This window comes from Carya illinoinensis, chromosome 13, assembly GCF_018687715.1.
Source record: "Carya illinoinensis cultivar Pawnee chromosome 13, C.illinoinensisPawnee_v1, whole genome shotgun sequence".
In the NCBI taxonomy this organism is placed as follows: Eukaryota; Viridiplantae; Streptophyta; class Magnoliopsida; order Fagales; family Juglandaceae; genus Carya; species Carya illinoinensis.
This window is the reverse complement of record NC_056764.1, coordinates 20677849-20822027: the sequence shown is the minus strand read 5'-3', so window position 1 is coordinate 20822027 and position 144179 is coordinate 20677849. Positions and strand designations below refer to the sequence as shown.

Sequence of the window (144179 nt, the reverse complement as noted above, 5' to 3'; positions counted from 1 at the left end):
CTATATAACAAGGCGTGAGATGGAGTAACCCTTCTTCTGATAACATGAGCTAAACATACATATATCACGACCATAAGTATGCATTGTAAGCATCATCCAAGTAGACACTTACCTACTTAAACCGCGAAGGCTTCTTCTTGAGCTTGGTCGATGGCGGATTGACTTTCCCAATTGGTTCGAGGATAACCTCAAGCATCCATGTGTGTGGGAACTTACGCTCTAGAGAAGTATGGTCCTCTTTCCGAAAGGATGCTAGGATAAAAAGGAAAGAGTGGAGAGAGAAGAGTGCTTTGAGATTTCTAAAAAAAATGTGAGTGAAAGAGATGGTCAACATGGAGAATAAAAAGGGAAAAGAAAACGTCACAGGTCCTCTATTACAAGTCATAGGATTGGTTCATTGCTAGGTGAGTTCCTAGTACTCCAGGTGCGTGAGGTGATAGCGACTGAAATGATGAGTTCTGCCGTGCTCAAGAAGCACAACCAAGGGTTTGACTCTCCCAGATTCCGAGTGGAATTGGACGGATTGAGAAGTATTGAGACATACAACAAAAAGGTTACCTACTCCCATTCATGACAATTAAAGATGCAGTGCACCTAGCATGCATATAATAGTATGCAAGATACATTACAGATAATTTTATTCTTAAATAATTAAAACTGTACCAGAAACTATATCCCAAACATAACATGCTTCACAACTTCATAATAGAGTAATAATTGTAACGTTACAAACTTGTCCATCATGAATGTAACATAAATAAGGTATAGTATTGAATAACATAACTACATACTAACTCACTGAACTGCTAGCACAACTCACCTAAGATAGACAAAATCCTATCTATAAACTGAAGAACAAAGGTAATAATCTTCTCGTCATCGCATTGGAGCCTAATCAACCTCATCTAGTTTGTCCTCAACTAGCTTTCCAAATCCTAACACAAAGTCTACCATTCTGGGGAGAATGGCAGTTGGGACTACCAAGTGAAACTTGATTACAAATTTAGCAAGTCAATTACCAACTTATTAATAGTATACAAATGCATGCATTACAGTAAAATGGCATGAATGCCTCATGACATGAACATGAATATGTATGACATAACTTGGCAAATAACATGACATGAACTGAACATGAACTTGGAATTGTTCAACATATATGTGGTTAATTAAACATGAACATGTGGATGCTACACTAGTTCTCTTGAGCCATGTGCTATTGCTGGTACTACATCACATCACAAGCATCTGCGCTGATTGTGAATACGCCATGGCAATTGAATTAAAACTAATAAACATGTTGTTGGCACCATTGAGATTGGGTGCCTAACTTTGCTCCAAGAACCAATTATTTAGCTCCCATTTGAAGCCTGTTGACGATACTTTGTCAACCTAGGAAATTTTACATCAATTTAAACACTCCAAAATGGACAATGGAGTTCCACTAAGATAATACCTCCATCCTACCATTCTGGGTCGTAATAAAAATAAAAGACTCCACTAACTTGAAATACCTTTTCATGACATACTCTATGCATGGGACATGACATGACATATAACAATGATCGTGTAACAGATGTGTGGTTTTTTTTTTTTTTTAGTTTACGATGGGATGAGCTATCTTTTAGTTGTTGAAACGCTTAGGAGCTAGGAAATGATATGTTAATTCTCACGTGTATATTACAAGTTAGTTGGACTATTTGTTACAAGCCAACGAATATCTACAATCCTTGAATACAAGGAAAAAATGATAGGAATCTCTCTCATCTATGGCCTAGCTCATCCTTGAATTTTGCCACTCAGCTAATTTTGTACTTGAAACTGAAATAAACTGTAATTAGACATGTGCAAAAGGGCCCTGAATTTGATCCTACTGAAAGACCCGATTGGGCCTACCCGAACAAAATTAGGTTGATCGGGTTAGGCAACAAGTATGGCTTAAAAATTCTCAAAGTCAGTCAAAATCAATAACGCAACCATAACATTTTTCTTTCTCCTCAAACCCTGGCTGCCGTTCTTCCTCTTTTTCTTCCTCGCTATGCAGGCATAGTTGAAGGGTTTACCAAATTTGTTAACTTTATATTTCAAAAACAAAGAGTATAACATCAGGGCACACATAAAAGAGGCAGAAAGTACCTCAAGCACCAAAGTGGTTACCATCACAATACAATTATCCACATCGATGTTCACCTTATGATGCCTAACTTGCTCTAGCAATCCGCAGGGTGGACAACATGAGTGCACTAGAAATTGAAAGATTTTATTGCTTCACCCATCCTTTATGGCAAAAGAAGCACCCACCATCTGGGTTTCTCCTCATTTTTCTAAAGGAATCCGAGTACCCTTTCTAGACAAGCATAAAGTGAGGAATCTAGAAAATACCTCCGATAAACTATGGAAAAAAGTATATCTTAGTTCCTTAAACCCTAGAGCTCTATACCAAATCCAAAAACACACCACATAACCATAAGGACAAGGGAAGCAAAACTCAGATCGAATTTTAAATAAGAAAACAGAAGTGCACAATAGATTTAAGAAGTTGAAGCTCGCAAAGTGGTATTTAGAACTTGTGAGGATTGGCAACAATAAGACACCAAAGTTGATAAAAACAAAGAAGACAGAATGATTCTCTAAAAACGAAGTGGTACAAGTGGGAAAGAGTTGGGATTTCCTGTTCTTTTCTATTTTACCTCAGGGAGGCTTAAGTAAAATGAAAGGTAAGAACATGAAGAAAGTGAATCCAAGTATGTTAGCACTTTTGTACTCTTCTGCAAGATAGAGATCTATGGAACAGGGATGAGCATAGTACTCAGAGAGAGAGAGAGAGAGAGAGAGAGAGATGGGTCAATAATGGTACTTATAAGTCTATTTTCTGGCTCATCATGAGTTGGGTTCCTTGACCAAATATACGTTGGATTAACATGGACATGGAGGAACTTGTGCCTCTCGAGGCATAATCAACGGATAGAAGTAGAGGCGAGCCTTTCCATGACAAAGAGAGATACGAAAGACTAAAAAGATATCGACAAAGCCAATAAAAGAAAGGGCAAAAGCAACAGAGTAAGATCAAAAGGGTTTTGGAAAAGAAAACTGGTTTCTACCCGATCCGAAATTTATGGGTCGTCAAGTTGATGTGGCCTTCCCTGCAGGTCAAACAGGGTCAATGTGTAGGCCTAACTGTAATCACAAATAAAAAATACTTTAGCCACAAAAATAAACCCATAAATTAATGTTGCTTGATGTAGTACGTCAAATTATAAAGTTATTTTTATTATAAAGTAGATCTAACAAATTCCATGAATCCACATTAGTTTGTAGGTTTACTTTGTGTAATCTTTTTGTATCTATAGTAGTTCTCATCACAAATTTGAATATGTAGTAATACAGCTGACAGCGACAATACCTCTAATGAGAGAAACGACAATACAAGTTGAAATTTATTAAATACAATGCTTAATGTAGTGACAGAATTATTGGCACGTATACTTTCGGGAAGTCTTTAGTTACCACATAACGGGTCAGAAAGTCTCCCACTTATACAAATAACTATGTTTTTCTCGCAACATTTTCCTTGCTTCTTAGTGGAGGGAGTGCAAGAAATGGCTTGAAAGTAAGTACCAAGCCGATAAACTGGACCAAGTTCAAAATGAAGAAAACCATCTGATTACCTGTGATTCAATAAGTCAAGCAGAGTGTCAAATAAACCAAGTTATAACTTTTAGAGCCCTATCCTCTTACCATTTTCCAGTAAATTGCTCAAGGATCGTTTTAGTACACTAAGGTGAACTACTTCATAAAGCTCTTGAGACAGAGATATAGAAAGCTCAATCTCTACTATTAAATAATCATTCTGAGATGAAGCTTGTGTATCCCCCAGCTTGTGAAAATTCTCTATAGGCTAGAAAAATCTGTTAGCTGTCCATGCCAAACTCCTCAGCCTTAAAGCACTAACGATGGAAATAATGAAAGAATGCAATTTTAGAATCAAAACTAGCAGCTCCTTTGTCTTTTTGTTGCATCTTGGGGATGGGTAAGATGAGAAATTAGTTCGAGTACTCTGTAGATGAGAGAGTGTATGGTGCTAAATATCAATATAGGAAAGTATGGATTTGTACTCTGGTTTGACTGAGAGCATACCAGACTGCTGCATGCAGCTTAACTTACTAGATCAGCCTCCAGAAACGACTTAACAGATGATAGAAAAGAGAAAGGAAGTTCTCAATACTCTCGGTGGAAACATGAAAATCAAACAGCTGTGGCAATTAGTTCCCAACACTGTATTTTGAAAAAAACTTGCAAGCCAAAATAAAGAATGCAAGAAGGAAATTTGAAAGATGCTAATACCCTAATTATAGACATTGAACCATGCTAATATGAGAAGGAAACCACGTGCTTTTGGCAATTGAAGTCACACAGCTACTACAGTCCCCCAATTTCTAGAGTTGCATTTCTAGTAAAGGTTTTGAAATTTCTAAATAACTTGATTTAAGGAAAAGGAAAATTGCCGTTGATGAAGAAGGAAACGGAATTGAGAGAAAAGCTGCGAAGCGGGTGATTACATAGGGTTCTCTAACACGTTTTTTGGCCCCATCAATCTGAATTAATGGACGAGAACCGGGTTAGAACAAAATAGTCTACAAGATACAACGAAGCCTAGAAACCTTTTCGGTTGTTTTGACTATGTTATGTGCCAAACGAAATCAAACCATAATAACTAAAGATTAAGAATTTTGGCAAAAACATTAGAATTATTTTGTTATTGCAATAGCTATAACCTTAATAACAACTGATCAAACAAAAAGCTTTGAAAGATGGCAAAATTTAGAAGGAAATATGATAATATAATTGTGCTAAAATTTAGAAGGAAATGAGATATATAATTGTGCTGAATTCTATTCATATATGGCCAATTAGTTGCTTTTTAAGTCAAATTATATGAGAAGTGCTAGGTTCATAAAGAGATCTCTCAAAAGTAAAGTTCACATATGATATGTTAGATCCACTTTACAATAAACGAGCTCAATGTGACTCTTTGAACAGTCACTTTGCCAGTATTTTTAAAGAATAATTCTACTTAATCTTGATCATTAGATTGGACTTACAAATAATGGTCATTTAATTTTACCATTGTATCAAATTTCTTTGTAGCAATTATTTAACTTGACTATTTAAAAGTAATTAATTAATTCATAAATTCATATTATCAATGGCCAACTGAATCTAACCATTGGATTGAGTTTATAATCATCCAAATGTCCAACTCCTGTCACTAAATATTGAATATCAGTCTTCCTAAATTAACAATCAAGATCACTTCGTGCTGTGATACTTTGTGCTAAGTGCCAAGTGTGCCATCAAGGCGTCACTAGAGCCCTACACCCCATAGCATGCACATGCACCTGCACCTGCATGCTCTTTTGTCTGTGTACAATGTGAAGCATCTTAAACTTGTCCACACCCAATCACACACCTAAGCACATGCTTTAAAGAAATAGCACAAGCATTGATAAATGCACACTCTTCCTTCTCTCTTTCCTGTGTGAGTCGTATTTCAAAGTTCATTTAAAACTTCAATAAACAACCCACCTACCCAACCCAGAGCACACATGCACATGCGCACATGCATAAAATTTGAAAGAACTCTATCAACGGCACTTCAAAAGCACAGAGGAAAAGCTTTTCTTTTCTTTTATTTTCTTTTATCTTTTTATGAACTAGTAGAACATTGCAATCAAGTGAATATACCTGGGAGGAAGGCAGCTACTTGCCGCTTTTGGGCCCACGAAAAGCTGCAGGTGAAGATAAATATGATCAAGTAATGACACAAAAAGTTGCATTCCTACATACCACATTCATCACAACCCACAAATAAACACATTGAAAAGCATTTTTAGGCCAAGTTTTTCTATTATCAAGCCAGTATGTAGAACACATTATCCATATCACTTAAATGGTAAGATTTGATTTATAAAATTCAAATTTTAAAATTTCTATTTTAAATCAAATTATGTCACGTAAGCAGTGTGTGGTGTAAAAGCCTTAGAATAACAATACTCTTTCTCGCCCCCCCCCCCCCCCCCCCCCCCCCCAAAAAAAAAAAAAAAAAAAGTTGCTGCATATATCATCCCATTACCTATATGACTAGTATATGGATTATAAAGATATACATTTGATGCATTAACATTTGAAAATTCACTCATCAGTTCTTAAAGATTACATTATGTGCCTGACTACTCTTGGCTACTCATGAAACAAGTATAAACACTGTTTTGGTGCTTCCAGTACTGTAATCGTTGCCAGTAGTATCAACTGAGACCGTGTATTTTAAGAGCCAGTTCAGTTTCTATTATTTCCTCTATAAGCCACTCTCACTGCATGAAACCAACCAATCTGCACCCAACAATTTATCACAGGACACAGATGGGAAATTGAAGCATCAAGGAGTCTGCATATACTGCATATTCTATTTAAGTAACCCTAGAAATAGGAATTTTCCAGCTAGAAAGCATTCAAAAACTTAAGATTAGAAATCAAACTCTTATAAGAAATGTACGAATTGAATGATTGCTTCTAACAACTTATATTCCAATAATGCAGTGTGCATGTAGGAAATATATAGGGCAAGCGGGAAAACAAAGCATGTGTAACTTCAAGATGATACAGATCAGCCAAGAAAGCCCCAAACCTTCAGCTGAAAGGGTAGAACTCTGATCAAGTTCTCACTCCTTCAGCTTGCTGGGACCATTACCAAGAAACTCCATATCTGTGATAAAAACATGCAAGAAGCAGATCTCCTTGGCATAAATGCCTAAAATAAATCAACGAACAGTTTTTTTCAAGAACAAACCAAGGAGACTCCATTTGATCATGCTGAAGGGGTTTCCAGAATGAAGTTTTATTAACACATTATGTTCATTATCATCCAGAGAGAAATAAAATAAAATAAAATAAAAATTTGAGGAAACAGCTAGTTTTATAAAGAGAACTTTATAAATAATGTAAACATCTGTTATTAGACTTCTTAAAGTATAATTGAGTTGATGAAAATATATGGGGAAAATACACAAACCTCCCTCAAACTACCACCCAATTTTTAATAAACTCCCCAAACTATCAATTTGGCCGTTCACACCCTCAAAGTACCAAAAATTGTAATCTAACCCCTCCATAAAAAAAATTGATGTAAACAACCTTGATGAAAAATAGAAAACATGAAAATATAATAATTTTAATCAAAAAGAAATACCAAAAGATTAGAAAACATAAAATTTAAAGTTATTACTTAACTCAGCCTAAACAATGGCTAAAGGCTCCCATGCCTTTCTTGGTTGGGCCAACCTAACCAGTAATTTCGGTCTTCCTGAATTAGGAGAGCAAGAACAAGTCTCTCTTTTTTGGGGGGGGGGGGGGGGGGGGGGGGGCGGCGGGCGGTGGGGGGGAGCAGAGCAGTCAAAGAATGAAGCAAACCAAATGATTGTTCTTAGCAGCTGCTTTTTTGGGAAGGCGAGGTACTCATGTGTGATCGTGGATTCCAAGGTAGAAGTAGTTCTAGCTCTACATTAGGAGCACGGGGGCTCTATCTAGCTGAAAATAAAAAAACTAAAAAGAAAAACATTAATAATTTTTTCGAACAAAAAATAAAAATAAAAACATTTTTTTTTTAAATTATAATTTAGACAAGTAAGTTTTTTGGAATTTGATAGCATTCTTTGTCTTTTTCGAGAAACTGAAAAGAAAATTTCATCTTTTTAAGGGAAAAGGGTAAATTACAATTTCTTGGTAATTTGAGGGCTGATTTCAAATTGAATTACAGTTTGAGGGAGGTTGGTGCATTTTTCCTTGGAATACATTAGTATCAACGAAAATACCCTTGAATAAATGCTAGGTCAATTGTATTGGCGATTCTCACGTTACATGATAAAGTGTTGAGAGCAAGGAAAAATAGATATTTTTAACCCTACTTTTCTGCAAGCCCAATTTTTATCATGGTATAAGGCCTAAGACAATGATGCACGTGCCATTTTATGTGATCTGGAAGATGCTCAAGTCATGCCTTTCATGGTAACTAGTCTTGAGCCCAATGGCTGCTCTATGTTACTCAATCTTTAGACTGCCAAGACCATGTGGGAACATCCTCAGCATATCAGCATATGAAATCTGGTTTGAGGGATGTCACTTGGATCTATGGTGTATAAGCGGTATTTTGGTTTTGAGTAAAGTTCCAGAGGAATAATGTTTGCAAGTTAGTGTATGAAGAACAAAATAACATCAAGATATTGATATTGTTCACTTTCTCATTGGCTTAAAGCAAGAATATGACCCATATGCATAAGGGTTACGAGTGTCTCTCAGCTCCCATCACTTCCTGATGCCTTTCTAGACTTGAACAGGAAACAATTCTCAATTACATAAAAAACTAATCAGTCATCTCGTTTTTGTTAATATTTTTTTAAAACAAATTATGTATAAATCATGTACAATAACCAAATGAATTGAATGAGATGAAAGCTAGCGTAAGTAAAATGATGAAAGCTCCACTTACAGAGCACCTCCTCCTGCAGGGCCAAATGCTTTGAAAACTGACATTGCAGTCATGGAAATGCCATTAGCAGCTCCTCTTTGGTTTTGAGGCTATAACAGCAGCATTGGGTTGAAGAATTATCATTTATACCAGAAATTATGCAGAAGATAAACTTTGAGAATTTTACTCAACCATGAAAAGAAAATGAAAAGAAACATTCTGCCGCCAAGTAAACTAACCACGGCATTATTTTGCAATATGAATAATCCAGTGACAAGGGAAACCTAGGGAAAAAAAAAAAACCAACCCTGTTAGATCAAATTATTGCAACAAACAAGGTTAACAAGGCAGTTCAAAATGTAGATGCCTCATTCATTTCATAACAGCCTCGTTCACACCAGCAGTGTCACTTTTATTTTGTTTTCAGAAGAAATCCTTCTTTTTGTAGGTAGCTTGCAGAAGAATTCCTAAAATTGTAAACCTCGATAGAAAACTTATTTGTCACTTACTGAATTGTTCTCTCTTTTGATATCTCTTGGGTCGTCATCATTGATTTTTTTGAAAAACAAAAAAACATATCAATCAACAGTTTGATCCTAACATATAAAGGATATGGAAGGAAATCCCATTATGGCAGCTACCTTCAAAGTACAACTGAGGTTGTGCTTGGATTGTGAAAATAAAATTTGTCAAGTTTAAAATTAGCTGATAACCTAGAAGTTAAAACTATTGGGCACAATCTCAACAACTGTAGAAAAAGGATGAAAGGAAAAGTACGATGGAAATATTATCCTCGTTTCTTTTCTGATTAGCAAAGCAATCATACGGAAAGAACAAAAGAGCACAACCCAAGTACACAGCGACGTATGCAGCAGGAAACTAGAGAAAAGGAATCCAGATCCATGAAATCTAGAAAAATAGAGAAAAAGAACAGAAATCCATGAAATATAGAAAACTAGAGAAACAAAAGTTATTGTACTTAGCCATCCAATCATAAAGAGACGTGAACATTAGGGCTCTTAATTCAAACACTATCCTCTCATAATCTTCAGAGGTATTATGCTTCCACCAAATACAACATATTAAGCACAGACAAATCATCATCCAAACTTCTAAATTGCTATGGCTACCAAGAGGGCTTTAAGCCATCAAATCCCCAACTCAATTCAAATGATATGGGATATTGGCATCCATAAATTCGTAGCCACCTCGCAATGAGGATATCTATAGTTTCTCAGTTCTGCTTAAACACACAAAACTAGTCTATAACTACAACATTCCTCTATTTGACATTGAAATCTTCATCTAGGATGCCTAACAAACAAAAGATGCTACCACTTAAGGCGCCTTATTTCTCTCCATGAGAAAGATATGACCTTGCAAATTCATCTTTTGGAAGGTTTAATCATCACTAGTGCCTCCTCTCAACCTTCAATAAGAAAAGGAAAATTAAAAAAGAAAGAGCTCAACTCCACATAATCATGCACCGATCAAGAGAGAGTAACGTTCCATCAGGAGTCTATTGTCAGAGATTACAATGTTTTACTACCAGGCCCTCCATACAAATCAAGAGATGCTAAACAATGTCCCGAAACTTCTCTTCACCTATGAAAATAAAAATGTTGGTGAACTTCTCTTCCTGCACCACACATCATGCCAAAAAATATAATCCTATCACCCATCTCACTATAACAGAAGAAGAGAACTAACCCCACCCCTCCTAATGTTTTTCCATACTCCAAGCCTGAAAAGGCCCACTAACTTCATTTGAATGCCATCCTCCCCACATGCTACTATGTTTGACCTCGATCCCTCCTGATTGCAACATAGGTTGTCTCCTGAAAACCCTAGCGATTGGCTGCCAAAAATCACCCTAATTTTCTTGTGTGCTGCCGACTCTCAGCCCTGTTTACACTGAAACTTTCATCACTAGACTGGATGAAGAACCACAGAAGATCACTCTCCGGGTCTGCTGCCCCCTTGCGACCATTCTTACCTCAATTTTCCATCAAGAATCCAAGGTAAAATTACAGGAAAGCCTTCTCCAAGCCTGCTGCAGCCATACCTAAACAAAAATATCAAGTTTTCAACACTTTCCTCATGAACATTTCAAAAGATAGCCATTGAATCCCTTTTATTCAAACAGTCCAGCTTCAGCACTCTAGAGGACAAATCTGTAATCATCTTTTCCCCTCGTTGCCATCGTTATCTAGTGAGTAATTTCACAGTTTTCTTCATATTTAAATGAAATAATCTCTGCACTTACAGAGGAAAAGTGAATGCTCTAACCTTGTGTTAGAATTCTTACAGAGGAAAAGTGAATGCTCTAACCTTGTGTTTTCTAACACTCTTAACTGCATCAACCTTTAATTTTAGAAACTGACCAAGTGCTGTCCAGGTTGTACAAGAATCTTTGGGTTAATAAGCACAGTTCTATGAGGATATGGCACTCAAATATTGGCTTCTAGGAGATGCAAATGGGATGGATTTCTATGAAATTACACACACCAAAGATACCAATGATGAGGTGCTAGTACAAATGAAGAACTTGAAAAGAGGAATGATACTTACATGATATTTGCAAACCCTGACATCCAACAAGCCAAAGCCCAACACAGAGGCAAAACTATCATGGTCAAAAATTTTGAGGAAGGGCAGGAGAAAGAGTTTCAAAATTGTAAGATGGAGCATTGACTGTCAATACGATTCTCAACCATCACACTATTGATATTAAAGCATCAACTCTATCTATAAATCTTCCGTGTACTGTATTGGTCATTTTAATGGATGGTTTCTCTGCTTGATGCTTTAAACTATTAAAGGGTGAACAATATTTTGTACAAGAAACATCAATATCTGGTAAGTGAATGCTATTAGTTCAAGGATAAAAAACAACAGATAAGATACTTATACTGCTATTATTACTTTCTAATCTTAACTACGTAGAAGGAAATGCTACAATCCAATGGAAAATCTCAAGTCCAATGTACTTACAGATAGAGCATTCCTCAATATTGATGCACAGTTTATTACCAAATGAAGGGCTAACCCCGAGAGCATAGCTATATAAGGGTAAATTGACAGCAATGGTAATGATATCACCTGCACAACAGAAGTATCACATAGAGAATATTAACAGTGTTGCCTAAGATAAGAAGCAAAATAATAAAGAAATAAGATAGGAAAGTGCTCAAATTTACCGCTGAGAGGCGCGTAACCATAATTGGCCCAAGGACTCTTTCCATTGGTGGATACAACAAAAGTTGAAACAGTAAAAGCCCCAACCCTATTAACACAAACAAATCACTAACTTCTGAAGTAGGTGAATGAATATATAAGCCTATTCAAAAAGATTACAGAAGCTTTTGTTTAATGATCCCACATTGTATGACCTCTGTTCCACTATTTTGCTGAATCATCAATATTTTACAGTGACACCAAACTTAACAATGCATAATAACACGTTGCTATTAACCTCTGCAAAGGGCAGCAATAACAAATCCAATTTATGAAAGTACCCCAATATGTGCAGCACTGTGAACAGTACCCATTTTTACAGCCCAGTTCCTATCTAAAGGTAGATGACTTAGGTTATTTTATTAGCAGTGACTTTCAGGGTTCAGGCATGAAATCAAGGTCCGGTTGTAGGGTTTGAAGCCTGCATGAGTTTTTGGAAATTAAACAGAAAAAATGAATAAAAAGATAACTCTAGTTTTTATAAGCATCACAACCGGGTTTCCTCACCATACACTTTAGAGAAGGATTGCTTGAAAAAAATCTCAACATCTTGGTTAGACAATATTACACTTTAGACAATATTTTGGTAGTGCAATCTGTGTGAGAATACCTGAGATTGCTAGAACTATGCCAACATCTTGAGATGAAAAGCCTAACCCTCCATACTTTTTGTTACTAACTGCCCATAAAGAGAATATCTGCACAATAATGTCAAATGTCCCTGGTTATACCAGTATTCTTGAGCACAAATAACTAGAGTTTCCAGCAAGACAGATGAATTATTAATTACATTTTTAAATGAGGTTGCATGTATTAGAACAGCTCACAAGTAAGAAGCAAAAACAAGGACAGGGATTTCAACTTCTGTTGTCCAACACACTAAATTAGGAAAACATATCAGTGGTCTTGCATCACCTAATTTCTAAAGATGAGTGAACTTTTGGTAATAATGTTGAATGCTTGCGTATCTGATAGACAGAAATATTTTGAACTTGCTGACAAGAAGTATGAAATGTCAACATTGGTTCATAGTCGAGTAACTGACATTAGGATGTAATTTGTACATAATCTCCTTAGTTCTTTAGAATACCGAACGATATATAGTTGCATAATCATATAAATACATTCAGAAAATGAGAAAGAAACAAAGTAGACATGGCATGAAGCCACAGGATTCCCTTGTTCCCCCGTTTCACATGAGTTGTTATGCCTGAAAACCGTACAGGTGCCCCAACCTCACTGATACTATGTAATATCACTTTGGGCCCCAAATTTGTAAACATCTTCAGTCCCACTCTTCTCTGCTGCTAGTAAGTGTATGATAAATTATTTTCTTAAAATTGCTTGAATATTGGTAGTAATTATTACTTATCCACGAGGGTTAGAGTAATATCATTTTCACTAATTAGTGAATTGAATATTTTTTACATAACCAACTGCTCCCCCAAAAACATTTTCTGCGTTTGGCACTGCCATGGTGCACCTGAAGTAAAACCTTGCCTGATCAAAGAACAAAACAATTTTCCTACTTCAAAACTCTGGTTTCAAAAAGGAAAAATGGACTTCCAATCCATCTCAAACACAATGCAAGTCCCAAAACCTAAAGACACGGGTGGAACATAAGAAAATAGGTGTAGTTACTATAATAGGGCTTACATCCAATGCAGTATAAAAAAAATCAATAATATCAGGTCAAGATAACCACCAGTAAGAAAAAATACTTACTTCAGTGTAAGCCATCTCTTGAAGTGAGAAAACACAATATACAATGATAGTAGACATTAAAGGCCAGTTCTTTAGGAGATTAGCTTTAGAAGGTGCTACTCTTCTGTCAACGTCTTTTATGTTTTCCACCTCACTAATTTCATTTGATGAAGCTTCCAGAACATCACATCGATCGAATCTTGCACTTACCCTCTCATTATGCATGTGCAACGTTTCCTGCATTAATGTAAACAAACTGTAAAATGCCACATAAAAGATAAATGTCACAAATGATCTCAGCAGTAATATAAAATTGTGCAATAGAATAGCAACAAACCTATAGCAATCATAAAAAATATGCCAAAAAAAAAACTCAAATTTTAGTTTTACTTTGTATGCTTGGCACATGATGGCTCACCAGTATGTCTGCTAATAATAAATAACGTCCAAAATCCAACAAAAAGCAGTAGTTCAAACTTCCAGTAGAGAACAGAGGTTTTAGTGAGCATGATAATTATGAGGATATATTTCTATGATTGCCAAGATTTTTTACACTTTTAAACTGTCAAGTTCTCAATACATTGTTTTATACTTTATATGGATGATACTGTAATGGAGAATGAATCTGGAGGTATTGCGAAGTTAAAACAATTTCAACAGCACCAATTCCATACTAAAGGCTTAGACAAATTATGAATCTTTCTTTGAAATGAAGTTGCTAGGCTTCTTAAGAGCATTACAACGTCTCAAAATGAGTATGCCCTTGATTTGCAAGAGAAAACAGGCCGGTCATGTGCTTGACCTATTGACATTCTATGGATCAGCATCACAAACTCTCAAAGGAGGAGGAGAAAGAATTATTTGAATAACCCAACAGATATCACCGACTATTAGTAGACTAGTTATCTTGTGCATGCAGTCAATACAATGAACCAGTTTTTGGCCGTTCCTAGAGTCTCATGTTGGCACAGCGGACTCCTGATCTCAGATTATTGTGTAGCCTAAATGGAATCTTAAATTAGAATGATAAAGCATGGTTAATTGAGCAGGCGCTTTTGCAAACCAATAAAAATATAAAAAGAAAGACAAGACTTTTCTATAATGAAAATTTGGCTGCCTTGATGCTGAATAGAGGTAAATAACTTATCCTTTTGGTGAGCTTACATGCTTACAACATTTCTTCAAGAGATTGTTTTACTTCTTCCACTCCAAGTCCACTATACTGTGATAATCAAGCCACTTTACATATTGCCTCTACTCTTTTGTTTAATGAAAGAACCAATCATATTGAAGTTTAGTGAAATTTCATTCGAGATAAGATCTTTATTAGAGATATGTCTTCAACATTTGTGAATTTTGAAGGTCAACTTGCAAGATATGTTTACAAAGTCTTTGGATTGTAACTTGTTGTCATTATTCCAACTTGGATTTATTTGATATATATGCTATAGCTGGAGTGGAAGTGTTACAGAGAGAATATAATTTTAATGTTTAAGAAAAGTATATTAATGTAGTATATGCAAAAAGTCAACTCTACTCTCCAATATATATAACATAATTTTGAGGTAGATGAGGTATGCTTTCCCCCTCACTCTGTACAAGCTCCATTTTGAACGCTCCATGCCATGTTCCCTATGCAAAAAAGAATGGAGTACTGGAAAGGAAATGAAAGAGAGAAGCACAGAAGGAAAAGGAGCAAAGATAAGAAAAAACAAGTTGAATGGGGCGATACATTTTTATTAAATGAACATCTAATATTGTTGATCTTGCAGTACCTACAAAAAGGTTCAGTCTGGATTGAGCGGAGTGGGTGCTACATTTTTTTAAATCTATGAGAAGCTCTTTGTCACTCATGATTTCCAGTAGTGAGTCGTTGACATATTGTGTATGAAAATGCCTATTTGGCAATGGGATTTTAAGGGGACCAGCTTACACGCCAGGCATCTTTATGACTTGGTCACTAGTATCACCTACCCCAACAAAACTCTATTAGCAGGTGCTTTCTTTTTCAATAGATATCAAGGTTTCATGGCCCAATTGACAGCATTCTTGGATATAGAATTTGGCCTTCAGTATCAATATGGTAGCTTCTATGAGGAAGGCCGCCAAAGGACGCTCAAGGACTTGTAAAGGAAGGCAAGGGCCAATGAAGGGGCGAAAACAAATGACTTTCTCTGGTGGTTTCTTGTTGGCAGCAACAGCACTATTGAGAATAGGGAACATCAATAGACCGACTGGAAATGGCTTTATATATTTTTGACTAGGATTACTCTTTCCAATTTGCCCATTTACTATTTGTCTCTCTTCCCTAAACCCACTGGTGTTGCCCATCGTAAGTTATCTATAAATTATGTATAACCAAGTTAACAGAACTCCAATCAACTTACCAAGTTTAACTGTAAATCAGCCAACTTGCTTGATCAAGTTCAGCTCTATAACCATTAGTCGCATCAAAAGATTGCTCAAATGTAGCAATTGCATGTAAATTGTATAAGCAATTGCCAAGACAAACATTTGAGAGTGGTGCAACCTACATGTTAATCCTGTAAGATTTTTGCTCCATCAAGCTAACCTTGTTCTACAGTTTCCTCAACTCTGGATGTACTTCACTAAGGGCTTGTTTGGATTGAAGATTTTCCTAAAATTCCTGAACTCTTCAATATATGTTCGGAATGAGAAAGTTTTTAAGATGTTTTTATTAGAATTTGAAATGGTGTGGGGGGTCCAGTGAGATAATGTTTAGAGTAAAATTTTTGTCGAATATTTTTTGGGTTTTTGTGCATTGTTTTGGTTTTTGTATTTTTATTTAAATCACAAAAAATAATGCAAATGATTAGATGAGAATTATATTTGACAGATGAGACCAAAAAAAAAATTGATGAGTAAAAGATGTTTGGATTGAAGGTGGATTTTAAAATAAATAAAAAAATCTTCCAAAATTTGTAATTCACAAACAAGGCTCTAAAGCCACAACTGCAATGAACTATGGTCCAATTAGCATTGAGATAGCAAGGGTGGGATTAAACATACTGGAAGCCACCAACAAGAAACGAATACTCCTGCTGCATAAATCGAAATTAACAGGCAGGGTAGCAAGAAAGGGAACCTGCAATATGACAACAAAAAAATCTAACCCATCAGATTACATATTTAAACAATAATCAATATAGAAGAAATAATGCAAACAAAAAATTGATAAAACCTTAGCAGTAAAACTACCTCCCAAATATGGAGCTTTTAGCAAATATTTCTGGATACTTTTCAGCAGGCTACCATCCCAGATGCATCAAAAAGTTAGTAATCTTCATAAATTCAAAACCTTTAGTGGAGATAAAATGTTGAATAAAAAGCTATTAATATCAACTAACAGTACTTGCATTCAAAACCTTGGAAAGGAAACAGAGAATTCTTTCCAAGTCCTTAACTAAAAATAGTAGTTGCAAAACTAATAAATACACCAGTTGTAGACTTATGCAATGTACATGAATAGTTGAGTACGAGTAGTTATATATATATAAGGTAAACTTTATTAATTATGGAAAGGGATGTTATCCCGGTACACAGAAAGTATACATGAATTCACTGAACAAACAAGGGGAAAAGTGCTCTAAAGCCCTGAAAATAAATAACTGAAAAGGAGCACCATAATGGGCCTTTGCCCAATGATACAAGGTGTTCAGAACAAAAAACTCACTCTGACACCGATCATTCGCAGTTCTCAAAGATATGCTGGCTTCTTTCCCTCCATAGACACCATAATACACACCATGGGACCATCTTACGGAGGTACACACTAATGGTGGCTAAACAGCCCTTTCCAGCAGGTTAGAAGCTCCACCACCCAGGAACACATTCACCCAATTAATCCTGAAGAGATTGAAGATGATCATCCATAGGATGCTAGCAATCTCACAATGTAAAAGAAGGTGACCCACCAGTTTAAAATCCCACTTTTCCTGCGCATACAGCAACAATTAACCACCATAACGCCGCATCTCTTCACGTGTCCAAGGTAAGAACTATCCCTAGTACTGCTGTCCAAGACAAGAAAGCCATTCCAGGAGGAGCCTTACTTGCAAATAAGCTTGCACAGAAAAGAAGCATTGCTGTGATTACATAACAAATTGTAGTATGACTTCACTTCAAACAAACCTCTCCTGGATGAGATCCAAACCATTCGTCCCACCCTACATGAGTACAACCTATCAAAGAAGGATGAAAAGAGATTCACCTCTCAATCGTTTGCCTCCCTTATGAAGATAACAACCCATTGAATAGAATCGTGCTGAGGAAGTAGTGATCTGCCACATAAGCTTCCTTCATGCAAGCAATTCTAAATAGATTTGGAAATGTACCTCTCATGGATTGATCACCCCATCATGCCAAAAGTGAATCATTTACATGTTAATCTAGTAACCCGGTAAAATTCGCCCCACCCTCTTCTAGTTTTCTTTCAAAGACTAACCCTAAAAGACCCATTCACTTATAGTGAACTCCAACCTCCTTCCCACAATCCCATATTCCGTGTTTATTAACACCCTCCCTCCAATAGCTCTACTTTTCATAGGCATAATGCCAAAGCCATTTCCCCATAAGGGCCTGATTAAAGAGAATTAAAATTTTCACCGCTAACTCACCTTTTTCGACTGGTGAACACACCCTGGCCTATTTCACAAGATGGTACTTCTTGACCTCCTCACCCTCCCATAAGAAATCACATTATAACTTCTCCAAACGGTTAGAAACTCCCACAAAAAGTGGGAAAAGAGAAATAATATAGGTGGGCAAGTTGGAAAGCATGTTTTTAGTCAATATACTCCTTCTGCCATTCAATAATATATCCGCTTCCATCCAGCTTAGACAACTCGCTAGCTTTTTCATTATCTCATCCCATATAGCTTTGAAGGGAGCTCCCAAGGAAAGCCAGAGATATGTGATGGGAAAGGATAAGATCCTACACCCCAAGATTTCTACCAAGATAGTTACATTCTCAATTTCGCCCACCGGTAGCAATTCCAATTTTGCCAAGTTTACCTTGATACTGCTTCAAAACATAGGAGTAAACACTGCAAGTAGCAGAGATGTTCACGGTTGGCCTTGCAAAATAATAGCGTGTCATCGGCAAATAGAAAATGAGAGATGTAGAGTCCTGTGCCATTTATGGAGCCCACTGAAAAACCTGACAAAAAACTTATGCACTTCATAGCCAAATCATCCTACTCAAAGACTCCATGACAATAACAAATGGTAAGGGAGATTAGGGTCCCCCTTGAGGTACACCTCTAGAGCTGTTGAAAAAACTCATGGGGCCAACTTTCTCCAATTCCCAATTCTAAGCAGTTTAAAAACTATTAATACACTAGGCATGTCACGGCCCCGTTTTTTTTTTCTTTCTACAACCTTTAAATATTTTCTTATATATAAGTGGCCATCCAAAACCTGAATAGTCATTTTAATCTCTCTCAAAATATTCTATCATAAGACAACGCCAGCGCCAGCAGTATGCACAGACGACGACGGAGAGCTCGACCCTAGTGTCAAGTACTGAAGATGACCCCAGAAACTTGACGGAAACACCTCGAACCTCCTACTAGCCACCGACGACAAAGAGAGAAGCCATTGAAATGCTCAGAAAATGATGATGGCCTTGGATCCCGCAGCAAAAACCAATGATGAGAGATCTAACACCAAAAAAAATACTCCAACGAGCTCAAACAACAGTGAGCTCGATTTCGGCCTTTCCTAACTGAACGACTGTACCACGACCAACACCAATAGACTACTCAACTCTCTAATACCATGTAATCAGACGTGGAGAGAATTCTCTTACTTCATTCATTGATGTACAATCACAATATATACTGCATAAAATTGACAATTATACCCTTACAAGTTAAACTTATTACAACCATGTCCTTTTAACAATTTTCAGTAAGTGCTTTCGTAGACTCTTTTATATTTTGAGTATTTTGATAAGTGTTTGATTCTATGGAATCTTTTATACCTGGCACTTCATTTAGAAGAAAATTTTAAAGTCAAGGTTAGTAGCACACCAGTCCCTCTATTTTCTATAAATGATGTTTTTCTTAACCCTAGGGTGGTGGGGTGCTATAGAAGATGACGTTGATGAACATAAGCAAAGGTACCTAAATGCTAATACTCTGCAATATATTTAATGTAATTTGTATCTAGTAAACAACATTTTCAAGTTGTTAGCATCATGATGCAGGAAACAATAAAGCCATAAGGCACGTGCCTAAGATGTTCTAGTTCTAGTCAATGACAGCCAGATCCGTTATCACAAAACACAAAAGTGAGAAAGGTAAATAGAAAAGGTTCGTAGCAAAAATATCTCATTTCAGAAGAAATGTAGATGTACCTGGGCAAAAAAACCTCCAATGGCAGGTCCAATAATCAGTCCTATGCCTCGTGATGTACTAACCTGAAATGAAACTTGAGTTGAATATTCTTCACAGCCAATAACAGGATACAATTTCCAAAAAATGCCAAAGTTATTTTCTTACAACTGACAGTCCTAGAGCCCGATGCTCTTCTCTACAAACCTCTGAAGCATATGCCTACAGTGTAGCCACAAAGTAAACTCTTGAACCAGCAGGAAAGCAATGGCTATATAACAGCTTTTACAGGAAATCGATCAATCACTGAAGAGTAGCTCTCGTCGTACACATTAATAGTCTTGCTAGTGTGTGTCTGCATTGTGCACACAACAGAAACATACCCTTATTGTACCAAGTAGAGAATTGAAACATCCCAGAAGAAACCTCATGGAAAGTGCCATCCAGAAGCTTGTGCTGAAGCCAAAAAGTGTGTTGAATATAACCCTAAAACAAAACTTATTAATCACCCCATTATTAAAGAGTGCAACTAGAATGTAATCAAACTAATTTCATTCTTCAAGAAGTCAAAAAAACAAAAATATATAATTTTGCTGACACTGAAAATGTTCCCATCAATATAACAGGCTTTCGACCATCTCGATCAGCTACCACTCCCCACAAAACAGACGTCAAAGCTCTTCCAACCATAAACGAAGATCCTAGATGATATAAATAGCATCTATTAGATTTTATTTGAAATCTAACGATTAGGTTAAAACTGAGTGAGACAAACCAACTAGGGCTGGAAATAGAACCATAAAGTTACCCACAAATCCTGCATAGAAACCAATATCTTCTTCTCTCTTTGCAATATGGAAGTCCCTGATCTGAAAATCAATATGCCAAAAGACAAATTTCTTTCCTTTCATGCGTTCAAGAAAAGTATCAATTCCAAGGATTCATATACGAAAACCTTAGTCCTGAAGCAATGAACTTTGTAATTATAAAAATAAAATAAAATAAAAACTGCAGATTTCCACTATATGATGCATGTGGAAGTCATGACAGCAGGCCAATTGTAAAAGCAAGCATTGACTACTTAAAGAGGAGAGTCCATAGGATGCTTGACAGTTTGCACCACTAATGCCATTAATAGAATCCAAAAGGGAAAAGAACCAAACTGTTGGGCAACTTTTGAATAATTTATCAATGACCACCCGGTATTTTAATTTCTGACCAGGCACACTATCTTCTGCATATTGAATATAAAAGATAATTACAATAGCAAAACAAGAAGTCAAATGTACTGATTGACAGTTGCACCATTGAACAATGTTACCATAGTAACATTTTAAAAAACCATACCAAAGCATATGCAGACGTTGACAGCATGATACGTCTCCACTTGCCTTATTTTCTGTTATGAGTTGTATATATTTACTTCCTTATTTAGATAGCAGACTTTCCATACTTAGACAGATTAATGACAGCATGATACGTCTCCACTTGCCTTATTTTCTGTTATGAGTTGTATATATTTACTTCCTTATTTAGATAGCAGACTTTCCATACTTAGACAGATTTTGTACATAGTCATAGTTTCTTTTCTTGTAAATAGATTTAATTCCTGTAATTTAGCCTTGATTTCAGCCTTGTATCTTGCACACTTGTGCCTATATAATGAAAGGAAACCCTCACTCAGGAGGTATTGAATCATCTTGACATGGTATCAAGAGCCAGACCTTAAGGAATATTTCTGGTTCATTCTCGTGGGATAATTTTTTTTCTGGTTGGAGGCTAGTGTTGACTCTGTCGGCACTTTCTGTGAGTTGTTTGCTTGTGGCTGGGCTGCTATTATTTTTTTTCTTGGTGGTGGGTGTCAGTTTTCATCCCGTCGGCACTGTCTGTGCTGGTTTCTTGCTGTCGTTGTTGCTGGGCTGTGCTATTTCTTGGAGTTTTGTAGCTGTCAGCAGTTTCTGTGACAGATTTGGGCTTCTCGGCAGTCTCTGTGTAGCTTTCGGCAGTTTACGTGCAGGAGCTTCTTGGCATTTCTGTGAGTTTAATTTTTTTGGTGCTTAGTAGATACGTGCAGCAGTATTATTCTTGGCTGGTTTCCATTTTATGAGCATCATGTCTTCAGATTCTTTTACTGTGAAATTTACGGGTAAAAATTATTCTGCTTGGGAATTTCAATTTCGCTTATTTGTTTTGGGGAAAGATTTATGGGGTCATATTGATGGTAGTGATCCCTCTCCTACTGAGCCTCCTAAGTTGGCTCAATGGACAATTAAAGATGCTAGGGTGATGACATGGATTTTAGGCTCTGTTGATCCCCTTATTGTTCTCAATCTAAGGCCTTATAAGACTGCTCAATCTATGTGGGAATACTTACGGAAAGTATATAATCAGGACAATACTGCCCGGCGTTTTCAATTAGAATATGAGATTGCCAGTTACACTCAAGGCGATCTCTCTATTCAAGATTATTTTTCTGGTTTTAATACTCTGTGGGGAGAGTTTACTGACATGATTTATGCCAAGGTTCCGGAAGCTTCTCTCTCTGTTGTGCAGGCCGTTCATGAACAAAGTAAGCGTGATCAGTTTTTAATGAAGTTACGACCTGAATTTGAGGTCACTCGCTCCAATTTGATGAACCGTGATCCTGTGCCCTCTTTGGATGTTTGTTTTGGGGAGTTACTTCGTGAGGAGCAGCGTCTTGCCACCCAGGCCACTTATCAGCATGACAAAATGATACCCAATGCTGTGGCTTACGCTGCTCACGGGAAAGGCAAGGGACAGGACATGCGGAACGTTCAATGCTTCAGCTGCAAGGAATACGGACATATTGCTGCCCACTGTGCCAGAAAATCTTGCAACTACTGTAAGAAGCCGGGCCATATTATTAAAGATTGTCCTACTCGTCCCCAGAATCGTCAGGCTAATGCTTATCAGGCTACTGTGGGTTCCTCTTCTTCTGCTACTACAGGAGATTCTTCTACCCTTACTACAGAGATGGTTCAGCAAATGATTATTTCAGCATTTTCAGCCTTAGGGCTGCAAGGTAACGGTTCCCTTACATGGCTTGTTGATTCGGGTGCGTCTAATCACATGACTAGCTCTTCTGATACTCTTAGCAATGTTCGGCCTTATAATGGCTCATCACACATTCAGATTGCTAATGGTAGTCAGTTACCTATTCATGCTATTGGGGATGTTGATTCTACTGTTCAGGATGTTTTTGTATCACCTCAGCTCTCTACTAGTCTTATATCTGTTGGACAATTGGTTGATAACAACTGTGATGTTCGTTTTTCTCGTGATGGTTGTCTTGTGCAGGATCAGGTGTCGGGCCAGATACTCGCGAAGGGGCCTAAAGTTGGACGTTTATTTCCTCTACATTTTTCTCTTCCTACTGTTATTTCGTTTGCTTGTCACACTGTGAACAATAAGTATGAAGTATGGCACAAACGGTTGGGTCATCCTAATTCCGTTGTTTTATCTCATGTAATAAATTCTGGTTTGTTGGGCAATAAAGATAATTTTTCTTCTCATCTTTCTTTTGATTGCTCCACATGCAAATTAGGTAAAAGTAAGTCTCTTTCTTTTCCTTCTCATGGTAGTCATGCTGAACATTGTTTCGATTTGATTCATAGTGATGTGTGGGGCATTTCTCCTGTTATCTCGCATGCCAATTATAAATACTTTGTTACTTTCATTGATGATTATACGAAGTATACCTGGATTTATTTTCTTCGTTCTAAATCTGAGGTCTTCTCTGTTTTCCAACAATTCACTGCTTATGTTGAGACTCAATTTTCTTCTCACATTAAAATTCTAAGGACTGATTCAGGTGGTGAATATATGTCTAGTGAGTTTCATGATTTTCTTCAACAACGTGGCATTGTTTCTCAACGTTCTTGTCCTTATACACCTCAGCAGAATGGTGTCGCTGAACGTAAAAATCGACATTTGTTGGATGTTGTTCGTACTTTATTGCTTCAATCATCTGTTCCTTCTAAATTCTGGGTTGAAGCCTTGTCTACGGCTGTTTATTTAATTAATAGATTGCCGTCGAGTGTTCTGAATTTTGAAACTCCTTACTTTCGTCTTTATCATCGGCATCCTAGCTACCTTGATATGCATACTTTTGGCTGTGTTTGTTTTGTTCATTTACCTTCCCATGAGCGTCATAAACTATCTGCTCAATCGGTCAAATGTGCTTTTATGGGTTATAGTACTTCGCACAAAGGTTATGTTTGCTATGATCCATGCTCTAACCGATTTCGCATTTCTCGTCATGTTGTTTTCTTTGAAAATCAGTCATTCTTTTCTTCTCATGTTGAGTCTTTGCCTGAGATGCCTGTCTTGCCTAATTTTGATGACTTGGCTTCTTCTTCTGTTCGCTTCAAACCTGGCCTTGTCTATGAAAGACGACATCCTACTTTGCCCCTTCCTGAGCCTGATCCGCCATTTGAGCCTGCTCCGACTGCATCTTCTACGGGTGATCCGGACACTATCACAGTTCCTCGTCGTTCGACCAGAGTGTCTCGTCCGCCTGATCGGTATGGTTTCTCCCATACCTCTCTTCATACTACTTTGTCTTCCATTCCTATTCCGTCCGGATATTCTGCGGCCGCTAAACATGATTGTTGGCGTGGGGCGATGGCCGATGAACTTCAAGCTCTTCAAGATAATCATACATGGGATGTTGTCCCTTGTCCTGCTCAGGTGAAACCTATTGGTTGCAAATGGGTTTATTCTATCAAGCTGCGTTCCGATGGGACTCTGGATCGATATAAGGCCCGTTTGGTTGCACTTGGCAATAGGCAAGAGTATGGAGTGGACTATGAGGAGACTTTTGCTCCGGTGGCTAAGATGACTACAGTGCGAACTGTCCTTTCTGTTGCTGCCTCTAAAGGTTGGTCTCTTCATCAAATGGATGTCAAAAATGCCTTTCTTCATGGCGACCTTAAAGAAGAGATATACATGACCATTCCACCTGGTTTGTCCTCTTCTTCTCCCTCAGATGTCTGTAAGTTGAAACGCTCGTTATATGGGTTGAAACAAGCTCCTCGTGCATGGTTTGATAAATTCTGCTCCACTTTGCTTCAATTTTCCTTTAAGCAGAGTCAATATGACTCTTCTTTATTTTTCTGCAAAACATCGATTGGAATTGTTCTTCTTCTGGTTTATGTTGATGATATTGTTATTACTGGGACGGATTCTGTCTTGATCACCCAACTGCAGCAGCATCTTCAAGCCTCATTTCATATGAAGGACCTTGGTCCTCTTACATACTTCTTGGGGTTGGAAGTTCATACTGATCTATCTGGCATTTTTTTGGATCAGCATAGATATACTCAGGATCTGATTACTTTGGCTGGTCTCCAGGATACTGCTTCTGTGGATACTCCTTTGGAAGTAAACACGAAATATCGTCGGGACGAGGGTGATCTCCTCTCTGATCCTACTCTGTATCGACAATTAGTGGGGAGCCTGAACTATTTGACTATTACTCGGCCTGATATTTCATTTGTTGTCCAGCAGGTTAGTCAGTTCATGCAGGCTCCCCGTCATCTACATTTTGCTGCTGTTCGTCGTATTATTTGCTATCTTCGCGGCTCTCCTAGCCGTGGCCTGTTCTTTCCTACTGGGACTTCTCTTAATCTTGTGGCTTACAGTGACGCTGATTGGGCGGGATGTCCTGATACGCGACGCTCTGTTACAAGCTGGTGCATGTTTCTTGGTGACTCCTTGATCTCTTGGAAGAGTAAGAAACAGGATCGTGTTTCCAAATCTTCCACTGAATCTGAATACCGTGCGATGTCTGCTGCTTGCTCTGAGATTCTTTGGCTTCGTGGTCTCCTCGCTGAGCTTGGTTGCGCTCAGTCTGATCCTACTCCTCTCCACGCTGACAACACTAGTGCCATTCAAATTGCTGCCAATCCCGTTTTTCATGAACGCACGAAACACATTGAGGTGGACTGTCATTCCATTCGGGAAGTATTGGACACTCACATCATTTCTCTTCCTCATATTTCTACTGACCTCCAGATTGCTGATATATTTACTAAGGCCATGACACGACACCGTCATCAGTTTCTTGTGGGCAAATTGATGCTTCTTGACCGACCAGCATCAATTTGAGGGGGGATGACAGCATGATACGTCTCCACTTGCCTTATTTTCTGTTATGAGTTGTATATATTTACTTCCTTATTTAGATAGCAGACTTTCCATACTTAGACAGATTAATGACAGCATGATACGTCTCCACTTGCCTTATTTTCTGTTATGAGTTGTATATATTTACTTCCTTATTTAGATAGCAGACTTTCCATACTTAGACAGATTTTGTACATAGTCATAGTTTCCTTTCTTGTAAATAGATTTAATTCCTGTAATTTAGCCTTGATTTCAGCCTTGTATCTTGCACACTTGTGCCTATATAATGAAAGGAAACCCTCACTCAGGAGGTATTGAATCATCTTGACAGACGTACAGATTATTAACTCTGAGCAACTCCAAATGTGAATATGAATATCAAAATTGCTAGCATATTCTCCATAACCACTAAAATTTTCTTTTTGTACCCCAATGTTAGTATTCAGTCCTCTTATTTTGCTGGTTCTATAAAATAGTATATTGGTTTAAATGGATTGGTATTCAAAATAAAGCACTGGGATTATAATCAATTTTTTTTTTTTTTTTATCAAAAACATCAAATAAATTTAATGTTACTTATGTAGGGGCTGAAGTACACTCAGAACATCATTAATCCCCTTCTGATAGAGAATTTCAAATATTGGTTATAAGAGGATAAAAATATATAAGTTGATGCTCTCAATTTCAATTTGAAGAAATTGCAATCAACAAAAAGATTATCTCTGCAGAAAATATTCACAACATGGAAAGTTATTTAGTCATGTAAAGGCCTTTTTTCCAGTTTGAGACGGAGACACTAAAAGGAGCTAGAGTACATAATCTCAAGTTGTGTTTTGTTGCTCATTTGCTGCTGGAGAACAATGGCTTGTTCGAACAGAAGCATCGATCAGGACAATAGTTAAAAACAAGAGGAAAAATATAGGACAATCTTAAGGAGAATAAAATCAGGAGAAGGCTGAATATCAAGTATGTTACGCTAGGACAAGGAAGTTTACGAGACAAGGAATAGAAGGAAACAAAAAAGGAGATGTGTTACACATATATATATATATTTTTTTTTTATAAGTAAAAGAGATATATTAGAACATCAAAAGGGCAAGGCCCGAGTACACAGGGGGTATACAAAGAGCCTTGCTACAGGCTAAGAGCTGCAAAGAGCAGCGTAAAGTTCAATAAAAGAAGTGTCATTCATTACAATAGACGATGCCCATAGAACTAAAGTGTGATAAAAAAAATCCCTAAAGCCTTCCGGAGATCGCTTATTGTCCTCAAAACAGTGAGTGTGATATATATAATGTTCAGTGAACTAAAAAACCCAAGTCCAAGTCCTATATGGGAAAAGAATGCTCCAATATGTATACTGTATAAACTCCACAACTTCCCTGATATTCAGAAAAAATATAAAAAACAAAGGAAGAACAGTGAAAAAGTTCTAATTCATAAAGCAATAGAACGCAAAACAAAATCAAAATGCAATGAGCCTTCGGATTCAAATATTCATGAGACCGCACTAACGTGTTACATAAGCACATCCTTTAATCACCCTTAGCAGTCCTTTTACTTCAAGAAGTTCCATGCACTGTCAAAACTGACTACTGACTAGGCCAATATACAAAGTAATATTTTCAAACCTTCCCTGATAGGAAGAGATAATGGGCTTGAACTTGATTGTAAACTCACCATGAAGTAAAGAAATGGAAATAGAGATGATATTGGCAAAGCTGAAAATGTATAAGAAAATAAGTGTCAAGAGAATAATAAAAAAAGAAAGCCAAATTGAGAAATACAAAACAAAACAAAACTGAAATAAGGTTTGTTATGTGACCGCATTCATGAACTGATACACACATAAACTGAAAGAAATTCCCTGAGCGTTTTCATCCAAGAAAGAAATAAAGAAGTACTTTTAAGAGAAGTCAGAGATCAAGGGAAAAAGTCGACATGCTTTCGTCTACTATTTAAACACTGTTTTTCTATGATGCTTGTAAACCTTAGGCTTAATTTGGATATAGAAATAGTTTCATCTCATCATTATAATTTTTTTAAATTTTCACACAAAATACAATAAACAATTCAACTTTTTCAAATCTCAAAACAATAATAATATGAAAAATAATATTCTAACAATATTTTGTTCAATTTTTAACTTTTATCTAAAACTATCTCATCTCATCCTATTATCCAACTACACCTTAGTTAGGTTGTACAGGAGTAAGGTACGTTCAAAGAACTCAAGGTCAAACCTTGAAAATTGATTTTTTGAAGGGAAGACGTATCATGGTCAGATATAGAACAACAATGCGATTTTAAAAGCAAAATTTGAAGGAAAAAAATATATATATTATTAGCACTGGGTGTTTAAAAACAAAATCCCGACTAATTCTGAGGTGTAAAAACCATCAGCAAGGAATCTCCCGCAAATACATTTCAATTAATTCAAGGGAAAGTTCCACCAGTCCAATAGCCTCTAAAAATTGTTTGCATCCAAAAAAATTTAGATCGGAAACTTAGACGTAGAGGGAGCATATCACCAAGACCAAAGACTTTACTACTTGAGCCATCCCTGAGAATTTGTTTAAAGGAAAATCAGACAGTTTTAAAGCTTTTTTTCTTTCTCAATTGATATCCTCGTGATCTTCTTTTTCCTCTTTTTAATTTATTTTTTTTTTTCCCCAACGCGCCAATTTTCTTAGAAGCTAAAGTAAAGTTTACTGAGGTGATATAATAGTAATAAAAAAGTAGTAAATAATTTGTAAATAGTAATAGATAATGGTGAATTCACTTATCAACACACAGCCTAAAAATCACGAAAGCGATCATTTAAATATATACATACATATATATAACGTGAAAATATAAGCCATGTACTGCAACTCAATCGCAACAACGATATGCAAAGAACCCAGTTAATTATGCTTCAGTTTCCCAGTTAGAAGGAGCAAAGTGAAGAGAGAAGAGGGTAACACACCAGTACAAAGGGAGACAATCCATATATAGGACAAGTTCTTGTAAGGCACCCCAGTTTGCTCCTCCTTTGCACGATCCATACGACATCCTGGGCAATTCTTCTCATCAACCTTGTCCAACAGCCTTTCTCTGTTCGCAGACGCCATTGGATTTCCCTTCCAAAAGATTCCACTCGGTCCTGAAGGAAGTCGCGAGTAGGCTTTAGAGCCACTGGGTTGGCTCCGTTTCGCTTTCGAGTCGTCGGAATCAAAGCTCCAGCTGGACTGAAAGTTCCTTCGAGATTGGAAACGCTATACTGATCACCACTATAATAACCACTACGTGCAATCTCAATGGCTCCTCTATTTTGCAAGATTTTGTACCTCAAAATAAGGATTTCTCAACGTAAAATATGTATCACTTCTTCTCTATTTTTAACGTATAATATTTTTTAATACATTTTTGTCTTTTTCATAATATTTTTTACTAATTATTCTCTTTCGTTATTTTATATTAATATCTTACATATTTTAATATTAAATATTAAAATAAATAAATATGCTGACATAGGGTGTATGATGAAAATCTTTTACTCAATAATAAAAAATAATATTACATGCAGTCACTTTTACGTATTTTTTGTATATTCTATTGATATGATTGGTTGAATTAAATTTTTTTTAATATACAACTAATCATATTATTGGAATGTATAAAAAAGTCTTTAAAAATAACTACACATAAAAATTTTAATAAAAAAATAATTTTTGTCCATGTATTTTTAAGAGAAAAGATACTTTCACGTCTCGAAGATAGATTCCGATTAAAAAAAATTATTTTTTCAATTTTTTTATGAAAGTATTTTTTAATAATTTTATGATTTTTTTTATAAAAAAGAAATATTTAAAGATATGAAAATATATATATATTTATATGAAATGCTATTATCGGAGCCTTTCTCATTCTAGCACGGCTCTATTTTTCAACAATGCCTATTGACCGAACTCTTTAAACGGCACGTACTTTGAAGACAAAGGTGATTGCGACATGAACCTCATCCGGATTGCATCACCAATTCCACGGCTTAACCAGTGTAGGTACGAGCATCATTTCTTTCTTTAGGGTATGTTTGGATAAAGAAGCGAGGCTCAAAATGGGGTTTGATATAAAATAAAATGAATTAATTCAAACGTGTATAACTTCGTCATTATTTTATTCTTAGTTTTACTCAATGGGGTAATTCAAGAAGTTTTTAAACTATTAAGGGGATTAAGACAAGACTGTCTATTATCCTCTTTTTTTATTCATTATTTGTGGTGAAGCATTAACTGCTAAACTGATCCAAGCATGGGCATGATTGAACCATGTGTTTTTTGCATATGACATTATGTTATTTTGTAGGACTTCTCTACAAGAATGGGCAGGATTGAATCAGATTCTGCATGGTTATGAACTAGCTTCTGGAGAGCAACTCAATAGACAGAAAACATCACTGTTTTTCAACACAAATACTAAACAATTAACCAGGAATTACCTCATGGAAGTTGCTGGTTTAAGAGCTTCTACTAATATGGAAAAGTACTTGGAATTGCCATCTTTTATTGGAAGGTCTAACTTGGGGAATTTCAAGGCATTGTTGAAACAGTCAGCAAGAGAATTCAGAATTGAAAGAACAAGTTTCTGTCATAGACTGGGAAGGAGATTTTAATCAAGGTTGTCATTAAGGTTATTCCTACATATAGTATGAGTGTTTTTTCATTACCTAAGACATTATAAACTTAATGCTTTGATGGCAAATTTTTGGTAGGGTTCCCTTGAAAATAATTCTATAATTCACTGGAAAAGCTGGCACAGTTTGAGTTTGAGCAAAACAGAAGGAGGAATGGGATTTAGGGATTTAGTGAGTTTCAATCAAGCCCTTCTAGCTAAACAAATTTGGAGACTTCTCACTCAGTCATCATCACTAGCAGCCAAAATAATGAAGGCAATCTATTTCCTTAGTTCATCCATTCTACAGGCCAAACTTAGATCAAGACCCTCATTTATTTTGAGGATCTTATACTCAACAATCGACATAGTAAAAGCAGGTTGCATATGGAGAGTATGAGATGGAGAAAATATAAAAGTGTGCACTGATAAATGGATTCCAACAACTAGACTATGCAACATTCAATCTTCAATGAGAGTTGTGCCAGGAAATGCAAAAGTTGTAAATTTAATTGATCAGAACAAGGGATGGTGGGACATGCAATTGTTGAGAGAGGTTTTCAATAAGGAAGAGGTCAAAGAAATACTTAAGTTACATGTATCACAGTCTGCTAGGGAAGATAAGCTGGTATGAAAAGCCACAATAAAAGGAGACTTCTTTGTGAGAAGTGCATATCATCTGTATAAGCAACAACAACAAAATCAAATGGGGGGAATCCTCAACTAGAGAGGATCAAAGAGAATTATGGAAACAAATATGGCAACTGCAAACAAAAAATTATGTCAAAGTATTCATTTGGCGTGCAACTGCTGATGCTTTACCAACAGAACAAAACTTATACAAAAGAAAGATTACAGCTGATCCATTACGCCCCATCTGTCATAATGCAACTGAAACACCTGCTCATATTCTTTGGTCATGCCCATTTGCACAAGATGTTTGGGGGTTAGGAAATATGAAAATACAAAAAGCTTCTATTACAAGTGCAAACTTTGGTTCCACTTTTATTCACATGCTTCACAGAACAGATCAGGAGGAAATCAATTATTTGCAAAAATAACAAGGGCAATATGGCACAGGAGAAATAAATGGATTTTTTAAGGTGGTTTCCTATCCCTAGAAGCACTAATTGATAGAGCCAAGCAAGCACAACAGGATTTCAAACAAGTATAATGTTAATGACGTGTTTCGTATACCTTTGGGTTGGGTCCTCAGCGATCTGAATCTTTTATCTTGGAAGCTTGTAACGACTGAGAGAGGATCGGAAAGGTGGCCTCGGTAACCTCCGATGCCTAAGTTAGCTTGAATTTACCGAGTAGTGGGAAAAATTAGGAAATAATTAGCATTAATCTATATTTTGCTAGAGAATTCGATCCCTTTACCTGGTGGTCAAAGGGGTCTATTATACTCAGCCTGGAGAGTTAGATGGCCATGTCCGATGACCTGGGAGAAGGGGAAATCCTCTCAGAACTCCTTCCGTCATGTTGTCTTTAATGCGGCGTAGCCCTCTGAGATCTATCATTTAATGCGGCATTATTATCTGGTGAACCCATTTAATGCAATGTGGTCTTCTGCCATTGTTAGATAGTCCGGTCTCTTCCTCTTGGCGTGCTTATTCTTCTTTCCTCCGAGATGGTTTCTCGTGCTCCTTCTATAACGTCCCATCTCAATGCGGGTAGTTATATCCAACCCACACGGGTTATGGGTCGATTATGAACCACTAGGAGATTCTTGTAGTTTTGGGCCAGGCTGCCTTATGCTTCTCGAGGTATGGGAGGCATGCTGGATGCTGGGCTTAGGCTGGCCTCTGTGGGCTTTGAGACCCCTAAAGAAAATCCCACCAACACATTAGATCAGCAAGAAGGTATGTATAGGAGGATGTAGCAACAAGCCAATATACAATGGATTGTGTGACTCCCCCAAATCCCACATACGAACAAGGAAAAACCGAGGCGTCCGGATGATGACAACACGGGTCACCACCCTATCGCCAAGTGCCAAGTGTGTGTAAAGGCAATAAATGTGCAATTAAAAATACGTAGCGGGTAACGAAAGTCTCTTAACTAAGTACCAGAATTATTTTTTTTTTTTTTTTATGTTTAATACAAAATCGTTCAAAACATACATAATAAAATATTACAAACCACAAATATAGTTTCAAACCCAACAACAAGGCATAAACTCCAACTCAAAACTCCAGCGGAGCCGCATCCTCGGTCTTTGCCTCCTCCTCCTCCGCGATCTCTGCATCAAAATCTACGGTACCAAAAATGGTGCTGCAGATAAGTAAGATCCAAACGCCACTAGATAAAAGCATATTAAAACTCAAACAATATGCATGAAAGAATACAAATGCACATAACTCATAAAACACATTTTTTCACGCACGCCAAAAATCCCATTTGGCCCAAAAACATATTACTTTCCAACTCACGCCAAAAGTCTCATTTGGCCCAAAACCAACTCAATCCAATATTCAATTAATCCGAATGCACCATGACCTCCCCTAGGGGTCATCCGCACACCCTGGCTCCTGTGCCACACCGTAGGTAACGACCACGTGTGTGACACCTAAACGAGCGATGCCCAGTTCTGCGCCCCGCACGTACGTAGCCAAGCATCCTTTAGCCCTCGCCAGCGAAAGGCCACGGAGTCGGTACGAGAGCGTTACCATCTCGCCCGCTCCCATTGTCGCCCAGCGACAATTCAGGGGACGTCACTCAGTATATTACGCTCCCAAGTGACTAGAGGAGCTCCACCGAGATAATACATCATCTCAGCTTGGGGTCGTGATACAAACGCACCCGAAAATCCATTTACACAAATAAAACAGGATTTTCTCAATTTATATAAAATGCACATTAATGCACCATGTAATGCACGCCTCAAGATACAAACATCCAACCAATCACAAAACAATCAAACCAAGCAACTCCGTCCTCAATCCATCCGAACCCCGAACTCCTCAGACTCAGTCCGGAATCAACCAACCAGTCCAATAATTAATTGTAAGAGAAAAAATATATTTAAATCTAAAATAAAGTTCGAAAAATACTTACAGCGCTATAAGGTGTATTTTTTGAAAGCTCACAACGTTGCAAAAGGCGGAGAAAAAGTAACGTAACAGTGTATTTTACACTGTGACCGTGGGTAGTAAATTACCCACTTTTGAACGGGGACAAACCAAGATACTAAATTGATAGAGAATGGTCTAGAGATGTTTATAAAACTAAAGGAAGTGAGCTTTGGCCGTGGGTGGAGGTGGAAATGGCGGTGGAAGTGCAAAAAGGGGCTGATCAGAATTGAGCTCGTGGGAGCTGCTCCGACAACGGATCGAGGCCGAAAATGGGTGGGTTAGGACGGCAAGAGGTAGGGGATAAAGTAGTGAAGAGGTGGTGGCCGGAGGTGGAGCGACGGCACAAGAAACGGCAAAAAGCCGTGCAGTTTAGATGGGCTATAGGGGGTGATCGGCGGCACAGATGGGGCTAGAAATTGGTGGGGGTGTTCACCGGCTGGAGGGAGATTTTTCTGGGTGGGAGGTGTCGGCCACGCCGGCCGGACGGCGGTGGTTCGAGGCTGGAGGCTGGTCGGCGATGGGAAGAAAGGGAGAGGTGCTGCGCACGGGGGAAAGAGAAGGAAAAAGAAGAAGAAGAAAAAGAAAGAAAGAAGAAAAGAAGAAAAGGAAAAAGAAAAAAGGAAAAAGGGAAAAAGAAAATAGAGAAAAGAAAAGATGGAGAAAGAAAATGAGGTCCAATCCTCACTTCCGGAATCCAAAAACTAACCCGACAAAAACGATTTTAAAAATTATAAAACGACTAAAATAAATTAAACACCACATAAAATAAAATAAAACCAATTTAAAATACAATAATTTAAAATAAAAGAATTAATATATTAATTAAATTAAAAACACTCTTTCAGTGAAAATACACGTAAAAACAGGATATCACAAATTGCACCACCATTTACCTGGCTCAAACTTAACTAGAATGTAGCTGTTAGAGAGGAAGACTACAAAATTGGAGTTGGAGTGGTGATTCGAGATAGTGAGGCTGAAGTTTTAGCCACCTTAATGGAACCACTTACCTTGTGCTCATAGCCATATATTGTAGAAGTTAGGGGATTACTCACAGCTACAAGAATGTGTAAGGAATTGAACTAGCAAGATGTCATCTTTGAAGGGGACTCAAATCATGTAGCAACTGCTATGAGACAAAGCACAGTGCAAAATGGAATACTAAGTTGTTTGGTGGAGGATGCTAAGGCCACATTTCCATATGCAAACTAGAAAATTCAACATGTGATAAGAGAAGCTAACAAAGTGGCACATCAACTAGCCAAAAAATCAGTTTCATTGAGTCAAGAAACTTTTGATATAGGCCATGTAGATCCTTGTATTATGCCTCTTGTAATGGTTGAAGGCCATATCACTTGTTGAAGTAATGAAGATCTTTTCTTTCAAAAAAAAAAAAAAACAATGTTAAGTGTATTTAGATTTATATACTTTAAATTATCTCATAAAATTATTATAATTCTTTTAAATTTTTACACAAAATATAATAAATAATTCAACTTTTTTAAATCTTAAAACAAAAATAATATTCAAACAATATTTTATTCAACTTTCAACTTTTATTTTATTTCATCTGTATAACTAAATGAGACCTTATAGTTTTCCTTATATTTTTATTTATAAGGTTGATATTGTTATTTTTTTTAAATTCAACTTTTAAATTTTGACTTTCATGATTTTCAATACATATATCAATAACTGAAAGGTGAATAATTAAGTTTTTGTAAGTTTTTCTTAGGTACAATTAGTATTTTTCTAATTTTTCTAATATTATTTTTGTTGTAAAATTTGAAAAAAGTTGTATTGATTTTTTGTATTTTGTTTGAAAGTTTTGAAAAGTTGTATTTTTTTGTGTTTGGATAATGATTAGATGAAAAATTAAAGATTTGAAATTGGAAAATAAATTTTATTTAAATGATGTTTGAAAAGAAAATTATTAAAAATTTGAAATTTAAAAAATATTTTTATTTAAATGATGTTTGAGAATTTTTCATCTCACATTATTACAAAAAGAAAATGCTAAATGTGCTTAAAAAAAACTTATAAAAAAACTTACATATGAAGAAGTAAGCTTTTTAAGTGGATACTAATTAATAAAAAAAAAAACTTATGCTCATAGCCATAATAGCAATGACCTTTACATGTACTTACACTTTTTACTTACAAGACTAATTCTGTTAGTTTTCTTTTGAAATTCAAGTTTTAAATTTTAAAATTTTATAATTTTTAGCATATCATAACTGACATGTAAATAAGTAAGTTTTTTTATAAGTTTTTCTTAATTACATTTATTGTTTTTTTCAATGTGTAAAATAGCACCAAATCCAACTTTAACGTGGTTCCTAACTAAGAATCCCATCAAAATCTAGTTTATTAGGCTGGTTTGATTATACAAAACTAAATTATCTCATCTCATATAATCATTACAATGTTTTAAAATTTTCATATAAAATATAATAAACAATTCAACTTTTTCAAATTCTAAAATAAAATTAATATTAAAAAATTATATTATAATAAAAGTTTATTCAATTTTCAACAAAATATCTCATTTTATCTCATCTTAATTATGTAACAAAACGAGGCTCTTCATCATATCCCAGAGGATCAAACCAAAGCTAGACTAATTTAGCATCCAAGTATCCTTCATGTTTAATCTTTTATGCCAAAAAGGATGGATTTGGGGACAAAACCCAATGACATGACTTATATTTTTAGGAGCTCCATTGCAAAAGTCACATATGTTATTAAGAATAATACCTCTTCTGGATAAATCACGCTTTGTCAGCAATAAATATGAGGTAGCTTTCCATTGAAAGTTTTTAGTTTTGTTTGGTAGATTCATATTCCAAATCTATGTCTAGAACTAATGTTGTAATTCACTACTAGCTATTAGAGCTTTCAACATAATCCCATTTCTTCTCAAGTTCTAAAGCCAACATATAATCACTTTTTACTGTGTAATCTCCCTTTTTGGTACCACCTCAAATGAGTTTATCAAGACTGTATTGTACATTTATAAAGATACGACGAATGAGTTATGTTTTCCATCTGTGTACGTACGTGTTTCCTTGTCAATCAATTCTACAACTGATGAGTGTGGCTCAAGAATTTTATAAGGGGATATTGTATACTAGGTTTAGGCATTATGTGGAATATTACTGAACATGAGTTCTTTGTTAAACATGGAATAGGGGCATTCAGGTTGCATAAGGATTATAGGTGTTCATGATTAGGCTTGAACATGGGTTGATGCCTTAAGGTAATGGGGGTATGGGATTATTTATTGATGGCATAAGGATTCAATATGATTTTGAAGGTTAGTTGACTAGATACATGAGTGAAGTGCATAGTTTTGAGATAGAGTTAGGTTAAGCATGGCCATAATCGGGTTGCATGGACTATATATACACTATTAAGATTTGAGGACATGATTGGGGTATAGATCTATCACACAGATAGGATGTGTATGGACTAGTTTTGCATTGGTAGTTAATATAAGACATGCTTAGGTCAAGTACATAAAGCGAGAGTCATGGCTAACCTCACAAGCCAAAGTAATACATTTAAATTGATTATTCGCTTACCTAGATTTTAATGAAATGATTCACACACATACATGTATATATATATGTGTATGTGTGTGATATATATATATATATATATATATATATATATATATATATATATGATATGTATTTGTTTTAAAGGATATGTATATGTATAAGCCATTCCTTGGAAGTCTCTCTTGAGCCCTAACGTTATTGTAATGATGCATGCATGTATGAATGTTTTGGATTTCTTGTATGTGTATGTATATTATTTCTATGTATTAAAAGAAAATAAAGGAAAGGAAAGGAACATTTCTATTGTATGAATAAATGCATGTTTTTAAATGTTTAATAATGCCATAAGGATACGGTGCCATAAAGGGGCAGATTGCAAAGCCAGATTGTCTCGGTGATGATGCATCTAGTAATGACCATCTTGAGTATACTAGGCTCTTATCTGTTGGCTATGGGAAGGACCATGGCCGTAAGGATCACTAACCCTAACTTATTGGAGTTGATACTATATACTGGCCATGGGATTGTGAAATGTGATATTAAATGCATAAGCATATGCTTATGAACAAAAAAGTTTTAGCTAAAACTTAATTAGTGTATCTATAGTATGATGGTTCTTACTAAGTATTCGATTTATTTTTATTGTTTTAATATGTTAACTGTGACACATCCAAACTCCACTTGAAATTTGACGAAGCTTAGAGTTTTAGGATACACAACACAAAGTTACATACCCCAATTCATGTCAATTAAGGATTCAATGCACCTAGCATGTATCTAATAGTATGTAGTATTCACATCAAATAAGTTTTTTTTCTTGGAGCAATACAAAATGTACTAGAATACTAATCCTAAAACATCCTTACATTTCATTCATATAAGCATATTCAAAAGTAACATCATTAGTTTAACCAATTTTCAAACTAAATAGACATTGTACTGCAGCTTAAACTCCTTGATTACATACTAAAAGAAATCTAGTTTATATGCAAAGCCACTCATGTAGCTCAGTTATAAGTGCAAATACTATATTAAAAAACTGAAGTATCATCTCCATTAATTCTTTGAGGCTCATCCCCAATCTACTCGAAGTCATTCAATCTGGGACACAATGCCTCATTAGGCCCTGGCACAACTCCTACCATTATGGGAGAAATGGTAGTTAGGACTACCAAGTGAAATTTATAAAATTTTAGCAAGTAAAGTTTCTAAGCTACCAGCAGTGTGAATATGCATGCATGATAGTAAAAGACATGTATGCTTCATGACATGGATTGAGTATGCATGACATGACTTGAAAATAACGTGGCATGATCTTGACTTGAACAGAAGCTGCTTGCGTGAACATGAGACCTTATCACAAAAATATACTGTTTTTATTGAATATCCTGACAAGCAGAGTGCTTTCACTAGTATTTTCGTCAAAATGATTATGCCTAATGTATTCTGTCAAAGATACTCAGCCATGAGTATTTTACTAGAGGTACTATCACAAGTATAATGATTACACTAGAAATACCTTGTTTAAGTTATTAATGCATGACCGACTTATTTCTTAATGGACTCGTGTGGCTCATGACATGCATTAATAGCGTGTAACAGAATACCATGTAATAATAATGATGAAGTGGCATTCATGGTATGTAATAGAATAACATGTAACAACAATGATGATGTGGCAGTTGTGGTAGGTAACATGTAAACATGTAACAAATAATCGTGTAACAATGATAGATGACATGGCATTCATGACATGTAATAAATAAATATGTAACAGACATGATGACGTGACAATCATGGCATATAAAAAATAAACATGTACAGACATTCATGTAATAGATATAACATAATAACTTATAATAAATGACATGATATTCTTATATTATAATAATTAAAATAAGCATAAGTGGCATGAGTATAAACAAAATAATTCTTACCACATTACATACATAAAATAATACAAAGAGTAAGTTATAAGTTAACTTACAGTGATATAGCATAACATAAATGAAGCATAAAAAGTGCATGAAATGAAATGAGATATTTTCTAGGGTTAGAAAATCCTACCAAATTCTTATAAACATAAAGCTTACTAACTTATAACTAAATTTCAGAAGTTACCACTTCATGTGGAAAATTATAAATTTGCCCCTAAAATAAAGATTTTGCAAATGAACTCCAAAACTTACAAAACTTTTCATGAGGTCTAAATCCAAATATGAATTCAGAAAAATTTAAAACTAATCACAACTAGGAGAAACATACTTAGGTCAATTCATATATTAGGCTAAAAACATGATTTTGTTGCTACTTGACCTTCCAACATACTAATATTCTTAAACTAATTTTAGCAACTCTAAAAATTACATCCGTAGTTCTAAAATCATGTTAAGACATCAATTTACACATTTCATGAAAACTTAAACTTACTTCACCATAGAAAATCCCAAAACATCAAGATAAAATCAAATAGAACCAACTCTTGATATTCTTAGGCTAACACTTTCCAATTAGTTCCAAGGATTCTAAAAGTCTATAAATACTTACCTAACATGTTCATTATTCAAACCTAAGTGATAGAATACTTGACAAATCAACTAAATATTACAAAATATCACTTAGAACAATCGGTTTGCATAAAATCATGAAATTGAGTATAGCATGCTTTGGACTTGAAACAAAGTCAATAGATCCTTGATTTTCATACAAAAGAAAAAAAAAAAAAAAAAAAAAAACTTCAAATAACAAAACCATGTACCTCAAATTCAAGTTCTAACTTTATTTAAGCATTAAATCTAGCATTTATGACAAAATTTCATCAAAATATATTTATCAAACCCGAAAGCCTCTAGATTGAGTTTCTCGCAAACTCTTGCATGTTTATCACCAATCAAACAAAGATCTAAACCATAACTTCTCAAAAATAAACTCTTAACGCATAGATCAAAGTCTCAAGAATAACATATATGAAAAATCAAAGCCATAGGATCATAATCAAAGTCATAAGTAAGAGTAAACATGAGTCCATAATCAAAGTTATAAGTAAGTATATCATAACTTAACATATAACATAGCATAATTGACATAACTTGAACTAAAATATGAACTGAATTTGACTTGACATGGCATGAATTTAATTTGAGACTTGACTTGACATGACATAAACTTGATTTGAGACTTGACTTGACATGAATGTGAATTTAACAAAACATGATCGTGAACTTGAACATAACATGAATGTGAACTTGAATATAACATAAATTTAAAATCTTGTTCATTAACTTAATAAACGTGATCATATGGGTGCTACATGGGTTCCCTTGAGTCATGTGTTGCTGCTGATTACCGCATCACAACACAGATATATACACCAGCTGTAAGTGTGTTAATACATGTGCCACAATTGCTGTGAAATACACGTATTTTACGTGTCATAATTGCTATGTCTCACATATTATATATGTCATAATACTTCATGTGCCATAATTGCTATGGACCACATGAATTGTTTGTACTACAACTGCAGTGGACACAGGTAAAATGAAATATGCTGCCATCAGCATTAGTGCCTAGTGTGCTCCAATGACCAATTACTTAGGTCTCATTCGCAACCTGTTGACTATACTTCATCAATCTAAGAAATTTCACACTAATTTAGATACTCTAGCATAAAAAAGGAGTTCCACTAAAACATTACCTCATCCTAGCATTTAGGGTCTTGATTGACCTGAATAACTTAACATAACTGTTCTCGAAATATACAAACTGTATTCAAGATGAAATGTGATAATATACATACATAAAATGTAATTCCTTTACTCATAACACATGCATAATAAATTAATAGTAAGTTAAAAGCTAACTTATCTCGATTTTTGCATTTCTATGAAAAATTCAAGCGCGAGTACAAGGAACTGTAAGTAGTAATTTTAAAAATTAGAAACTTAATTAGTACCAATTAGAAACATGGAAAAAAAACTAATTTAAAATTATCATTTTATTCTCTGCATGTGAAAAAATAACAATTTTACTCATAATTTAAAGATTTTGCATCCTAATTCCAAAAATCACCAAACTTTACATACCTCATGAAAATTTTATCTTAAACTCAAATATCAAGTCAAAAAAACTTAAAACTAAGTACAACTATGAAAACCTCATAAGGGCCGAAACATATATAGGCTATTCCCCTTGTTTTTTGTTACAATTCTTTCTATTTCAAAACTTATGATTGAACCAAAATTTTCTTCTAATATACTTATAACATATTCTTAAGAATAATCATCTTTTGAAACATTAACAAAAGTCATCAAAGTCACCAAAATAACATTTGGAGTTTTCGGTTTCCTACTAAGTTAAAAAAACAGAATTTTATTTTTTAACTAATTTTGATTAACCACTTGATCCATGTAACTTAAAAAGATTTAATTTTCAAACCAAAGTATCACAGGGTTTAAAAATTTGTCCTAAAATAGATCCAAGATTTAAACTCAAAATCATATGATTAAAAATCAACCAAAACATGGATTTAGCCAAAAACAGAAAGGCAAAGGTTTAGCTCATGATGCGGTAATTCTATCTAAGGTTGCTGTTGGTTTGGAACAGGCAGCTAGGGGAATGTAGCAGAGGTAAAGAAAAATGATAGGGAAAGATGCTGGTTATTAGAATTCAAAAGTACAATGAAGAGGAAAGGGGTTAGAGAGGACTACGAGTCAGGCTCCTTAACTGCAGCTAAGCAGAGAAAGGTTATGGAGTTTGAAAGGATATCAACTAGAAGATCGGTGGAGGCTGAAATTCAACTCCGCCGAGAGCCATGAAACTGCTAAGTTGGAATGCACGTGGGCTTGGGAACCAACATAGATTCCGTGCCCTTCGTGATTTAGTCAGGAAGGAAATTTTAGATATTATGTTTTTACAAGAAACTAAATTGAACTGTAAGTCAATGGAAATGATTAAGTACTAGGTTGGATTCCAAAACTTCTTGATAGTGGATTGCGAGGGGAGGAGTGGAGATTTATGCTTGTTATGGGGACATGAGATTGACTTAACTATTAGAAGTTTCTCTAAGCATCATATTGATGCTGAGGTGAAGGATGGTAGTAGAAGATGAGTGGCTTGGCAGCTAACAGGCCTATATGGGCATCCAAAGACAAGTAGAAGGGAGGAAACTGGACCTATTGAGGCTTTTAAATATGGGGGATCATGGGAGCTGTTTGGTGATAGGTGATTTCAATGAAATCACTAGCAGAGTTCAAAAAAAAGGGAGGGAATGATAGGTCTGAGACTTAAATGGAGAGACTTCAAAATGTGATAGATGATTCTGCATTGATAAACTTGGGCTATGAAGGCATTAAATATACCTGGTGGAACAACAGAGAAGGGGCTCATTTTACTCATGAAAGGTTGGATAAAGTCTTAGCAAACCATGCATGGTGTCGAGAATTCCCATATGCAAAAGTCATACACCTTGCTGCTGCCCATTCAAATCATATTCCAATTGCTCTACAAACTAAGGGTATTTTGCAAAGATTCAAAGGGCCTAAACTATTCAGGTTTGAGGCAATGTTGACAGAAACTGAAGAGTGTGGGAAGCTGATAGAAAATGGCTTGGCAGTTTAATTGTGGAAATGAACCACTTGAAGATGTTATGCAAAAGCTATCTGGTTGCAGTGAGAGCCTCTTAAAATGGAACAAAACTAGTTTTGGAGCAATACAAAAGAGACTGAAACAAGCAAAGGCAAACCTAGAGCAAATTCAAGTTGAGAATTCTAGAAATGTTAACAAAGAGGCAATGCATAAAGCTCGAGAGGAAGTACAAGGGACTGAGGGATTAGATAGGGAGACCCATTATCTCCCTATCTATTCTTGCTAGGGACTAAGGGACTCATTTCTCTTTTGAGTCAAGTTGGCACAATGAAGCACATTATTGGAATAAGAGTTTGTAGAGGGGCTCTCGTGGTTAATTATTTGTTATTTGCAGATGATAATGTCCTTTTTTGCTAGGCCTCTACTCAAGAAAACATTGAGATACAAAGGATCTTTGAAGTGTATGAGAATGTCTCAGGACAAAGAATTAATCAAGAGAAGAGTTCAATGGTCTTTAATAAGAATGTCTCTTCACCAACACATCAACAACTACTTGCCTTTTGGGGAATTCAACCTTACCAGAATTATGACAAGTACCTTTTAGGAAAGATAAGAGGAGAGCCTTCTCTGACATAAAGCACGAGGTTTGGTCAAAATTACATTAATGGAAGGAAAAACTTTTATCACAAGGGGGTAAAGTATTTTTAATCAAGGCAGTATCTTTAACTATTCCAACATATGCTATGTCCTGTTTTAAATTGCCCAATTCTCTTTGTTATGAGCTGGAACAGATGATGACTAAGTTTTGGTGGGGTAAGAAAAAGGAAGAGAAGAGAATACTTTGTGTGAGTTGGAAGAGGATGTGTGAGACTATAGCAATGGGGGAATGGGGGGTTTCAGAGTTTTAAGATTTTTTAATGATGCTTTGATTGTAAAACAAGGGTGGAGAATAATGCAAAATGAGGAGAATCTACTTCATAAAATGTTCAAGGCAAGATATTTTCCTAGAACAAACTTTCAGACTTCAACTCTTAGACATAACCCATCTTATGTGTGGAGGGGAATATGGTCAGTGAAAGACTAACTTCTTCAAGGATGCAGGTGGAGGGTCGGGAATGGGAGAATGATAAGATTATGCGAAGATCACTGGGTGCTTGGTTTCAAAAATCTGCAACAGATAGGGGTGGTAACTACAGGATATGACCAAAAAGTTGAGGATCTAATATATCACAATTCTGGTTGGTGGGATGTACAAAAAGTAAGAAGCTTATTGCCCCCTGAAACTGCTGATACAGTATTGAAAATCATTCTCAGCTCAAAAAATTATAAAGATAAATTAATATGGGATATGGAGAGGAATGGTTACTTCAGTGTAAAAAGTGCCTATAAAATGTTCAAAAAGCCACTTTAGAACTAGCAGAGGGGGAGAGTTCTACTAGTAGAGCTAATAAGAAACTATGGAAGGAAATTTGAAATATGAAAGTTCCTCATAAGGTTAAGATTCTCGCTTAGAGGGCATGAATTAAGGCCCTTCCTCCTAGAATCAATTTGAAAAGAAGGAAAATAATTGACAATACAACTTGTCAGCTTTGTTCTACAGGTATAGAAAGCACAACACATGCACTTTGCCAATGTCAACTAGTTACAAAAATGTGGAGTAAGCAGCTTCCTCATATTTGAAGAACCAAATAAGGATTTTAGGGAGATGGTTGTTTGAGTACAAGGCAATCACTGTAATAATGAGTTGGAGAAGTTGCTTATGATATTCTGTGCATGCTGGTATAGAAGAAATCAATGGATTTTTAAAGATAAACATAACATAACATATCAAACTAGACGAGGCCATCAACCATGCTCTTTCTTTGCATAAGACCTACAAAGCAGTTAAAACTTAAAGGTACATAAGGATGCACACTTGAAGAGTGTGCGGGTGAGAATTTCCAGTTTTGCACCAAAAATAAAAAATTGAGGACACTTATTGCATTGACATAATATTTCTCTTTGTTTTAGGTTAAATTTATAAAATCTTTTGATCATTTCCCATGCACCATAATCAATAACATTTACACCTCTAAATTTACTTGCAACAAAACTCTTCGTGCATGCATCTCTACATATTACATATACCTTTTTTTTTTGAATAAATACTTTTGCCACCAATTCAATTACAATTTGCAAGAAAAATAAGAGTTGGTTCATCTTAATATTAAGAAATCAAGGCTGGCAATTTACCAAACGTGCACAAGCATATACAGAAAAGAAAACTAAGATTGCATAGAATAACAAAAATAGACAACAGAGTCAATTTATCTGAACAAGATAATCAAAAGCTAGTCCTTCTAACTATCAAAAACTCATTATGCTATTCACAATCTTTTTTGCCTGCAATCTTTCACCTTTCTGCTACCTCTTTGTACTCATAAATGAGTTAATGGCATAGAGAAGACCATATGCCTACCTACCCAAAAAACTAGAGAGAGAGAGAGAGTACAAGCTTAAGTAGAATATGTGGAATGATGAATCATGGTTTTGTTAAAATAAAAATTCTATGTGCAGTCACTTTTGTATACTTTTTATGTACTCCATTAATGTAATTGGTTGCGTCATTTTTTTAATATAAAATAACTGTTTTGGCTAATCATATTAATGAAATGTATAAGGAGTATATAAAAGTGATTGTATGTAAAAAACTCTTTGTAAAACCAAGGTCCATACAAGTTGATACAAGATATTTCAAATTGTATTTTTAATAGTTCAATCCACCTTTTATTTTGCATGCATCTACACACAGCATAGTCAAAAACCTATATTCGTTAGCACCAGTTGCTCTCCTAAACCGGTCTAGGTCTGATTCGGTCCGATTTTTCTTTTTTAATATATTATATTATAGTCTATATAATATATTATAGTATATATAATATAGTCTATATAACATATTGTAGTATATTATAATCTATATTATAATTACATTATAGACTATAGTGATATATTATAATATATAATATACTAATATACTATAGTATATTATAATATATAGTAATATAGTATTAGTATAATTATTAATATGCACTATATAATATTAGTATAACTATTAATATAATAAACTATGGTGATATAAGATTTTAAAATTTAATATTATATTAATTAGTAATTTATCATATAATATAAAACTATTTTATATATAATTATACATTATATGTAAAAATTATATATAATATAAAAAATTAATATATATATATATATGAACCGGTCCAACCAAGTTTTAGAAAAAGAAAAATTGAAATCGGACCAATTTTGACCATTTAAAAAAAAAAAAAAACCAGTACCGAACCAATCAAATACAGTACTGGACCAACCCATTGGTTCGGTCAGGTTTGTCGATTCATCGATTTTTTTTTCACACTCCTTACCTCTAATAATATGTGGCGAGGGACAAAATATATGACCCAGGTCCATTTCTACCTTAAGCTGTGATGATGTTAGGCACTTTCTCAAATATCCATTTGAATATATATATGTACTGCAATAATCTTAAATAATATAGAGGAATTTAAAAAATTTCAACTTCTTTTGCTACAATATTATTATTAGCTAGTATGATTTTCGATCAACATTTCATTATCATCAACTTTCAATTAATTTCAACCAAAATTTATTTTGAATCAAATGGAACAAGTTACAAATAACTAATGTATTTCTTCAAACCATGAGATGCCAATCAGTCCTTTGGATTTGGAGACCCAAATTGGTGGGGGCTAAAACAAAGAACATCATAAAAGAAGATTTGGAAGTCACCAGTTAATTATTAAACCGAACCCAATATTCAGTCAAGTCCAACAAGATAATCACATGCACAAAACTCTAATGTAAAAGGAAATGATGGAATATTAATGGAAATATCCACATAAATAATAATTGGGGGGCCTCGGATTCGTGGTAGCTGTAGATGCCAAAAATGGAGTTGTGGACTATAGCTGCGTGCTGGAAGACTGCCGTGCTTGGAGGCTGATGTTGGGCTGGGAAACTCACATGAAGATCACTGCCTCTAGAGGTTGATGTCGCTGGGGAACTCACACGAAAATGAGAAAAATGCAACGAAATGAGGCTGATGTCATTTACGTTTTTGTTGAGTCCGATGTCGTTAGGGAACTCATACAGAAATGAGAAAAATGCAATGAAAAGTCATCATTTACGTTTTTTTTTTCTTTTTCTATTTTTTAAATATAATTACAAGTGGCATGTCATGTCAAGTCGGAGGGGCAAGCAGGCGGGTCGAGCAGTGCCTGCAAGAGAATGCATATCAATATGAGATATAATAATTACAGTCATGAGTGAACAAATACTGTATAATTATTTTAATAAAAATAAATAAATAAAAAACTTATATACAAATTAATTTTATAATAATAAATTATTCTCTTTTTTAAAATAATTAGACGAAACTTCACATTTCACACGTAACATTACTCCTTCAAAATTGTTGTTTTTTACAATTTTTTTCGTGGGCGCCTGGTCATGGTGTAGAAGTGGACAGACCTTTTGTACAAGGCCTTTTCAACAGTTTAGGCACTTTGTTGGCGGCTGCAACTGTGAAATCTCACTCAACTCCCTCTTGTCTCCATTTTTCCCGCACACAAAAGACATGTACACGCTGTCCAAAAAGTAAGAAGCTTATTGCCCCTTGAACCTGCTGATACAGTATTGAAAATCATTCTCAGCTCAAAAAATTATGAAGATAAATTAAAATGGGATATGGAGAGGAATGGTTACTTCAGTGTAAAAAGTGCCTATAAAATGTTCAAAAAGCCAACTTTAGAACTAGCAGAGGGGGAGAGTTCTACTAATAGAGCTAATAAGAAACTATGGAAGGAAATTTGAAGTATGAAAGCTCCTCATAAGGTTAAGATTCTCGCTTAGAGGGCATGCATTAAGGCCCTTCCTACTAGAATCAATTTGAAAAGAAGGAAAATAATTGACAATACAACTTGACAACCTTGTTCTACAGGTATAGAAAGCACAACACATGCACTTTGCCAATGTCAACTAGTTACAGAAATGTGGAGTAAGCAGCTTCCTCATATTTGAAGGACCAAATAAGGATTTTAGGGAGATGGTTGTTTGAGTACAAGGCAGTCACTGTAATAATGAGTTGGAGAAGTTGCTTATGATAACCTGTGCATGTTGGTATAGAAGAAATCAATGGGTTTTTAAAGATAAACATAACATATCAGACCAGATGAGGCCATCAACCATGCTTTTTCTTTGCATAAGACCTACAAAGCAGTTAAAGGTACATAAGGATGCACACTTGAAGAGTGTACGGGTGAGAATTTCCAGTTTTGCCCCAAAAATAAAAAATTGAGGACACTTATTGCATTGACATAATATTTCTCTTTGTTTTAGGTTAAATTTATAAAATCTTTTGATCATTTCCCATGCACCATAATCAATAACATTTACACCTCTAAATTTACTTGCAACAAAACTCTTCGTGCATGCATCTCTACATATTACATATACCTTTTTTTTTGGAATAAATACTTTTGCCACCAATTGAATTACAATTTGCAAGAAAAATAAGAGTTGGTTCATCTTAATATTAAGGAATCAAGGTTGGCAATTTACCAAGTGTGCACAAGCATATACAGAAAAGAAAACTAAGATTGCATAGAATAACAAAAATAGACAACAAAGTCAATTTATCTGACAAGATAATCAAAAGCTAGTCCTTCTAACTATCAAAAACTCATTATGCTATTCACAATCTTTTTTGCCCGCAATCTTTCACCTTTCTGGTACCTCTTTGTACTCATAAATGAGTTAATGGCATAGAGAAGACCATATGCCTACCTACCCAAAAAACTAGAGAGAGAGAGAGAGAGTACAAGCTTAAGTAGAATATGTGGAATGATGAATCATGGTTTTGTTAAAACAAAAATTTCATGTGCAGTCACTTTTGCATACTTTTTATGTATTCTATTAATGTAATTAAATGCATCATTTTTTTAATATAAAATAACTGTTTTGGCCAATCATATTAATGAAATGTATAAGGAGTATGTAAAAGTGACTGTATATAAAAAACTCTTTGTAAAACCAAGGTCCATACAAGCAGATACAAGATATTTCAAATTGTATTTTTAATAGTTCAATCCACCTTTTATTTTGCATGCATCTACACATAGCACAGTCAAAAACCTATATTCGTTAGCACCAGTTGCTCTCCTAAACCGGTCTAGGTTTGGTTTGGTCCCATTTTTCTGTTTTAATATACTATATTATAGTCTATATAATATATTGTAGTATATATAATATAGTCTATATAACATATTGTAGTATATTATAATCTATATTATAATTGTATTATAGACTATAGTGATATATTATAATATATAATATACTAATATACTATAGTATATTATAATATATAGTAATATAGTATTAGTATAATTATTAATATGCACTATATAATATTAGTATAACTATTAATATAATAAATTATGGGGATATAAGATTTTAAAATTTAATATTATATTAATTAGTAATTTATCATATAATACAAAACTATTTTATATATAATTATATATTATATGTAAAAATTATATACAATATAAAAAATTAATATATATATATGAACCGGTCCAACCAAGTTTTAGAAAAAAAAAACTGAAATTGGACCAATTTTGACCGATTTAAAAAAAAATAAAACCAGTACCGAACCAATCAAATGCAGTACTGGACCAACCCACTGGTTTGGTCAGGTTTGTCGGTTCATCGGTTTTTTTTTCACACTCCTTACCTCTAATACTATGTGGCAAGGGACAAAATATATGACCCAGGTCCATTTCTACCTTAAGATGTGATGATGTTAGACACTTTCTCAAATATCCATTTGAATATATGTATGTACTGCAATAATCTTAAATAATTTAGAGGAATTTAAAAAATTTCAACTTCTTTTGCTACAATATTATTATTAGCTAGTATGATTTTCGATCAACATTTCATTATCATCAACTTTCAATTAATTTCAACCAAAATTTATTTTGAATCAAATGGAACAAGTTAAAAATAACTAATGTAGTTCTTCAGACCATGAGATGCCAATCAGTCCTTTGGATTTGGAGTGACCCAAATTGGTGGGGGCTAAAACAAAGAACATCATAAAAGAAGATTTGGAAGTCACCAGCTAATTATTAAACTGAACCCAATATTCAATCAAGTCCAACAAGATAATCACATGCACAAAACTGTAATGTAAGAGGAAATAATGGAATATTAATGGAAATATCCACATAAATAATAATTGGGGGGCCTCGGATTCGTGGTAGCTGTAGATGCCAAAAATGGAGTTGTGGACTATAGCTGCGTGCTGGAAGACTGCTGTGCTTGGAGGCTGATGTTGGGCTGGGAAACTCACATGAAGATCACTGCCTCTAGAGGTCGATGTCGCTGGCGAACTCACGCGAAAATGAGAAAAATGCAACGAAATGAGGCTGATGTCATTTACGTTTTTGTTGAGTCCGATGCCGTTAGGGAACTCATACAGAAATGAGAAAAATGCAATGAAAAGTCATCATTTACGTTTTTTTTTTCTTTTTCTATTTTTTAAATATAATTACAAGTGACATGCCATGTCAAGCCGGAGGGACAAGCAGGCGGGTCGAGCGGTGACTGCAAGAGAATGCATATCAAAATGAAATATGATAATTACAGTCGTGGGTGAGCAAATACCGTATAATTATTTTAATAAAAATAAATAAATACAAAACTTATATATAAATTAATTTTGTAATAATTGTTGTAAAATAACATTGTTGTAAAATAAATTGTATGACCACCTTGAACTAGCCATCATATGCATAGTGCATAGTGCTAGCATAGTACTAGTATAGTGAGTTGGCCGACATATGCATAGTGCATAGTGCTAGTATAGTACTAGCATAGTGAGTTAGCCGACATATGCATAGTGCATAGTGCTAGCATAGTACTAGCATAGTGAGTTGGCCGACATATGCATAGTGCATAGTGCTAACATAGTAAGCTAGCATAATCCCCTTTGTACGCCTATATATATCGTTGAATTCTTTAAGAAATTCATAAGTTTCATAACTTCTCTTAGCTCTATCTCTCTCTCTCCTTTCGATAGTTTTATAACACGTTATCAGCACGAAAGTTCTGACGATTTTGAAGCTAGTAGTCCTTTACTTCAAGTAAGTCTTTCAATATATTTTTGTAGTTTTTAAAATGAATATGAAATATTAAACATACTTATGTTCTTGATTTATATATGTAGAAAATGTCAAATCTTACAAAATTGGAATTCGTTGCTCTTGACATTTCTGAGAAAAATTATTTATCTTGGATCCTTGATGCTGAGATCCATCTGGATGCAATGAACCTGGGAGATACAATTAAAGAAGGAAATCAAGAGTCCCTGCAGGATCGTGCTAAGGCAATGATTTTCCTTTGGCACCATCTTCATGAAGAATTAAAAACTGAGTATCTAACGGTGAAAGATCCACTTATTTTGTGGAAAGATTTAAGGGAGAGATATGAACACCAGAAAACTGTAATCCTCCCAAAAACTCGTCATGATTGGATGCACCTGAGGTTGCAAGACTTCAAGAGTGTTAGTGAATATAACTCTGCACTCTTTAAAATTAGCTCGCTATTGAAATTGTGTGGTGAAAAAGTCATTGATGATGACTTGTTAGAGAAGACATATATTACTTTTTATGCCTCAAATGTGCTCCTGCAGCAGCAGTATCGAGAGTGAAAGTTCAAGAAATATTCTGAACTTATATCTTATCTTCTATTAGCTGAGCAAAATAATGAGCTTTTATTAAGGAATCACCAGTCACGTCCTACTGGTTCTATATCATTTCCTGAAGTGAATGGTACTAGATTTACATCATTCCCAGAAGCGAATGGTGCATCTTTTTAAAGAAAAAGGGGGCGTGGACGTGGTAAGAAAAACTATAGAAGTGGAGGTCCTAGAAGTGACCACACTAAAAGGGAAAATAATAGATATACACCGTACCACTAGAAGTGTTTCAACTCAGAGAAGGGCAAAGGTCCTCAAAATAAATTTGTAAAGAAATATGAAGATGGATGTCATAGATGTGGTATGACTGGACATTGGTCTCGTACCTGTCGTACAGCTAAGCACTTGGTTGATTTATACCAATCTTCTATAAAAGAAAAAACAAAGAAATTTGAAACAAATTTTGCTGAACCATCATATGCTTTAGATTCTATAGATGGAGAAGATATTACAAGCCTTGATGTTTCTGATTTCTTTGAGGATTCTAGTGGTAGAGTTAATCATGGAAGTGTTCCTTTTTAATTAATGTATTTCCTTCATATCATTGTAAAATATTTTTATTCTGCAATGTTTTGTAGTAATGAAAGTTTTATATATTTTGTAGAATCATGAGTCTTATTGATGAACTTTCTATCTCCGAGATGAATAATAAAGATGTATGTCTGGCTGACAGTGCTACAACTCACACAATTCTTAAGGATAAAAAATATTTTCAAAATCTAACATTGAGTAAAGCCTATGTTCATACCATTTCCGGTTCATCGAATCTAATTGAAGGCTCCGGAAGAGCTTATATTGTGTTGCCTAATGGCACCAAATTTTGTATTGATGATGCTCTATTTTCTTCACAATCCAGAAGAAATTTATTGAGTTTTAAACATATACGTCGTAACGGTTGTCATATTGAAACCATTAACGAAGACAAGAAAGAGCATCTTCTCATTACTAAAATAATTTCGAACCAGAAGCTCGTATTAGAAAAACTGTCTGCCCTCTCATCTAGATTGTATTATACAGAAATGAGAACAATTGAATCACATGTTGTAATGCACCAGAAGTGCATTGATCCCAAAATATTTATGACTTGGCATGATCGCCTTGGACATCCGAGATCAATAATGATGAGACGAATAATTGATAATTCGTATGGGCATCCCCTAAAGAATCAGAAGATTACCTTACCCAATGAATATCCATGCTCTGCATGTTCTCAAGGTAAATTGATTATCAAACCATCTATCTCAAAGGTTGTTTTTGAATCTCCATCTTTTTTACAAAGGATTCATGGAGATATATGTGGGCCTATTCAACCATCAAGTGGACCGTTCAGATATTTTATGGTTTTAATTGATGAATCAAGTCGATGGTCACATGTTTGTCTACTTTCCACTAGAAATGATGCATTTGCTAAACTTCTTGCACAAATAATTAAGTTACGAGCACAATTCCCTGACTATCCAATTAAAACTATTCGATTGGATAATGCAGGAGAATTTACATCTCAAGCTTTTAATAATTATTGCATGTCAATATGAATAGATGTTGAACATCCAGTTGCCCACACACACACTCAAAATGGTTTAGCTGAATCATTGATTAAAAGGCTTCAGCTAATCGCTAGACATTTACTCATGAAATCAAATCTTCTTATTTCTGCTTGGGGACATGCTATAATTCATGCAGCATCATTAATTCGAGTTAGACCATCAGCATATCACAAATATTTACCATTACAACTTGCATTTGGTCAGCAACCAAATATTTCTCATCTTCGTATTTTTGGATGTACTGTATATGTTCCAATTGCACCTCCACAACGTACAAAAATGAGCCCTCAACGTAGACTTGGGATATATGTTGGGTTTGATTCTCCATCTATTATCAGATACCTTGAGCCTCTTACAGGGGATATGTTTAAGGCACGTTTTGAGGATTGTCATTTTGACGAATCCATTTTTCCAACATTGGGTAATGAGAAGTCGGTGCCTGAAGCACGACAGGAAATTACTTGGAAAAATAAAACTCTTTCCCAATTTGATTCTCGTACAAAAGAATGTAATCTAGAGGTTCAAAAGATTATTCATTTGCAAAGTGTTGTAAACCAATTACCGGATGTATTTATTGACACTAAAGGTGTGGTAAAATCATATATTCTTGCTGTTAATGTTCCAGCAAGAATTGCAGTCCCTGAAGGACAAGTTGCCAAAATAGCAATAGGCGAGTCTAAGATACGCCTGAAGCGTGGACGGCCTATTGGTGCTAAGGACAAAATTTCTCGGAAGAGGAAAATACAAAATGAATTTGGTACTCCTGAAGAGTCCATACCAACACAGGCCATAAGAGTAATTGATGCTCCTGAAGAGAGTAAATCTCCTGAGAAAGAACCTCCTGAAGAGGTATTTCATGAAATGTCTTCCCTTGAAGAGGGACAGGTACTTGAAAATAACGAGATCTCGATACATTTCATGAGTACAGGAGAAATTTTGAATAGAAATAAAACTGTTGTCGACAACATATTTTCATATAAAATGGCTCTTGACATTACCATAAGTAATGAAGAAATTGAGCCAAGAACTGTCGAAGAATGTCGACGTAGAGATGACTGGCCAAAATGGAAATCAGCTATTGAAGCTGAATTAAACTCGCTAGCAAAGCGAGAGGTCTTTGGACCAATTATACAAACACCAAAGGATGTAATGCCCGTTGGATATAAATGGGTATTTATACGTAAGCGTAATGAAAGCAATGAAATTGTGCGATATAAAGCACGACTTGTTGCACAAGGTTTCCTGCAGAAACTGGGGATTGATTATGAGGAAACATACTCTCCTGTTATGGATGCAATCACATTCAGATATTTGATCAGTTTGGCAGTTATAAAAAGATTGAATATGCAATTGATGGATGTGGTCACTGTATATTTATATGGATCATTAGATCATGACATATATATGAAAATTCCTGAAGGATATAAAATGCCTGAAGCTTCTAATCTGAGTACATCCAGAAGTATGTATTCTATTAAGTTTCAAAGATCTTTATATGGGTTAAAGCAATCCGGACGCATGTGGTATAAACGCCTTAGCGAATATCTATTGAAAGAAGGATTTGAGAATAATCCAATATGTCCATGTATTTTTATTAAGAAATCAGACTCCGGATTTGTTATTATTGCGATTTATGTTGATGATCTAAATCTTGTTGAAACTCCTGAAGAGATCAGAAGAACCGCTACATATTTAAAGAATGAATTTGAAATGAAGGATCTTGGCAAAACGAAATTTTGTCTCGGCCTGCAGCTCGAGCATTTGCCAAATGGAATTCTCATTCATCAGTCAAATTATACAGAGAAAGTCTTGAAACACTTTTACATGGACAAAGCTCATCCCTTGAGTACTCTAATGGTTGTTCGATCACTTGATGTGCAGAAGGATCCATTTCGTCCTTGTGAAGACAATGAAGAAATTCTTGGTTCTGAAATACCTTATCTCAGTGCAATTGGAGCTCTGATGTATCTTGCAAATTGCACTCGGCCTGATATTACATTTCCAGTTAATTTACTTGCAAGATATAGTTCTGCACCAACTCGAAGACATTGGAATGGCATTAAACATATCCTTCGATACCTTCGAGGTACGGCTGATATGGGATTATTTTATTAACATGGTTCAAGTCCACAATTAGTTGGATATGAAGATGCAGGTTATCTTTCAGATCCACATAGAGGTAGATCTCAAACTGGATATGTATTTACTTATGGAAATTCTGCTATATCATGGAGATCTGTCAAACAAACACTATCTGCTACCTCTTCAAATCACTCAGAGATCATTGCAATTCATGAAACAAGTCGAGAATGTATTTGGCTAAGATCAATGATCCAACATATTCAAGAAAAGTGTGGCATTCCAGTGATTAATGATAGTCCAACAACTTTATACGAAGATAATGCTGCTTGTATTACTCAAATTAGAGGAGGATATATCAAAGGTGATAGAACCAAACATATTTCACCTAAATTCTTTTATACTCATGAACTTCAAGAGAAAGGTGAAATTAAAATCAAGCAGATACGATCAAGTGATAATCTGGCAGATTTATTCACAAAAGCATTACCAACTCCAACATTTAAGAAGATTGTGCAGAATATTGGAATGCGGAGACTTGAAGACCTTTTATCATGCACTTTTCAGGAGGAGTAATGTCTTGAAGACTTATACTGATTGTACTCTTTTTCCTTCGCTAAGGTTTTTTCCCACCGGGTTTTCCTTTGCAAGGTTTTAATGAGGTAATCTTAAAATATTTTACGGTACACATGAATATTGTACTCTTTTTCCTTCGCCATTGGTTTTTTCCCACAGGGTTTTTCCTTGGCAAAGTTTTAACGAGGCATATTCATTATATGTGGTCATCTAAAGGGGGAGTGTTGTAAAATAACATTGTTGTAAAATAAATTATATGATCACCTTGAACTAGCCATCAAATGCATAGTGCATAGTACTAGCATAGTGAGTTGGCTGACATATGCATAGTATATAGTGCTAGCATAGTACTAGCATAGTGAATTGGCAGATATATACATAGTGCATAGTACTAGCATAATGCTAGCATAGTCCCCTTTGTACGTTTATATATATCGTTAAATTTTTTAAAAAATTCATAAGTTTCATAATTTCTCTGAGTTCTATCTCTCTCTCTCTTTTAGATAGTTTTATAACAATAATAAATTATTCTCCTTTTTAAAATAACTAGACGAAACTTCCACATTTCACACGTAACATTACTCCTTCAAAATTGTTGTTTTTTACAATTATTTTCGTGGGCGCCTGGTCATGGTGTAGAAGTGGACAGACCTTTTGTACAAGGCCTTTTCAACAGTTTAGGCACTTTGTTGGCGGCTGCAACTGTGAAATCTCACTCAACTCCCTCTTGTCTCCATTTTTCCCGCACACAAAAGACATGTACACGCTGGCCAAAAAACCCTAGTATCTCTCTCTTTCGCCGTCTCTCTCTCTCTCTCTCTCTCTCTCTCTCTCTCTCGCTCTACCCAACTGTATACCAGGCTCATGCTTTGATCTTACTGTTTTCACGGATCAAAGATTCCTTTACAGAACCCGCCTTTTTAGTTTTAGATTCCTTGCTACAAATTTTCACTCTGTTCCACTGATAAAACATTCTTCCATTCACACTCCATTGGCATGTTGTCTTGCTCCTCTTCCAAGATTGCCTTTCCTATCAATCTTGGATAATCACAGTTGCACCAAAACTGTGCTTGTGTTCTTGCTGGAAAGAGAGACTGAGTGAAGCTCTGAAGAGGAAGTTCGGGGGGAAATTAATAATCGGTGAGATCGGAGGTTGGATGGTGATGGCAGACAATGAGGCTGAGGTCGATAATCACGACAACAAGGAAGTGGGTGGGCCAAAGTCGCCCTGGAAGTCTCCCGCTGCCGTCGATGCCGAAGCTCCGGTAATGATTGGTGCGGCGGAGTCTTGGCCCGCTCTTACCGATGCGCAGCGACCCAAGATTCCCGATGGCGCCGCCACGAAGCCTCTGGTTACTCCTGCTCCTCCAGTTGTGCAGGTTTGCCAAAGTCTTTTCTTCATATGTTGGACGGTCTTCTTTAGCCCACTGTGTCTTATTTACGGCTTTTTAATTTTAGTAATGTGCCAAAAATGCGCTTTGAAAACGATCCGTGCATACAGAGAATGTAATTGTGGGGGGTCTTTGGCATAAATATCATGCATCCCTGAAGCTTAAGCTATAGAGTTGCGGAAAACTTAACCATATACATTATTCTAAAAGGGGGACTAGATTAGAACAACTTAGACGAACACAAGTCCCTAGTAGATTTAATTTTTCGTTTTTGGCCGAGTAAACATTTTTGGTTCCATTCAGTGTTACCTGGCATGTTATCTTACATAGGGTATAGTAATAAAGCTGTGAGCCTGATATTAAGTAGCCCAATCATTCTGTGACTATTCTTCTCTCTTTAACCGTGCATATAATGTTGAATAAAGCTACTATTTTTCCTTTACAGCAAACCTTTCCGACATAAGTGTAAATCAACAATCTTCTTAGGAATCAACAATCTTCTACCGGTCAATGGACAATGCAACCTCATCATAGTGGGATGAGAGTGGGATGAGGTTCTAGTTTGTAGAATTTCCCTAAGAAAAATCGTCAAATTTTCTTCTAGGATTCAGCTTTTGCCTCTAGTCTTCAATCAAACAATCCGTTTATCCAGTGGAATATTATATATAATAAGAGATGAATAAGATAATATTACAAAACAGCCTTTAACTTTTTTATAATGTTCTCATGCAATTTGTTTTGGCTTGCGAAGTTAGGACTTCAGCCAATGGGTTTTGGGGCTTCAGATTAATTTAACTTTTTATGTGTTTTTTTTTTTCTTCTATTTAAATCAGGGATGGGTAATATGGAGTAGCAAAATTGTGTTTACCCCTCCTATAAGATGTTTATGAAGGTTGCTTTGTTAATTTTTTGTTCTATTTAATTGCATGAAAATTAAATGGTATATGCTACTGTAGCTTTTTTGGATACATCCAGGGACCAGTTGGGTTGGAAAAATCACATGGATCTGGAAATCCTAATCCTTCGAATAAACACTCATCATCACGATATCAAAGATCAGGCTCTAAACGCAACCCAAATGGTGGTCGACCTTTTCCTGTATCCCTACCCTATTGTCAACCATCAATCCCACCCGTTTTTCATCCTACAGTTTCTCCATCTCACATTGCAGTTCCTGGGTATGTGTACCCTCCTGGTCCAGGACTCTTCCCAAGCTTTGAAACTCAAGCTCTTGTTCCACCAGGTCATGGTGTTGATGCAAGTAGAAATATTCAGTCTCCATCACAAGTGGATCCCAGTGCTTATGTTGTCAATTCTTTTACTAGAAGACCACATATGCAAGAACCCGTTGGCCATTTCAATCCTGCCTGGCATTATCAAGGAGCATATAATCCGGTAGACAACATTTCATTGCAACAGGGTATTGAACCAAGGGCTGTCAGAGGACCTCTTTTTTTTCGCCCAGCGGCTGGGTTCATGGTTGGTCCAAGCTTCCCCGGTAATTCTTTGTATCCATTGGAAGGGGCTTTCATTTATATAACCATTTTTCCTACTACCTTTTTTAATCTGTCATTGGTATAGGGAATGATCTTCCTCCTGTTCAATTTGTGCTTCAATCATTTCTAACTTTGTCCCCAGGACCTGCACCTGTATACTATGTTCCTATTGCACCTCCAGTCTCTAATAGGGGATCTCATTCTGTGCACACTATGACATATCCTATTAATCCAGCAGCTCCTGTAGCATCCCCAGAGACACTAGCTTTGAGGGCTAGCATAGTAAAACAAATCGAATATTATTTCAGGTATGTCCTTTGGGAAGAGAATACTGCTTCTTCATTTTTATTTATTTTGTATTGGTGGCAAGAATTCAACCCCGTATCTTGCCTATCCTACATAATCCATTATGGCTGCATTTAATCTTATTTTGTGCAAGGACAAGTTTTTCATGTACTGTTAACTTGAAGCCTCTTAGGCCCTATTAGTTTCACAGATGGTCTTAACCCATCTCATTCCATCACATCTCATCTCAACATCCAAGCACCATTCAAATACAAACACTTTTCAATTTCAAATTTTCAACTTTTGCATCTAATCATCACCTAATCATTACAACTTTCCCAAACGACCAAACAAAACATAAAACACAAAACAATTCAACTTTTTTCAAATCCCAAAACAAAAATAATATTAAAAAAATTATATTCTAACAATATTTTAACTTTATAATATTTTTCTTCAACTTTTTCTCTCATTTCCTAAAACCCTATAAAATATCTTAACTCAAACCATTTTACTACTATTTATAAACTATCTCACTACTATTTACAGATTTCTCATCTCATCTCACTGTGTAACCAAACAATGCCTTATTCTCATTGATGCAGTAGCCTTATAATATGAGCCGGAAGTGGACATGCCATGGACATTGAATGCTTTGGTGTCATTATATTATTCTGCTTAAAATAGGGCCCTTAATTATGTGAGTCATCATACAGTTGATGCTGTAGAATCTCTACAGCTCAATTCAACTCAACTGAGCCTAATCCTTTATACATTAGGGATTCTCCTAATTGGGTTCATCTACAAGTACTCTTTCCTGAAAATTTTGAACTGATTTTTGACATTTTTATGACCTTTTCCATTTCTTCGATAGCCCGTTCTGTATATCTTGATTGTCCTTTTGGATACTACATATAATGCTGACACTAATAAAATGGACATCCAAATGTGCGTAAGGATTTGTGGGAATTCTAGCAACTAAATAAAATAATGCTTCTGTTTGTATAGTACAGACTTACAGAAAAGTTTTTGTCTTTTGTCTTTATATCCTTTTCTTTGAGCAGTGATGGAAACCTGCAGAATGACCATTATCTAATCTCCCTGATGGACAGCCACGGATGGGTTCCCATATCCACTGTTGCTGACTTTAAAAGAGTAAGCTTTCTGTGTTCTATTTATGCTAGATTGCCATGATTACACAGGCTGGTGCTTTAGTTCTGATGCAGATCTGTGCTAATTTATTCCCAATTGCCACAATGTAAAGTTGGTATGCTAGATTTGCAAAAGACATGTTCCCTTGTTATGTTGCGTGAAATGATTTGAAACCTCACTTTTGTTTGATGTATTAAGCAGGTTAAGAAGATGAGCTCAGATTTACCATTCATCCTTGATGCACTGCAGACTTCTGTTACCGTGGAAGTTCAGGTTAGATTTTCATACGTTCGTTCTAATATTCTGTTTTATATGCTCGAACAATGAAGCCAGAACAGTTTCTTTGGTGTAGAGTTATAACTTAATAATTTTGTTTTAATTAGCAGATAATGATCTTTCTTTCTTCAAATGCAAAAATCTTAGTTGGTCGCAGTATGATCTCCCTCATTTTGTACAATCTTCAAGATTCTAATGTCTGAAGCTGGTTCGAAAGAATGTTATTTTTTGCAAATTCTAAATCTTTGCAGTATTTGCTTTTGCCAATTTTATCTGTTTAGTCATTTTGTAATGTTCAGCTGAATTTCAATCTCCTAATATACTCGTCTTGTTCCATGAGCCTCTGGGAAGGATCACAGTTACTGTGAGAAAACTGCTGCTGCAGCACTTCTTATGATGATTTTTGTAGGAAATGGGCATTCCCAAATGTCAGAACTTGAAAGTTGTTCATCAAATAAAACGTTGTTAAGGTCTAATTTGTTATACTCTGCCGAGATTTATGAAGTATTCCTTCAATGTATGTGTTCATCAATTTTTTTCCTCTCCAATTGGGAATCTTTTCTCCCTATTTTTTTTCTATTTTTCCCAAGTGAACATAATAAGGTCTTATTTCTTCCAAAATTTATTAGACTTATTTCAAAAGGCGCAAGTTGTGTTCAGAGTTGTTATAAAAGAAGTTGTGTACAGAGTTCTCCGTCCTTTGATAAAATTTCATGTGTCAAAGAGTGGTGGAAGATTATTTGAAAGGGAAACCTGTCTGGAGCTACCCTGTTAATTTGAACTAGAGTTGGTGGCATTAGTTTGGATGAAGCATTGATATGAATTCATTCCACCTTCACACCTTGGAATAGAGTGTATGGTGCTGTTGGGAGTATCTTATTCCTTCTTTTGGATCCAACTCATGTGCACAAGGAATTTATAACTCTAAGTTGGGAGATTTTGACATGTAATTGGGTTTCTTCTAGTGCTAGCTGCTTTTCTCCAGTGGCATGAAACTTATTATTGATGCTATCTCTATAGGGTGACAAGATACGGAAACGTGAAGATTGGTCAAAGTGGATTCCATCTTCTGCAGAGAATTTGTCATTGCAAGCTCAGACTCCCCAAGGCCAATCCGTAGAGAAGGCTATTGATTCCTTTTCAAATCGTGAGGCCAATATGAATAATGCAGGCAACATCTCTCAAGAAAATGCTGAATTGGCATCACATGATGAAAGTTCAGTGGAACATTTATTGTCAAACAGAGATACTCCGGTAGTACCAGATGTTACGAACACCGAACATTACAACAGGAGTGCTGCTTTCAGTGGTGGAACAAAAACCTTAGGCTGTGAAAATCTCAAGTGCTTAGATCTTGCCACCTGTTATGCTTCTCTACTCCCAGAACACTCAGGAGGAACTGAAAACACAAAATTTGATGATCACGAGACTGGAAGCAGGGGAGTGTTATCAGATATGGCTGTACAGAATGTTGGTGACCTGTCTAATGATTTTGCAAGCACATTTATGCTTGATGAAGAGATGGAGCTTGAACAGAAACCAGTAAGGAAGGATGATCTTTCTTCAGCTAGAAGGTATGCATGCCTTTGTTTTTGTTAACTTTTTCTGCTAGAATCTCCAGTGCTTTCATATTTCCTTGATGATCTTTTTTCTCCTTTTCATATTTTCTTGTGAAGCATTATCTGGTACTCTGATATTCAAATCCTTCTGTCCCAGAACACACCTATTATACATATTATATCAGATTGGCAAGCTGCTGTAAATTTTTGATGAGATCTTGAATACAGTGCTAGAAAAGTTAACGATTTGTTCTAAAAAAGAATTCAACAAGTCGATGATACAATACATAGATGTTTTAGTGGTTGTTATGCACTTTCTAAACAACAACCCCATGCAGGAAGGGCTAAGCAAGTAGGGCATTGGGTAGGAGGAATCTAGGGTTGCACTTTAGAGGGGTTTAATGTTTTCCATATGTCACTAGAGATGCTTACTTATAAATCTTTTTTTTTTTTTTTATTGGCACCGGGTATCCGAAAACAAAGTCTCAACTAATTCTGAGGGTGCACAGGCCCTCAACAAGGAGTTTTCGGCAAGTGCACCTCGTGTAATTCAAGGGAAAGTTCCCTCAATTTGATGGCCCGTAGAAATTGTTTGCACCCAAGAGGATTCAAACCTTAGATCTGGAGGGAGCATACCATCGAGACCAAGGCCTTTACCACTTGAGCCAACACTTAGGAGTTAAAATTACATTATTGACATAGGGGTGGTACGAACTCCTGCCCTTTGGGCCAACCAAAGGAGTCATTGCCATTAAGCCAATGAATACTTAAATCGTACTCATAAATCTAAATCATCTAATATCGATAAATCTTCAACATGCATCTTCACTTTTTTTCTTCGACATGTTTTCTTCGGAAAAATTTTCTGTAGATGGTTTGGGATATTTGATTTTCTGAAGTTCAATTCTATGAATTGCATTGATTTAATTGAAAGTATGCAAGGCCATGAAGGAATTCAACTTTCCCGTAAAATTAATGGCAAATATGATATTAATAATGTAAAAAATACATGAAGTACTGTTTGAAATTCATTCATTTCATGATGTCGTTACTTTGATTGGAAAAGTAAAAGTGGTGATGGAATGTTTATAATGGTAAATCAATAGTTAGAAATGTTAAAGCAAAATGAAAATCAAACATGGACAATGGAAGTCATCTTCAGCATTGAGATCATTTTTATTGTTCCTCTCCCACCTTCATTCATATTTTTTCCCATAACCCTCTCTTGCTTTACTTGACAATTTCAACATCTGACCTCGACAATATATTCAGAATGACACACTTTCAAATGACATTGATATGTTGCCATGTTCTTGTGGAGATATTTGGTGAAGATGTCAAGAGAAGATTATGTTTGTTTTGGGAATTAGTCTACATGACAAGCCACTCACGATCAACTCGATCCAGTTCTAGTTCGTCTTATTTGCTCACTATTGAGCTGCTCATGAACAGAAAATTATGATTGAGTATTTTTTGTTGTCAATAAACAAAATCTTATTAATCTTAAGAATAGTAAAAAACCCAAGTATTTGGGACATGAACAAAATCATTGCCTATGCTTGTAATTTAGTGGTACAAGACATCCATGAAAGTTTATGCCATTAAAATCAATTACAACGAATTTCGATTTTGGTAAAAAAAAAAAAAAAAAAAAAAATTCTCTCTCACTCTCTCTGATGTCCTTGCAATGGTAGATTACGGTGATTCTAGGCAGAGCTAACTGTTTCCTTTGGTGGTAGCAAGTTAGGGTTGTTTCCAAGAGACCATCATGAGCTTTAAAAATTCACATCGGGGGCCAATTAGAAGGGAGTTGGGGCTACAATTGGTAGGTCGTCAGTAGGAGGCTCGACTAACACTATTGGAAATGAAGGATTAGCTTTTGGCGTTAAAAGAAATGGTGGAGGGGATGATCAGACAAGTGGATGAGGGGTTGGGCTTTGGAATGGGCTTGGAGCGGAGCAAGGAGAAAGGCAGGGGCTAGTGAGCTTCAAATGGGCTTTCCTAATTGTAAATTGAGTGGGCCCATGAGCCGGATCACTTATAATGGTAAAGAGACAATTGGGCTGGACCAGCTAGCAACTTGAACCACGTACTTTGGTGGGCCAAAACCCAGATTCATACAAAATGCATTTAGACTCAGGTTCTCCTCATTGCGTGTCGATGGTTGCCCTGCTTCCTTTTGGGGTGTCACAGATTTGTTCGCCGGTAGTAGTCGGTCCCTCCATCGGCGTCCCTCCCATGATGGTACCTCTGGCGAGCAAGAATGAGGGTGTTTACAAAATAGGTTCAGTCTCAATTTCTCTCCTTTGCTTGTCCACGGGGTGTCATAGGCTTGTTCTCTGGTTGTTGACGGCTCCTCTACGGCCGTCCCTCTGATGGTATTATCGCTGGTGAGTGAGATTGAGGGTGAACAAGAATTAAGGCTCTTCACTTTTAGCAAGTTTGAGAAGAGCCTCAATTCTACATTCATTCCACTTGTTCCCAAAATGGTTGGTGCAATACAGGTGAAGCATTTCCATCCTATCAGCCTTATGAATGGGATGTATAGGATAATCTCAAAAGTTCTTGCTAATAGGATGAGCTTACTCATGTGCCTATCAAATAAAAGGATGAGCTTACTCATGTATAGAATCATTTCTAAGTCTCAAAATGCATTTGTGAGAGGGAGACAAATATTGGATTTGGTCCTTATCTCTAACAAATGCCTGGACAGCAGGATCAGGTTAGGTATTTTGGGTATTATGTGTAAACTAGGCACAGAGAAGGCTTATTATCATATTAATTGGGGAGAGATGGAGGTTGTGGATTATGCATATTGTGTGTCAAAGGTTTGATCTTGTGGGTTTCTTCAATAGTTTGCGGGAGTTGAGACAAGGTGATCCACTATCACCTCTCTTATGTGTCATTGTCGTGGAGGCCCTTAGTATATTGTTGTCACATTAAGTTGAGGATGATTTTTTCTTAGGTTCTCGGTGGGGATACTAACCGTGGCTCAATCATTATTTCTCATCTTTTGTTTGCTATTGATACATTGTTATTTTGTGAGGCAGACCAAGGTCATATCTACTATTTGAGGGCTATCCTGCTTTTCTTTGAAGCCGTCTCTTGTTTGAAAGTAAATGTTTCTAAATCTAAGCTAGTTGTTGTGGGTAATGTTTGCAACATAAGGGGTTTGACTTATTGGGTTGTGGGGTCTCTTCGCTGCCTATGAAGTACCTTGGCTTTCCTTTGGGAGCATCATTCAAAGCCAAGATTATTTGGAATGAGGTGTTAGAGAAGATTGGGCACATGCTGGCTGGATGGAAAAGGTTGCATTTGTCAAAAGGGGGACTGGATTACCTTAAAGAGCACACTTTCAAACCTTCCCTCATATTTCTTATCATTATTTCCACTTCCCTCAAGTGTTGCCTCACAGATTGAGAAGCTCCAATGAGATTTCTTGTGGAGTAGACTAGGTGAGGAGTTAAAGGGGTTGTTTGGATTGAGAGAGCCTCTAAACTCATCTCATCTAATTGTTACAACTTTCTCAAACTCCCACACAAAATACAATAAACAATTCAACTTTTTCAAATCGCAAAACAAAAATAATATTAAAAAATAATATTCCAACAAGATTTTATTCAACTTTTATCTCATCTCAACTCACTATCCAAACCTCCCATAAGTTTCATTTGGTTTGTTGGGATAATGTGTGCTTTCCAGTGAGGGGTGGGCTGGGGGTTCGCAACTTTGAGGGTTTTCAACAAGGCTCTCTTAGGGAAATGGATGTGGAGATATAATTATGAGAGGGAAGCATTATTGAAGGTGGTGATCGATGCTAAGTATGGGGGTACTAGCGGGGTTGGTGTTCTAACGAAGTTAGGGTGGCATATTGATTGGGGTTATGGAAAAATATTCAGAAAGGTTGGTGATCCTTCTCTAGATATACTAGACTGATGATGGGGGATGGTAACAAGATTAGTTTTTGGCATGATGTTTGGGTTGAAGGTACAGCCCTTAGGGATGGTTATTCCTCTGTTTTTAGAATTGCATGGGAACAAGATGCTTTGGTGGCTGATTTAAGGGAAATTACTCATGGCTTACAATAGTGGAATGCCATCTTCATTAGGGAGGCATATGATTGGGAGGTTGGTACCTTTACTGAATTTTTCAACTTGTTATACGCCTGTGGAGCTGGTGATGCAGTGGTGGATAAGATTGCTTGGTCTCCTTCTAGTAAAGGAAACTTCTGTGTATGCACTTTCTTTGAGGTCCTTATTACTCAGACTAGTAATCACTTTCCTTGGAAGAGCATTTGGAGGAGTAAAGCGACTCTTAAGGCTGCTTTTTTTTTTTGTTTGGACTGCATTCTGAGGGAAAATTCTGACCATTGACAACCTAAGAAAACATTGGTTTTTCCTTATTGACTGGTGTTGTATGTGCAAAAATAGTGTCAAAACAGTGGATCATCTACTTCTACATTGTGAGTTTGCTAGGGCCTTGGAATTATTTTTTTCAGCAAAGTGGGATTAGAATGGGTTATGCCTGGGAGGGTGGTTGATCTGCTAACTAGTTGGAGAGGGATTAAGGGGATACCCCAAATTGTAGCTGTGTGGAAGATGGCTCCCATTTGTGTACTTTGATGCATTTGGAGGGAAAGGAATGACTGAGGAAGATATGGAGTGCTCTTTGGAAGAATTTAAGAGTATTTAAAAAGAAAAAAAGAAAGAGAAAAACATATTCCTAATACCATGCATGTTGCTTGAATGATTATAAATATAATTATTGATATTATTATATATACAGCAGAGAAACCACACTGAGATCTGCACTACCCTCTTTGACCAACTTCTAACAGTACTTGAAATTGTGTATATCTTTCCCCCAAACATGAAGAGGGTTGCTACCTAATCTAGCACACCTTCCTAATCTCTCTCTCTCTCTCTCTCTCTCTCTCTCTCTCTCTCACCTCTTTCCTAGATCAGTCTTAGTAAGGTGTTAAGCTTCCCACCCTTTGGATGGAGAACTGGATCTAGGAAAAAGGGAATCTGTAGGGTCTTTATGGTCTGAAGCATGTGGTTGATGCTGCAAATTCATCTTCCTTACCTGTGGAAATTTTACAACTGGCACCATGAGCATGCACTGTGAACTAAATTGTCTGCGAACTTCATGATGCTGTCTGGCCACAGAAACACTTAACATTATTTTTGTTTTTTTATTAAATTTTGAACTTCAACTCTGTTTCACAGTGGAAATAGTGTAGAAGTTGTTTGCCAATTGGGCTTGTAGTCAGACTTTCTGTGCATATCTATGTTACCTGATACTAACTGTTGCCGCTTATGAGTTCTGGATGAGTAGCATTATGTGGAATCTGTGCTTTGGTTGCGCCACATTATTTTTGTGTAATTAGATTCTTTATATGTTGTTGTGGGAAAAACAGTGTTTCCTGGAAGTAAAGCATCTTCCTGCTTCAGATTTTTCCAATTACCATGTGTTTGATAAACTCATGATGAATATGGCTTGTTTAGATTTTTCATTATATGAAGTTGCTTTACTTTGCCTATTTTAGTCATGGTCTCTACGTCAGGAAAGTTTGTAGTATCCACAAAAACAAGGTTTGCAATGTGTATTATTAATCAGAGATGTTTTCCTTCCCAAAGTGGTGTATTAAGCATTTCTTTTTGTCACATGATTCATGTAATTTGATGTGGGTATATGTTTTTTGAAACTATATTTATTGGCGTAATTGTTCTAGTACTTGTATTTAAACTCATGTTTAAGTATATGGTTACTAACCATCCGTTGTATTTCTGAATCCCTTTATTTGCCAAAGGGTTGATGACGAAGATGATGAGATGGTTGTCCATGATCAGGATGTTCAGAGACTTGTAATTGTCACCCAGGTATGATGGTTGAGTGGGCCATTAGTGCTTTCTTCTGAAAGATATCTGGTTGCTGCTGGTTTGCACTTCATTTGTTACATTCTAATCAAAAGAGGTTTAGTCATGATTAATCGATTTCCACCATATCACATTTCTTACTGATATCTCAGCCTGAAATGTATGCATATGCACTTCGGTGGATAGGAAGTGGTAAAATGAGTCCTGTTTCCTGATGGTTCTCCTTACATCACTAGATTCTTTGAATTGGGAAGGCTAACTGCGTGGTACAATTTAATACTTAATTGGTAACTTCAGGAATCAACACAAGCCTAGTGTGCTGGTCAGTTTCAAAGTTTTATGATGGATGGTAATCATTCTATTGCGGCATAAATTCTTTGATAGTTCTCCGTACACAAATGAAGTGGATGGTCCTCTGTTGCTATCAGGGATGGTTGAAAGATCCTTAAGCAATAATCTTCTGGTAATTATGGAAAATTTGCGCACACAAAAAAAAAAAAAAAAAAAAAAAAAAAAAAGAAAAAGAAAAAGAGAAAAAAGTATGAGGACAGAAGGGGGTTATTCAAGTTATTATTGAGTCCCGGGGGACTTTGGAGTGCTCATCCACTTTAGTTTAGGAAAGAGAATCAGCATAATTCTTATGGAAGCAGTTTTGGATTTGCTTCTTAAAAGTTGAAGCTTTTTGATGTGAAGGTTCATATCAGTATTAGTTACAATTTGAAATATAAAAATCTGATCTCATATTGGTAGAAACAATTTGGAATATATACTTGTCACTCAGGGGATGCGAGGACTTTTCCTCTGACCGAACTATCTTCTTCCGCCCATTTGCCCTTTTGTTTGGGTTGTGTTTTTCAGGGGCAGACTATAGAGATCAAAGGAAAACTTTTTGTGGGTCAACATGAGTTGGGCTCGCTCTTTATGTCACATTGTATTAAAGCTTCCCGCCATTCAGTCTTGTTTCATTGAATGTCATCTGCTGCATTGAATGCTCAACCTCATACCTCCCATCATCATAAATACTACTTCTTTTGTTTCATCTAATGATGTCATCTCACCTCCTGACATCATCACTCTCTGACAGGATGCCATAGCCTGTCTCTCTACCTTGCCTTACCATCTCACTCTCAGCTGGGCAAGGACAGCTCCTTAGGCAGCTTTGTGTGGCTGGGCCTTGGGCTCCCTAGGCTTCTGTGGCCCATTTAGCCAATATATGGTCTTGAGTTTTGTTATGCATATGGGAAAAAAAAAAAAAAAAAATTGCTCTCATGTTTCCACTTGGAAGGTTGACTTTGAACTTCCTTCGCTTTGACTTACATGTAGCAGCTGAAAACCCTTTCTTCCCTCTGATTCCGGTTTGAATGCCTTTAAATTAGTAGCAGATGGATTCCTTCTAATCTTTAGCCTTCATTGCCTTTCAATGATCCTGGAAGTTGGTCTCTCTTTACCACACTGCCATAAGCATTATTTCTCCTTTCAACATCAATGGGAAAGAGCTCTGCCTTGGAATTTCTTTTTCCCCATACCTCTTGATTGTAATTTGATTGGTTTTAGTTTCAATTGACTCTTTTTCTTCTGTTATTAGTTTTAGTTTCAATTGGCTCTTTCTTCTGTCATATGTTTTTATCTATTGCAAGTCTTTTTATTATAAAAAGAAACTCCCCCCCCCTTCTTTTTTTTTCCTCTCCTGTTGGTCTCTTGCTAGTGCACATCTTTTGTTCAGAAAAAAGAATATCTGAGGTGTGTAAGTACACAAGTTATTTGTGTTGCCAGAATTTTATTGTATTATTGTGTCATTAGTTTGTTGGCATTAAAATTGACTCCTGATCCTTTATCTGCTCTGCAGAATAGTAGGATAGGTCAAGAAACTCAAGGCAGTGATAAAGAATCAAAATCAATTTCCAACGAGCATGCTTCTGCAATAAACGATGGCCTTTACTTCTATGAGCAGGTTGGAGTGCCTGTTGGTCTTTGTTACTAATTTGAGTTTCGTAATCTCTGTAACAAGACGTTTAAACATGTTCATTATTTAGCAGGAACTGAAAACTAAGAGATCTCGTCATAGGAAGAACAACAATAGCTTTGAGAGTAGAGATGGAAACTCCAAATTTTCAAGCAGTGCATCAGGAGTCTCCAATTCAAATGCTGGTGATAATTACATCAGTAGTACTGCTCTTGATTTGTCTGGAAATTCTAATTCACGAAGGAAGCAAAATAAAGGCTTGTTGAAGCAGCAGTCATCCCATAAACAACGTTTTTTCTCCAGCAACATCAGAATCCATGGAAAATGCAGGAACTCTATTGGAATCATATCAGAAAGTCCACCAAGCAACTCGGTTGGATTTTTCTTTGGTTCTACTCCTCCTGAAAATCATGGGTCAGTTTGGAGTGACTGTTGCCTGTGTTTATCTTATGACTAAACAATTTGTTTACCTAGAACACTTTGTTGCTGTATTTTAGTATTTTCTTGATTTTAAGAAGGCAAAAGTAATTATTGGTTTTGAAGAAGCAATGTATTACTTTGAGTTTGCTAAATTAAATGTTATCTAAGTTATTCAAGTAGTTCTTTGAATTTCCACTAAGCTAATACAAATCTGTATCTAAATTTTACAGCCATAGACCTTCAAAGTTGAGTGGTTCACCACATGGGATTCTGTCTGGCAGTAGTCCACCAGTGGGTTCCATGCCAAAGTCATTTCCTCCGTTTCAGCATCCAAGCCATCAGCTTTTAGAAGAAAATGGTTATAAACAGCAAAAGTAAGGGGTTTTGATTATGTGAATTCTGTATTTGTCTATGAGAGAAGGGGATAAAGTTTGTAATACAAAAACCTCTCGTGTGGTTGCTCTTCCTGTTAGGTACCTGAAGTTTCATAAGCGGTGCCTGAGTGACAGAAAGAAGCTGGGAATTGGTTGCAGTGAGGTGGACTCTTAAATTCTTAAAACTAACATGTGATATTAGGAGAATGAATAAATAAATAGGGAGCTATTTATTTTATCTCTATTTTCAAAGGCCTCATCTTTCAAAACTATGGACTTAATGACATTTGTTTCTTTATGGCTATTTCACCTTTAAACAAACAAAGATGGGATGATATTTGAAATGCCTATAATGATTTCAAGTGTGGAATTTCAATAACCAAGTGGTCCATCCTTTTCTTTACTTTCATTACATAACAATCAAAGGAAAGCCAAGCCACATTTGGGCTTATATTCCTGTCACACCCAAGTACCTAGGTTTATGAAATTTGGGTTTCTATTTTAGGAAACCTGGATTTCCTTATAGATTAATGGTTTGTACTTTTAGAAAATTAAATTTTGATATGGGTGTCAAAAGGTTCCTAGTGAATTGTTTTTTCTTTTTAGTGAATTGTTTTAAATTGTGTTAGAAATAAGAGGAAAATATAGTATAGAAAGAAAGTGGGCTGTAGTAGTATCTCTTGAAGCTACTAGGACCCTTTTTGTGATATCCCATATGATAAGGATAAGGGTAGGTAGTGTATGGGATCCCACATTGCTTGGGAATGAGAAGTTCTTGCTCTTTATAAGGTTCCAATGGGGCTCCAATTGTATCATTGACTAGTCTTTTTGGAGTATAGGTCATGTGGTTTGGGTCTTCCATTGGGATGTTACAGTTTTGATTCTTGAGACAAGATTTGAACTATTCCAAATCTGGGGAAGTAGAAATGTGATATCCCATATGATAAGGATAAGGGTAGGTGATGTATGAGATCTCACATGGTGTGGGAATGAGAAGTTCTTGCTCTTTATAAGGTTCCAATGAGGCTCCAATTGTATCATTGACTAGTAGTTTTGTAGTATAGGCCATGTGGTTTGGGCCTTCTATTAGAGTGTTACAAATGGTATCAAAACCTATCCCAACAAAAAATGTGGGACTTGAGCCGTGTCCTCTAAGACGGACGGACTCGACGAGGACGTCAGAAATTTAAGAGGGGGAGATGGTGATACCCCATATGATAAGGATAAGGGTAGGTGGTGTATGAGATCCTACATTGCTTGGGAATGAGAAGTTATTGCTCTTTATAAGGCTCAAATGGGGGCTCCAATTGTCTTATTAACTAATCCTTTTGGAGTATGGGCCTTGTGGTTTGGATGGGCTTTCCATTGGGACGTTACAAGAAATCAGCCCCATGTATGACTCCTAAAATGGATCCAAGGAATAGAAACATATTTACCCTGTAACTCCAAGCCATTACAATTCCTAGAACCATTTTCTAAACAAACTAGGATTTGATTTCGTACAGCCCTGTTACTAGGCTTTTCATGCCTCATAAAAAAGACTATATTGCCTAGAAACCCAGGAAAAAAAAAACGCTGTTGTGAGTCCAGGAAGCTTTTATAGCAATCCCACGGGAAGTTCTTCAAGAAAACCAATCCCAACCGGTAGATAACAGCTGCAAACAGCAAGGAAAATCTCTGCCTTGTTGCCACCAGCCCAAGCAAGAGACTAACCAAATTTTGTTTTTATACATACTACAATGTCATAACCAGAGGAAAGAAGCACTGCTTGCAACCTGCTACAGCCTTGCTTTCTTGAGGTTCTTGCTTAATCTTTTTAAGATAACCACCTAGGGAAAATTGCTGTGATTTTAAGAGACTGAAAAACTAGACTCAAACCCATCAAATTCAACCTTGTTACGATATCTTCAAGTAGGCAATTATTGATGCACTTGTTATTGCAGCGAAGATGTAAGTAGCATGATCATATCCTTACGGTAGCGGTAATCTGGGGTTCTTGCTTGAAATTTCGGTAGTGTTACAAACTTCAAAAGGCTAAGTCAATGATACAATTCAAACCCCTTAGAATCATTATAAAGAGCAAAAACTTCTCTCCCAAGTAATGTGGGATCTTATTCACCACCTTATACTCACTCAGTATAGGTATCATGGCTAACCATTTTCTTTTCATATATCAGGGTGTTTAATGCCAATTCTATAATTAAATTTCATCCTAACGGGTACAAATGGGTTTTCTATTTAATGCCAGTTTATGTGCACATGCTAGTCCTTAATTGTTTTGGTTTATTCTTCATGTATTTGTTTGTTAAGTTTTTAAGTTCATAACTTCATTTATTCTCAATATACATGCACATGTTTCTTAACATGCAGGAAATGAATACACTGTACAGGTTTTGGTCATATTTTCTCCGAGACTTGTTTGTCCCTTCAATGTATAGCGAGTTCCAAAAACTTGCACTTGAAGATGCGGCTGCCAATTATAACTATGGAATAGAGTGCCTTTTCAGGTTTTATAGGTATATCAATAATCTATGTTTCGTATAAAAAAAACTAATACTCTTTGTAATAAGCACTTTCTATATTTCAAGAATTTTTAGCACTTTTTCCTCTTTTTCAGTTAAGTAGATCACTTTTATACTTCTTGTGTATTGGCATTACACTCTTTTTAATCTTAATAAGACTTTACTTTTTAATTTTATTGAATCAAGTACGTAGGCGTTGCCCAAGTACATAGAGAGTATACAAAAGAGAATGAACACCTAGTAGTTACAAGTTAGGAGCTAGAAAATGATACAAGAAAGTCATGAAAGCTAGTAGATCCATTGAGCCCAAAGAAATAAGGTGTAAAAAAAGAAACTTCGAGCTCATCTAAAGAGCTCTCATGATCTTCAAAACTCTGGTTATTCCTTTCAAGCCAAATGCACCACATGAGACAAATGAATCATTCTCCATACAACAGCAAAATGGTGGTTGCTGTGAAGGCCTTTCCAACAAGCAAAAAGATCCACCACTCTCCTAGGCATCACCCATGCAAGTCCAGTCCTGCTAAAGATCTCATCCCATAACACCCTTATCACCTCACAATGAAGTAACAAATGATCCATGGATTCTCCACTTTCTTACACATCCATAACAGTAAGTCTACATGTAACGCCCTAATGGAAGGGCCAAACCACATGGCTTATATTCCAAAAGGACTAGTCAATGATTCAATTAGAGCCCAATTGGAACCTTATAAAGAGCAAGAACTTCTCATGGGAAAGCAATGTGGGATCCCATACACCACTTACCCTCAATCTTATCATATGGGGGTATCACACTACACTTTCTCAAGTTGTCCAAAGTCAAGAATTTCCGAAGAGAGGCAGCCCAACCAAAGAAAGCAACTTTGGAAGGCATCTTACTTCTCCAAATGCACTTACAAGGAAAAGGAGTCCAGGTCTGACATAACAAACTTTGTACAATAATTGAAGAGTAAACTTCTTATTCACAGTGTGCATCTAGAGCATCCTATCCACCTCAACACTACCGATGCTTGAAGTCTATAACAAATTGAAAATGTCAAAAATAGCTCCAATTTCCCAATGCTGGTCGCTCTAAGAAAATGAACATTTAATTGAGAAAAGTCATTAGAGCTGTCCAAAGGATCCAATACCAAGATGATGCTAGGTGTAATCCGTGTGTAATTCCTGTGTACTTGGGCTATGCCTCAATGAGTAAAATTTTATTCTTATAAAAAAATTAGTGTGATTCTTCCCCCTTCCGACAAGTAAAGCATTTTCCAACCTGCCAACCTTCACTACAGCCAAATCTTGGAAAGCTATGAGTTTTCTGCTTTGATATAGCACATAAAATTGCCTTCCAAGGACTATTTTTCCTTATTAAGAGACTAATGCTTGTCCACATTCACCAGTTAATCTCTTTAATAGTTCTTTCTTATTTCAGTTATGGTTTGGAGAAGGAGTTCAGAGAGGACCTGTACAAAGACTTTGAAGAGCTCACCCTTGACTTCTATCATAGAGGCAATCTTTATGGCTTAGAAAAATATTGGTAACTAACTTGCACTTGTTTTTCCTGTTATTTAGACATGTTTCGATTGGTTGATATGTAGAAATAGAACCTGGCCCTGAAATAAATTTGAATGGATATATATTTTTAATTTTTAGCTGGTGTATTAGTGGAAAATCTCAGTTTGGAAGATTGTCCCAACACTGTTACAACTTAAAAGTTTCATATACTCTTGAAGAGTATTGAAATTTCTGAACTCGCAAGCTAGTAATGCTCTAGGTCATTCTGGACAAGTCATGATATGAATTATCAATGGGAATGGGTATTCTAAGTCATTTAAATAAAATTGTGATGAAGTTAAAGGCTCTTCACTGGTTTAGCTGCATGCCTTGGAGAAAAAAAAGCTGAAAAAATAATTGGACTCGAGTGATTTAGTTGTACTAGCAGTGTGGGTTCTTTGGCTGGTTTGGGGGTGGAACTGGCCAAGCTGTCTTCTAGGGACAGAGAGAACCAAACCATCAGCAGTTGGGAATTTTGGAAAAAGTATTTATAGGTTACTGAATGAGTTTTCTTTGAACTAGGTTTTGGTATATATCTTGTGGAAAAGCTGATTAAAATATTGAAAACTTAAATTATTGAATTGTGCCAGCAGTGGGAGAAAGGACCTGCCATGGCTGTGATAATGGTGTCCGGCTCGTTTCTTTCAAAGCCTTCCATTATCACAGTGTTACATGCTCTGCAGTTTGTGAACAACCAATGCACAAGACCGAAGCGAGTGAAGGGTAACCTACACTTGAGGATACATGTGATCTTAAATTGTTTAATAAGTCAAAAGAAATTGTTCAATTTTGTGAACTGCATTCCAATAATTGTAATGGCGTGGATCCTAGAAGATTTAAGGTTGGCAAAAGAAAAACCTATGATAGAAAAGGATCATTTCAGTTGGATCATTCTCGAAACCTTCCATGTTTTCATACTTGACCAAGATGGCTGACTCTGTACCATATCCTTTGTTAACAGAGTTGTCAAAGACAATCTTGTAGACAGCACCTGCTGGAGTCCTAGGCAACGATTGTTGCCTAAGATGCCCTTAACAATCAAAAGGTCCTAAAAAGTATTGTTAAAAATGTGCCTTAAGAAAGTGTTTTTATGTGGTAAAAAAATCAGTGGTACCTTATAAAGGAGGGAGCTTTCATTTTTATCATAATGGTTTTTGTTCCTCTTTACAAGGATAACTTAACCAAAGGACATTATATGGCTAAAGAAAACATTTTTTTTTTTGAAATCTACCTCAATTGAAATGAAGTCAAGTCTTTTGGTATTTTATGTTTAATCTAAAAGGTATTATACTACTATATGAAAATTAAAAAAGTATTTTCTAGATTTGTTTCCTTAGGCCTTAATCATTGAGCCACTCTTATAAAGCAAGGGCAAATTCTAAGGAGTTTATTTGGAAATCAAGGAAATAGACAGACAGGTTTGTTCTGACATCTTTTCCTTGAGAAGAATGAAAGTTTAAAGATTCAAGATGAGACTTGAAAAATGTGGATTCACATGGCATCTTCAGTAAGGACAAAGATTTGGGTTGTATGATGAAGTCGAAGTCCTTGCTTCACTGGTTATGAACGCCTGAGTTTTGAGAACATTTGAAAGGTTTTTCACATATTTTGTATCAATTGTCTAATTTAATGTTGTATCACCAGTATAAAGCTGGAGTACTGGACTGAATTAGAAATTGAGACTGGTGCAGTTAAAAATTACTGATTTGTTAGGTCCTTTCAGTTTAAAAATGCAATGATTAAGCACGAGTGTGTTAGGTTCTTCCTGCTCCAGTTCAGAAACTGATGTTCTGTTTGTAATTGTTGACGATTTTTCGTGTTTGTGGCAGGGCATTCCACCACTACCGTGGGCTTCATGACCCGAAAGAACCCCTGAAGAAACATGAGGAATTGGATAGGTTACTCAGGGAAGAATTCTGTAGCTTGGATGACTTTCGTGCTAAAGAGAATACCATGCCATGAAAGAAGACAGTCATTAGCTAGCAGTTGCACTAAAAATTCCATAGTAGAGCTTAAACGAGGGAGTTGGAGTTAGCAGCCTATTTTTGGACAGGACATGAAGAGAAGATGGTTTCTGTATATTGTATGCGAGTTGGTGGATCAGGGCTGGTGACGGCAGAGTTTTGTTTTAGAGCTTTCTAGTTTTGGTATACCTGCATTTTTGTGGCTGTCTGCAAGCTTGAAGAGGTGCTTGTGCATTTTCTATGCGCTTCCTCCCTCCCTGGATTGTAACCTGTACATAGGGAAACCCCAAAACAAACTAAAGAAAAAAAAAATGTTGTACTCTAGATCTTGTGAAATTTGAAGAATAAGAGATTGAGAATTTTGTTTTGAAGTCTCAGGTCAATCCTTTTATTTTCTCCCTTTTTTTTTGTCCGCCCTTATATGCGATAGTCAAAATTCATGTTTTCCGCTTTTTAAGGTGAGGGGTAGAAGTCATTCGTGTGCTGTTCTGCAGAAAAGCTTCTACCCTTCTACTCTGACAAAACTTGTACTGATATTGGTGGCTTCGGTAAAGAACGACCCATGGGTAGAGATTTTCATGTTCTTATAGTCTCCTAAAAGAAAGATTGACGGGATCAAGAGTAGAGTTATGCTTCAATATTAGTCTCCTCTCTGGATAGCACTGTGGGGAAAACCACAGGTGATGAATTAGTCTTCCCTTTGTGGTTGTGTTTAGTCAGTTACGTTTTCTCCTTGTTTTTTAAGCAGATTACACAATGACTAATGAAAAGGAATTTCTGACGAAGGTCTAGAGTATTAGTGGAGGAATTTCAGGTTGACAGAGAAAGAAGAAGAGGTACTTGTAGTCGAGAATAGCAGGAATGAGGAAATCAAATGTAAGGGAGAAAAAAGCCTGATAGGTAAGATTTGCTCTAACTGAGTGGTGGGGAAAGAACTAATTAGTAACACAATGGCAAAGATATGGAGGATTGGCAGCAGGGCCACTTTCAAAGTAGGAAAGAACATCTTTATCATTATGTTTGGGACCCATGCAGATATGTATAGGATCCTTGAGGGAAAGCCTTGAACTTTTGATAATGCTTTGTTTTTAATAGTGCCTTATGATAGAACTATGAGGCCAGCAAAAATGACCTTCGACTGGGAAGTTTTATGGATGCAAATTTACAACTTGCCATTGGGCTGCATGTCGTCAGAGTGGGGATACCAGATTGAAAATTCGGTAGGAAGGGCTATTGAAGTCGATACAGAAGACGATGACATAGGCTGGGGGAGGTGTCTACGGGTGAAGGTGGAGCTGCTCTTGCACAAGCCCATCCCTAGGGGCCACTTCATATATGTCAAGAAGTCAAAACATTGGGTGTATTTTCGGTATGAAAAATTACCCAAAATATGTCTTCATTGTGGCTAGTTACTCCACGGAGAGCATGGCTATCTAGCCTTCTGAGGGGACCAAGAAAAAGAGGGAGCAGCTGGAACCCAATTCGGGACATGGTTACGGGCTGTAAGTAACGTCAGGCGAGGGACTTTCCCATCTAGAAATGGGATCGAAGAAGGAGGTAAACTCCCAACAAAGGGTGATGGCCAGGTAGGGACAGAAACAATGGAAAACAGTGTGGAAAAAGGGTGGCAGGAAAAAGATTGGGACAGGGGACAACTGGCTCTCTCGGTATCCCACACGCAGAACCAAACAGCTAGCAAAAGGGGAGAAAAGACAGGTGCAGACGGCAAAGTACAAAGTCATATGGATTTAGAGGAGGGGATGGAAGCGACTGCAACAGTACACCTATCGGACCTAGGGGAGAAGGAAGCACCAAAAAATTTGAGGGAAGACTTATGGCGGGAATCTAATTCTGAAACCAATGAGGCTTATTGGCTTAATGAAGTGAGTAGGCTGAAGAAAGCAATTGAGATTTGTACATCACAGTAGGGGCCTAACGGCCCAAATCCAAGCTCCCCAACGGTTAGTGCTTTTGATTTAGAGGGAAAGGAGATGCCATTTTTAGCTCAGCTTCATCAAAGCAAGGAGATGGTCGCAGATGGAAATGCCAAGCTCGAATCATGAGGAAACCTCCTCCCTTTTCAGTTACAACTCGTTCTAAAGGTGACAAACGGACTATAGAGGTAAGCCTTGATAGCCTTACTCTTGTAAAAAAATTCAGAAAATCCATCATGGGTTAAAAGAAAAATGAAAATGTTTTGTCTTTGGTTTTGGCGGCGGTTGAGAAACAGCCCCGCTAGGTACAATGAAAATCCTAAGCTAGAATTGTCGGGGACTTGGGAAACCTGAATAGTTCAAACCCTTTGCCTGTTGGTAAAGGAAAAGAAGCCCGATTTTGTTTTTATTATGGAGACCAAACTATCCTACAAAAAAGCCCAAATGGTAGCAAAGAGGCTTAAGTATGATGGCTGCATGGTGGTGGAAGCGATAGGAAGGAGTGGAGGACTTATGCTCCTATGGCAACAAGAGGAATTAGTGGATTTAGTAAATTACTTACAAAACCACATCCACGTGTTTGTAAATGATGAACAACACAATATGAAGTGGTTATTGTCTTGCTTCTATGGGCAACCAACAACGAATTTAATAAAACAGACTTGGGACTTACTGTTATCCTTCAAGCCTAAGGAGGATGGGGAATTATACGAGATTTTAATGAGGTACTATATAAGGAAGAGAAGGAGGGGGGGGGGGGGAATCCCAAAAGTGAAAGACAGATGGGTATGTTCAGGCACATAATGGAAGAGGGAAACTTTTTTGACCTGGGATGGACAGGGAATAAATTCACTTGGTGTAACCATCATGAGGATGAGACCTTCACACAGGAGAGACTCGACAGAGCCATAGCCAATGCTTGGTGGAAAGAAAAGTACTATGAATATTCAGTGGAGACCTTACCAGCTATATGTTCTGATCACATCTCAATACTTCTTCAAAGTAGTATCGAGAGGTGCTCAGTTCGCAGCTTTAAGGCTTCTTTTAAATATGAGGCAAGTTGGAAGAAAGAGGAGGGATGCAGTGAAACAGTCTCTGAGGCATGGCAAAGCACAAATGAAAGGGAGAGGTCTAGAAAGGGTCATGAGCAAGTTGGAATTAACACAAAAGGGGTTGAAAAAATGGAGCAGGAACTTGGAAAGGGAGAGAACAAAAGCTACCAGGGAAAAGATACAACTCCTAAGTTTGCTACAGAGAAGAGGAAAAGCTGGCAATATCCAGGAACAAAAACAAATTCAGAAAGAGCTTGATTTTTTGTTGACCCAAGAAGACATAAGATGGAGATAGAGAGCCAAGAGACACTAGTTGACTGGGGGAGACAGAAACACGAAGTATTATCATGCTTGTGTAAACCAGAGGAAAAACAAAAAAAGAATACCATCAAAAAGATTGTAGATATGGATGGTGTAGAGCTGAGTGAGAAGGCAGACATAGCCTTTGGTTTTAAAAGATATTTTGCAGCAGTTTTCAAGTCTACATAGCCTAGCCGAGCCTGCATAAATCAGTGTATTCAAGAGATAGACTAGAGGGTTACAGTTGAAATGCTAAACAAGCTAGAAAAGGAATTTACAGCAAAAGAAGTTGAGAATGCACTCAAGCAAATGTCCCCCTACAAATCCCTAGGGCCTGATGGTTTTAGTGCAGCCTTTTACCAAGAACACTAGAAGATAGTGGGACAGGATGTTTCCCAAGCTGTCTTGGAGTTCTTAAAATTATGAAGGATGCCAAAGGATTTAAACCACACCCTCATTGCTTTAATTCCCAAGTTAAATTCACCCCTCTCAGTACATGATTTTTGACCAATCTCACTGTGTAATGTTATCTATAAGTTGATATCTAAACTTTTGGCAAATAGAATGAAAAGTGTTTTAGACAAGGTGATCTCATGGAACCAGAGTGCTTTCATCCCCAAAAGACTTATAATTGACAATATAATGGTAACTTATGAGCTACTACATACTATGCAACCAAAACAGAAAGGAAGAGAGGGGTCGATGGCCATAAAATTAGATATGTCTAAGGCTTATGATAGGGTTGAATGGGTTTTCTTAGAAGCTATGTTGCTTAAACTAGGTTTTGGAAAAAAATAGACTGACCTTTTGATGGCATGTGTTAAATCAGTTTCCTACTCTACTGTCATTAATGGGGAGCCAGGTGAGATCATCTTTCCCTCGAGAGGACTGAGACAAGGTGATCCCTTGTCACCTTATCTCTTCTTGATCTCTGTAGAAGGGCTTAGCTCACTGTTGTACAAGGTTGAATCAAGTGGAAACATCCAGGGGGTGGCAGTGACTAGAGGTGGACTAAGAATCAACCACCTTCTTTTTGCTGATGATTGCGTTATTTTTTGTAGAGCAAGGTTGGTGGAATTGTACCAGATTTGTGAACTCCTAAACCTTTATGAGGAAGCATTGGGCCAAACCCTTAATAAAGAGAAAACTAGTGTCTTTTTCAACTCTAACACCAAGATGGAGACTAAGGATTTCATATTGCAGCAAGTGAATGGCTCCAGGTGCAACAATTACAACAAATATCTTGGCCTTCCTATAGTGGTAGGAAGATCAAAATATGATACTTTCAGAAGCCTTAAGGAGAAGATTTGGAAGAGAATCAACAGCTGGAAAACCAAATTCTTATCTTCAGTAGGAAAGGAAGTTCTAATTAAGAGTGTGCTATAGGCAATTCCAGCCTATTCCATGAGTGTTTTCAAGATGCCAATCCTGCTTTTAAAGGAAATTGAAGCACTCTTGGCTCGTTTCTGGTCAAGTCATGGAGGGGAGGGCAAAGGGATCCATTGGAAAACTTGGAAGTATTTGGGCGCAGTTAAAAATCAATGGGGTTTGGGGTTCAGGGACCTCTGCAGTTTCAATAGAGCCCTACTAGCAAAACAAATATGAAGGATGATAAAAGATCCACACTCACTGGTCTCTCTTATCTTTAAGGAAAAATACTTTTCAAATTGTGATGTAATGGATGCAAAGTTGAAAGGAGCTCCTTCTTTCATTTGGAGGAGTCTCTGGTCAAGCTTGGGGATACTAAAGGAGGGGTTGGTCTGGAGGGTGGGCAATGGAAGTGGCATTAAAATTTGGAAGGATAAGTGGCTGCCAAGGCCAGTGACCTACCAGATTCAGACTCCAATCAATATGCTGGACTCAGAGACCAGGGTGGAGCCCTTGATAGATAAAGACTGTAGATCTTGGACGGTAGATCTGGTGCAATCAGTCTTTAGGGAAGAGGAAGCCAAGCTTATTTGTTCCATACCAATCAGTAGGAGAGGAGCAAGTGATAGAAGAATATGGGTTGGGTCAGACAGAGGTACCTACACAATCAAGAGTGCTTATTTCATAGAAACCAAACTGTCAAATAGGAGCTTTGGGGAGCCCTCAACAACTGGGAGTAAAAACTCAGAGTGGAGAGATCTATGGCGATTAGAAGTCCCAGGCAAGGTAAAAATTCTCATATGGAAGTGTTTAAACAACATCCTTCCTACAAAAGATAGGTTATACAAAAAGAATATTGTTGATAACTATCTCTGCCCAGTCTGTGAAAGAGAAAAAGAAACAATTATGCATGCCTTATGGGTTTGTCCTGCGGCAGCAGACATTTGGGGTGGCGAGACAAGCACTTTTAGGAAATGGAGAAGAGACTACCCTGATTTCCAACAGCTATGGGGAGAGATGATTAAGAAACTATCCCAGGAAAACATTGAATTGGCTGCTGCTTGTTCTACCACATACCACATTTGGACCAGAAGGAATGCTTATACCTTTCAAAATCAACCCAAGAATCCAGCCTCAATTGTTTCATTAGCGCAGACAGATTTAGCTTCACTCAAGGAGATTAAACAAAGCAACAACACCAATGCAGTAAGAAGCCAAGAAAGAGGTCCTAGCCAGTTGTGGAAACCACCTGAGTGGCCTTTCTTCAAAGTAAACTTCGATGTAGCCTTTGACAAAGACAAAGAAAGTATGGGGATGGGGATCATACTGAGGGACTCTGAAGGGGGCTTACAAGCAACCTTTACTGCTCCTAAAACCCATATTCTTTTGGCTTTTCAAGCTAAAGTGTCTGCCCTACACAGAGCTATGGAACTTTGTAGTGAGTTAGGACTAAATCAAGTTATAATTGAAGGGGATGCCAAAGTAGTAATAGACTCAGTCAACTCCAAGAATGAAGACAACTCGTGGCTTGGTCAGGAGATAGATGACTTATAGCACCTTTCGGAGTTGCACCTGGCTTGGAAACTCCTTTTTGTCCAAAGGTCTGCAAACAATGCAGCACATACAGCAGCTAAGTTAGCTATCAAACAAGTTAGGGAAAATGTATGGTTAGAAGATGGTCTAGTTGTGATAAAAAATGTTGTAATGAAAGACAATACATGTATGACCTAAGTTTTTTTTATCAATGATATTAACCTTTCAAAAAAAAAAAAAAAAAATAGAAAGATTGACGGTGAAAAGAATCTATACAAATGCCCAACATGAAACGCTAAAGAGAAAATGTAGGATTCAAAGCCTAGCTAAGAAAATATAGGAAATGAGAAATTCCAAAATGGTGCCAAATGTTATAGACGTTTTTTGTAATGTTTGCCATGTCTTCTTGTAACTTGCTATCATAAAGTAGAGGGGATGAAGTCTCCTGATGTGCCTCCAATGATTAATGATACTGGGCTTATGATTGGAAATAAAAGATAAAAGGATCCAATGTGATACAGAAATTATTACCCAAAGGAAGATAAGCTCTCCACCCGAATAAGAACACCAAAGGGATACAAAAAATACCACCCAAAGTAAACACACAAGGGATACAGAGCAAGAATTTGCCACCTATTGGAATCCATCCAAGGATAAGAGTTATAAGAAGAAGCTCTTCTTCATAAGCTAAAAGCTTAATTTTGTAATCAACTCAAATCTGAATTTTTCATTAGCATAAAGGGGTTTATATAGGAAAACGCTCCAAGCATGGGTAATTAAAGCTTGCTACTTCCCAACTAACATTAACTACGAATATTACCTAGAGAATTACAAAAGACATGAGAAAATCTGAAAATTTGCAACATTCTACTAGCCTTGCATAGTCTTCAGTAAAACCCTTATAACTTCCTCTAGAAGACTCCAAATTGCACACCGTTTGATGTGTTGGAAACTAGATACATGAGGCTTCCCAATGAGATACAGCTTGCTGTCCAAGTCATCCAGAATCTTTCCAGAATTAAGTTTCAAAATCGTATTGGACAATGGACTGGGTAATGAGTTGGTCTTTTGAGTCATTGGGCTTAGGGGCTTCATTGGATTCATTGGGCTGGTCCTCAAACACTCCTGTGTCATGCTTCCTTGGTTGAAAAATACTTTCCCTCTCCTTCTTTAGCATAAAGTAGGCCCAGATGTTTTTTTTCTGGATTCCTTCACATGATGGGAAATTTTCGACAGCAACTGCATGGGAGGTGGTTAGATGCAGAGGTGATTCACTGAAGTGGAAGGAGTGGTTTTGGCACCGGTTGTTACCTAAACGTGTGTCCATCAGCCTATGGAAAGCAAGGTTTAATTCTCTTGCAGTAGATGAGAGGGTGCAGATGAGAGGCGTCTCTTTAGCTTTAGCATGTAACTGCTGTATACAGAGATTTTTGAAAATGCTAGATCATGTATTATGCTCGGGTGAACTGGTTATGAAGGTTTGGGATAGAGCAAGTGCTGCGTTGGGGGTTTCCTGTATACGACAGACCACATGGAAGGCGAGGATCTCGACGTGGTTTCAATGTGCAAAAAGGACATCCATAACAGGTACTTTAACTGGTTTACTACCGTGTTTAATCACATGGAGCCTTTGGAATAAGGCTAGAATGGAAGGAGTGCAAGAAAGTGTAGACCAAGTGTGGTGGTCCATGAAATATTGGATTCGTTTGTTAGCTGGGGAGATTGATTCATCCCGACTGCTATCCTTGTCTTATTTGTAGGTTTTGTCTGAGCTCCAAATTCAGTGTTCGGGCAATTGTGTGAGATGGCATCATCTTGTAGCCTGGAAGAAACCTCTTGTGGGTTGGCTGAAGCTGAATTGTGATGGGAGTTGTCTGGGTAACCCGGGGAGTTCTGGGGGAGGGGGCTTGCTAAGAGATGCGGCTGGTAATGTGAAGGGGGGCTTTTTCAACCCATTTTGGTATCGGCACTAATAATGGAGCTGAACTAAGGGTTATTTTAGAGGGGATTCTTTTGTGCAGAAGGTTAAATTGTTTTAATGTGATTATTGAAAGTGATTCCAGTTTGGTAGTGAATTGGTTTCTGAAAGGGCGATGCACATTGTACTATTTATGGGATTTTTTAGAAGATTTAATGGCTGCACTTGAAGGGATAACGTTTATGGTGGTCTACCAATATCGCGAAGGAAACCAAGTGGCAGATTTCCTAGAAAGGCAAGGTGAGATGGGAATGAATGTTAACTATGAATGCCCCCATAATTTGCCACGGCTATTGAAAGGTATTATTCGTTTAGATAAACTGGGGCTTCCAACTCTCAGGAATTAATTTGTTTTAATTTTTATAGGCATGTTTAGATTGTTTGTTTTCTTTAAGATTGTTGGTTCTGTATTTGGTAGGGTTTTTAATGGATTATTTACTTGTAATCTCCCAGATGCTTCGCTTGTAACCACAGAATTTCTTCGTCATAAGTGAGGGCACATTAATAAATTTGGGACGAGACTGTTATGTGTGTGGCTACTGGCTCTTCTTTAAAAGAAAAAAAATTTCTTTTTGTGTTTGCACAAATTGTGTACTCCATGATCATTTCTCTTTAGATGCAGAATAATATGAGGGTTGTATGTTAATCTGACATTTTTCAAATTTAGTCTTTAGCTGTAACTAATTGGATATCTTGAGTTTGGAGAATAAAAATGTGGGAATGGATTTCAAGGTCATGAGACAATTGCCAGTATAGTAAAGGCAGCTAGATAAACAGATTGACGAGACAAACCAATAAGCACATTCGCAACCTTTAAAAGTCGTCTCTTGAAGCATTACCTTATTTAAACATATTGCACAGAACTGAGTGGGAGTCCCCGCCAACAGCAAGCACAAAACCACCGTGTGTTAGCTTTGCCTAACCACAAAGAGCCATTTCAAGAGGTGCTCTGCTTGCACCACAAAGAAACAGGGGAAGTGTTTTTCCCCCACCGTGAGCGACAATGCAACCCCACATCGCCAGTCTCCTCCCCCCCATCGCCACCGGCATGAAGAGCACCGTTGGGCACTCACTTCAGGTCCACGTCTTCCTCACGGTAAGCCAGCGGCACTCTCTCGGCTTACGCTCTCTCTCCCTCACGTTTTGCTCACCACCGTCAACCTCAACCAGCTCCCTGCGCCGTCGCACGTTCCCCTCCCTCACGGTGAGCCTCTGCCACATAAACCTTAACTTTCGTAGTATGAGCATGTTTTCAAATATCAAATATTCTCCTGAAGCTTACTGTGAAGTTGGTCATGCATTTATTAATTGAGATGAAGTTACATTTTCACCCTTTGAGTTACGTACTGTGTTATTGTGTTTTTAAACTCTTAATATGTAATATTGGATTTTATTTTATTTATGTTTACAGAAATCATTGAGTATTTTAAATTGTTATTAAGTAAGGATTTTCTTTCAAAAGTAAACGTTAATGATGTAATTTTATTTTATTTTATTTTTTTTAAACACGTTGGATATGATCTATTTTATGAAATAAAAGTTGTTGTTTAATTTAAAATATTTTGGTGTAATTAAATTATCTAATATGAAATTTTGTAGTTCGTTTACGCTAGTAAATAAGTTAGAATTTAATGTTTTAGTCGGAGTTATTAAGTGGGCACGGATGAATTTAGAAAGTGATGGTGTTTTAGAGTTAAGAGAAATTTTAGGTTTTTGAGATATTAAAATAGGTATTTCAGGTGTAATTACGAAGTAACTATTCAATTGGAGATTTATTCAAATTGCATGAATTTTCTATAGGTGACGAGTGATTTTTGTTCAGTACTGCTGTGGAGAAATTCTGATAAGCTAAGAAGTTCAGGTAAGCAGTGTTTCTATACTAGACTTTGCATAAAAAGAAAATAAAGCGAGATTGACTTTTAAAATATGCATGTTTTGTTTTTGAAAAGAATTGTGAAAAAAGACCTCAATTATTTGTTTTGGCATTATTCATGAACTTTGTATGAAGGAGAAAGTACTTTTGTCATGACTAGAGTAGACATGAGCTTATTTTTGCATATTGTTTATGAACTTTGTTAAAAAGAGAGAAAATGAGATTCTTAAAGTTTTGCTGTGGTTAAGATGAAGATATTTTGATTATGTTTTGTTGAATATATGAAATGATATGAATCTACTCAGTATTTTGTTTTGATATGATGTGCAAGCTGAACAGCTTTTGGCATGACTTTCTTATTATGAATTTTATTCTGCTTCCGCTCTGTTCAATTATGGCCTAACCACGAATAATAATAGTGGATAAGGCCCTACCACAGGTTATAATAGTGGATACGGCCCAACCACGGGTAATAATAGTGGATACGGCCCAACCACATGTTATAATAGTGGATATGGCCCTGCCACGGGTTATAGTAGTAGTCTCTATTTGAGTGCACACTTTGGTGACAGAGTGTTTATGTTTTGCCTGCTTATTCACATATGCACAACCCTACCACGGGGGTTATACATGGGCTCTGTTATGATATGATGCTCTGATATGATGATGATGATTTATGCTATGCCAAAGGATTAGTTTTGAATAAGATTATTTCTAAAAGTTTCGCTCTAATATTTTGGTACATGTTTTGCATTCTGAAAGCAAGTGTTCTGATTTTAGCATTCAAAAGATAAATATTTTGTTTTGCATTTTGAACTTTATAAATGCTCATATTTACACCCTAATATATGATCTTTGCTTACTGAGTTGTTGATAACTCACCTCTATTTCCATAATATATTTCAGATAATTTTGATGCTTCAACTAGGAGTCAAGAGTAGAAATTGTTAACAATATTCAATGGTTGTTGAGAAATAAGTGCCAGAGGGTACAAGTAGTTATTGGAGAGTTTTATTTGATAGATTTATTATTTATGTTATTTTGGTGTTTTGAGTTATGGATATTTATGAGTGTTGGAGGAGATTTTAATTTATTTTATTGAGGTTTTACTTCGGTATCTTGATGGAAGAACAAGTACACTTGGTTTGAATAAATGAATTTATTATTTTGGAGTCCTTGGATTATATATGGTTGTGTTATTGGAGATGTTTTCAGGTTATAAGAGTTAACTCTCTAACCCCTTCGGGACTAGGGCGTTACAGATTATGGTAGCAAGTAGGAAGGAGCATGAGGCGAATGATCCAATAAAGATTGAATTGCTAGCAATGCAAAGTGTTCACTTGAGAATTAAGGATCTTATTTTAGAAAGTGATTCACTTTTAATGGTGCAAGATCTTCAACATACAGAAGATTCTATGTTTATGCTAGGTAATACAATCAAACATGCTCGAGAATTGATAGAGGTTTAGCAGCTCCAAAGTTCAGCATGTTGGTAGATTGGGAAATGAAGCCGCACATAGGCTTAGAAAGTTTGCTTGGAATGATACTCATATTATAAGTATATGGTGGGGATCATTCTCTGATGTTATTTCTCATGTCCTTTGGTTATAAAGAAAAGGAAAAGAAAAGGAAAGGGTGTGGCCAACCCCCTGTAATATATATATTGTTATAATCCTAGGGTGACCGCCGCCAAGGTTACGGAACCAATGGAAAACATGCATGGCCTAAGGCTATGCCATATTGGGCAACCCAAACAATGTTTCGGTAAGCTGGTAATTTTCCTTGTTAATTTGTTTTTCTTTTAATTATAACATGATGTTTTTAGTCCCACAATACCCATAGTATAAACATTAAATAAGTCAGAATGGAAAAAGCCAACAACTGGATTAACGGACCAATACTTTTTTCCTCTCTCTCGGCTTGAGAGGTGAGGTGCTTCCTCTCTACTGTTCTTTCATAACATAGAGGCTCATCTCTTGAACTTTGTTCGAAGAGGTGGTTACGGTTCAGTTTTAGTGTTGGCTTAGAGTATGGATACGGCAGAAGAATTGTCCAATATGTACGAGGGATTACGGCTCACGGAAGAGGAGAAGCAAGAAGTTCCTGTCCCAACAGAGGAAGTTTTACTATCTATAGAGAAAAGTAAGAAATGTCTGGCAATCCTTGTAGTAGCAGAAAAAGAAGTAAAAAGAGAAGCATTTCAATCCACTATGAGCAAAGCATGGAAAGTGGAAGGCCAGGTGCACTTTAAGGATCTAGGATTTAATAGAAGTCTTGTTGAGTTTCAAAATCCTGTAGAAAAAGATCGTGTTCTAGCGGGAAGACCCTGGTCTTTTGATAGGTCCTTAGTCTGCTTATTCAACTGTGAAGGATTTCTAGCTCCAAAGGACATTATCTTCAAGTTTGAACCTTTCTGGCTACAACTTCACGAGCTACCGTTTGCTGGTATGAATAAAACTATGGGAGAAAGGTTGGGCTCGGCAGTGGGTCCAGTTTTGGCAGTGGATGTCGACGCAAGTGGAATGGCATGGGGAAACTTTCTCAGGGTCCGAGTCTTAGTTGATATATCCAAACCTCTTCTACATGGTAGATTCATTAACTTGGATGGGAACCGATACTGGATCCCTTTCAAGTATGAAAGACTACCCACGTTTTGTTTTCAGTGCGGAACTATTAAGCATGTTGGCCTCTCCTGTCCAAACCCTCCTTTAGGAGGGAAACTACGTGAGGAAACGGAGGTGCAGTATGGAACGTGGCTCAGGGCAAGCCCCCAGCAGAGAAGTGCTTCCTTCTTTGGCAAGAAGGGTGGAGAATCCGAAAGCTCAGGAAGTTGGCGGTAAAACAAGCCAGGGGACAGTAGGGCTGACTGGGATGGGACGGGGCCTAGCAAACAGGGCAACCCTGGAGTAGGTCTTGAGCAAGCTGAGATGGGGAGTTCTAACAATGTGCAGCTGAGTGGCATTTTACTAGGGAAAGGAAACAAGTACAAACCTAGTTGCCAACTAAACATCCCTCTTCAGGCAAGTAGTGGGAATCTACAGACTCCCCTAGTGGTTGTAGAACAGCCTAAAGAGGCTGGGATATCAAACTGAGTCGCCTTTAGTCAAGGCCTCAGCATGGCACAAGGGAACTACTCTAGTTCAAGTCCTGTCAGGGATAACCCCCAGGTCAGTTCCCCATCACATAACTCACCCATTAAAATACTCTCTAGTAGGCTATGCAAAGGTCCTACGTGGAAGAGAAGAGCGAGAGATTTTAGTTCTATGGGTGTTCATGACCCTACTGGATCTCTGGGCCTCAGTGACACTGTTATGACTGATTCTAATGGCCTGAAACAAAAGAGAAGACTAGGGGTGGAGTTGCACGAACCTATTATGACTAGGAGAAGAGCTAAACAAGCTAAGTTGGCAGAGGCTGGTCTCCAGCCTTGCCAATTGCCATGAAACACTTAGCTTGGAATTGCCGAGGGCTTGAGAACCCTCGGACAGTTCGTGAGCTTCACCTTCTGGTGAAGGAGAAGAGCCCTGACATAATCTTCCTTAGTGAAACTAAATGCAAGAGGGAGAGTATTGAAAAGGTTAGAGATAGATTAAAGTTTGAATGTAGTTTCTCAGTAGACAGTCGTGGAAGAAGTGGGGGACTGGCCTTTCTAGGGAAGGAGGGGGTGGAAGCAAATTTAGATTCTTACTCTTAACACCATATATCCCTTCTGATAAATGCAAGCAACTCGAGTCTTAAAAGAACTCTAACTGGTTTCTATGGTCAACCAATCATAGCTAAAAGAAATGAAAGTTGGGATCTTTTGAGACTAATTCACTCTAGAATCCAAACTCCTTGGTTATGTATGGGAGATTTTAACGAAATCATGTACCAAGAAGAGCAACTTGGTTCTGCTACCCGCCCTTTCAAACAAATGGAAGAGTTCAGGTTGGCCTTGGTTGAGTGTGGTCTGATGGACATGGGTTATATAGGCTCAATCTTTACTTGGTGCAATAGAAGGGAAGGGTCAGAACTTACAAAATCCAGATTAGATAGGGCCCTAATAAATGAGGATTGGGCAAATCTATTTGATGTTAATCAAACCCATGTTCTACCTGGCCAGTGCTCAGACCATAACCCAATCTTAATCCAATGTGTTAATTCTGATCAAGAAGTATTTCCAAAGAGAAAGATGTTCAGATATGAAGTGGCTTGGGGCAATAGAGAAGGTTGTAAGGATCTTATTAAAGAAGTGTGGAGCCAGAGATATTTTAAGGGGACTAAACTTAAAGACACTCAAGCAGGGTTGGAGGGTTGTAGAAAAAAACTTCAGTCATGGAGTAAGGAGGCATTCAGAACTCATAAGCGATTGCTTGACCAGAAGGGAGAAAGACTCAGAAGACTTCAAGACTCTAACACAGGCCAGTTTAGTTGCCTGATTAAAACAATACAAAAGGAAATAGATGAGCTTCTTGAAGAGGAAGAACTCAAGTGGAGGCAAAGAGCAAAACAAAGGTGGCTTAGGGATGGGGACAGGAATACCAAGTACTTCCATAGGTGTGCTACTCATAGGAAGCAGATGAATTCAATCAAAGTGGTTACCAGTGAGGAAGGTGTTAGAGAGCATAGCCAAGAAGGTATAGCCAGGGTCTTTCAAGCTTTCTACCAAGTACTCTTTTCTACATCCCATCCAGAGAATATTGATGAAGCCTTGCAGTCTATTCAACCGTGTGTAAGTGAAGATATGAACTTCTGGCTTACTAAGGCCTTCACTGAAGAAGAAGTGACAACATCAATTAAAGGCATGAACCCCCTTGGCTCTCCTGGCCCGGATGGTTTCCCAACTGTTTTTTATCAACAACACTGGTGCACAGTTGGGAAGAGAGTTACAGAAGCAGTCCTTGAAGCACTGAATAGCAGGCAAGGCCTCAGTGACCTAAACCAAACTTTCATCTCTCTAATACCAAAGAAGAAGCTCCCCCAATCTGTTGTTAATTTCAGGCCCATCAGCTTGTGTAATGTCCTCTATAAAGTTGTCTCCAAAGTAATAGTAAATAGGCTCAAAACCATCCTACCAAACCTGATATCATCATCTCAAAGTGCTTTTGTCCCAGGGAGGTTAATTTTGAGCTTCTACACTCGATGCAAACTAGACTCAAAGGAAAACATAATAGGTTTATGGCCTTAAAGCTAGACATGAGCAAGACTTATGATAGAGTGGAATGGGCTTTCCTGCAGAAAGTAATGATTAAAATGGGCTTTGCTGTCAGTTGGGTAAATTTGATTATGCAGTGTGTTACAACTGTCAGTTATTCCTTGTTGATCAATGGCATCCCTCAAAAGGCTTTCCATCCCACTAGAGGTATTAGACAGGGAGATCCTCTCTCCCCTTATATGTTCATTATATGTTCAGAGCTTCTGAGTCACAACCTCAATAGAGCAGAGAATCAAGGCCTAATTTTTGGTTTACCAGCAGCTCGAGGTGGCCTAAAAATAAACCATCTGCTGTTTGCTGATGACAGTTTAGTATTCTGCAGGTCCAAGCCAGAAGAATAGAGTAGGCTTCGACAAGTACTAAGCAGTTATGAAGAAGTCACTGGTCAAAGGCTCAATATAGAGAAGACTTCCATATTCTTCAGCAGAAACACTAGGAGAGAGGTTCAGCAGTCTATCCTTCAGCAAGCAGGGCTCAGAGCTCATAGTCCTTTTGATAAGTATTTGGGACTCCCTTCTTATATTGGGAAGCAAAGAACCAAAGCATTCAGTTCAGTTGTGGATAGGATCAAGTCTAAAATGGCTAGTTGGAAGACTAAAGTGCTTTCCCAAGGTGGAAAGGAAATACTGCTGAAATCTGTATTGCAATCAATCCCCACATATAGCATGGGAATTTTTAAACTCCCTAAGTCAATTGTTAAGAATCTCAACAAGTTATTACAGTCCTTTTGGTGGGCTCAAATAGATAGCAAGTCAAAAGTTCACTGGTTGAGTTGGCAGACAATGGGAAAACCCAAGGATCGGGGGGGCTTGGGGTTTAGAGACTTTGAGCTTTTCAATCTAGCACTGCTGGCTAAACAAGGGTGGAGAATCATTCAAAATCCTACCTCCCTTGCAGCTCAGGTACTGAAGGCCAAGTATTTTTCAGGCTCTAGTTTTCTCTCAGCAAAAGGAAAAGCAAGCGACTCCTTTGTGTGGAGAAGTTTCCTCTCTGCAAGGCATGTACTTATGGAGGGAATGCTGTGGAGTGTTGGTGATGGAACCCAGATAAAAATTTGGAAAGATAAGTGGCTTCCAAGTCCTTCTACCTTTAAAGTGCAATCACCTGTAAGAATTCTGAATGCAGAGGCAACAGTAGCAGAACTCATAAATCCAGACACTAGGCAGTGGAACTTAAATCTCATCCATGCCATTTTCTCAGAACCTGAGGCCAAGGTAATCAGCAAAATGACTATTAGCCAGTGTGGTAGTCAGGATGTGCAGACGTGGAGGTGTTCAGAAAATGGAAAATTCACTGTTAGAAGTGCATACCATCTATAAGGAACAATGGAGGAAGGTAGGAAGGGGCAGTGCTCAAGTTTGAATCAAGTGTCGAAGACCTGGAGGAAAATGTGGAGCTTGCAAGCACCTCATGCCACGAAGTCCTTTCTGTGGAGAGCAACTAAGGAGTCCCTTCCCACATGTTTGAACTTGTATAACAGAAAGATAGTTGATTCTCCCCTCTATCCAATCTGCTCCAGTGCTCCTGAGTCAATTACTCATGCCATTTGGTCATGCTCAGCTGCACAAGATGTTTGGTCTATGAGTTCTAGAAGAATACAGAAACAAAATGTTCAAAGTGGCCCCTTTTTAGAGGTTCTGAAACCTATGTTAGAGAATCTCTCCTCCCATGAGCTAACAGAAGTGGCAGTTATAGCAAGAGCTCTATGGAACAGGAGGAATCTATGGCTATTTGAGCAATTATTTCACTCACCCTTCCAGGTCTCTAAGTAGATCCACACAGAGTTGACAGCAATTAATCAATGGACAAATACCAGGGACAAAGCTTCTGTGACTCAGGTGATAAGCAGGACTGAGTGGACTGCCCCTCCGCCAGGTTTCTACAAGGCTAATTGGGATGCAGCAGTGGATAAAGAGAACTCCAAGATTGGTGTGGGAGTGGTTGTAAGAGATTCGAGTGGTATGGTCATAGCTTCAGTGTGTTCATCCATCTTCTTAAATCCAGATCATTTGCTAGGGGAAGCAGTAGCAGCTCTTAAAGCATCTACACTTTGCTTTGATATAGGATTGAATCAGGTCATGTTAGAAGGAGATTCATCAGCAGTGGTTCAAGCTGTCCAACGCAGAGATGAGTGCTGGAGCCCCACGGGTCTGGTGGTTAGAGATATTAAGCTTGTTTTTGTGAATTCGTCCTTGGTCTATTCATTATATTTCTAGGAAGTTCAATGTAGTAGCACATGTGCTAGCTAAGTTTGACATGTTCGGGGGAACATACCTTTATGGAGAACTACCCTCCATGTATTCAGAATCTACTTTAGTGAAATGAAAACTACCTTTAAAAAAAAAAAAGTCAGAATGAATACAAAAATATAAAGCTAAAACTAAACTTTGCCAAAAAAAAAAAAAAAAGAAAAAAGAAAAAAGTAAAAATAAATAAAGTACTAAAATTAAAAAAAGAGAAAAATTAGAAATTTCCGTAAAAAATGAGAAAAAAAGAGACTACAACGAAACATATGTTTTGGGACAAAATGTGTGCGGACTGAATTGAACAAAATTTCTGATCAAAATTTCATCCTAAAAGATGGTTATTTGGGACGATGTGCATGTTTTGTCCCAAACGTAGCACAAACATAGCATGTCGTTTGAACTGATCTAACAAATTTGGCCGCCATTTCTATTTTCTTTTCTTCATTCAAATGAATATGTTACAAGCTCTAACTATAGACTTTCATGATTTAATTTTTTAAATGTAGAAAAACAATTAAAAAGACTAATTTATTGAGATAAACCATACATTAAAATAATTTCACAAGAAAGATGAAATTATTTCTTTAAAATTATATTCAATTATAAAAACATAATTTAATATATATCCAAAAAAAACGAAAAAGAGGAAGACATTAATTATTTTTGTTTTTATCATTTTGATTTTTTTATTATTAAGGTTTACTTTTGTTTATTTTATTTGATTTATATTGGCTACATTTGTTTGTTTATTACAAGCTTTCAACAGTTGTATATATTGTTTTCATAAAAGTGTTCGTTATATTGTTTTGAAGTCACATCTTTTGATAGGCATTTATTTGGAAACATTCCTTGATAAAAATCTGTGTATTATAAAGAGAAAAGTTTAATAAGTACTAGTTAGTCGATATTTGTTTCAAATTAACGGTAACTTGGAGGGGAATGCATAAGAAAAGTTTTGTTTCAAAACTAACGAGCAAAACTTATATAAACCCTTGACTCTATTTAGGCCCGTGAAAAAAACTAGTATTAACTCAACTTAACTTGCTTGAGCTCATTTTAAGACTCGTAATACGTGTTACATATGTAAGTGTAATATTTATTACATGTTAGCTTAGCTTGAGTTAATGCCTTAGTCTATGTATTACTTTATTTATACCTATAAGTAATTAATTAATTTTACTGGAAGTTATATCATAAGACTCTTGTAATAAAAAGTTCTTGGTTGAAAAGCTAACGTGGGGACCGCACCTCTCAAAGATAGGAACACCTCGCAAACAGGTCCACCTGGCTAAGCACAGGTTCATAATCTTGGACACAAAGGGAAGACCCTATCGAACGGTCTAGGAGAGCAAAGCGTCAAGTGGATGAGCGAGACAGGGATGAGACAGAGCTTGAGGAGAGAGAGGGGGTTCGATGAGAGAGTTCTTGAGGAGAGAGAGAGGTTGAAAAGAGATAGATAGTGGCTGATGCATACCTCTTCATTTCAAATGAGCATTGCTCAAAGCTAAGATTATTTAATATTTTCCACCTCCACCAAGTGTGTCACTCTATTTAAGATTAAAAATATTATATAAATCCTTGAGTTTTTTTTTTTTAATTTCAAAATTGTTCAACTTTATTATTCTTTAATTAGAGAATTATTCAAATCTTATTCAATGAGTTCGCACCAGAGAAGATGTCATAATAAATTTATTTATCAATGAGATTATTAAATAGCTAGGTAGCTGTAAAATCAAAAAGTAAAATAGTTGATGGAGCTTCTTCAAGGAAAATCGAGATTGTGAGTACATTTATGTCGTGAACGGCTTCATGTTTACATTTCCAGATTTTGAATTTCTCTTCACTTTATTTTATTTCATGTACCTTACCAGCTATGCGATTTTGCATTTCGCGGTGTCTTGAATATCTGTGTTTGAACAGAGTGACATGGGTTCTAATCTTTGCAAAATTAATGTTCAGGCACCGGCCACATACCGAACATGAATCTCTCTCCCTCTCTAGCAAAATGTACTGGCTTTGTACGGTTTTATTCCTGATACGAAAAGCACGTGTTGCCGTCACTATACGAAAACTATATTAAGATATAGGAAAAGAGAGGTCCCATAAACGGCGCCAAATGCTATAGACATTTTTTGTAATGTCCACCATGTTTTCTTGGAACTTGCAATCAGAAAGTAGAGGGGTTAATAGTCCCCCGAGGTGCCTCTGATGATTAAAGAAGAATATTTCTAGCTTGGAGAATTAGCCAAAGAACTTTTGAGCTAAAGCATATAGTTTTACCGGCATTTCAAACTTATATATTCTCCCTTTCAGGTTGAGCCTCTGCTTCTCCTCTAAGCCTAGGGTATCCATTTCCAGTATGGGATGCAATGTCATTGCATTTAATTCTACTGCTCTTGCTAGTACCTTGGGTCGGGACAGGTGGTGAGGAGTGGCCTCTCTCTAGGTGTGACACACTATTTAAGATTACAAATATTATATCTTATAAAGTACTTTTACCAATAAAAAAAATGAAAAATATTGAATCCTTGAGATCGATGGTTTTTTGAAAAATGTCTAAATAGTTCAACTTAGTTTATTTATCAATGAAAAATGTCAAAATAGTTAAAAAATGTCACGTACCACAGTAGTTATGTGATTTTTCTTTTTCTCGGTGTCTTGAATATGTGTTTGAACAACGTGGCATGGTGTTCTAATCATTGCAAAATCAATGTTTGGGCACCATCGAACAACATGAATGCTCTCTCTCTCTCTCTAGCAAAATGTACTGGCTTTGTATGGTTGATATTCCCGATACGAAAAGAAAGTATTCTGTAGGCCTACAAAAAGTATGTTAAGATATAGGAAATGAAAAATCCCATAGATGGTACTAAATGTTAAGGAAATTTTTCATAATGTCAGCCATGTCTTCTTGTAACTTGCAATCAGAAAGTAGAATGGGTTGGAGTCCCCTGGGTTGCCTCCGATGATTAAGTTAGAATATTTCTTGGAGAATTAGCCAAAAAAATATTGAGCTAGAGCAAGTAGTTTTACCTACATTTTAGCATTATATTCTCCCTTAAGGTTGAGCCTCTCCTTCTCCTCTGAGCCTGGAGTGTTTGTTTCCTGTACGAGGTGCCATGTCATTGCATTTAATTCTAGTTCTCTCGCCAGTTCCTTGAGTTGAGACAAGTGGTGAGGTGTGGTCTCTCTCTAGGTGTTCTATCAGGGACAAGATCTTATGCTGGGCTGTGATCCTGCATGGGTTATTTAATGCGGTGTGGCTTCTTACGGATTTTTCAGGCAGGGGCCTGTTTGTCAATGTGTTGTCTCACTTTTGCACGCCGATCTAGATCTTTGGTGCATCTATTTTTTTGCTGTCATCCTATTCCCATAGGGCTTTCCTGGCCTTCCTCTTTTTTGGGACAAGCCCTGGAGTCCTATCTAATGATTTCTCAAGTTATAATTACGAGCTTTCGTTCGTTAATTCAAAGGTCACCACATGTGTGCGCTTAGCTAGTTTGGGGCAAGAGCCCATTTGTCTTTTAGAAAGAACATTTAAGTGGTATATATTGAATAGATAAGCTGATGTGACAAGGGCATACGAAAGTGGTTTGTCGTATCGGGGAGACGCAATGCAAGATAGCAGGGGGGACAAGTAGCCATGTGCAGATCAAGAACCAGCGAGTATGGAAGGAAAAAACTAGTGAGAAAGAAGAAACTAGTGAGAAGGAGGGTGAGAAGGAGCCATCACCTTGGTGGCGGATGGGTTAGCGGGTGGGGTTGAGAAGGAGGGAGAGAAAGAACACATAATGGACCATACCATGGCTTTGGTTGCAGGTGGGGTTGTAAAGGAGGGGGATAAAGAGCATGTGACGAAACAACAAATGGCCTTGGTTGCAGATGGGGTTGTGGAATGTAGAGAGCTATGGCAAAGTTTAGAGGTGGTTGATGCAATGAGTCCCCTTGGCTTGTGGTAGGGGACTTCAATATTATCTGAGAAGATAGTGAAAGAGTGGGTGGCCATCCAAGGCCGCTAGCTTCTATGGAAAATTTTAATAATTGTATTGACCACTGTGGTTTATTGGAGCTTCAGGTTGTGGGACGCCGACTATCGTGGTGTAGTGGCCATGAGGGGCAAACTCGAAGCTGGGCAAGGCTTGATAGAGCACTGATTAATACACATTTCACAAATAGGTTTCATTCAGCTTCTTTGAATGTCTTCAATGGAAGACATCGGATCATTGTCCTATGCTCATTCATTCCCAAAAACCAGTGGTAAGCTACGACCCTCATTCTTCTCGCTTTCAAAATATGTGGGTATCTCATGTAGATTTTTTGTGATGTGTGGAAAAGTATGGAAGGAACCTACTACATCTGTGAGTCTTGTAAGGTTGGTGGAAAAATTGAAAAAAACAAAGCTTGCGTTACGAGCTTGGATTAAACAGGTATTTGGGCATGTGGGGCAGAGCATTAAAGAATTAGAAGAGAGATTGGAGGTCTTAGAGAGTCGGTTACAAGGGGGCTATGATGATGAGGTAGAATGTGATTTCTTGGTGACTAAACTTGAATTGGATACATGTGAATGACATGAAGAATCCAGACTCTCTCAATTGGCAAAAATGTGGTGGCTTTTAGAGGGCGACCAGAATGGAAAATACTTCCATGCAGTTGTTAACCAAAGGAGAAAAAATAAAGTCATAATAAACATGCGGCTAGAGAATGGATTCATTTTGAACTTGCTGGAATAGGTCCACCAAGAAGATTTAAATTATTTTCAGAACTATTTCTCAAATGATTCTATTGTTGAACAGGTGGATCTCGCACTCCTTATACAGTGCTCTATATATGAGGAGAATAATTTGGCTCTTGCTATGGCCCCATCTGAGACTAAGATTTTGGCTACTTTGAAATCAATTTTGAAAGAGAGCTCACGGGAACCAGATGGGTTTGGCTCGGGTTTCTATTTAAGTTGCCGTGATTTGATCAAAGTGGCTCTTGTTGAGGCAGCCAAGGAGTTATTGTCATATTTTGCTTTACCTAGATTTTACATGGCATCTTATTTGGTGTTGATTTTGAAGGAAGAGGATCCTAAGAGTTTTGACAAATTCCATCCTATCAGTCTTTGTTCAGTTGTGTATAAGATTTCTTCTAAGGTTCTCGTGCAAAGGATAAGACCTTATTTATCTAAGTTGATTTCTCATGAACAAGGAGCGTTTATTCCAGGCTGCAGCATCTTTGAAAACATCACTTTGGCTTAGGAACTGGTTCACTCTCTGAATAAGAAAACAAAGGGTGGCAACATTATGGTGAAGATTGATATGGCCAAAGCCTATAATTGCATAAATTGGCAATTTTTATTGAATGTGTTAACATCTTTTGGCTTTTCTCATCAGGTTTGTCATCTTGTAAGGGAGTGTGTTCAGTCCACTTGGTTCTCCATATTTATTTATTTATTATTATGGAGGAGGTGTTGTCAAGATTACTTCGCAATAATTTTGAAGAGGGTCAATTTGGATGTTTTTCTCATCCTGTGGGTGCGCCTCTTGTCACACATTTACTGTATGCGGATGATCTTTTAGTTTTTGTGAATGGTGGCAAGCACTCGGTTCATAGGCTTATAAAAACCTTGGAGGTATATGAAAAGTGATTTGGGCAATTAATCAATAAGGAAATATTGGCTTTCTTTTTCTCAAAGACCTTTACTTGTGCGCAGCGTCGTAATCTCATGAGATCACTGATTTTGTGGAAAGAAAGTTCCCGGTCACCTACTTGGGGGTCCCTCTAGTTGAAGGACGTCTTACATCAAGAGTCTTGGAACCACTTATTGAGAAGATTCAGAAGAAAGTAGCTGGCTGGAAATTGCATTTACTATCTCAAGGTGGTAGGCTTACGCTCATAAAACATGTTTTATCGTGTATGACTACACACCATTTGGCGGTTTTAAATGTGCCTATGAAGATTTTCAAAAAACTCAACTCTTTGATTTCTACATTTTTTTGGGGAGAATTGAATGGGAAATCGAGGATGAAATGTTGTGCTTGGGATCGAATATGCAAACCTTACAAGGAAGGGGGACTTGGCATGAGAAACTTCCATGAAGTGCAGAGGTCCCTTCACATGAAATTTGCATGGAGATTGCTAAGAATTGGTAGTCTATGGACCAAGTTTTTCCGAGTGAAATATGTGAAACACAGCCACATTTACCTTGCTGAGGCTAGAAGTAATTCTTCTCGATTCTGGAAGTCCATTATGAAGGTTTTTCCTGAGGTCATAGAGAACGTCATAGTGAAGGTGAGAGAGGGCAGCTCTTCGTTCTGGTTTGATCATTGGTTGGCGAGTGGGCCGTTGTGTGACAGTAGGGACGTTGAGCAGTCTGAGATTAAAAAAAAAAAAGAAGAGGTATGGGTTGATGGAACCTCGGATGAGAACCGTCTTGTGGAACTAGTTAGTTTAGAAAAAACAGAGGAGATTATGCACGTCATTGTGGCTGGCAAGGTGGGCAATGGAAAGGACCAGCTGGGCATGGATTAGATTTGGCATCCCCTTCTTCCAAAAAACATTTCTGTGTGCTTGTGGAAAGCCCAATTCAATTGGCTAGCATTGGACTCTCGGGTGCAATCTCTTGGAATACTGTTGTCCTCTCGGTGTAACTGCTACACTCAAGGCCACTCAGAAGATTTAAATGATGTGCTTTGCACTGGTAGTATTGCTGCAGGCGTATAGAAGACAACAGCCATTGCGTTGGGCATTAACCATGTTCATGGTATGTCATGGTGGGCGATGGTGATGTAGTCGTTCAATGACTCAAAGAATTCGAATCACAAGGGATTCTTCTTGGCACTATCCCGTTTATTATTACTTAGCATTTCTAGATGTGTAGAGGCAAGGCTCAAATATTTTCCTACATTTCAATTAACTGACTCTCGTCAAGAGTTTGTGGGGATGGCCAGCAAGGTAAGTGGAAAATGTAGCAGAGAGGAAATGGAGCTTTTCTTTCTAACTGCATGGAGTTGCTGGTATAGAAGAAATAAGATGGTTTATGAGGATAAGAACTTGTTACCCAATCAAGTGTTGGTCATGCCCTTGCTATGCAGAAGAATTATAAAGAAGTCAAAGGTAAGCCATTGAAGATGAATAGAGTTGTTGTCGATGGGTGCCTCCACCACAAGGGTTATGAAACTAAATGTGATTGGTGCTATGTTTGCTGATCAACACAGTGCAGGTGTAGGGATTATTCTTTGTGATGACCAAGGGGCAGTGATTATGGTAGCATGCAGCAAGCAGCATGAGGTGAATGATCCAATAAAGATTGAATTGCTAGCAATGCTAAGTGTTCACTTGGGAATTAAGGATCTTATTTTAGAAAGTGATCCACCTTTAATGGTGCAAGATCTTCAACATATAGAAGATTCTATGTTTCTGCTAAGTAATATAATCAAAGATGCTCGAGAATTGATATAGAGGTTTAGCAGCTGCAAAGTTCAGCATGTTGGGAGATTGGGAAATGAACCCTCACATAGGCTTAGAAAGTTTGCTTGGAATGTTACTAATATTATAAGTATATGGTGGGGATCATGCCCTGATTTTATTTCTCAAGTCCTCTAGTTATAAAGAAAAGGAAAAGAAAAGAAAAGGGTGTGGCCAATCCCTTGTAATATATATATTATTATAACCCAAGGGTGACTGTTGCCAAGGTTAAGGAACCAATGGGATACATGCATGGCCTAAGGCGATGCCACATTGGGCAACCCAAACAATGTTTTGGTAAGTCGGCAATTGCCCTTGTTAATTTGTTTTTCTTTTAATTATAACATGATGTTTTTAGTCCCACAATACCCATAGTATAAACATTAAAAATATCAAAATGAATACAAAAATATAAAGCTAGAACTATACTTTGCAAAAAACAAAAAAAAAAAAAAGTAAAAATAAATAAAGTACTAAACTTAAAAAAAGAAAAATTAGAAATTCCACTAAAAAATGAGGAAAAAAATAAAAAGACTGCAACAAAACTTATGTTTTGGGACAAAATGTGTGTGGAATGAACAAAATTTTTGAACAAAATTTCATCCTAAAAGATGGTTATTTGGGACGATGTGCATGTTTTGTCCCAAAAGTAGCACAATCATAGTATATCATGCAAACTGATCTAACAAATTTGGCCGCCATTTCTATTTTCTTTTCTTCATTCAAATGAATATGTTACAAGCTTGAACTGTAGACTTACATAATTTAATTTTTTAAATGTAGAAAAACAATTAAATAGACTAATTTATTGAGATAAACCATACATTAAAATTATTTCTTTAAAATTATATTCAATTATAAAAATATAATTTAATATATATCCAAAAATAACGAAAAAAGGAAGACATTAATTATGTTTGTTTTTATCATTTTGATTTTTTTTTACTAAGGTTTACTTTTGTTTATTTTATTTGATTTATATTGGCTACATATGCTTGTTTATTAAAAACTTTCAACATGAAATTTCTGATTTTCGAGAGCTACGTTTGTGTATTTCTTTTTGTGTTTTCGCTTTTCATGTTTTATTTTTTCCTGAAATTAGCTGACGTAGAGTGATACACTATATTTACATGTATTTTAATTAAAAAATTATTTCATTTAATAAGATTATGAGCTTTCTTGTTCAAAATTTTAGATGATTTTAGTTATATTATTTTATTATTTCTAACTATGAAAATTAAATTCAATGTGCTTTATTGTTATTAATTATTGTTCATTATTTAAATTGCTCTTTATTTTAAATTATTTTATTGTTGGATTTTATGATTTTACTTTACTTATTCACTGCGTTTAAACTATTTTATGTAAATTGTCGTTTTGAAATCCTTTTCGTTAGATCAGTTTGGAGACCCAAGATGAAAAGACTGGGTCTCCTTTCTTTCACTTCCTTTTTCTTTTTACCTTTTTCTTTCATCTTTCTCCTTTTCTTCTCCTTTTTCCCCTGCCTTCCGCGCGACCCCCCCTCTCACTTTTCTCTTCTTCTCCGTGCATTCCCCCTCCCCTAGCCCAACGCCACCGTGCACCCTGGTCGTCACCACCCCTCTCGACGACTTCCCCTTACGCCGGCAACTGCCACCCCACCGGAATCCACCTATATCTCTCAGGCACTATGTCTCTTCACGGCACACTAGAATCCACAGGTTCTTCTCCATGCGCCACTGTGGCAAAGCCCTACACCACCTGTCCACCACCAGCAACTCCCCCTTCCTCCAGCGACCACCCTCTTAGACCCCAACCAACCCTAGCTCCTCCACATTCCAGCGACTACCCTTTTGGACCCTAGCCAACCCTTCCCTCACACAATACGTAGTGGCCTAGAACCGCTATCCTAAATCCTCCCTCTACACGCACAGGATCTCTAGATCCACCACCGTGCACTGCCACCCACGACCTCCAGTCTCCACCACCAGCTTCACAAAACTCCCTTAGCTCCTCCATGCTTAGCCTGAACCACCTTGTAGCTTTCCCTCCATTTTTTGTGCTTTTAGACCTAGGGCCCACACTTGGAAAACCATTGTCCGCTGTTGCTCTGCCACTTTTGGTGTCACCCTTGATCTTCCAGAATTTCCTTCTACCATTATAAGCAATTTTTCTAAGATTTTTCTTGAGATTTTAATATATTTTTGTACTGACATATTTTCTACAATTTGTTGGTTGTGCTGGAACTTGAGTCTGAGGAGTATGAGGGTTAAGTTGGATTGAAGGATGGGACTGTTTGTGGAAATTGGTTTATTCTTGGTGCTTTTGTGATTTTTTTGGTATCATGATATTCATTACATAATTTCATGCATGTTCATGTGTTGTAACTGAAAACTGAGTTTTCGTGTGGAGAACTGATTTTGGGTGCATGTGTATCACGACCACATGCCGATATGGGGCATTATCTTGATGAAGCTCCTCTTGTCATTCGGGAGCATAATATATTGAGTGACATCTCTTGGGTTGTCGCTGGGCGACAACAGAATCAGACAGGTTGGTAAGGGTCTCATGTCGACTCCGTGGCCCATCTGTTGGCGGGGACTAGAGGATGCTTGGCCACGGATGGACTGGGCGCAAAACTAGGCATTGCGTATTACAAAGTCACACACACTATCATTATCCGTGGTGGGACAAAGGGAGCCAGGGTATGTGGATGGTCCCTAAGGGAGATCATGGTGCATACAAGATTATTGGATAATGAGCCATTTTCTAGGAAAATGGTGGGTTCTTGATAAACGAATATGTGGACCATTTTCTGGGAAAATGGTAGTTTTAAACTCAGGCCGTTTTCTGAAAAAATGGTAGTTTATTTTAATGGAATGGTCTTACGCCAAATGGAAATTTGGGGGTGTGTTGGAAAAAGATTCATTTTTTGGAAAAAATGATGTTTTGGGGTTCATGTATATTTCAACATATTCAAGCATATATGTTAGTTGCATTAATGTATTTTTATCTCGTGGATTGTTTTGCTGGTTACTTACCTCATTCACATTCTCATGTGGTATTCGAACGATACTGTTCTATTTTATGGAATCGTAAATTTTGATGCAGGTGAGGATGTTGAGCCTAAGGGATCGGCTCCACCAGAGGAGTGACCTAGGTCCCTTTTCGTGTTTTGGGATTGATTTCTCACTTTTGTTATATATTTTGGGTTTGTATTATATTTTATCAAATTACTATATAAATTTTGAAGGCATTTTTATTTTGGAAAATATGTATTTAAAATTCTGGTACTTGGTTGACTAACTTTTAATTATCCTCTGTGACCTTTGTTGTACACTTTTTGCATGTACACACACTTAACACTCATCGTTGGTGTGCGTGACCCATGTTGTCATCATTCTGATGTTACGATTCCAGCATTTCTGCACGTGGGAGTCAGGGGCGTCACACAAAGCATTGTGAAAAGTTGTCGGTTGCCCCTCGATTTCGTATGACGGTTGTCCTTAGTAGAACTCTTGGGTAAGTTGACAATTACCCTTACTTGTTTTTCCTTTAATTATAACATTATGTCTTTAGTCCGACAATGCCCATTGTATAAATATTAAAAAGGCCAGAATGAATTGAAAATTATAAAGCTTAAAATCTACTTTGCTAGTACCTTGGGTCGGGATAGGTGATGAGGAGTGGCCTCTCTCTAGTGTGACACACTAATTAAGATTACAAGTATTATACCATATAAAGTACTTTTACCTATAAAAGAAATGAAAATTAGTGAATCCTTGAGATCGATGTTTTTTTTGAAAAATATCTAAATAGTTCAACTTTTTGTTTATCAATGAAAAATGTCAAAATAGTTCAAAAATGTCATGCACCTTAGCAGTTATGTGATTTTTCTTTTCTCGGTGTCTTGAATCTGTGTGAACAACGTGTCACGGTGTTCTAATCCTTGCAAAATCAATGTTTGGGCACCATCGAACAGCATGAATGCTCTCTCACTCTCTCTCTCTAGCAAAATGTAATGGCTTTGTATGGTTTCTATTCCTGATACGAAAAGCATGTTTTCTGCAGGCCTACAAAAAGTATGTTAAGATATAGGAAATGAAAAATCCCATAGACAGTGCAAAATGTTAAGGAAATTTTCTATAATTTCAGCCATGTCTTCTTGTAACTTGCAGTCAGAAAGTAGAGCGGGGTTGGAGTCCCCCAGGTTGCCTCCGATGATCAAGTTAGAATATTTGTTTGAGAATCAGCCAAAAAAATTTTGAGCTAGAGCAAGTAGTTTTACCTACAGTTTTACTGACAAACTACGTTCCTATGCCCTTCCTCTTTATTGGGACAAGCCCGGGCACCCTATGCAATGACTTCTCAAGTCAGAAATTAGGGCTTTTGCTTGTTAATTCAAAGGTCACCACATGTGTGTGCTTAGCCAGTTTGGGGCAAGAGCCCATTCGTCTTTCAGAAAGAACATTTAAGTGGTATATATTGAATAGATAAGCTGATGTGAAAAGGGCATAGGAACGTAGTTTGTCGTATGGGGGAGACGCAACACAAGATAGGAGGGGGGACAAGTAACCGTGTGCAGATCAAGAACTAGCGAGTATGGAAGGAAAAAACTAGTGAGAAAGAAGAAACCAGTGAGAAGGAGGGAGAGAAGGAGTAAGTCACCTTGGTGGCGGATCGGGTGGTGGGGTTGAGAAGGAGGGAGAGAAAGAACACATGACGGACCAAACCATGGCTTTGGTTGCGGATGGAGTTGCATATGGGGTAGTGAAGGAGAGGGAGAAAGAGCATGTGAGAGAACAACAGATGGCCTTGGTTGCGGATGGGGCTGCGGAGATGCAAGGCAATGTCACGACGACATTACAGCAGCCAGAACTGACGTGCTGATCCGTTGAAGGAATTCTCTATTGAAGAGGACTATGATGAACCCATGACAATACATGACTTGATTATTATGCATGGAAAAGAGGGTGGGAGTCATGCAGTGAAGGTTGACGTTGGGAGTCCTACCGTTGAGTTTTTGGGTATGGTAGAGGCTCCAAGTAGAGGTTTTTTCGAGGGGGGTCCCACAAATTTGGTCTCTGAAATACTAGAGTTGGAATGCATAACTCAAATACCATTTGACAATGTTGTTATTCTGGGGGAGGAACAAACAGCTTCACTTTCAGATCTAGAGGATTAAGGTGTTCCTGGTGCACTGGTTCGACAAAAGAATTACAACTCTGATCCTGAGAGTAGCCAGCCTAGCCGCATGACTGAAGCAAAGAAAACCGTAGTGAGACAATCACAATGGATTTTATCTCAACCCTCTAAACTCAAATTTTGATTGATAAAATTTTGGTGTGGAATTTAGGAGGGTTAGGGAGTTCCCGTAATCGTTTGAAAAGTTTAGTGAGGAAGTATGGTGTGTCTATTGTTGGGATTTTTGAACCTTTTGCTAAGGTTGACAAAATGAATCACTTGGCTTGTGTGATGGGATTATCAAATTTTTGTAGTAATGCGGAAATTGATAGTAAAATATGGATTTTCTAAAGTGACAATTGTGAGTAGGAGACTAATCAATTACTTTCTGGGTGGTTTCGGTTGGGTGAAGAGAAGATGCTCATCTCTTTTATCTACTCGAAGTGTAATAGCATGGAATTTAGAGAGCTATCGCAAATTTTAGAGGTGGTTGATGCCAATGAGTCCCCTTGGCTTGTGGTAGGGGACTTCAATATTATCGGAGAAGATAGTGAAAGAGTGGGTGGCCATCCAAGGCCGCTCACTTCTATGGCAGATTTTAATAATTGTATTGACCACTATGGTTTATTGGACCTTCAGGTTGTGGGATGTTGATTGTCGTGGTGTAATGGCCATGAGGGGCAGACTCGAAGCTGAGCAAGCCTTGATAGAGCACTGATTAATACCCATTTCGCAAATAGGTTTCATTAAGCTTTCTTTGAATATCTTCAATGGAAGACATTGGATCATAGTCCTATGCTCATTCACTCCCAAAAACCAGTGGTAAGCTACGACCCTCATCCTTTTTGCTTTCAAAATATATGGGTTTCTAATGCAAACAACGCTTGCGCTATGAGCTTGGATTAAATAGGTATCGTAAGGAACCTACAACATTTGTGAGTCTTGTAAGGTTGGCGGCAAAATTGAAGAAAACAAAGCTTGCGCTACGAGCTTGGATTAAACTGGTATTTGGGCATGTGGGGCAGACCATTAAAGAATTAGAAGAGAGATTGGAGGTCTTAGAGAGTCGGTTACAAGGGGGCTATGATAACGTAGTTGGTACCATCCATACTTCTTCCACACATCGTAAACAATTTGAATTAGATACCCATATTTTGAAAGCGAAAAGGATGAGGGTCATAGCTTACCACTGGTTTTTGGGAGTGAATGAGCATATAACAATGATACGATGTCTTCCATTGAAGATATTCAAAGAAATCTGAATGAAACCAATTTTTGAAATGGGTATTAATCAGTGCTCTATCAAGCCTTGCCTAGCTTCGAGTCTACCCCTCATGGCCATTACACCATGACAGTCAGTGTCCCAATAAACCATAGTGGTCATATTATTCTGCATCTAAGGAGAAATGATCATAGAGTACACAGTTTGTGTAAACACAAAAAGAAACCTGCAAGACACCAATCCACAGTCTTTCATCATTTATCCAAAAATTAGAAGATGATGAAAGACCTATAAGATTGCACACTCATTGAATATAAGACCTTTAAGATTGTGTCATTTGTCGTATTCTTCAGTGAGCTTAATGTTTGAAGTTGTAAATTGCAAAAATTTGGTTGTTTAGAGTGCACAATGTCGACAATTCAGTTGTTTTGGCATGAAATTAGCCACCTCACCAACTTATTTTGAAAAGTGAGTGCTTAAGATCCAAGTTTTTCAATTTTGGAATTTTAACAAAGAAAACCACTAAAATTTATTTTTATATCCTCATAAAAAAAAAAAAAAAGGAATGGTTGTTGGGTGGCTTTGAAGGGAGGTGGGGGATACTCTCCATGCAGGTCTTCTATCCTATTCGGCTTTGAAGGGAGGTAGGGGATCATCTTCATGCAGGTCTCCTATCCTGTGTGATGGCTGGTTCCTCCCACCCCCTCTAGGGAGGGCGACTCCCCACCCTGTTTCTGCTAGACCTTTCCAAATATACCCTTTTTTTTTTTTCCGACCAAGAGGAGGGCGGCACCTCTGGAACTTTATTAAAAAATGGCCTCACTTATGGCTGAGGATTATCTTTTACACCTAAAAATCAAAGCAATAACACAACCAAACAAAAAACCAAATAAACGAACATTACAATCTCACATGCGGCAATCCCGCCTTATCCAACCTGAGCATTCCCTTAAACTTACGTGGTAGAGAAATAAAGTTAGAAAAAGTGCTTTTATAACCTTCCTCGCCCCTTCGAGTGAGGAAATCCGCCACATTATTTCCCTCGTGAAACTGATGATTAATGTTGAAATGCACGTTTCTTACCAAAATCAATAGGTCATCCCAATAATCCCATAAATACCATGCCGTGCACTGTCGACTACTCAACCAAGTAACAGTCAACTTGGAGTTGCTTTCAATAATTATCTGATTAAAACCCAACTCTTTACACAAAGTTATACCGGCTATTAACACCCTTAATTCAGCCTCATTATTTGTACTGTGACCAAAATAACAAGAGAAGGCACCTGTGAAATTACCTCTCTCCATTACGAATGACCCCTCTTTCACTGCATGTCCCCGGGTTGCCCTGGCAACACTCATCTACATTCAATTAATCCACCCTTTAGCCGGTTTCCTCCAATAGACCAATTTCGAAATAGGCCTTGCACGATCTATATATGTAAGTTCAAGAGCCCGAAGGATAACCTCATCTCGAGCAAAAATAGGCCATTGCTTCACCATAATTGATGAAATCTTTCATATCCAAACTTGGTCCATAGATTATCAACTGTTAACAATCTCCATGAAAATTTCATCTAAAGGGACCTCTGCACTTCATGGAAGTTTCTCATGCCAAGTCCCCCTTCCTTGTAAGGTTTGCATATTCGATCCCAAGCACACCATTTCATCCTCGGTTTCCCAATCAATTATCCCCAAAATATGTAGAAATCAAAGAGTTGAGTTTTTTGAAAACCTTCATAGGCACATTTAAAACCGCCAAAAGGTGTGTAGCTATACATGATAAAAACATGTTTCAAGAGTGTAAGCCTACCACCTTAAGATGGTAAATGCAATATCCAGCCAGCTACTTTCCTCCAAATCTTCTCAATAAGTGGTTCCAAGTTAAAAATGTTGAAAACAATACTCCTTCCTACTAGCATTTTTCTTTCCTCTGCTAGGGTTTTCTTTCTTTCTTGATGACTGTTGCTGAGGGCCCCTCGGTAATGGCTCCTCCTAAGTTACGATCGTTTGCGAAATTGGTTTAGGATTCTCCTCAACCTATTCCTGAGGTCTTGGTTCCTTTTCAGGCTCCTAAAACCCTGGATGGGGAGGTGTGCGTTTTATTCACTAAGGATGAAATTGATAAATCGGTGTCTCCGTTTCAGTTCTCTATTGTTCTTAAATTTCTATGGCAAAGGCCTTCCTTTGATTCAATCAGAACATTCATTCGTTCTAGATGGGGTCTCATTAACCAACCTATTGTTTCATCGATGTTAAGACCTCGCAATGTTTTCATAAGGATGCTGTCTGAGGAGGATTTTGTTAAAGCATTGAGGAGGGAGGCGACAAGTGTTGATGGTGTGGCTTACCGGTTTTCAAGTGGACTACAGAATTTTAGGAGGATAAAGAACCTGTTATTGTACCTGTCTGGATTTCTTTGCCAGGCCTTCCACCGAACTTTTATCACGACTCATTCTTACGCAGTATTACGGCTCCACTTGGGCAATATCTAAAATGGGATAACCCCCTACCAAATGTGCTACATGTACAAAGGGGGCACGAGTATGTATTGAGATGGACGTTTCTAAGGAGCCTTTGACGGCATTCTGGATTGGTATCCCTCGACAACCTTATAGTTTCTTGCAGGAAGTGATCTATGAGACGTTACCCACATACTGCATGAAGTGTAATATGCAAGGACATAATGACAAGACATGTAAGAGGAATGCTCAGAAAAAGGTGGGTGATCAGAACCCTAAAATTGACGGTGGATCAGAAATCGGTATGTAGAGATCAGAAAAAAAACCCTAGCGGCGAAGGAGACAGTTATGGAGCAAAGAATTGTGGTGTTTCAAGAAGGAGAAGCAAGTGGACCAGTGACTTTTCAAGAGGGAAAAACACACAAACCAGTAGATGCCCCAGAAATTGCAAACAATCTGGTTGATAAACTGAGTATTTTACGAGAGGAAGTGAAAATTATGGATGGGGTCAGTGTGCCAATGTCGGCTTCTCCCCACGAGGATCCGGCCATACAGAATGAAAAATCGGTGAATGAGGGTGGATCCAAATTGCATGACGTACCAAATGTGATGGAGGACACTAGTGAGTTGCAGGAACCTGCATCGATTTCTGAGGCCTTTCTTGGTGTGGATGGTCATGACGGTTTGATTGTGGATGGTAACGTGGAGGAACATGGTTTGATTGTTGTGGGTGGTCACGATGGGATTCATATGGAGACAAATGATGATAATGTAGTTGTGCCAAATAACGTTGAGAGAGAAGAAGGGGAAATTCAAGTTTGTTCGGAGTCGAAAATGGATAGACCCTTATAGCATTTGGCCAAAGAAAAGGATTCTCTCATATTCTGATGCACAAGTAGAGACGGATGTGAGAGAAAAAAAGGTTGTTAAAATTAGGGGCTCTTCACGGGTTAAAAGCAAACCCTCTAGACTTGATCTATGATGAGTTCCTACTTATTTTGGAATGTGAGAGGGTTGGGTACGTTGAGAACTAGACTGAAGTAATTACTTGTGAAATTGAAGCCTAAAGTTTGAATGCTTGCTAAGCCTATGATTTCTCATAGTTGAATTCAATTATGGAGTGATCGGTTTAACTTTGACGGTTGTGCTTCAAATGAGGTTGTGGGAGGAAAGTTGTGGCTGATGTGGACAGAAGATACTACTTTGGTAGTGCAAGCGATGGGGGATCAGTTTATTACTGTGAGAATGTTGGATAACTTGAAACCTATTTACATGACACTGGTTTATGCTAAACATTATTACCAAGACCGTAGACGTTTATGGAATGATCTAGAAGCGACTAATACGCATAATGTGCCATGGATTGTTGTTGGTGATTTCAATATCATTAGAAAAGATAGTGAAAGACGTGGAGGAAGGCCTAGAAACTCAATGGCAATTGATGACTTTAACAATTCTATGGATCTCATTACTTCACAGTTGGAGCTTAAGGTATGGTTGGGTAGAGAGGAACAAAGATTATCTCAACAGACCAAACAACACTAGTTACCTAAAGGTGAAGCTAATTCTAGTTTCTTCCGAGCAGTCAGTCGACGTAATCATAGGCAAGTGGAAGAGATGCAACTTGCTGATGGTACTACTCTTAATACTCCTGAACAAGTACATAATGGTGCTTTGGGTTATTTTCAAAATTTTTTGGAGCCTCGGCCGATTGGTGATATGCCAAATTTGGAAGGCCTGGTTGATAAGTTTGTTAATGAGCTTGATAATGCTGAATTATGTAGAGTGCCATCTCAACAAGAAGTTAAGGAGGCTATTTTCTCAATTCCAGTGGATAGTAGTCTGGGCCCGATAGGTTTGGTTCGGGGTTTTATCGATCATGTTGGCATATTATTTACAAGGTGGTTGTTGAGGTGGTGGTAGGATTTTCAATGCTGCTATGCTTCCAAGATTTTATTCGGCCTCATTCTTGGTCTTAATTTCGAAAATTCCCAATCCCAATAGTTTTGATAAGTTTAGACCGATAAGTTTATGTTCGGTGTTTTATAAGATATTTTCTAAATTCTGGCTACTCGGTTATCTTCGATAGTATCCAAACTTATTTTGCTAGAACAGGGTGCATTTATTCAAGGTCGGAGTATTTTTGAAAATATTAGTTTGACCCAAGAGATGTTCCATGGTTTAAACAAACCATCTCGGGGGGCGAGGTGGGGGGGGGGGCGGGCAATGTTGTGATGAAGATTGATATGGCCAAAGCATATGATAGCATTGATTGGGATTTTCTTCTAAATGTGTTGTATTCCTTTTGTTTCTCTGAGTCGGTTTGTGGGATTATTCGACAATGCATCACTACTCCTTGGTACTTGATTACGCCCAAAGAATAATGCGGTAGTTCGAATTTGGAAATCCTTATTAGAGTCAAAGTTATAGCCCTTTAAGATAGCTTTCCAATGCATCAAGAATTGCATCAATCCGATATGTGAGTAAAAAGATACAGTCAAAAGACTAAAGTATGTCCAGACTGTCTCCTAGCGAATTTCGGACTTGGACCTCTTGTGGTTTCATTTTGTGATTTTTTTCTTTTTCTTTTCTTCCAAATTGCTCTCAAACCCCATGAATGTCCTCATTTGAATTTGACTGGGCTTGACTTGCTCTTTTATAAACTCTGAAATTAGACATAAAAAAATTGTTTAGGAGTATCCCAACGTAAATAGAAATTCAATTTAAGAATACAGATTAATTGCTATGATTTCTATTCACATTTTAGCATTTTAGTCCAATAATAGGGTATATAGAGTGCACTTTTGCACACTCATCACACCCCTCAACTTACTCCTTGCTAGTTCCTAACAATTTTCATGTCAAAACAACGAAAGAGACCAAAGAAAATCACACATAAAGGCCATCAAGTCACACTTTCCAGATTCACATATCAAAACAATCTAAGGAATCCAATAACCCATCAAGATCAATCCACTTATAGCAATCCACAGAGTGTGTGTGTGTTCTCCAAACCATAACCATCGTACCACTAATCTTGACACATGCAACATCGAGAACATCTTAAGCAAAAGGTTCAACTCCATAACTCACGAGTATAATAGTGTTTCGTGTAAAGGCTCTCTCTATGGAGTTGACAAGGGGTGTATACACACTCTCATGGAAAATTAGGCAATTACGTACAAGCAACAAGCAAACACTAATCTTATGATAGGAACACTAACAAATGAGACTTCCATCAATCTTTCCAACAGCTTACTTAGGATCAGAATGGTCAACAAAAAAAGTTGTAATGTGGCTTGGTTTTGGAGTTATATATAAAAAAAAGATGAAAGGGATTCAAAAACTTCCAAGTACATACAAAGGGAATTTTTTTAAATATCTCAATAGCCACACTTCTCACTTGATATACTCTCCAACTTTTCAGATCATCAAATAATAATGCTTTTCCTTCTTCTTCCTCTTTTTTTTTTCAACAATTTGATGGACAAACACATGCTACTTTTGTATTCTTTCCATCTCTACCAACTTCTTCTTTTTTTTTTTTGGAGCTCACTCAATTGAACACTTTGCAACTTGTACTCTTCTCTTTTTTATGTCGTCTTCTTCTTCTTCTTAATTGAAAATGATAAAATTAAAGAAAGAAAATACAAATTCCACACCTAGTATACACTTGGAAGTAAAAAGGGTAAGAAAATCTGTGTATAGGTTATACTCCAATGTGGAGAGGCATGGATGATATGGGCATATGAAAAGAAAAAGCTACAAGTGTTTATTGGCTCAAAGTTGGCTACTAGGGGTCTATGATGGAAAGGATAGCTTGAAAGGCTCAAACGTTAATCCTAAGTTGACCTTCGTCATATCCCAAGTATATCCACCATTGTACCGCAAACCATGTAATGATATTCTCAAAAGAAGTGCCCAATTCAACAAATCAATGAACGCTTATCACAATTTACTGCATTTGTATGCTCTCAATCCTCTCCAAACTCACATGAATACTTAAGCAAAAGAGTTCTCTAGCTACATGTGTCAAACCACCATCTTACCACAAAACTTGGATAAGTGCATTAAGGATTCTGTGAATGTTTAAGCAAAAAATGATTTGGTGGGTTTGGTGAATTCACGAAGATGGCTATGAATGAGAATGAGTACACATGTGAAAATGATGCACGTGTGATGCAAATTAAAAAAAAATTGACACATGAAAATATGCCACAGAGTTCCAACAAGCATTTTAAATACTGAATTTGCACCATGACACCAGACAGAATAGCGATTAACCTGCAGGCTAGTTCCAACAGATGATTCACAGGAGAAAAATCGCCCAAAATCAGAGAGAAAAGTCTCTAGGGTTTAACGGAATATTATAAAATCAAGCAATGATCAAAATCAGTCCACAAGCCGGACTGTTATAGCCAAAAATCGTGTTTATCCAAATTTTGCCAAAAATAGCAAAATTTCAGAAATCACTCTAAATTGAAATTCGAAATAAAATAAGCAATCTGCAAAAAATCCAGCCCAAATCGGGTTTAAAATGACTTCCTAACTGACAAGCGAAATATTACCATAAATAGTAAGAAATAACTAAAACTAGTTATTCGGAGGGGAAAACAGTAGAATTTGAGGTAAAAAAAAAGGCACATGGAGCCATGCTCAATGTGGACAGCGTACGCGCCGAAAAGAGCTTTTCGAATTAGGGTCTTATGTGCGATTCTGACACCTGTAGCCAAAGTTATGGCCAAAAGACTGAAACGCACTCAAAACGACCCCAATGAGGAACACATCACAATCAATTCCCGCCTTTGCGCTGATCTGCCAACTCATGGTATCTCAGCGCCATCAAGGTGTAATCTGACAGCTCAGCATCATCTGTCTCGGATCCCCCTGCATCACACCACCACCCCCCAACTTAAATGAAACATTGTCCTCAATGTTTAAGAATCAAAATTGAATAGGGAGTAACTGAAAATGGTAGAATACACCTATTGAGTGACGTGGGTAGCTCCCTAAACACCAAAGATGGTAATCTGAAATGACGAAATGAAACTATCCTGCAATCAAAAACAAAGAAAACAACAGTAAACAAAAAGGGAAAGAAAGAAAATAAGAAAAAACAAAAATAAAACAAAGCAAAACAAAATAAATAAAGAAACACATACCTTGGTGGTGTGGTCAAGGTTTATAGATTGGATCCACAAGTAGAATATCTTCCACTTCTGGAACTTGCCTATCAATTAATATTTTAAGGCGTTGACCATTTACTTTAAAGATCTGACCATCCTTAGGATCCTCTATTTCTACCACCCCATTTACAAAAACATTTTTCACTACAAATGGGTCAGTCCACCTAAACCGAAGTTTTCCTTTGTGCTTGTGAGATCCAAAATCATATAAGCATACTCGGTCATTAGGTTTAAACCTCTTCCTAAGAATATTTTTATCATGAAACTTTTTCATTTTAACCTTATAGACTTTAGACTTAGGCAAAGATTTCAATTTAACTCTTGGTGCTTTCATACTTACAGGAATCTGTTTTCCACATTTCTTAGGCAACTCCTCAAATTTCTATTGCCAAACTTGTGTGCCATAATCTTGAGTTTCATCAAAAACAACACAAATATCAATAACATCAGATGAATAACTAACAGATGTATTAAACTCAGAATTCACAAGGGAATATTCAAGGGGATCAAAATCATGAGTTGTGTGAGCTCCCTTGTCAATGAGTGCATCAATCATATATGTTTGGTGACACTCGTCATCTGTTGGCTGCTTCTCAATATGGAAAATGTTGACCTCCATGGTCATGTTTCCAAAAGATAACTTCATCAACCCATTCCTGCAATTTATAAGTGCATTAGCCATAGCAAGGAAAGGTCTACCTAATATGAGAGGAACTTTAGAGTTAGACTCAACAACTGATTGAGTGTCCAAAATTAAGAAATCAACAGGATAATAAAACTTGTCAATTTGGATCAAAACATCCTCAACTATCCCTCTTGGTTTCTTAACTGAATGATCAGCCAACTGAAGCACGACAGAAGTAGGCTTAATTTCATCAAAACCAAGCTGCAAATAAATGGAATAAGGCATCAAATTAACACTAGCTCCTAGATCTAGCAAGGCTTGCCCAAACTCATGATTTCCAATATTACATGCAATGGTTGGACAACCAGGATCCTTGTACTTAGGAGGAATTCGCTGCTCTATTAGAGCACTAACTTGCTCTATCAGAAATGCTGTCTTCTTAACATGGTGCTTCCTCTTAACTGTACACAAATCTTTAAGAACTTTTGCATAAGTGGGAACTTGTTTAATAACATGCAAAAGAGGAAGGTTAATCTTTACCTGCCTGAGGTTCTCCAAGATTTCATTACAAGGATCCAAAGTTCGCATACCAGATTTTAAAGCTTGAGGAAATGGTACTTTAACTGGACTCTTGATTACCTCGGCAGCCTTGGGGAACTCAGTGCTATCATTGCTTTGTTCCTCTTCAACATCCTCTTACTTATCAGTTGTTGGGATATGTAAGGACTTACCACTTCTTGTCATAATGGCATTGACTTCTTTTAAATTTTTTTTGTGCCATATGCTGACCTTGGGGTGCTGATTGAGCTTGAGAAGGAAACTTGCCACGCTCATTCACACTCTAGGAGCTCATTATCTTAGATATATGACTCTTTGTCTCTTTGTTTTCTTCAACAACCTGCATAATCAAAGATTCAAACTTTTGATTAGTTTTACTCTGTGCCTCAATAAAAGCATGCAAAGTATCTTCTAAAGGACTCCTAGAAGATGAAGGTGCATGATATGGTGCAGGATATGATCTAGGGGGTTGTGCAGGCGGCTGGTTTTTAGACTTCCAGCTAAAATTGGGGTGATTACGCCACCTAGGATTGTAGGTATCAGAGAAAGGTGCAACAGGCTTCATGTACATACCTAAGGCATTAAATTGTTCCTCATACATCCCTATCATCTCAGCAAATGTGGGACACTCTTGGGCAAGGTGATCTACCCCACCATACACAAAACATCGTCCAAAAGACTCTGCATGATTAGCCACGTGTGTTGGCTTTAAGTCTTTATTCTTTAACACCTCTGGCTCCCTAGTGAGCATCTCAACCTTAGCCTTTAGGTTATCTTCTTCCTTGAGATGGTAAATTCCACCACCATTTAGGTTTCCTGCAGGTCGTGACCTATTTGTGCTCTCAGTAGCACTAGGTCCAAGCCAAGTGTGAGCTTTTTCAGCAAGCTCATTGAGGTATTCTATGGCCTCATCAGGATCTTTCTGTAAGAACTCACCATTACACATCATCTCCACAAATTGACACTCTCTAGGTGTAAGTCCCTCATAAAAATAGCTCACTAAGCGCCAATTCTCATACCCATGGTGAGGACACATACTCAATAGCTCCTTAAATCTCTCCCAAGACTGATACAAAGTCTCACTGTCCTTTTGTACAGGGTGGAGATTTTCCTTTTTAAAGCATTGGTCTTATGTTGGGGAAAGTATTTATTAAAGAAGACCTGAGTCATCTCATTCCATGACCCAATAGACTGTGGTCTCAAAGAGTATAGCCAACTCTTAGCTCTATCCTTCAAAAAGAAAGGAAAGAACTTAAGTCTCACAATGTCATCAGTTGCATTTTGACTATGAAAAGTTGCAATTACTTCCTCAAACTCCCTAATGTGCACATATGGATTTTCATTTTCCAAGCCATGAAAAGTAGGGAGTAACTGTATCATCCCTGTTTTAAAATCCAATTGGCGAATATTAGCTGGAAACATGATGCATGATGGTGTGGCTGTGCGTGTAGGGTGGAGGTAATCCTGAAGGGTCCTAGTGGGTTGATCTTCATGTTCACTCATTTTCTCAGAATTAGAAGAATTTTTAAACAAATGATCAGAAAAGTTAAACTCAGACTCTAACACAGGTCTACAAGCAAATTGACCAAAGGCATCTCTATACCTGTGCATGCAAGGTAGAGAAAAATGCAACACTAAAAAAAAACTACAAAAAGAAATAGAAAATAAAAAAAATGCAGCAAGCTAAAAGAGGGAACGATGTTACTGCCTTTACAAGCTGTTGAAAAGAAAAACTCTCTCACAATTCTTCTACTGTCTTCCCGGCAACGGCGCCAAATTTTGATTACGCCCAAAGAATAATGCGGTAGTTTGAATTTGGAAATCCTTATTAGAGATAAAGTTATAGCCCTTTAAGATAGCTTTCCAATGCATCAAGAATTGCATCAATCCGATATGTGAGTAAAAAAATACAGTCAAAAGACTAAAGTATGTCCAGACTGTCTCCTAGCGAATTTCGGACTTGGACTTCTTGTGGTTTCATTTTGTGATTTTTTTTCTTTTTCTTTTCTTCCAAATTGCTCTCAAACCCCATGAATGTCCTCCTTTGAATTTGACTGGGCTTGACTTGCTCTTTTATAAACTCTGAAATTAGACATAAAAAGACTGCTTAGGAGTATCCCAACGTAAATAGAAAGTCAATTTAAGAATACACATTAATTGCTATGATTTCTATTCACATTTTAGCATTTTAGTCTAATAATAAGGTATATAGAGTGCACTTTCGCACACTCATCAGTACTCAGTGGTAATGAATGGAATTCATAAAGGTTTTTTGAAGGGTGGCCGAGGATTAAGACAGGGTGATCCGTTATCCCCATATTTATTTATTCTAGTCGAGGAGATCCTTTTTAGGATGTTAAAACAACAAATAGAATTGGGGAAGATTATACCTTTTTATCATCCAAGGGGAGCTCCTATTATTTCCCATCTACTTTATGCGGATGATATAGTGATTTTTGCAAATGGTGGAAAGGCATCTATGAAGTCTATCTCCAAGGTTCTTAAGCAATATGGGAAATGGTCGGTTCAAATGCTGAATGAGAGGAAATCTTCTATATATTTCTCAGAACATGTGTCCACAGCTAAGCGTCGAATGATTCTATGCTTAACTGGTTTTAGTGAAGGGGAATTTCCGTTCAATTATTTGGGTATTCCAATAGTCTCAGGATGACTCCTTGTGGCACATTTTGAAGGAATAATAAACAGAGTTCGAGATCGTATAGAGGGGTGGAAGGCTAGACTTTTATCCAGTGGTGCTTACCTTTTACTTTTAAAGCATTTTTTGCAAAGAATTCTTATTCACTACCTCTCAATTTTACATACTCCTAAGGTACTGGTGATGGATAAATTGAAGCGTATTTTGAGTACTTTCTTTTGGGGAGTTAGAGATGGGAAGCTGAAAAAGAAAATGGTGGGTTTGGGAGGAACTTTGTAGGCCAGTTACTGAAGAGGGCATTGGACTACGTAATTTGCATGAGGTTCAGGTTTCACTTCATATGAAATTGGTTTGGGCCATATTACATGGTAATTCAATTTGGTCGAAATTTTTTCTTGCTAAATATGTAGGCCAGAAACATATTTCTATTGTGGACCTTCAAACGATTCAAAATTCTAGAAAATGTTATTGCATAATTTGCCGATAGTGCAAAAATTTTCTCAGTGGAAGGTTAGAGAAGGAAATTTATCTTTCTGGCACGACAAGTGGTCTTCGGATAGCCCTCTTATTGATCACCATGAAGCTAGAGACTCTCCAACCTTATTATTAGCATATTGCAAGACTGAAAGTGGATGAAAGGTGGAAGTTTTCGATCGGCTGGTCAGGATGGAAAAATCAGAACAAATCATTGTAGAACTGGGAAGAGTGAAGTAGGAGAAAGATGTGCTTATTTGGTTACCGAGTGCCCAAGGTTGTTTCTCCACTCAATCTGCATAGGACTATATTCGGATACGTGGCCGAAAATTACCGTGGGTCCATTGGTTGTGGCATCCTGCTTTACAGAGGAAAATGTCATTAATTATGTGGAAAGCTCAAAATAGCTGTCTACTAGTGGATGATTGTGTTTGTAGAGCATGAATTCCATTGATCTCAAAGTGTGATTGCTGTAGTGATGGAAGTTACGAAGTTCAGAACCATGTTTTGGCACTTGGATCTTTTGCAAAACAGTTTTGGTGCATTTGCACTATAAAGCACGGGATGCCTCTTTTGGAAGGTAAATCATGGAAAGAAAAAGTTGAATTCTGGCATAGGCGGGCTAAACATTCTTCACAGAGTGGAAAGTTAATTGGCCTGTTGCCTAGCATTATTACTTGGAGATTATGGACTCAACGATGTACAGCTAGAATGAAGGGTAGGCAGGAGTTTATCCAATCCGTATGGCGTTTGATTACATATTGGTTGGCTTTGGTAGGGGAAAATCTTAAGGTGTCAGCCAAATGGTCAAATCAGGATGAAGAGGTTTTACGATGTTTTCAAATCCCGGTTAAGCAAAGAAAGTTTACTTCTCATATAGTGCAGTGGATGAGACCTCAGGAAGGTTGGCATAAATTGAATGTGGATGGTAGCTCGTTGGGGAATCCAGGTATTTTGGGTGCAGGAGATGTGATTAGAGATTTTAAAGGAAACTTGGTTTTTGGTTTTGCTATAAACACTGGTATTCGGTCCAACAACTTTGCTGAATTTATGGGCTTGCTTCAAGGTATCCACATTGTGAAATTTATGGGTTTAAACGTGGTAGATATTGAGATGGATTCTAAGATAGTGATAGATTGGCTGTTACAACACGACAGTTGGCGTCCCATAACCTGAAGCTCCAATAAATCACAGTGGTCAATACAATTATTAAAATTTGCCATAGAAGCTAGCAGCCTTGGATGGCCACACACTCTTTCACTATCTTCTCGGATAATATTGAAGTCCCCTTCCACAAGCCAAGGGGACTCATTGGCATCAACCACCTCTAAACTTTGCCATAACTCTCTACATTCCATAGCCCCATCTACAACCAAGGCCATCTGTTGTTCCGTCACATGCTTTTTCTCCCCCTCCTTCGCAACCCCTTCTGCAACTCCATTCGCAACAAAAGCCATGGTATGGTCCATCATGTGTTCTTTCTCTCGCTGCTTCTCATTTCCCACCTGCTACCCCATCCGCCAACAAGGTGACTTGCTCCTTCTCACTGGTTTCTTCTTTCTCACTAGTTTTTTCATTCCATACTTGCTGGTTCTTGATCTGCACACGGTTACTTGTCCCCCATCCTATCTTGTGTTGCGTCTCCCCCATACGAAAAGCCACTTTCGTATGCCCTTGTCACATCAGCTTATCTATTCAATATATACCACTAAAATGTTATTTCTTAAAGTCGAATGGGCTCTTGCCCCAAACTGGCTGAGTGCACACATATGGTGAACTTTGAATTAAAGAACAAAAGCCCATAATTATGACTTGAGAAGTCATTAGGTAGGGCGCCGGGGCTTGTCCCAAAAAAGAGGAAGGCTAGGAGAGCCTTATGGGAATAGGTTGATAGCAAAAAAAAGACACACCAGAGATCTGGATCGGCATGCAAAGGTGAGACAACACATTGACAAAATGGCCCCTACCTAAAAAATTTGCGAGAAGCCACACCGTATTAAATAACCCATACAGGATCACAGCTCGGCCTAAGATCTTGTCCCTGATAGAACACCTAGAGAGAGACCACACCTCACCACCTATCTCGACTCAAGGAATTCACGAGAGAACTATAATTAAATGCAATGACATGGCACCTCGTACAGGAAATGAACACTCCACGATCAAAGGAGAAGGAGAGGCTCAACCTTAAGGGGAGAATATAATGCTAAAATGTAGGTAAAATAGCTACTTGCTCTAGTTAAATATTTTTTGGCTGATTCTCCAAGAAATATTCTAACTTAATCATCGAAGGCAACCCAGGGGACTCCAATCCATTCTACTTTCTGATTGCAAGTTACAAGAAGACATGACTGGCATTATGGAAAATTTCCTTAACATTTAGCACCGTCTATGGGATTTTTCATTTCCTATATCTTAACGTACTTTTTGTAGGCCTGAGAACACCTGCTTTTCGTATCGGGAATAGAAACCATACAAAGCCAGTCACATCTTTTCTCTCTTTATAATACACAGATTTTAATTATGGGATTTTTCCAAAAAAAAGTGCCTATCAAAAGATGTATACAACTATTCAAAGATGTAAATAAACAAACATATGAAGCCAATAGAAATGAAATAAAATAAACCAAAGTAAACCTTGCTAATAATGTCTTATATTTTTTGTTATTTTTAGATATATTAAATTATGTTTTTATAATTGAATATAATTTTAAAGAAATAATTTCATTTTTCTTGTGAATTTATTTTAATGTATGGTTTATCTCAATAAATTAATCTTTTTAATTGTTTTTCAATATTTAAAAAAATAAATTAGATAAGTCCATAGTTTGAGCTTGTAACTTATTCATTTGAATGTTAAAAAAAAAAATGGCGGCCAAATTTGTTAGATCAATTCGAATGATATACTATGTTTGTACTACTTTTTGAATGAAATGTAGACATCGTCCCAAATAAGCAAATTTTAGGATGAAATTTTGTTTGAAAATTTTGTTCGTTCCACACACATTTCATCACAAAACATAAATTTGTTGAAGTCTTTTTATTTTTTTCTCATTTCTTAAGGGAATTTGTATTTTCTTTTCTTTTCTTAAGTTTAATACTTCATTTTTTTATGATTTTTTTTTTTTTTTTGCAAAGTAGAGTTTTTGCTTTATATTTTTCAATTCATTCTAGCTTTTTTTTTAATATTTATACCATGGGCATTGTGGGACTAAAAACATCATGTTATAATTAAAAGAAAAACAAATAAGGGTGGTTGCCAACTTACCAAAGAGTTCTGCTAGGGACAACCGTCATGCAGAACCGAGGGGCAACCGACAGCTTTTCACAATGCTTCGTATGATTCCCCTAACTCCCACGTACAGAAACGAGAGAACTGTGACATCGAAATTATGACAACATGGGCAACGCACCCTAATGACTAGTGTCAAGTGTGCATACATGCAAAAAGTGTACAACAAAGTTCACAGAGGATAATTAAAAGTTAGCCAACTAAGTAATAGAATTTTAAATACAAATTTCCCAAAATAAAAATGCCTTCAAAAGTTATACGGTAATCTGATAAAATATAATACAAATCCAAAATACATAACAAAAGTGGGAAATCAATCCCAAAACACGGAAAACGACCTAGGTCCCTCCTCTGGTGGAGCCGATCCCACAGGCTCAATGTCCTCGTCTCCATCAAAATTTACGATTCCATAAAATGGAACAGTAGGGTTCAAATACCACGTGAGATTGTTAATGAGGTAAGTAACCAACCAAACAACCTACGAGATAAAAATATATTAATGCAACTAACATATATGCGTGCATATGCTGAAATACACATCAAACCCAAAACATCATTTTTTAAAAAAAAATGAATATTTTTTCAACACACCCCAAAATTTCCATTTGGCCAAAAACCATTTGATTAAAATAAACTGTCATTTTTCCAGAAAATGACCTGAGTTTAAACTGCCAATAATCTTGTATGCACCATGATCTCCCTTAGGGACCATCCGCATACCTTGGCTCCCATCGTCCAACCACGAGTAACGACTGTGTGTGTGACTTCATAACGAACGATGCCCAATTCCGTGCCCAGTGCATTCATGGCCAAGCATCCTCTAGCCCCTGCCAATAGAGGGGTCACGAAGTCGGCACAAGACCCTTACCATCCCTTTTGATTCCGTTATCGCCCAGCGACAACCCAAGGGACGTCACTCAATATATTATGCTCCCGAGTTTCTAGAGGAGCTCCATCAATATAATGCCCCATCTCGGCTTGTGGTTGTGATACGCATGCATCCAAAATTAGTTCTCCACACGAAAACCCAGTTTTTAGTTACAACACATGAACATGCATGAAATTATGTAATGAATATCATGATACCAAAAACATCACAAAAACACCAAGAATAAACCAATTTCCACAAACAATCCCATCCTTCAATCCAACTTCAGCCCCATACTCCTTGGACTCAAGTTCCAGCACAACCGATAGACTGAAGAAAATACGTCAGTACAAAAATATATTCAAATCTCAAGAAAATTCTTTGAAAAATTTCTTACAATGGTGGAAGGAAATTCTGGAAGATCAAGGATGATGCCAAAAGTGGCGGAGCAGTAGTGGATAGTGGTTTTCCAAGTGTGGCCCTGGGTTTGAAAGAATGAAAAATGGAGAGGAAGTTATAGGGTGGTAAAGGATAGGCATGGAGGAGCTAAACGAGTTTTAGGAGCTGGTGGTGGCGGCTAGAGGTCGTGGGTGGCAGTGCACAGTGGTGGATCTAGAGATCCCGTGCGTGTAGAGGGAGGATTTAGGATAGTGGTTCCAGGCCACAACGTGCTACGTGAGGGAAGGGCGAGGTGCTAGGATGCTAAGGGAGGTCGTGGGTGGTCCAGTGTGGCTACAGAGCTAGCTCATGGCGACGCTAGGCCGTGTGAGAGGGAGAAACCCATGGGAGGTGGGTTTGTGAGAGGAGGAATATGGAGCTAGGGTTGGCTGGGGTCCAAGGGGGTGGTCGGCGGAGGGAGGGGGAGTTGCTGGTGGGGGAGAAGTGGTGTAGCGATTTGCCACGGTGGCACATGGGGGAGAACTCGTGGATTCTAGTGTGCTTTTTATAATGAGTTTTACTTTTTATAAATTATTTATATATATATTTTCATTATTTTATAGCACACGACGTGCTACGTGGTAACGTGTGGGGTGCCATATCAGAGATTTGTTAGCATCCGAGACTATTCTTCCACATAACCCTTATAAATTCTTTAACTTAAAAATATATTCTTATCACGGGTTAAAATTCAAGTTATATGTAGGGGTGCATAACGACTGTCAGAATCGGATTTCCCGAAGTCCAACTCCGACTCCGACTTTTTTGGAGTTCAAATCTACATATATATATATATATATATATATATATAAAATAAATTAGGCAGAGTCTTTTTGTTTGAACTTTTGCAATTTGAATAACACCTTTCAAAGGTGTTAAAAATTGCCCATAGAGGAGCGTTACTTTAAAAAATGTCATCCCCATTATTGCCAAATCTCTTTAGAACTTGGTATCTCAGCTAGGCTTTGAATCCTATATTTTCTCTACAGCGTGTTGTGTTGGGCATTTGTCGCAATTCTTTTTGCTGTCAATCTTTCATTTGGGAGACTTTAAGAACATTAAAATATCTACCCATTTATTTATTGAATCCAAAAACTTCAAAACAAAATTCTCAGTCTATTATACTTCAAATTTCACAAGGTCTAAAGTACAACATTTTTTTTTTCTTTAGTTTGTTTTGGGGTTTCCCTATGTACAGGTTATAATCTAGAGAGGCAGGAAGCACATAGAAAATGCACAAGCACCTCTTCAAGCTTGCAGACAGCCACAAAAATGCAAGTATACCAAAACTAGAAAGCTCTAAAACAAAACTCTGCCATCAGCAGCCCTGATCCAACAACACACATACAATATACATAAACCATCTCCTCTTCACGTCCTGTCCAAAAATAGGCTGCTAACTCCAACTCCCTCGTGAAGTTCTGCTAGAATTTTTAGTGCAATTGCTAGCTAATGACTGTCTTCTTTCATGGCATGGAATACTCTTTAGCGCGAAAGTCATCCAAGCTACAGAATTCTAATTCCCTGAGTAACCTATCCAATTCCTCATGTTCTTTTAGTGGTTCTTTTGGGTCATGTGATAGGCCACAATGTTGGGAGAGTGGACATGAAAGACCACAATACTGGGCCATTAGAAAGAGACGTGGAGATGCAGGGAAAGCACTTGGTCGTTAGCACGTGAAGGATCATCTCGCATGAATTGACTGGGTCATTAGCAGTTAACGAGAAGATTTCGGAATGCATGTTATTTCCGTTAGTCATGTTTTCTGTTATTTCGAATGTTCGTGTTTCAGTTACTAGGTAGCACTTGTCTTTTATTTGGGCACTATGTACGTGGCTTTCTCACCTGAAGAGAAAAACACTTTACGTTAACATCCGTGTATTTGTTGGGACCTACCATCATGAAGCCCCACGGTAGTGGTGGAATGCCCTGCCACAAACACGAACAAACCGTCAAACAGAATTTCGTAAAGCCACTGCTCAATAGAGCTTCATAAAGCCAGGCTGATAAAACAGAATTTCGAGTAGATCGTCACGAGCTCACTCAATTTTTTGTACAAAAGAGGAAGTGGCTGAATTTGCAGTTGTTATATGGAGTATATGTGAAAAGAGGAATGAATTTATTTTTAGCGAGAAACAGATAAGGCTGCAAGCACAATTGCTATTATAAGTATATGGGAAGCTCCTCCAGAGGATATTTACAAGATAAAATTGGGACGCTGATATCTACAAAAGTCTATGCAAAGTGGGACTATGAGTTGTTTTTCGTGATTGGGAGAGAAGTGTTGTGCCTCTGGCCTGTCCAAAAATCACACAAGACGATAGAGAGACAATATTTAAGTGGTTTAGCAACTTGCATACGTCCACTGAAGCGAAAAATCAATATTTTCAATATGTTTGTACAATTTTATAAACACTCATGAACAACTCTCTATCTCTCTCAAATGACCTCTGTTCTGGGTTTTCCCCAGAACTCAAATTTCGCCCAGCCCTCTGCCTTGATCTCTCACCGCAGTGAGGATCATTTTATCTTTACAACTCATCACCTTTTATTGGAGAACCATGGGGGACAAAATACCCACATTTCTTGACCAAGAGGAAGCCTTCAATCGGTGCAGCAATTTCTGACTTGGGAGAGGGTGGGTGGCCTAACAAGTGGGTGGTGGTGGGTGAGCATACTTGGGTTGATTTCAACAATCACCCCCTCCACCCAAGTGTGCCATACCAGGCTGCTTGCAAACTGATTCATTGGAATGCTTGTTAGCCATGAGAGATTTCCGCTATCAAATGCATCTGCAGGTACGTCTTCAAATGGATGTCCTAATGCCTCTCCAAATGCATCTTCAAATGCATAAGCATCGTCTACACCCACAGAGCTTGCAAGAGATTTTCTTTAGAGGAGATTTACAAGTGCTTTACTGCACAATCTCAACTCTCTAGGATTCTTTTTTCTGCTCGAGTCTATGAGTCCGCACTCACGTACACCTTGAGCAAACTGAGCTTCACTCGTGCCACAGCCGAGTGAACAATCTACCTGGTGCCTTTATAGCTTTCAAAACCAGGCTGCATAATCCTACAATCACACCAATCTCCAACTTGGAGACTGGTTCTCAACATGCCGAGCTCTATCTCTAGCATGATCCCTTATCATCTACACAATTTTACAGCTCATGTCTTCAAGTTAGAAGACTAACTAAAGTGATGCATAACTTTAGTTCATCACTTACGATGCCCTTAATCAACACATTTATATAGGGCAACACATCTTCCATTGCACTGGGAATCAATGGTCTCGCACGGACCTTGACACATATCAGAGAACCTGTTGCTGAGGTCTCCTTCTCTGATCTGACTGACTCATCATCCTGCTGCTGTCTTCAGTCGCATGTGCCCATCTTGTGTGCAATCTCCGACTTGCATAATCTTCCTTCTTGCAAGATTTTTCTTCATACCGTAGTTCACTACCTTCATTCAGCAGGATATAGTTTAAGTTAGTAACCACCACGGAAGTCTGATCGTCTTGGCAGCCATGTGATCATCAATTAGGTGTAGATATCCATGGAACATCTGACGTTTTGTTCTCATCTCTCACACCTTTGCTTCATGTCGTGGTCTAGGGAGATTTCTTCATGTCCTTATCTAATTCACACGACTATTACCACAAGCCAAGACCAATGAATCATTCGTGACCTTCCATATCTTTTTGAGAAAACACTACTGAATGACTGTTGTCTTCAAGCTGTCTTTAACAGCATTGTGCACTGCAAGAAATACAACGCCATGTATTTTTTCAGTCACCATATTCACAGCATCATTCACAACTTTCTCCAGATTTTAGCAGTCTCTTGTAGCCTGTCTTGCCACAATTTCTAGCGAGTCATCTGTTGTCCAGATCTTGACTTGCCTCTGTCCTTACTATCAACATTCAGGATCAACAACGTGAGATCTTGCCAGAATCTCTTCTGCGCACCTCCTCATCTAGGATAAGATCTCTTACATTGAGAAACTTCAACTTCGACTTCTTTGCAGAATTACTCATAGCCATTCTCATGACCTCCCAACCTTTTGACCACAACGTCAAATGCTATTGGGCAACAATAGTACCTTCTGCCTTTTTTGAAGTTGAACAATTTCTTCATCAGCACTTTGTTATTTGCAACTGGCTTTTCAAAGAAAACTACAATGAGGTCCGATACGGTTCTCCTCCTAATAACATTATGCTCCATGAGTTGTATGACTACCAAAACCTGCTGATATAACAAGTTAATCAGCATCGTCCAATGATCTGAAGTTTGCTCCTCATACTTCACGATCCCAACTGGCTTAAATCAAGCCCAAACGTACTAAGTCCGGCAACATTGGACTCCAATTGGCTGACATCAAGCTCCAAAACTAATGAGTCTAGCATGACTCCAACTGGCTGAGATCAAGCCCAAAACAAATGAGTCCGTCACGACTCCAACTGGCTGTGATAAAGCCCAAAACAAATGAGTCCGTCATGATTCCAACTGGCTGCGATCAAGCCCGAAACAAATGAGTCCATCATGACTCCGACTGGCTACGATCAAGCCCCCAACTGATCTGCAACTATGAACGGTTCAGATCGAAAGTACTGATGGCGAATCTCAACATTCCCACAGTACCGATGAGTCCAGAATGATCCAAATAGTTTGTAAGCACTATTTGATCATCGCAATGGAACTTCAATTGACGTAGATCCAGCCCAACAGATCTGCAACTTTGGACGGTTCAGATCGAATGTACCGATGGAGAATCTCAACATTCCCACCGTACATATGAGTTTAGAATGATCCAAATAGTTTGTCATCACTATTTGATCATTGCAATTGAACTCCAACTGGCGTAGATCTAGCCCAAAATGATCTGCAACATGTGGACGGTTCAGATCGAATGTACCAATGGCGAATATCAACATTCCAACCATACGGATGAGTCTGGAATGATCCAAATAGTTAGAAACCACTATTTGATCGTTGAAATCGGACTCCGAATGGCTTAGATCTAGCCCAAAATTGATCTGCAACTTTTAGACGGTTCAGATTAGCCTTCCGCTACAGTAGCGCGTGGGAGCGCGTGACTGAGCGTGGGGGCACGTGGGAGAGTGTATTCCACGCGTCTTCTTCCTCCAGACACGAGTGGGGGCGCGTGGGCTCGTGTTTCCCACTTGTCTTCTTCCTCTGACGCGATTTAGGCGTGTCTGTGCACTCTCCAACTTCCAGGGGCGCGTACGGGCTCCTCCGGCATCCGTTTTTCATGCCGTTTGCGGCAACGGATTCATCTTGATGCGAGGAACATCATTGTGTGGTCAAAATTTGATTTCAATCAACTTGATTTTTTTGGACAGTACGAAACCAAAGCTCTGATACCAATTGTTGTGCCTCCGGCCTGTCCAAAAATCACTCAAGACGATAGAGAGACAATATTTAAGTGGTTCGGCAACTTGCCTGCGTCCACTGAAGCGGAAAATCAATATTTTCAATATGTTTGTACAATTTTACAAACACTCATGAACAACTCTCTATCTCTCTCAAATGACCTCTGTTCTGGGTTTTCCCCAGAACTCAAATTTCGTCCAGCCCTCTGCCTTGATCTCTCACCGCAGTGATAATCATTTTATCTTCACAACTCATCTCCTTTTATAGGAGAACCATGGGGGACAAAATACCCACATTTCTTGACCAAGAGGAAGCCTTCAATCGGTGCAGCAATTTCTGACTTGGGAGAGGGTGGGTGGCCTAACAAGTGGGTGGTGGTGGGTGAGCACACTTAGGTTGATTTCAACAAGAAGGGTTCCAGCAACCATGATAATAAATAGCCATCTGGATCCTGCCTATCTCCTTGTTGAAACATAGGCAGCTCTACAAGCAACAAGATTTTCCAATGATTTGGGATCTCTCTTTTACCCTTCGCGTTTTGTACGCTTGAATGCTTATATTTTTATCATTTCATTTCCATTATCTAATATCTTTTAATTCTAGACTTATCCTTCTTTCTTCACTACTTCTATTCTAAATGAAAGTCTATTTGCACACCTCAATCGCATATTAGGGGCTTATAAATAGCATTCACATCCTCTGCTTTTGGACCTCACCTCTTCTTCTCTCCTCTGCACCCAGCCCCACCCCACAACGTCTTCCAACCTTCTTTGGAATCCAAAACAGAAATAAAAGGTTCTCTCTCTCTTTTTCCGTCATCCAAGATCATGATCCTCAGGTACACTCCAATTCTTTTATCTTTGTTCCTCGATCCGTGCCTTGACACTACCCGTTTTCAGAAATTAGTACTAGATATCGTCTATTTTATGTTTTCTTCGCAAGGTTCTTTCTTGGTAAAATGTCAATTTTTTGGTTGATATCCAAGTACTGCTTCGTGATCACCCACGATAATTGATAATTCCCAGCTTGATATATGCTCTCCTTTTAGGGTCACAGCTTTAAAACAAAGCTCTACTGCTCTTTGAATTTCCTCACTCACATACTTTGGATTATATATGCCTGCATGCAACGCGCGACTCTTGATCCAATATCACACCCTCCACACCTTTGAGTCTCTGGTACTTATGTATATGTTTATTGGCCTTTACAACATTGTTTTAATGTGATGTTTCTCAAAAGAGATCGATGCATATATACATATGGAGAGAGAGAGAGAGATGTGGGAGGAAAGAGCTTTTAGAGACGATGGCATTGCAACAGCAGGCGAGATGCAGGAATGTATCCTTCATTCCGAGTCAAGCCAGGAGCTAGCTAATGGTCCGGTGCCTGGAGTTGTTAGCGGCCTTCTGGCACTGCAAAATTAGCAGCCATGCATGCAACCTCCAAGAACAGGCCGGTTTTTATGAATTTCTTCTCACCATTAACATGGTGCAGACGAAAATACTTGAGACAATGCATGAAAGATATTTCTTCTTAGTTCTCATGTCCTCTACTTTTGGACTTCACCTCTTCTTCTCTCCTCTGCACCCAGCCCCATCCCACAACCTCTTTCAACCTTCTTTGGAGTCAGAAACGGCAAGAAAAGGCACGTTTATTCCTTTCTTTTTCTTTCCAGTTTCTTGTTGGCATTTCTCTCTTCTTATTTGGGATCTTTATTTTTCAGAGACATTTTCCATTGTCCAAGATCATGATCCTCAGGTACAGTAAAATTCTTTTATCTTTGTTCCTCGATTCGTGCCTTGACAATCCCCGTTTTCAGAAATTAGTACCAGATCTGGTCTTTCTTGGTAAAATGTCATTTATTTTTTGTTCTGTTAGGCACCATTTCTTCCGGATTGTATTTCTTTTTTTATTTTAAAAACCAAAAACTTATTGGGTTTGGCCTAGATTTATATATATGTATATCTTTCTTGCATTTTCTCAGGATCCGAATAGCTAGAAATTTTTTTCTTCTTAAAAAAAAAAAAAATTGGTTTGAGTGCATCTAATATTTATACCTTTTTAGCAATTTTAAAATATTTTCTTGGATTGAGTTTTTAGTTTCTCCTTTGTTATCTTGTGTCGTCTCGAGCAACTGCGCAATAGTTTAAGTACTGCACATTCTAATGGTGGAAGAGAGCTAAAAATAAATATTTAGTACATTTTGTATATGCTAGTTTTGTCTTTTATGGTAATTTTAGTGATTCTTGCACATATTTATTTGGTTTTGAAAATTATGGGATAAACTATAGATTAAAGAAGAGATTCAGGGAAAGGGGTGTGGTTATCATGATGGAATATATGCAATACGTTTAAATAAGGTAATGCTTCAAGAGACGACTCTTAAAGATTGCGATCGTGGTTACTGGTTTGTCTCGTCAATCTGTTTATCTAGCTGCTTTTATTATATTGGAAATTGTTTCATGCCCGATGCTAAAGATTTAAAAACGATTTTTTTAGGGCGAGGGGGAAGCTTGATTTTCTGGTGTATTTTCTATTGGACTGTTATGAATTACTAATTCATGTTGAAAACATCTATTTGCATGCCCTTTTTTTACAGCCCCAACACACAACTGAAGTGAGTCTCACACAATGATAAGAAAATGATAGGTGGTTTAACTTTTTTATTACTATAATGGGTCCCACAATAATTGGCATAAAACTTGTAAGTAACAAATAATTAGTGAAGCATCTTGAATGACAGCATCAACGATTACATGTTTGAGGAGAGTGTCTGCTACTTCTTAGAGCCAATTGGTTTAAACCTTTGATTTTGGAGGACCAAGCAAACTTTTATGATGTGCTGAAGATTATTATCCATAGGAAGAGGAAGAAGACGATCTAGATGAAGTTTACTTCAGTAGTTTAGCAAGTAGTATTGGGAATGGAAAGTGGGGTGATAATGCTTATGTCAAGTCAGGACGCCTAGAAGTGAAGCTAGTTTATCAACCAAATTTTCAAGACTCTGGTGCAGGTTCATCCTGAGAACCTCAGGAGCATGTGAAAAGTGCAACCGGCCAAGGGGCAAAATGGGCACTCAAACACGAAGTAGCTGATAAATATGCTAATGAAAGCAGCAGCAACATTTAGTGAGTTTGGGCCGAACTTGAGGCCATTTCTGTAAGTACCTAAGTTGGGTCTCATACTTGGTTGTAGAACCCACGACCATAACATGTACAGAAACTTAAGTACCTAAGTACCTATGTTTAAGGCCCAGCTTAGGCTTTTGCAAAAAAGGACTCACATTCGACCCAACCTTAGCAGATGTTGCTGGTGCTTCTTGCAGTAGGTTTATCAGCAGCTTCGTATTTGAGTTCCCTTTTTGCCCGTAGCCTAGTTGCACTTTTTGCAGCCTCCAAAGGTTCTCAGGATGAACCAGCACCAGTGTCTTGGAAATTTGGTTGATAGACTGGCCTTGCTTCTTGGCGTCCTGACCTGACATAACCATTATCTCCCCACCTTGATTCTCGATGATTTGCTGAACTGCTGAAGTAAACCTCATTTAGATCGTCTTCTTCATCTTCCTATGGATAATAATCTTCAGCATTATCATAAATGTCTTCCTAGTCCTCCAAAATCAAAGATTTAAACCAATTGGCTCTAAGAAGTAGGCAGACACTCTCTTCAAACATGTAATTGTTGATGTTGTCATTTAATATGCTTCCCTAATTATTTGTTACATACAAGCCTTATGCCAATTACTATGGGACCTGTTATAGTAATAATAAATTTAAAACACCAATCATTTCTTTTTTCTAATCATTGTGGGAGACTCACTTAAGATGTGTGTTGGGGCTGTAAAAAAAGGGCATGCAAATAGATGCTTTCTACATGAACTAGTAATTCATAATAGTCCAATAGAAAATATATAAGAAAATTAAGCTTTGGCCCCCTCGCCCAAAAAATTCATATTTAAATTATTTTTACCTACTCAACAATTTTCAGGGGTGAAATGGCCAATTAAGAGCTTAAGGTTCTCCAAACGGAAAACTTAGATTCATTTTCAAGGTCTCATCGTATAAACTCAAATGGATGTTTACACTATGGGCATGTTGGTTTGCAACAATAAGTGGCCCATCCAAGGATGCATATTCAACATAAGAACAATGTAAAGAGTACAATGGAATCCCAATGTTTAATGGAAGAGGAACGAGTATGCTTGTCTTATATTTTATTCTTGTCACAAGCCATAAACCAAGTAAAAAATTCCCAGAATAACATACATAAAAAAGCCAACAATGGTCCTTGAAATCCATTCCCATTTTTATTCTCCAAACTCGAGATATCCAATTAGTTACACCTAAAGACTAAATTTGAAAAATTTTAGACTAACATACAGCCCTCATATTATTCTGCATCTAAGGAGAAATGATCATAGAGTACACAGTTTGTACAAACACAAAAAGAAACTTGCAAGACACCAATCCACAGTCTTTCATCATTTATCCAAAACTGAGAAGATGATGAAAGACCTTTAAGATTGCACACTCATTGAATATAAGACCTTTAAGATTGTGTCACTTGTCGTATTTTTCCTTGAGCTTAATGGTTGAAGTTGCAAATTGCAAAAATTTGGTTGTTTAGGGTGCACAATGTCGACAATTCAGCTGTTTTAGTGTGAAATTAGCAACCTCACCAACTTATTTTGAAAAGTGGGTGCTTAAGACCCAAGTCTTTCAATTTGGGAATTTTAACAATGAAAACCACTAAAATTTAATTTTATATCCTCATAAAAATAAAAAATAAAATAGAAGAAATGGTTGCTGGGTGGCTTTGAAGGGAGGTAGGGGATCCTCTCCATGCAAGTCTCCTATCCTATGTGATGGTTGGTTCCTCCCACCCTATCGAGGGAGGGTGACTCCCCAACCTGTTATTGCTAGGCCTTTTCAAATATAGCCTATCTTTTTTTTGGCCAAAAGGAGGGCAGCACCTGTGGCACAAAAACCCAAAAAATCAAATAAACAAACATTATAATCTAACATGCGGCAATCCCGCCTTATCCAACCTGAGCATTCCTTTCAACTTACGTGGCAAAGAAATAAAATCAGAAAAAGTGCTATTATAACCTTCCTGGCCCCTTTGAGCAAGGAAATCCGCCACATTATTCCCCTCGCGAAAGTGATGATTAATGTTGAAATGCACTTCTCTTAACAAAATCAATAGGTCATCCCAATAATCCTATAAATACCATGTCGTGCACTTTTGACTACTCAACCAAGTAACAATCAACTTGGAGTTGCTCTCAATAATTATCTGATTAAAACCCTACTCTTTACTCAAAGTTATACCAGCTATTAACGCCCTTATTTGTACCATGACCAAAATAAGAAGAGAAGGCACCTTTGAAATTACCTCTCTCATCACGAATGACCCCTCCTCCACCGCAAGTACCCGGGTTGCCCCTGCGACACCCATCTACATTCAATTTAATCCACCCTTCAGCCGGTTTCCTCCAATAGACCAGTTTCGGAATAGGCCTTTCATGATCAATAAATGTAACTTCAAGAGCCTGAAGGATAGCCTCATCTCTAGCAGAAATAGGCCATTGTTTCACCATAATAGATGAAATCTTTCGTATCCAAACTTTAATTGCCAACCAAACACCTAATGTCGATTCAAAGGAGTTTTCCATTGGAGCCTTGGATCTATGCATCTAGAGACGCCAAGTAATAATAGATGGGATAGTGCTGAGAAGAATCCCCTTGTGATTCAACTACTTTCACGCATTGAACCACTACATCACCATTGCCCACCGTGACATACCAGGAACATCGTTAATGCCCAACGCAATGGCTGATGTCTTCCATACATCTGCGGCAACACTCCCAGTGCAAAGCACATGATTTAAATCTTCTAAGGGGCCTTGAGTGCAGCAGTTACACCGAGAGGCCAATAGTATTCCAAGAGATTGCAGCCGAGAGTCCAATGCTAGCCCATTGAATTGAGCTTTCCACATGCACACAGAAATTTTTTTCGAAAGAAGGTGATGCCAAATCCAATCCATGCCTAGTTGGTCTGTTCCTCTAACCCAAATTAGCTCCCACATTAAGGCCTACGTAAAGTCACCCTTACTTGCAAATTTCCAAATAGCAATATTGTTGCCCATCTTGCCAGCCACAATGCCATGCATAATCTCCTCTGTTTTTTCTAAATCGACTAGTTCCACAAGACGGTTCGCATCCCAGGTTCCATCAACACCTCTTTTTTTTTTTTTAATCCCAGACTGCCCAGCATCCCTACTGTCACATAGCGGCCCCCTCACCAACCACTGATCAAACCAAAACGAAGAGCTGCCCTCTCTCCCCTTCACTATGACGTTCTCTGTGACCTCAAGAAAAACCTTCATAATGGACATCTAGAATTAGGAAGAATTACTTCTAGCCTCAGCAAGGTAAATGTGGCCGTGTTTCACATATTTCGCTTGGAAAAACTTGTCCATAAATTTTCAACTGTTAACAATCTCCATGCAAATTTCATGTGATGGGACCTCTGCACTTCATGGAAGTTTATCATGCCAAGTCCCCCTTCCTTGTAAGGTTTGCATATTTGATCCCAAGCAAACACTTTCATCCTCAGTTTCCCATTCAATTCTCCCTAAAAAAATGTTGAAATCAAAGATTTGAGTCTTTTGAAAACATTCATAGGCACATTTGAAACCGCCATATGGTGTGTAGCCATACATGATAAAACATGTTTTATAAGCGTAAGGCTACCACCTTGAGATAGTAAATGCAATTACCAGCTAGCTAGTTTCTTTCGAATCTTCTCAATAAGTGGTTCCAAGTCTCTTGATGTAAGACGTCCTTCAACTAGAGGGAGCCCCAAGTAGATGACCGGGAACTTTCCTTCCGCAAAACCAATTGATCTCCACAAAACCAGTTGATCTCATGAGATTATGACGCCGCACAGAATTAAAGGTCTTTGAGAAAAAGAAAGCCGATTTTTCCTTATTGATTAATAGCCCAGAGCACTTTTCATATACCTCTAAGGTTTTTATAAGCCTATAAACCGAGTGCTTGCCACCATTCAAAAAAACTAAAAGATCATCCGCATACAGTAAATGTGTGACAAGAGGTGCACCCACAAGATGAGAAAAACATCCAAATCAACCCTCTTCAAAATTCTTGCGAAGTAGTCTTGACAACACCTCCTCTATAATAATAAATAAATATGGAGACAGCGGATCACGTTATCTTAGACCCCGAGTTGGTTGGAAGAAACCCTTGAAAGTCCCATTCATCATAATGGAGGACCAAGGGAATTGAACACACTCCCTTACAAGATTACAAACCTGATGAGAAAAGCCAAAAGATGTTAACACATCTGATAAAATTTGCCAATTTACGTGATCATAGGATTTGGCCATATCAATCTTCACCATAATGTTGCCACCCTGTGCTTTCTTGTTTAGAGAGTGAACCAATTCCTAAGCCAAAGTGATGTTTTCAAAGATGCCGCAGCCCAGAATAAACGCTCCTTGTTCTTGAGAAATTAACTGAGATAAATAAGGTGTCATCCTTTGCACGAGAACCTTAGAAAAAATCTTATACGGAACTAAACTAAGACTGATATGACAAAACTTGTCAGAACTCTTAGGATCCTCTACCTTCGAAATCAACACTAGATAAGATGTCGTGTAAAATCTAGGTAAAGTAGAACCCAAAAAGAACTCCTTGGCTGCCTCAACAACATCCTCTTTGGTCAAATCACAGCAACTTAAATAGAAACCCAAGACAAACCCATCCGGTCCAGGTGAGCTCTCTTTCGGAATTGATTTCAAAGCAAACAAAATATCAGTCTCAAACTGGGCTATAGCAAGAGCTAAATTATTTTCCTAATGTATAGACCATTGTATAAGAGGTGGGAGATCCACCTGTTCAACAATAGAATCATTTGAAAGATAGTTCTAACAATAATTTAAAGCTTCTTGATGGACCTGTTCTGACGAGTTCAAAATGACTCCATTCTCTAGCCGCATGTTCTCACTCCACCTTTAGAAAATATCTTGAGCTAATTTTTGTGGATTTTATTTGGTAAGAAATGCCAACACTCAACCCTCACTTCAGCCTCATCCTCCTCCATAGCTTGTGCAAAAATATCTACAGCCCACTGCCCATGAAATCATCTTCCTTTACACTTTTTATTGAAAGAACACCAAACACTCTCTCGGATATCTTTTAGGTGTTCTTTTGCACGCCCATTTTGAAGCTTTTGTAAGTTTTTTATCATAAAGTTTCATTCATTCAAGTTGTTGATTTTTGAGTCTAGTTTATGTGGATAGCTTATTTGTTCCATTTTAAGATCATTTGGTCAGTCAAATATTGTTTAAACTCTAGAAAGGTCATTCTAGGCGATAAACTGGAGAATATGTTGTATTTTGGAGTTTTTGACCAACCTAATTGATAGATCTTGGTCTAAAATTTTTATAAAGTATTGTTAACATGTGTATATGATTATTTTTTGAGAATTTTTTTCATGATTAAAGGTTTTGATGAAATATTTTCTTGGATCTAGAAACTTAGAAACTGGAAGAGGAAAAACAGTTTCTGTTTTGAGAAAGTTTAAATCTTTGGTGGTTTAAACCTATTCCAATGGCTTTGATGATTTTATTGGAGGATTCTTAGCCTCTTATATAGACGTTAGAATATTATTTTGAAAATATTTGATGTTAGTTTCAAAGATATGAAATATTATGCAAAGAGATTTTTGGATAGGCCAAAGTGTGGATGTTCTTGGCTCAATTTATGTTTTGGTTAATGTTTAACCATGTGATCTTGAATTAGAAGCTTATATATGTTTTAGGACATATTTTTAAATCATGTGATGGTTTGGTTTGAAGATCACATCTTTATAAGTCATAGATCAAAAGGTTGATCAAAACAAGTTAGAAACAAAAATCAATGAAAATAGCATATGGGAATTTCGGCCCTATGGAGTTTTAATAGTTGTGATTAGTTTTAAATTTTTTCTAAATTGATATTTATGTTTAGGATAAAATTTACATGCCTCATGTAAATTTTGGTGACTTTTGGAGTTAGCATGCAAAACCCTTAAGTTAGGGGTAAAATGGTCATTTTCCCACATGTAGAGGGTAAAATGGTAATTTTACTCTTAAATTAGAATTTTTCCATATTTCAAATTATTAGTGATTTAGTTTTAACTTTTAGAATCACTAATTACAGTTCCTCGTGATCGTGCTTGAGCTTTCATAAGAAATGCGGAGATCGAGGTAAGTTAGTTTTTAACTTACTAGCAGTTTACTGTGCATGTGTGCAAAGTAAAGGAACTATAGTGTATGTATGTGTGTTATCATATTTTCTATGCCATGCCAATTTATTCTGTCATGAGTTTTCATCTGTTACACAATATATTCTATCACTTATTACTATATATTGCAAGTACATCATGTTAAATATGTCATCTATTACATGTATGTCATGTCATGTTTACTGTTACAAGTGTGTCATGTTAAGTGTGTTTTTCGTTACATATGATACCATGTTATGAAATATTGTGTGTTACATGTTTATGTCATGTTACGAAATGTTCTATATCAAGTTAGTTATGTCTTTCGAGTTATATTCAAGTCACGTTATGTTACGTCAGGGTTTATGTCTTTTCTTATTCAAGTCACATCTCGTCTTGAGTATAGTGTGTGTATTTCGAGAACAATCAAGTCAAGTTATTCATGTCAATCACGATCCTAAGTGCTAGGATGAGGTAATATCTTAGTGAAACTCTTTTGTTTACGCTGGATAGTTAAAATAGGTGTGAAATCTCCTAAGTTGACGAAATACTGTTAAGAAGTAGCGGGCAGAGACCTAACTAGCTGGTCACCTGAGCGCACTAGGCACTAACGCAGATGAAGCCACATTCAGTTTTATGGGGTCCACAACAACTGTGGCACACAAAGTATGGGGTCACAGCAATTGTGATGCATACACTACGTGAGACACAACAATTGTGATACGTAGAATACATGGGGCCACAACAACTGTGGAGTATGTATTAATGCACTCACAGCTGGTTCAGATACCTGTATTGTGATGCTATAATCGGTAGGGACACATGGCTCTAGGGGATCCATGTAGCACCCAAAATGTTGAGCTACATTTAGTTTCGTGGGGTCCACAACAACTATGGCACACGAAGTATAGGGTCACAGCAATTGTGACGCATACACTACGTGAGACATAGCAATTGTGACACGTAGAATACATGGGGCTATAACAACTATGGAGTATGTATTTAAGCAGTTAAAGAATAAGTTTCTGATCAAGTTCATGTTAAGTCAAGTTTCAGAGCAAGTTCATGTTAAGTCAAGTTTCAGAGCAAGTTCATGTTAAGTCAAGTTTCAGAGTAAGTTCATGTTAATTCAAGTTTCAAATCAAGTTCATGTCAAGTCAAGTTCAGTTCACGTTTCAATTTATGTTATGTCAGTTATGCTATGTTGTACATCAAGTTATGCTTTGATTGCTTATAAATTTGATTATGCATTCATACTTTTACTATCATGCTTGCATTATTAGCCTGTGTTGAGGTTTTTTGTTAACATACTGATATTTGTAATCAAATCTCACTGTGGTAGTCTCAACTACCATTCTTCCAGAATGGTAGATCTTGTTACAGGACTTGAAGGAGAATCAGGAGCTGACTAACTAGACACAGTTGGCTGAGCGACAGTGCGACGTCAATGTTAATATAGTAGTTAACGTAAATTACTACCTATACTATGGAGTTGCATCTCCAGTACTTTTTTGGGTCATAACCATTTTTTGACTAGTGTTGTGATTTTAGTTGTTCAATGGGTCTTTATATATGAAGTATGTTTTAAGCATTTGAGATATTTTCAGTTTGGTACATAGTATTGCTAAAGAAAAAAAATTTATCCACTGTGAATATTGCATAATGTTAGATGCATGTTAGGAAAATTGCATCTTATATGTCATGAACGGGGACAGGTAACCTTGTGTTGTATGTCTCGACGCTTCAAGTGTCCGTTTGATCCTAAACAAAATTTGGAGGCGTCACAGTATGCTGACATTGTTAATTTCTTGGTGACAGGGAAAACACCTCCACATTGGAACCCTCAAGATCTAAAAAGGTTCAAAGCTAAGGTAAAATATTTCTTCTATGATGACCCTTACCTGTTCAAATACTGTTCTGATCAAATAATTCGTAAGTGTGTCCCTGACAATGAGATTGTTGTTGTCCTGTCTGCTTGTCATGATGGGGCTTGTGAGGGCCACTTTTCTGCAAAGAAAATAGTGGCTAAAATCCTACATTCTGGTTTGTATTGGCCTCATTTATTTAAAGATGCCTTAGAATTTTGCAAAAAATGCTAGCCATGTCAAAAACTAGGAAGAATAACTGGGAGAAACGTGCTGCCCCTGTACCCTATTCTAGTTTTGGAAATCTTTGACTGCTGGGGTCTAGACTTCATGGGGCCCTTTCCCCCTTCTTTTGGGTATATTTATATCTTGGTGGCTGTTGACTATGTCTCCAAATGGGTGGAAGCCATTCCTTGTAAAAAAATGATCACCAAGTGGTGCTTAAATTCTTAAAAGACAACATAGTGTCTAGATTTGGTATGCCCCGGTCCATTATCAATGATAATGGAACACATTTATGTAACAAATCACTAGAATCACTTTTTAAAAAGTATGGGATCCCGCATAAGGTGTCCACTCCTTATCACCCACAAACCAATGGCCAAGTGGAATTAGCTAACAGGGAAATCAAGCACAGTCTAGAAAAAACTATTAATCCCTCAAGAAAAGATTGGTCTCTGAGGTTGTTTGATGCCTTGTGGGCATATAGGACGGTTTATAAAACTATACTTGGTATGTCTCCATATAAACTGGTTTATGGCAAGGCATGCCATCTTCCTGTGGAACTTGAGCACAAGGCTTACTGGGTAGTGAAGAAGTTCAACTTTTATATGGAAAAGATTGGTTCCTTGAGAAGACTCCAATTGTCTGAGTTAGAGGAACTTAGGAGGGATGTCTATGAGAATTCTAAGCTAGCCAAGGAACACATGAAAGTCTTACATGATAGGAGCATTCTTAGAAAAAATTTTCAACCTAACCAACAAGTTTTACTCTACAACTCTAGGCTTCATCTGTTCCCTAGAAAATTAAGATCTCGGTGGAGTGGACCATATTCTCCTCATGGTGCCATAGAAATAACAAACCCTCAGAATGGTAATACTTTCAAGGTGAATGGTCAAAGACTAAAACCATTCTTAGGAACTTATGCACCAGAAATTTCATCCATCCCATTACAGGAACCAACTGTCAACTGACCAAGCTCATATGCCAACTGTACCTTTCATCCTTTGTTTAGTTGTTTCTTTGTTTTTGTTTTTTTTGTTTTTTGTTTGTTTCCTTCCCTTATTTCTCTGTTTTTGTTACTCTTTATTTTTGAGTTATTTCTTGCAAAATTCTGGCTTCATCAACCAGTTGGCATTGAAGGCATTATCCATTTTTTTTTTTTTCAGTATTAAGTTCTACTCCTCAGGTAACATCTCTTACTTCTCCTGCACACATTGAGGACAATGCTACAATTTAGTTGGGGGGAGGGGATTATCTCTCTGGGTTGGCATCATCTCTTTGTTTAAAAATTAGATTATCTCTCTTCGTGTTGGCATTATTTCTATAATAATAATAATAATAATGTCTATTTCTGATTTTCACATGCTAAAAAATGATTTGTTGAAGATACAATGGAGTGAGGTCAAAAATTTAGATCAAAAGGGGGGGCTTATCCATGTTATTTAGTTGCTAAACCAAGGAAAAAAAAAATGTTAAAAGTCTCTACCAAAACATGCACAACACAATCCCAGCATGCCTAGGAAGACTACATTGGGTCATTGGTTGTTAAAACAGACTTATGGATCGGGACTCTAATGAACCATATCCCAATGGCTTAGGAAGAAAGTTGAAATGAATGAGAAAAGGGACAAGCCAGGGATTGAAAAAAAAAAAAACCTCTAAGAAGTCTAGTGATAAGGGCTTATTTGTGAAAGTGTAGGTAGGCGCACATTCATAGGTTTGACTCCCACTAAAGAAACCCTAAGAAAAGAAAAAAGAAGAAGAAAGATTTACATTCATGTTTTGGAAAAAGTTGCCTATAACCAAGTGGGATAGCGTGAAAGCCACCATTACAATGGTTTTGAGTTAGAGTAAGACCATGTGGGTATCTCATATTGGTTGTTGATTGAAGCTTCTAATGCCTCTTGGTAGTCAATCTTGGAATTCTAACCCTCTTCCCATACACTTACCTGGGAGCAAATTTTGTTGCATTTAATTTCCTTGGTTAATTTACTAAATTATGTATAAACTCCCCAGTTGACATTCCGGACTAATTTACTCCAAAGTTTCAAAAACTCAACAGATGTAATTCATAGCATGTGACTTTCAAAACATATGGAATGCCATTCGGTAGCCTCCTGTGTATGTTTCCATTCACTTTGTTTGCTAGAGACTAGCAAACAGCTATTTGGAGGGTGTGATTGGGTGGAAATAATATGAAGTTTTAGCTGAAAACTAGGTCGTTTTGGTCCTAAAATGTCACGAATGCACATCCATGCCTTACATTTCAGAAGAGGTAATTGCAGGGACAGAATGGGAAAAAATGTATTATCTCTACACTTGAATTCACTCGACACTTAGAAGGAATGAGCCTTCTCGGTGCCCTAACTTATATATCTTACATTGCAGAGCTTTCCCACATCAGAATCGCATGGAATAAGAGGGAATAACCACCTAGAGAGAGAGTGCAGTAGAATTATTAGAGGGAATGGAGGAAGAGAGGCTAAAAGGAGAGTGGTGGGACATGAGAGGCATCGATGCTGGCTGGCAGAACTGAAAACCGTGAGGAAAGAGGATTGCTTTTGTAGTCAAAAATTTTGTTTTGCTCGTCTTCTATTCATTTTTCGGGATGAACCATTTGTTGTTTGGTGTTCTAAATATTTCATTCTCATACTGGATGGAAGGGTAAATTTCGAAGTAACCTAGGTGAAGGGAATCCTTTGCACAAAGAGGTTTTGCTTGGGTGTTTTGGTCTTTGTTTGATTTTAAATTGTGTTCATATGAATTCCTATCAACTTCCTGGAAATCAAGTCTAGAGGTTTATGTGTAATCTTGTTTTGACTCATTGTTGACTCTGGGCAC

At 37.4% G+C, this 144179-nt stretch overlaps 5 protein-coding genes across 19 annotated transcripts; 4 read left to right on the top strand and 1 right to left on the bottom strand.

Moving 5' to 3' along the window:
• Nucleotides 1-3409: 3409 nt before the first annotated feature.
• On the bottom strand, nt 3410-29300 carry LOC122292180 (probable peptide/nitrate transporter At3g43790). Of its 8 annotated transcripts, none has more exons than XM_043100411.1 (17): nt 28934-29300; nt 27646-27686; nt 20627-20687; nt 20417-20519; nt 20202-20304; nt 19987-20040; nt 19842-19904; nt 16682-16731; nt 16493-16568; nt 13484-13699; nt 12369-12456; nt 11722-11807; nt 11516-11623; nt 8761-8805; nt 8543-8631; nt 5746-5789; nt 3410-3668 (listed from the first exon to the last, which is right to left on the bottom strand). In XM_043100411.1, exons 1-17 carry the CDS (start codon nt 29076-29078, stop codon nt 3547-3549), a joined length of 1494 nt encoding a protein of 497 aa, XP_042956345.1. In that variant the 5' UTR covers nt 29079-29300; the 3' UTR covers nt 3410-3546. The 8 variants fall into 8 exon arrangements, with proteins under 8 accessions (XP_042956345.1, XP_042956348.1, XP_042956347.1 ...); XM_043100414.1 differs by having other exon boundaries at nt 20627-20780; nt 28934-29002; XM_043100413.1 differs by lacking the exon at nt 27646-27686 and having other exon boundaries at nt 28934-29299.
• A 27258-nt stretch (nt 29301-56558) lies between these two features.
• On the top strand, nt 56559-77070 carry LOC122291307 (la-related protein 1A). 8 transcript variants are annotated; one of them, XR_006236591.1, is made up of 15 exons: nt 56559-57252; nt 58240-58762; nt 58903-59068; nt 60110-60200; nt 60399-60470; nt 61494-62047; nt 67845-67914; nt 69758-69862; nt 69945-70288; nt 70525-70668; nt 70768-70831; nt 73039-73184; nt 74614-74718; nt 75326-75458; nt 76565-76703. XR_006236591.1 is itself a non-coding variant. In XM_043098982.1 (14 exons), the coding sequence occupies exons 1-14, from the start codon at nt 57031-57033 to the stop codon at nt 76695-76697; spliced, it is 2739 nt and encodes a 912-aa protein (XP_042954916.1). In that variant the 5' UTR covers nt 56560-57030; the 3' UTR covers nt 76698-77070. The 8 variants fall into 8 exon arrangements, 5 of the variants coding, with proteins under 5 accessions (XP_042954919.1, XP_042954920.1, XP_042954916.1 ...); XM_043098982.1 differs by lacking the exon at nt 75326-75458 and having other exon boundaries at nt 56560-57252; nt 76565-77070; XM_043098983.1 differs by lacking the exon at nt 75326-75458 and having other exon boundaries at nt 56561-57252; nt 69948-70288; nt 76565-77070.
• Nucleotides 77071-81662: 4592 nt separating this feature from the next.
• LOC122291036 lies at nt 81663-82907 on the top strand. The gene has a single exon (XM_043098687.1). It carries the CDS (start codon nt 81663-81665, stop codon nt 82905-82907), a length of 1245 nt encoding a protein of 414 aa, XP_042954621.1.
• A 7695-nt stretch (nt 82908-90602) lies between these two features.
• On the top strand, nt 90603-93250 carry LOC122291035. The gene is made up of 2 exons (XM_043098686.1): nt 90603-91834; nt 92359-93250. The coding sequence occupies exons 1-2, from the start codon at nt 90603-90605 to the stop codon at nt 93248-93250; spliced, it is 2124 nt and encodes a 707-aa protein (XP_042954620.1).
• Nucleotides 93251-93256: 6 nt separating this feature from the next.
• Nucleotides 93257-94147, top strand: LOC122291034. The gene is made up of 2 exons (XM_043098684.1): nt 93257-93691; nt 93770-94147. Exons 1-2 carry the CDS (start codon nt 93257-93259, stop codon nt 94145-94147), a joined length of 813 nt encoding a protein of 270 aa, XP_042954618.1.
• The last annotated feature ends 50032 nt before the right edge of the window (nt 94148-144179 follow it).

Bases quoted from the DNA above. Each gene is read 5' to 3' on its own strand.
- LOC122292180 (XM_043100411.1), bottom strand. From the start codon at position 29,078: ATGGCGTCTGCGAACAGAGAAAGGCTGTTGGACAAGGTTGATGAGAAG. The intron at 19,905-19,986 runs GTAAGAAAATAA...GTTTCATTTCAG, and splicing joins GGGCTCTAGGACTGTCAGTT to GTTAGTACATCACGAGGCAT. The intron at 16,569-16,681 runs GTAGTTTTACTG...GTCATATTGCAG, and splicing joins AAAAGCTCCATATTTGGGAG to GTTCCCTTTCTTGCTACCCT.
- LOC122291307 (XM_043098982.1), top strand. From the start codon at position 57,031: ATGGTGATGGCAGACAATGAGGCTGAGGTCGATAATCACGACAACAAG. The intron at 57,253-58,239 runs GTTTGCCAAAGT...GGATACATCCAG, and splicing joins CTGCTCCTCCAGTTGTGCAG to GGACCAGTTGGGTTGGAAAA. The intron at 58,763-58,902 runs GTAATTCTTTGT...CTTTGTCCCCAG, and splicing joins GGTTGGTCCAAGCTTCCCCG to GACCTGCACCTGTATACTAT.
- LOC122291036 (XM_043098687.1), top strand. From the start codon at position 81,663: ATGGATGCAAAGTTGAAAGGAGCTCCTTCTTTCATTTGGAGGAGTCTC.
- LOC122291035 (XM_043098686.1), top strand. From the start codon at position 90,603: ATGTACCAAGAAGAGCAACTTGGTTCTGCTACCCGCCCTTTCAAACAA. The intron at 91,835-92,358 runs GTTAATTTTGAG...ATTCTTCAGCAG, and splicing joins AGTGCTTTTGTCCCAGGGAG to AAACACTAGGAGAGAGGTTC.
- LOC122291034 (XM_043098684.1), top strand. From the start codon at position 93,257: ATGGAGGAAGGTAGGAAGGGGCAGTGCTCAAGTTTGAATCAAGTGTCG. The intron at 93,692-93,769 runs GTCTCTAAGTAG...TCTGTGACTCAG, and splicing joins TATTTCACTCACCCTTCCAG to GTGATAAGCAGGACTGAGTG.